Below are 111,710 nucleotides of genomic sequence, written 5' to 3'. Positions count from 1 at the left end.
CATAAAACGCAACTTGCATCTTTTCCTCAGAAGTCGTAATCTCAAGTTCAGTGCTGTTATCAATAACTCAAACTATTAAAGGGGCTATATGTGCCACACAGTGGTTGCAATGGAAGTAGAGACAGGATCCAATCGCAGCAGATTTCAGGGTTTGAGGCAAAACAGAACTCAGGATACAAGAACACGGGCAGAACAACCACGTAAACAAGACTAAACACAGGGGGGTGCTGCGCTCCAGGCAACCCGTAACCCCGTGTATTTCCGACCTTCTACCCGTGAAAGTGCTCTGGAGCGGCCGTCAAACCCGTGAACTCGTACTAGATCAATGTCCCAGTTACGAGCTCTGACGTCACATAGCCGGTGAAACAACAATGGCTGCCACATGGATATACAAATATCATCAATAAAAGGTATAACAGCTTCATTTGCCTTATGCACAATTTTTTCTCCTCTGTTTCTCTCAATAATCAAGGAGTAAGCACCTTTGGCGATAGAAATGATTGTAAATGAGCATAACCCCGTACGGTCCGCCATGCTTTGTTTACATCTAGCTACCACAAAGTCGTAATTTATGGGCTCAAAAACCTGCATGGAACGCAGCATTAAATGCACAGAACTGATCAAAGACACGCGAGACTAAGGCCCCGTCCACACGAAGCCAGAGCTTTCCCCAATCCGATCTTTTTTTTTCCTCGTTTCAAGAAATATCTGCGTCCACACGAGATTACCGAAACCAACTAAAAACGATGTAGTTTGCATGCCAGGCCAGTGTGTGGCGCTGTTATTCTGAGAAGTAAAACTCTCGCGAGCGAAAGGCGGATGTGTCGGATTCTGCAGTCGAGCGCAGCTGCTCTCCACCGACTGCGCTGAGCTGAAGCATGATGGGAAACGACTTGCTGACGACACAGCTTAATGCTTATCGGTTAACAACCGTGACGTATGGTTCTTTTTTTTTATATTTGATTTTAAAACTCTGATATCATGTTTTTATGTGTATAAATTATGTGTGAATATTCTCAAACTCTCGGACAGTGCGATCTCTCTGTGGGTTATGTGATTGTTGTCATTTAAAGGTCCCGTTCTTCGCGTGTTTTCGAAGCTTTGATTATGTTTACCGTGTGCAATATTACATGAGCTCATGTTTCGCGTGTAAAAAAACACAGTATTTTTCACACAATTGCCTTATCTGTACAGCGCTGTTTCCTCTGTCCTAAAAACGGCCTGATGATTTCCTTGTTCTATGAAGTCCCTCCTTCAGAAACACATAACGAGTTCTGATTGGGCCAGCGCTTCCCGCGCTGTGATTGGACAGCAGCTTAGTGCACTTTGCCCGGAAAGTTCCCGCCTCTTACCATAACGGGGCGATGCAAGCGCTGACTGCGCGCTCTTCTCCACGTGGGAGAGCAACGAGACCACGCCCCCTATTTTGCGTGTTCTTGTGGGCGGAGCTTTAGTCAACAAACGGTTCTAGTGACGTCATCACAGCAGGAAGTGCAGCGGTGTAGTCCAAACCGGCCGATCGCTGTAGGCTTTGAAAGGGAACTTCTTTTAAATAAAATATCTCGCTTGGCATTGAACTTTGAGCTTTATAATTTTACAGGTATTATTTATGCTCTATCAGCAACATTACACACTAACTAAAGTTTGAAAGATGCGATCGCGAAGAACGGGACCTTTAATACAAATATATAAAAACCTGTGTGTAATTAAAGTAAAAATGCTTGATAAAAAGGTCTTTCGAGAGGAAATAAATAACAAAAACTTTGGGTGTCTTGTTCATAATATTTATTTTCATATAAAAGCAACAGAACTTAAATGACATCCAGTTCATCAGCAACAGAGCGCACGAGTGTGAATCCCGCGATATCCGCAGCTGATCTCGCAGGTGTCTGATCCACTACGAGAAGAGAGAACTGTCCGGCTTGCCTGCAGTTTTTTGACTCCTCCCCTCACTGCAGCCGCCTACTCTCGCCTTTATTTCAGACGAGGCAAGGCGCATCTCAAACAAGCCTTCTTTCACCGTGCTGGACGTAGTGTGATTACATCACCGTTTCAGAAAATATACGGATTCGCTGTACACACGAAAATGGAAGATTGCCGTTTTCAGATTTATCCACTTTGGGACCCGGATTCAGAAAATATCGGATTCATGCTTCCAAAACGCCGGATCCATAAGTCACAAGACACAGGTGACGAGGATAACACAATCAGGCAAAGTGACAAACAGGGGTGTGTGTGTGTGTGTAATCCCTACGTTATGGGGACAAAATGTCCCCACAAAGATGGCAATATCCGAAATCCTTGTCCTTGTGGGGACATTTTTAGGTTTTTTAAAATCTTATAAATCACACAGAAGGAGTTTTTTTGAGAAAGTAAAAATACAGAATGTTTCCTGTGATGGGTAGGTTTAGTGGCAGTGTGTGTGTGTGTGTGTGTGTGTGTGTGTGTGTGTGTGTGTGTGTGTGTGTGTGTGTGCTTGTTTTTGTGACATATCAGGACAAAAATGTGTATAATAACATGGGTATGACACAGGTATTACAGAAAATGGTGACATATCAGGACATTACCCCATGTCCCCACTTTTCAAAATGCTTATAAATCACACAGGAGGAGTTTTTTTGAAAAAGTAAAAATGCAGAATGTTTCCTGTGATGGGTAGGTTTAGGGGCAGTGTGTGTGTGTGTGTGCAGGGGCAGTGTAAGGGGATAGACAATACGGTTTGTACAGTATAAAACCCATTACGCCTATGGAATGTCCCCACAATTCACAAAAACAAACGTGTGTGTGTGTGTGTGTGTGTGTGTGTGTGTGTGTGTGTGTGTGTGTGTGTGTGTGTGTGTGTGATGGGTAGGTTTGGGGCAGGGGCATTGTGTGTGTGTGTGTGTGTGTGTGTGTGTGTGTGTGTGTGTGTGTGTGTGTGTGTGTGTGTGTGTGTGTGTGGTAAAGCTTCTCTCCAGGACATCGGAGCTTAAAATGCATCTCTGTCCAAATCATTTCATAATAATCTGCACAGATTTAGGAATAATCCTCCGGGTTTGGCAACAGTTTTCAGCGATGGCAAACTCCATAATTAGTGCATGTACTGTTGAATATTGCCAAAAAGTCATGTCAGAATGATGGTATTTATAAGATGAGCATACACAAAAACACTTCCACAAAGTTGTCATTTTAAGTGGGACACCTGGGATTTTCTTCGAGACAATGAAAGGATTATGAGTGAAGCTGATCATTGCACATTTGATTTGCTTTAATGCATTTTGACTTCCCTATTCCTCTTGTTGCATTAGACACAACCTGACAAAATTAATTGCATTACTGTACACAGACACACACACAGGCACGCACGCACACGCACACACACACAGGCACACACAGGCGCACACAGGCGCACACACACACACACACACACTCACCTAAAGGATCATTAGGAACACCACACTAATACTGTGTTTGACCCTCTTTCGCCTTCAGAACTGCCTTAATTCTACGTGGCATTGATTCAACAAGGTGCTGAAAGCCTTCTTTAGAAATGTTGGCCCATATTGATAGGAGAGCATCTTGCAGTTGATGGAGATTTGTGGGATGCACATCCAGGACATGAAGCTCCTGTTCCACCACATCCCAAAGATGCTCTATTGGGTTCAGATCTGGAGACTGTGGGGGCCATTTTAGTTCAGTGAACTCATTGTCATGTTCAGGAAACCAATTTGAAATGATTTGAGCTTTGTGACATGGTGCATTATCCTGCTGGAAGTAGCCACCAGAGGATGGGGACTATGTGCTCATAAAGGGATGGACATGGTCAGAAACAATGCTCAGGTAGGCCGTGGCATTTAAACAATGCCCAATTGGCACTAAGGGGCCTAAAGTGTGCCAAGAAAACATCCCCCACACCATTACACCACCACCACCAGCCTGCACAGTGGTAACAAGCCATGATGGATCCATGCTCTCTTTCTGTTTACGCCAAATTTATAACCCGCATTAACTGAAAAAAATTATAAAAAATAAACAATAGGAGATTAAGAGCCTAGTTTCAACGTGGTTTATTGGACCATTTGTGTGCATTTCCCCTATGCCAAACTTAATGGCTTTATCAGCATTAAAAGTTAAATGTCATTGATGCTTTTTCCAGTGCAAATTTTGTTTGGAAGTTTGGAAAGATGAACGTTTTTATCAGTTATTTTATCTACGGATCAATACAGATTTCTGCTCATTCAAAATCATATAATAGAATAATATAACTGTTTGAGACACGCTCCAGTTCATGAGCATTGAAAGCGAAGGCTTCCGCGACCTAGTCTACTTATTTATTTCTTATTTATTAAATACATGCAATTAACCGAAGAAACCTTTATTAAAATTAAGAGACAATTTGTACAAAACGAAAGAAAGGCTTTTTACAAAACAAAACTTAATATTAAACTAAATATAACCACCAAAATCATTTCTGACCCACTCAGATCTTTGCACTTATAGCCTGTCGTAATCAGATGAAATAAAAATAATAATATTAGGCTATAATATTTAAACATAAATTAAAAACATTGTTTAATGGCTACAACAAGTACAGTAGGCTACAGATTTATGTCATGTCTGAGCAGGATTTGAACGAACATAATTTTATCCCAGTAATTGAGCAGATTGTGAAATACTCAGACCGGCCCGTCAGGCACCAACAACCATGCCACGCTCAAATTAATGAGAAATTGAACAGGTGTTCCTAATAATCCTTTAGGTGTTCGTTTACACACACACACACACACACACACACACACACACACACACACAAACGTATATTTTATTCCCAATAGAATGTAGTTATAGATAACATATCAAATGTTGAAAATGAGACATTATGAAATGTCTATGCCAAATATTGGCTCATTTGGACTCAGCAGACTCAGGACCAAATGGATATCTCAAGTTTACCAGGCCCCATTCAATCAATGCCAAAACTAGAGGTGCAGCTATTCTTTTCCGTAAAAATTTCCTTTCTCGACATTCATCCATGGTGGCTGATCCTCGGGGTAGATATATCTTGCTCCATCTTTTAGGACAAGCCGTTGTGCGAATCCTGCATTGAACTCGCGACGATTGTGGAAGCTTTCCTCCGTAAAATGTGCAGCACAGAGAACGATATTTGGGTAATAATTATGAGGGACTGAGTTAAAAATAAATGTCAAACATTGATCCCTAAGGCCGGCAAGTAAGGCTGAAAGTAAGATGCGAAGTTTCTGTGTTTACTAGAAGCACGCAAAGGCAACTCGGCCGTCGTCATTATGGCCCCGCCCACAGACTCTATACACGAAGTGATTGGCCCGGCATGAGTTTGGCGAATACAGCTCAGAAGGGTATTGAGAGTTGCTAGACGACACTCGCGGCAGATTAGATTTGCTGCCGCTAGGGTGCGTCTAGATTTCTAGGCTAAGAAACTTCCTGATTCTTTATATAAAGCAAATATTTGTGTAGTTCTGAAAAAAGGAAAACCTGAGGCCGAGCCAGCAAATTATAGACCAATTGCCCTCTTAAATTTTGATCAAAAAGTATTGACTTAAATTTTGGCCTCCTGGTTAGCACAACACATCTCAACGATTATACATCCTGACCAAACTGGGTTTATTCCAGGAATGTTTTCATTTTGTAATGTCTGCCTACTACTAAATATTTTATATGCAGACCGTCAGTTAGCCAAGAATTTATTTCACTAGATCCTCAAAAAGCCTTCGATCAGATTTAATCGCCATATATGTTTGAGGCACTAAAACGATTTGGATTTGAGGACAGATTTATCAACCTTTTACCCTTTTAGTAAACTTTCAGGATATTCAATAAATTGGAGTAAAAGTGAATGTATGCCCTTAACGAATAACTTAAGTGAAATCTTTCTGAACAGCAATTTAGCATTTAAAATAGTGGAGGATCTCTTTACATATCTTGGCCTAAAAACTCAGAAGAACCCCAAATACTTGTTTAAATTTAATTGTTTGGACATGATCAACAAACTCAAATTAAGCATTGGAAGTAAAAGTAAGTTTGCACTCCCACGGTCTCATTTCTTCCGTTATTTGAAAATTAAAAAATTATGTAAAGAAAAATATTCCACAGTTTATAAATAAACCTGAAACCCATATCATTCATGATCTTTTATCCTCTAATCCTGAACCCAGACATTTGATTTCTTGTTCCGTTAATGCTTTTGCAACATCTTTACACACCAATCATCTTAAAGTAGCCTGGTCTACTGAGCTGAATGATGAAGTGTCTGATGAGATCTGGGACGAAAGGCCTGTCGAGAATAAAGAGCTGTTCTGTAAATTTGAGATATAAATTACTCCACTTCAAAGTTATAAATCAAATGTATTACTCCAAAACTAGATTAAACAAAATATATCCCTCCATATCTTCTCAATGTGATAGGTGCAAGATGGCAGAGGGGACATTGGCACATTTATTTTAGTTTTACCCTATTCTGTTAGCCTAACGTGGTCATACTCAACTCTAGTCAGAATATGAGTCTGAAACGGCTCCATTGGGCTGTGATTATGGGGCGTGTTTCAACCGAACCAGGAAAGACCTCAATTGGATAGACCGACAACCAATCAGAGCAGCGGAGCGACACATTGTCAAATGTCAACAGACAGAGCTCAACTGCACAATTGTTGCAAAATTATGTTTTCTATGTCTGCGGGTTGAAGCGTCCATTATGTGATATATAGACCCATGAGAATTTTAGCAGCAACCTTTGCCAAATTAACACACATTTTACCCCCCAAACACCATTTTTCCCCTGAAGAACCCCCCGAGAAGCTATTGTTTAGGGCTAGTAGTTGCGGGTTTTGTTTGTATAAACTTGGCAACCCTGTCTGCACGCACGCTGGAATAATCGATCTTTGCCGGTGTTGTAAACAAATAAAATAATTTAATGATACTCAGAGCACTTACCCAACATGATCATCATTTCTGAGAAAAATAGTGAAGGTGATGCAGATACAAACAAGCTCTCCGTTTAGGATTTGAACAAATATAACCCAAGCCCCTTTGATGACGTGATGATTACGGTACTGTTGATCATCTGTCCGTCATCCGCTAAAGCCCGCCCTGATGATCTCATTGGTCAGTTTCTGTGCGAGCATAATTACTCCTCTATGGATCAAGTCCAGACCAAACAGTCCGTCCTAAATTTTTTGTCTGCGGGGCTAAGCCTGGGCTAAGGCACCCAGGCGACTATTCTGTATGATTTCTGGTCTAACATTTTTTAATTGTTTTCAAGTGCATACATAATTAACATTCAACCTGACTACAACCTGGCTATTTTTGGCTATTCTGATATAATGGATACTATCCCTCGCACTCATCAGCACGCTCTAACAGTAGGTTTGATTGCAGCCATAAAAGTAATACTCCTCAACTGGAAAACTCCACATGCCGCTTGTTTCCTGAGATGGTTAAATGAGATGCTTTATATTATCCAGATGGAACAGTTACATTTTGGTGAACTTTGCTCACAAAAAAAGATTTAAAGACACTTGGGAACCTATCTTGAGACTCTTAGAGGTGTAACGATGATATATTCAGTAATCCTTCAAACATGTTTTTTTCTTCTCATGTGGTGAATTATCTGATTTATAAAAACACTGTGTATATTGTCATTTATGTTAATATTTTCAATAATATATTTTTCTATATTTGCTGACTGAGGCAATCAAGACGTGTTTTTTTCCTTCTTTTTTCCCCTCTCTTCTTTGTGATGTGTAGATGTGTGTCCTGGGTTGTCCTTGGTTGTTAACTGTTTTATGTATTTTGTGTATAAAAAAAAAAAAGAAAACCATGGGAGCCGAAATAAAAACAGACACGCCACGCAGCCAAGACACTCATCCCACCCCTTGCCGGCCTTAGGGATCAATGGTTGAAATTAATTTTTAACTCAGTCCCTCATAATTATTACCCAAATATCGCTCTTTGTGCTGCACATTTTACGGAGGAAAGCTTCCACAATCGTCGCGAGTTCAATGCAGGATTCGCACAACGGCTTGTCCTAAAAGATGGAGCAGTTCCAACTTTAAAAACAGGCCACAACCTGTAGGTATTATTTATTTTTCGTTGATTTGTGTTTTCCTGTAATAGTTTGTATTGTTAAAGGGGTACTTCAGTGCTGGGAAGATGAATCTGGATGAGTCATTAGTGGAAATGTGAAATTATTTTTGAATTTGGTGCCTTCTAGACTGAGGAAAGAAAGAAAATGTATTTTTGTCTCATGGGGATGAAAGACAATAATTCCCAGAATGCTTCGCTGCCCTACGAGGCCATTCCCAAAGCCACCGCTACTGGATTTACTGGATCACATTCCTACCGCGTTCATTTTCATAAAATCAGTTCAGTTTAGAGAACAGACACTACAATTAAAAACTGAACGTGTGTGTTCAATATAATGATCGAGTCGCCGAGCGAGTGTCACAGCACAAACGCAGCAGGAGTCAGATTACACCGTGATGAATGAGCTGAACGAGCTCTCGTGATGAGAGCTGAGGTAAACGCATCCACACATACATTCACAGCGCAAGTTCAGTCTGACGCGTTTTCAGTTCATGCCTTTGTAAGCTTAACTCTAAAATCTCTTGTCTCAGGGGGATATGTGGGGGGGGGGGGGCACAATCATTTGAATATACTCCAGGGTTTCTACTGATACAAAGCCATATGCTAATCGCTCATAAGTCATAATTTAATTGTACGCTGTAGCAAGGAAGGAAAAAAATGACAACGCTGTTTGGCTCTGCAAACCAGTTTGTTAAATGCACGTTACCCAACAAACGCCTAACGTTACAAACTTTTTTTAAATCTCACACACAGTAAAATAGGGTGTCAAAATTTTACCTTTAGGGGTACAACAGCTTGTCGCTGGGGCAGTACCCTCAAAAGGACATCTTTGTACATTTTTTACTTCTAAAAGCTGCATATTAGTGCCTGTGAGTACAAATGCGTACCTTAAGGTACTACTATGAACGTTTTGTGGTAAAAATGGTACAAAGATGTCCTTTTAAGGGTTCTGCCCCAGCGACTGTTGTACCCCTAAATGTGCAATTTTGACACCCTATTTTTATGTGTGCAACAGCGAACTTGCTGAATAGCTTTTATGTATTGTTTATCTACAGGCGTGCTAAACATGGTTCTGTGTTTGATTTGGCTAGTAAAGCCAATAGTGTTTGTTTTGGGTTAATAGTTCCTACGACAAATATTTGGCTATAATCGTTCTAAAAATACAAATGGAGCCATTCAGTAGCGATCGCTATAGATCTGCAATCTTTACAGACTACTGGTGCACTAGGCGGTTAGTGAATCACAACACACTCGGCCAGCTATAACCAATCTGAGCCCATTGCGTATTTTTGAGGGACTGGCTTCACAGAACCTGGAAAGCATCAGACCGTTTTTACAAGGATGGGGAGTGTAGAATAAAAGGTAAAATATATGTCATGATGACATCTGTCTAGGGACTACAGGTGAAAAATAGCCTTTTGGCTAATTCTGGCTAAAACATATTGACAGAAATGTTTATTAATATGCACTGTCCCTGTAAATAAATAAATAAATAAAATAAATAAATGAAAAATAATAAAAAAATAATTTAAACGAAGCATGAACACATGTTAAAGTGCACCCCGCAAACACAATCAAGCCTTCGAAAGAATGTGTTTTACCACCCCTTTAAGTTTTCTTGAGTAAAACACAAAACCTTTGCCAGAGAACACAAAAGTATTCAAATATAATTTTTCCTCCCATTTCCCTTTAGGTGTATGGAGGACCAAATTACTCAAAATGAAATAATTCAATAAATAATGAATTCAATAAAACAACAATTAAATGTACCAGTTTATTCTGAAATAATTTAATTATTAATTAATTAATTAATTAATTTCATTATTAAATCAATAAATAAATAAATGTATCTATTTATTAAATTTTAAATTACATTAAATTGTTTAATATATTTCACAATTACCTCTTCCACATTTTTTATGTTTAAAACTCTTTTTTTTCCATTATTTAATGTGCTTTTTCAAAAAGACGTTTTTCATAATAATATGCTGCATTTTCGAATGACGCTTATTTGACGAATCATGCATTTCCAAAGCACAATTTTCCCAAAGATTTTTTTCATAATAATAGAGGACATTTCACAGATGCCAATCAACAGGCAGTGGGTGGAGCTTGGCACTGATTGGTTTAAAGTTGAAGAATTGACAGACATGACAGATCCATCTGTGTGTGGTGATGACATCACGGAACACCAAGGGTGCTTCTCTTTTCTTATTTGTTACTGAAAATGTATTTTGCCCTTATTGAATTTTCTAAAAACCTGAAAACTATGAGTGGCTGTGTTAAGGCAGTGCGTTTTTATCTTGATCAATTCCTACCGCCATAGTAATTTCCAGTCAATTCCCCAATTTCCCTTTGCCAATTGCCAGACCCAGACAGAAAAAAGTAATCAATCTGAAAGGATTATCCAATCAGCGCCAAGCTCCACCCACTGCCTGTTGATTGGCATTCGTGAAATGTCCTCTATTATTATGAAAAACGTATTTTTGAAAAAGCACATTTAATAATGAAAAAATGTATTTGTATCTATTTGGAAGAGTGTGTGTGGAAGAGGTAATTGTGAAATATATTAAACAATTTCATGTAATTTTACAAAATAAATAGATACATTTAGCTATTTATTTAATTATTTAATTAATATTTAATTAAATTAATTGTTTAATTATTAAATTAATTATTGAATTAATATTTAATTAAATTAATTGTTTAATTATTAAATTAATTATTAAATTATTTTTTTAATTATTTCAGAATAAACTGGTACATTTAATTGTTGTTTAATTGAATTAATTATTTATTTAATTATTTCATTTTGAGTAATTTGGTCCTCCATATAGGTGCACCGTAGACTCCAAATATATGACTCCTGAACTTCCATAAGGACATAAAGGCAGAATTAGACACACAAAGTATAAAACAAACCTCACTTTTCCCAACCAATCAGCTCATCGCTTCATATGTCTGGTATTTTCCATTGGATCAGAGCTAATGATGCCCAAACTGTGAATGTATCATTTTTGAGTCTGTTCTTTTTAATTTATCTAATGAATGTTAATTCATGCTCACAACGTGCTAATTCATGTTAACCAAATGTTAAATTATGTTAACAACATGCTAATTCATGTTAGCCAAGTGTTAAATCATGCTAGCAATGTGTTAAAAATGTTAGTAAAATGGCAATTAATGTTAGCAACATGTTAGCAATGTGTTAAATCAATGCTAACAACATGCTAATTCATGTTAGCTAAGTGTTAAATACTGTTAGCAGGGTGATAAAACATTAGCAAAATGCCAATTAATGTCAGCAAAATATTAAAACTGGTTAACAATTTGTTAAATCAAACTAACAACTTACTAATTCATCACGTTATATCATGTTAGCAGTGTGATAAAATGTTAACAAAATGCCAGTTAATGTTAGCTATGTGTTAAATAATGATAACAACATGCTAATTCATGTTAGCCAAGTGTTAAATAATGCTAGCAATGTGATAAAAAATGGTAGCTAAATTGTAAATTAATGTTAACAACATGTTAGCAATGTGTTAAATAATGATATCAATATGCTAATTCATGTTAGCCAAGTGTTAAATAATGCTTGCAATGTGATAAAATGTTAACAAAATGTTAATTAATGTTAACCAAGTGTAAAATAATGCTAGCAATGTGATGAATTGCCATTTTGCTGCCGTTTTTATGTTAACATGTCAAAACATGTTAGCGATGTGTTAAATCAGGCTAACAACATGCTAATTCATGTTAGCCAAGTGTTAAATCATGCTAGCAGAGTGATAAAACATTAGCAAAAGGCAAATTAATGTTAGCAATGTGATAAATAATGATAACAACATGCTATTTCATGTTAGCCAAGTGTTAAATCATGCTAGCAATGTAATAAAAAACCATTATCAAAATGCCAATTAATGTTAGCAAACATGTTAAAACCATAGACTGTGAAAAAATATGAACGTAGTGTCTGTAACGTCACTTCATAGGATTCCAATGAGCCGTTCTGAAGCGTAAAGTAGAGACGATCCGGCCGTTGCATCGCGTGTCACGCCTGAATAACTGACAATGGGCAAAGAGGCGAGACGTGGGCGGAGCTTAGGTGACACAATGACTAACAGACGGCGGATAAATGGCTATCCACCTTTCACTCAAAGTGGCCACGCCCTTACTTATGCAGAACTTTAAGGCTTTATATAATGTACACGAATGAGGTATACAAAAAATTCACCCCCCTAATAGTTGTCATGAAGAGCAAAATTAGCCATATAGACCAAAACCACAATTTGTAGCAGGCTGTAAACATGTTTTTTACTGCTGTTAAGTTGGGAATTTTAACATAGGACTCAATGAGATTCTGCTCCTTCTGGAGCCAGTCGAGGAATTGCAGTTTAAGTCACTTCCTTATTGGCTTCAACAGAAACTGGGGGAGGTTGCCACTTGCTTAAAACATGTTAGCAATGTGTTAAATAATGCTAACAACATGCTAATTCAAGTTAGCCAAGTGTTGAATCATGCTAGCAATGTGATAAAACGTTGGCAACATGTCTGTTTTTTTTCTAATGGCTAGAATCTGAGCCAATGATCCCTGAACTGAATTTTAGACTCGTTCTTTTTAATGAATCATTAACAGTCTGATTCAATGTAAAAACAACAACAACAACATGTATTAAGGACCTTAAGATCCCACTCTTACCTTCTCTCTGCCGTCCAGTGCCGATCCGTCTGGTCGTGTGCGGATGGTGAACGGTGTGGAAAGCCGAAGGAGAATGTTCTGGAAGGAACAGGGAATTCTTGGAGACACCAGTTCAAAGCTGTTGCAGAATGTGAGTGTCCGGTGCGGCTCGCTTTTGGCCTGTTTCCGGAGTCCCTCCCCGACCTGCAGAACCTCCATGTTGGGTCCCAGCACCAGGTGGAAGGGAAAGGCCCGGCAAAACGTGCTCAGGCCGATGCGCAAATCCAACGGCGAGCGGGATAGCTGGCGAGGGTGCGCTGACGAGGGCACGGGTTGAGTCCGAACCTCTCGAATGAGGAAGGACAAACAGGCAGGGGATGAAGAGGACGGTGGAGATGGAGATGACGAGGGGGAGGAGTCCGCCGAGAGCTCGCCGTCCTCATTGGCTGTGTGCAGCCATGTGGGAGGGGCTTCCTCCACTAAAACATCTGATTGGTAAATGCGCCTAGCGGCAGCTCGAATCAATCCCGGCATGGCCACGCCCACGGTAGGGTCGGGGTTGAAGCAGTGGAGGAGAAGAGTCCGTCCTCCGCCGCTCTCCGCATTCAGCTCCTCCTTTTTCTGAGGAGCGTCTTTGCATAGAAAAGAGGGAGCCTCGGACGAAGCTCGACGGCCGCAGGACGTCCTGATGTGTTCTAGAAGAGCATCGAAACCGTTGAAGAAGTCCTGCAGGTTCCCGCCGAGCGCTCGCAGAACCCTCTCGTTCTCCTCCAGACACAAACCAAAGAATTCCTCCCCGAATCGGCCCCGAATGGTGGCAAAGTCCACACCTGCGCAAAATAATGCAAAAAATTAGTTCCAGTGAAAATACATTACCATTTAGTATTTACTATTTAAACAACTTCTTCTGAAGTCAAGTCAACTTTATTCATAAAGCGCTTTTACAATGACAATTGTTTCAAAGCAGCTTCACAGTGTTAAAGAGGACAATATTACAACAGAATTTGATTCGGCTGTACAGTCGTTCTGAAAAAAAAGAGATGTTATCAGTTTATTTTAATTCATCATATAGCGATAATGTTGGCAGATCAGTATTATAGTTTATAGAATTAATTAAGACCTAATAAATTAATTTTATTTGGATATTTAGTTGAATAACTTAGATCGGTGTCCCCAATTTTGGTGTCCCCAACTGAGCAAGCCAAGCTAAAGGCGACATTTGAACAGTATCTCCTAAAGCTTTCAAGCTACAACCACCAAACTTGGCTACGACCTTCAGAAATTCCTGACTAGCAACTACCTTAGAACATGCTAGAAAAATGCTAATTCATGCTAACAAAATGAAAATGTATGCTAGCCACATGCTAACTGATGTTAGAAACATGCAAATGAATGCTAGCTAATTAGCTTTTAATTAGCTAGCTATTAATGTTAACAATGTGATAAAACAGGCTAATTCATACAATGTGCTAAAAGATACTAACAAAATGTTAAACAAAATGCTGGTAAAATGTTAATTTATGTTATCCAATTTTTAACTCATGCTAGCAATGCGTTAAAAATGTTAACAACATGTCAATTCATGTTAGCAAAATGTTAAACATGTTAACAATCTGTTAAATGATGCTAATTTAAGCTAGCAGTGTGTTAAACATGCTAGCAACATGTTAATTCATGTTAGCCAAGTGTTAAATAATGCTAGCAATGTGTTAAAACGTTAACAATGTGCAAATCCATGTTAGCAAAATGTTAAACATGTTAACAACATGCTAATTCAGGCTTACGATGTTAAACCAAGTTATCAAAATGCTAATTTAGGCTTGCGATGTGTTAAACATGCTAGCAACAATCAATAGAGTCAATAAAATGGTAACAATATAAAAAATAAGTAAATAAATAAATAATACATTAAATAGTTAAAAAAAAATGGTGTTGTCAACACGATTAGTTCACATTAGGAGCTCTACCATGTTTATCATGACCATTATTTTCATCTCGCCACATTTGTTACAACTGTGGGTTACAGAAATGCATCCCCCCCCATTTATCAAAATAAATATAATTTCTCCCATGGCGACTATAGGAGAGTTTTCAGAGGGCTGCCACCCGTCCTGAAAGCCACTCAAAAATCTGACGTCTACACAAAGACTGCAGACTTTTGAACAGTGGTGTACACTTAAATGAATTCACTTTTTTATAATGCAGTAACCTTTTAATAAGAGTAATACAACACTTGAGAGGTAAAAACAGCACATCGCCACGCTGCTTTTATAATCGTAGCAATTTGGTGTTTTAATATGGACCATAGTCACAGATTATTATGGCCTCACTTTATATTGGGTGGCCTTAAAGGTGCACTATGCAACTTTCCGTCCACTGGAGGGCGCCTATTCTAAACAAATGTGTAGTTTGATGACGCAAAGTGTGATCGCAGCATCTTGGGACATGGCAGAAATCATGCTGATGGATGTGATTATTAACGTTACTGTAGTGAAGCAGAGCAGGACCGAGTGTTGAGGAGCTGAGCACGGCCGCTGGAGCGATTGTTACACAAACACACGCCTCGTGAGTACCGAGACTTTTATTATGACGGGACAGGACACAGTCGCCGGGCACCTGCACTGATCCGCTCTTCCGGTTATGATTATGAGGTAATGCAGCTCTGTTTATCAGATTAGATTTAAGAGTGTTTAAAATGATGTTATGACGTTCCTCTGTGCCTTCACTTGTTCACACTGCTAAGAGTAAAGCGCTTCTGCCAAGTAAAACCCGAAACCGAGGGTAGCGCAGATATGACGTGATTGACAGGCGACTCCCTTTAAACGCTATGCTGACACGTCCCGGTCCTTAGTAAAAAAAGCAATTTTCTCACAATTTACAAATAGTTGGAAACATTTGGGATATTGTAAGTAATCAACTGAACAAAATATATAACACCGGCCTAGTGGTTTTTGGATATTTTACTGCAAAAATACTACATAGTGCACCTTTAAGTACTATGTACTTACATCAAAAAATAAGTACGATGTATTTGCTATGTTAAAATTGTATTCCAAAACACCTCAGCTGATATTGAGGTGGGATACGGGTAGAGTTCGGGACAGATTGGGTGATATGGGTCAGTTTAAGGGTAGGGTTAGGTGTAAAGGAAGTGTGAACTGTGTAATTACAATTCAAAATTAATTACAGATGTAATTACATGCAGGTATTTTTTTAAATGTAAGTACAATGTAAAAACATGTATGCACACAATAAGTGCATCGTATCAAATGATTAATTAAAATGTTAGTACATGGAAGTTAAAGTCACCGGATTGAACATGGCTCATGGAGTCTGTATTTAGCAGAAGTGTCTGTTTTATAAACATGCTTTTACATTGTTTTTACAAAAAAGTTAAAGGTCTGGCCCCCCAGTGAATCCATCGATTCCCGTACGGATCAATATCTGCAGCACCAGCGACGCTGCTCTGCTGCATTACAGCGAGATGCGCAGTAGCTTTGGCTGGGCAGGGCTCAGTTCAAATGGCTCATTGGGGTTTATTTATAAACGTGTTCTCGTTAGGGATGGCAGAGTTAGTATCTTAGCAACAGCTCGGGAATGGAGACTGCAGCAATGGAGTGGTTTTTTAGGAAAGTGTGCGCTAGTGTCAGAGAGTGTGTGTATTGAGGTCAAAGTTTTGCCGGGAGTGAGTGTGTCTGTACGTGAACTAGAGCTGCACGATTTGATCGAAATATCGTGACAAATAATGAGACCACTTAATGCGAAAACATAAAAAGTCACGTGCATATTTGTGTACGCATTAGACATGCAGAATATTTACTATGAAGCATGCATGACATTTTATGTCCCTTTTTAAAAGATGTAATATAAGTCTCAGGTGTCCCCAGAATGCACCTGTGAAGTTTCAGCTCAAAGATCATTTATTACACCATGTTGTAAATGCCCATTTTTGAGTGGAGGGAAAAACATGCTGTTTTTGTGTGTATCTTTAAATGCAAATGAGCTGCTGCTCCCCGCCCCCTTTCCAGAAGAGGACGGAGCCTGTTTAGCTAATTCCTCCGATACTCTGCCAAAAAGCTAAAACACCGTTTAGTTTAGATGATCATCTCTACTGCAGTCACGCTCACGTGACCTTACAGCTCTTCATCATTATAAAAGTTATTATTTGCGTTAGATCTGAAATTTTACAAAGCTCAAAGTCCACAACAAAGGGAGATATTTTATTTAACAGAATCCGCTTTCTAAGAACTACAGCGAGCGGCTAATTTGGACTACAACACAATGTTTCCGGCGGATCTTGTGGAGTCATAATGTTCCTCATTTAAATCATCCCGCCCAGGGAAAACACAAAAAAGGTGTCGATTACTGTTTAAATTACCATAGCTTTCCAACAAATATCACGATTAAATGGTATCTAGTGTTCTGCATGATCCTCTTGTGCATAATCAGCCATTCAGGGATGTGCTCCAATGTCACGTCACATATGCATAGGCCCCGCCCATAACTACTGACTGACTCCGCCCTATTAGCATAGCCCCTCCCCTCAGTGAGCTGTACACAGTCCGCCATGTTAATCTCCTTGCCAGTATTTAACATTCAGTCAAGAGCAGAGGGATTTTGTTCATTTTACTATCTATCTATCTATCTATCTATCTATCTATCTATCTATCTATCTATCTATCTATCTATCTATCTATCTATCTATCTATCTATCTATCTATCTATCTATCTATCTATCTATCTATCTATCTATCTATCTATCTATCTATCTATCTACTTGCTGCTTACATTCACAGACATAACCGACCGTGTTTAAATGAACTCTGTCAAATCCACACAAGGTTATGTCAAAAACACAGTTCAAGCATTATAAGACGTGAAAGAGAACTTAGTTTAATACTCACAGGACACCCCGTCTTTGTGTGTGCTTTGGGTGAGTGTGCTCAGAAAACCATAAATTTAGACTAATATGACTTTAAAACACATGCTGATAATAAACTCTCATGATGATAAAGAACTCAAATGTCCCTTAAGCGTGACAGAGATGATCATCAAAACCAAACGGATGTTTTCGTTTTTGGCAGTGTGGCACGAGCTGTACAGGCCCCACCCTCTTCTTGAAAGGGGCGGGGAGAAATAGCTCATTTGCATTTAAAGACACATGCACAAAAAAGCATGTTTTTCCTTCCACTCAAAAATGGCCATTTACAACATGATATAATCAATGATCTGGAGGTATTTTGAGCTGAAACTTCACATACACATTCTAGGAACACTGAGACTTATAATACATCTTCAAAACGGGCCATAAGTTCCCCTTTAAAGCTTTAATTAACAATAATATCCCTGGTGCACTTACCTAAAATAGTTGCTGTGTACTTCAGTATTCCTGAGATGTCAGTCTGGCTGTCGCAGCGCGAGTTCTCAAACAAACACTTCTGCTCGTCCGACAAGCTTCGTACAAAATCTTGTCCACTGTGTGAGAGAGATTTTGATTAACATTTACCAGGGTAAACTTGTGTTTTAAAAAGTTAGTTACCAAAAATATACAAAATATTAAGATAATTCTCGTATAATTCCGAAGAATAAAAATAAACAAATGAGACAAATGTTGAGATGACGGCCCCAAAAAGTATTTGAACACGTCAGTCACACTTATTAAAATGTTTGCATGTCATGTCAAGTCACGTCAAATTTATTTGTGTAGCACTTTTAACAATACACAGTGTCTGATATTATTGTTTATACTATGATATTAATGTTTATAAAATCTTAATGCCTTACAGTCACATTTAGCAGATTAGAGCTGGGTGATAATATAGTCTACATTTTCCAATACAAGTAATCAAACTGTTGAAATTTGCTATGTAATATACAAGGCTTTATACTGGGTGTATGTGAATACAGTTGGACATACAGAATATAAAACCTTATATAATGAGCTGGGTGATAATACAGTTGCACATAGTGGAGATTTGCTTTAGTGTGTATCAAATATCATTGCATTTGTACAAAATTTTTGTACAAAGTAATTTATTGTTAAAGAAAGATAACACATACACTTTACAAGCAATAGACCAAAACTTAAAATGTCTGTTGGGTTTGAAATGATAAATCATTATATCTTAGTGTTCAAAGCTGATCAATTTGTTTAGGTATTTTTGGATCGCATTAAATTAAATCCATTTAAACCCTCTGGTGCTCTTCTTGTGGTGGTTTAAAATGACCTTTGTTTTTATTTCAATTAAATTAATGTACTATCCTTTAGTTTGATAATGCTTTATATTTAATGTTTCTATTTTTAGGGGATTTAATGGTCCTGTATTACATTTATGCAGTTGTTATAATCCATTTATTCCCTCTTTGAGAAATGTCCAGCTTAAACCGTCATGAATCTTGAATGTTTAGAGCACAGACTGAAGTTCAGTCTCTTTTTAAAGACGACACTTGACAGATTATTACTAAAGTGAAAAAAGTTCAAAAAAAGCTAACTTAAAAAAATTATAGAATTTTACTTAAAAACACCATTTTCAATTTTTATACAAAATATATATTTTTTCCAAAACATGTTTGACTCTAAAACTTAGAAAATCAAAGCCATAAATCTAAACAAGTTCCAAATGTTATTTTGATATCTTAAAAAAATGAGCTTTCAGGAAAAGGTTTGTGTATAGTACCAAATGCTTCTACTAGTGAAAATTTGCCTCAAATTAATTTGCAATGTGCTCATTTTTGACCACGATTAATACAATTGTGACTATTTTTTCAGGACCATTTAACCTTTTCAAATCATGTCCAGTTTGCCAAAAACTTTACATTAAGTTTCACACCAGTCCGATCTAAAAAAACAAAAACAAGATTGAATCTGTATAGAGCTATAAATATGTTTTCCAAAACACATTTTACTCTAAAACTTAGACAATACAAGCCATAAATCTAAACAAGTTCTGTTGCAAATTTGAAGTTTATATCTCAAAAAATTTGCTTTCAGTAACAATGTGTTTGTGCGCAGTACCAAATGCGAAATTCAACTCACAGTCAATTCTAATGCACTCATTCTTGACTACGAACAATACAAGTGTGGCTATTTTTTCAGGACCATTTAACCTTTTCAAATCATGTCCAGTTTTTGGTGTGTTCACATAGCAAATGCCAAAACCTTTACCAAGTTTCACACCACAAAAAAAACCTAAAATCTAAAAAACCCAAGTGCGAATCTGTATAGTGCTATAAAACAATGTGGAAAGTACGACTCTTCAGTATTCTCTTTGTTCTTCACTCAGTGCTGTCTAGAGAAACTGTGAGATGAAAGCGATGTGATTCCTCTCAGGGACAATGGCCCTCATTTATCAAAAGTGCGTACACCAAATTTCCAGCGTACACCTTGCGTACACCCAAACCCACGGTGACTTTGAGATTTATCAATATGGACGTTGGCGTACGGCACGCTCAAATCCTACGCCAGCTCAGGAGGTGGTGTACGCACACACACACACACACACACGCTCAAATCCTAAGCCAGCTCAGTAGGTGGTGTACGTACGTTTGGAGTTAGTGCAAAAATACGCAGAAAAACAATTCCTAACACCACAAAACGCACTGACAAGGATATGACCCACTGTAAAAAAAACATTATAAACTTCAGTGTTTATTTTTGTGCACCATAGACTTCAATGTTTACTTTGTGTAACTTTATTTGTTTTCAAGGCATATGTATTCCTCCAGTTGCGAGCCTGTGCGCATTATCTGACGGTTCAGGGTTAGGCCCGACAGCTGCGCCCGGACTGGGACTGAAATAATTCAGACTGACAAAATAATAAAAATGACAATCTTCTTATTTTAAATAATAAAATAAATAATAACGACATTCTTCTTCTAAATAACAATAAGCGTCATTAATAATAATGATAAGAAGAAGAAGTATCTTACAAATTGTCATACAATTATTAATGTGAATAAATGGTACTCCACATCACATCATCACTATTGTACACCCCAATATGTGCCGTGATACGAAATTAAATGCTAATTGTTTCAAAACATGTTCTGTAAAATAATGCAATTTAAACTGCTGGAGTGCGCTTCTCAACCTCCACACTATTAACAATACTCGTAATTTTGGTCCATATTTTGTTTTTGTGGGTGCCTTTAACCTCACTCTTTAAACTCCCAAATAAAACAATTTCATTTTTTCCACTTCCCTAGTGATCTCGATGGGTGCGTCTCAATCATCTCACTAGTCCACTAGTCAGGGCACTGATCAGGGAGTCAGCCCATTGACTTATGTCCTAATCCGTGCCCTGACTAGTGGACTAGTCAGATGATTGAGACGCGCCCAATCTCAACGTCGGAGAAGTTTCGCTTCTTTTCCGTCTTCTGTTAGCCTAGAAATCTAGACGCACCCTAGCGGCAGCAAATTTAACTTGCCCGCAAGTGTCGTCTAGGAACTCTCAATACCCTTCTAAGCTGTATTCCTCACAATCTGGATGGCCCAATCACATCGTGTATAGAGTCGGTGGGCGGGGCCATAATGACAGCCGAGTTGCGTTTGCGTGCTTCTAGTAAACACAGAAACTGGCGAACGGCGGTCTTTCGAATCAGCTTTGACCGCGACTCTGGAAGACTTGGAGTTAAGCTTTTCTCTGAGAAAAGAACAAAGAACGGCACTGAAGTCATTCTTAAGAAGGGAAGATGTGTTCGGAGTTTAGCCGACCGGATAAGCTGAATGTTTAATCTGTCAGCGAGCTCTGCTTCACCTTCGTTGCTCTGGTTGGTGTAGCGCTATCCTATCGCGTGCAGAGGGAGTTTGAAAGACAACCGTTTATCCGCCCCTCGGATTGAGCCGTCAATGGTGAGTTTCCAGACCCAACATCCTGATGTGGGTCAGGCTTATCAGGCTAGTCTTCTGTTTGTCCATGGCGTAAAATGAGGGCGTGGGGGAGGCAGAGACTTGAACATATAGGGGCGTGTTATTCTAATGGCGATCGTTTTCAGCCGCCACATTTATCACGGACACCTGGATTGCAGAGGTACGCACAGCTTCATAAATCAGGTGGTGAGAGGAGTGTAAGCATAATCTTACGCCAACATATACACCCGTTTCTACGCAAGATTGATAAATGAGGGCCATTGTGTGTGTGTGGATCTACCTGATGTCTCTCTGTCTGTGAAACTCCACTGTTCTCTGCAGGGCCAGCTGAATTGTCTGGGTCTAAAAAGAAGAAAAACAATGCAGTCAGAAGTTGCTCGACCCAGATTCACGAGTGACAGTACAAAGACACATTAAACTGGTGAACAATAGTGCTCTCATCACACCAGCCCAAACACGCACGTCCCGTCTCCTTTCCCGGGATCTCGTTAAACCAAACCCAAAACATCAGACGCAACACAATCAAGAACCAAGACACATCTCCCAATGGAAACTCAGGGATGCAAGATAAAAATGTACATTGTAAAAATGATTGGAGTACGTTTCAAGTTGTAATTGCGTGTGAAACTTACCACATGAAAACAGAAACAGTCGGGCTTCGGAAGTAAAAACTCCATTCATTTTCTCCATAGGGAAATAGATTTTGAACAATAACTTATAAACCTTTAAAGACAGCCTTACTGTGAGTTACGAGGCTTTTAATCGCTAGATTTTTCTTCTGTTGAAGCCGTCAGATCACATTATTTCAACTTAGTTTTAAAATAATCATGTTTAACAGTGGAATTGGTGGTGAAAAACTACATTACCCATGATGCTGTGCAGAAAATACACCAATCAAAGAGTCGGAACTAGCACAAGCTTTCTGAGCTCCGCCCACTTTCATGAATAACTCAATGATGTAATCGAATCGACCTGAAATATTTGTAAATATATGGATATTTTGCAATTAACTGAAAAGACATTTTTAAGTGCTTAGTTTTATATTTTTCTATCGTTTTCAACTCAATTATGCTATTTGCAATGCATCATGGGATTGTAGTTATTGTTAACGGTCTAGTGCCTTTCTCTTTTTGTATGATTTTCAAATACTTTTTTGTTGCAAATCAAAGTTTGTAATGTTATGATTCATCTTGTAGATGATTGGAGTTTAATGACTTCCTGAAAATCCCAACGGGAGAAATGAATGGGGGAAAAAATACTTTGGTCGGACACTAATGCACTCTATCGAAGTTCCTCAAAGCTGCAGATTAACTTGTAACTAATTAAACCAATTCCGTGTTTCTTGAAGGGAGTAAAAGCTGATGGTAAACCGATCGCCTCTATTGGATTTGGTTTGTGCTGGCCCTTTTTAAAGGGATTTACAGTGCTGATCTACCTGTAATAGAATACACTCTTAAGCCTTATCCAATCAACTGCCTTTATCACGCTACCACGGCAACAAAGTACCAATCACAATCCTCCTCATTTCAGGAAAGCTCTTAATAGCTCAAATCCAGCTTTACCTGTTCAAATCTGCTTTAGTGATCTCTCAGCCTCTCTCTCACACACACACACACACTCGATACTAAACCTGATTTATACTAACATAACACCGCAGAGAATCATAAGAATTGCAGTAAATTGCATTATGGTTATGAGAATGTGGGAGGAAATTAGCTTGATTGTTGATTTAGTGCAGTGGAAAACTCTTTATTGTCTTGATTTTCTTTGTGCAAAAATTTTGAATTTCTTGCGTTTTCTCTCTCTTTCTGGTTTGGGATGTAACATGACTGTGTGTGTGTGAGAGAAAGAGACTGATTCTGTGTGACCCGTCACATTAAACTGTGGGTCTGAAACAAATTCCCATGACAGTGACCTTGATGTTCACTGACCACACACACACACACACACACACACACACACACACACACACACACACACACACACACACACACACACACACACACACACACACACACACACACTCACACAATATCAGCATGAGAAAAAACACAAACCTTGCAAGTTTTACATAATAATGCACACACAAACGCTTTTTACTCACCCGAAGCGCACACACACAGCGCCGGCTCTCAGTCTTATTGTGCTAAAACTGTCAAATACACAAGGTTCACATAAACACATCAGTTGTGTATTAAGTTCCCATAAACCGTTTTTCGAGGGTCCGTGGCTCTAACACTGGAGAAAAGGCTAGCCTGGATCACATGTGCGTTGATAACCAATCACGTTACAGCCTCGACAACACTGTTTGCAGATTCCGTAGAAATGAATGAGAACTGACTTATACCTGTCCCTGACTTCTCTTATAAAACTAAATTTTTCAGTGTAAACTCAATCCAAAACTAATGTTTAAGAGCAAACATGTTGAAGATTTGCGATGGGCTGTCGTTTCATTAAATGAGGAGCTATTTCCTCACAAAAGTGGTTTATTCAGCGTTTTGAAGCCTCTCCTCCATTGACAGCCTATGGTCTCACTCATTCCCAGAGCACAGCATCACCATCAGGCGTTACGCTTTTTTTTGTGTGCTAAACCTGCTGATGTGTGTGTCGTTAAAGGTGCACTATGCAACTTTCCGTCCACTGGAGGGCGCCTATTCTAAACAAAGGCGTAGTTTGATGATACAAAGTGTGAGCGCAGCATCTTGGGACATGTGGTCTTCACCTCACAGCCGGTGGAAAATAGGACTCGGGCAGAAATCATGTTGATGGATGCGGTTATTAACGTTACTGTAGTGAAGCAGAGCAGGACCGAGTGTTGAGGAGCTGAGCACGGCCGCTGGAGCGATTGGTTATTAACGTTACTGTAGTGAAGCAGAGCAGGACCGAGTGTTGAGGAGCTGAGCACGGCCGCTGGAGCGATTGTTACACACACACACGCCTCGCGAGTACCGGGACTTTTATTATGACGGGACGGGACACAGTCGCGCGGACTTATGCGTTTCCGGTCATGATTGTTTATCATATTAGATAGCAGCTCTGTTTATCATATTAGATACATTTAAGAGTGTTGAAAATGATGTTATGGCGTTCCTCTATGCGTTCACTTGTTCACACTGCTAAGGCCAGGGACACACTGCAAGCGTGCCGTGAGCGTCTCGGCTGCGTGGCGTGTCCGTTTTTATTTCGGCTCCCATGTTAACCGGTTAGAGCTTGCATACTGCCTGCGTCAGCCGCGCGGCTCACGGGCGGTCCGAGCCGCGCGGAAAACGCGTGCATGCTTCAAATAGAAGAGATGCCTATTTTTTCAAGCGACACGCGAGCGTGTTGGAAGCGTTTCTAGGCAAAATAGCATAGGAAAAGATGTTTATATGCCGTTTTGACACGAATACATATTAATAAATGACATTTTCATGTTTGAAAGTCTGTAGGTTAACATAAATGCAGATATAGGCCTACTTGTAATAATAAAAAACAACATAATTATTGATTTTGAAATATTAAACCTGTCAATACAGAACGAAATATTGTGTAGCCTATTTTGCTGTCAATAGCATAGATATGTATGGTCAATAGGCGACTGCAGACGTTGTCTTTGCTGTATCAATAGGCAATATATTTATATTTAACATGAAGTATAGGGCTTCCCTGTACATCAATAGCAGCAGCAGCGCCGCGTCAGATACGCTTCTGGTGTGCAAAGACAGAGAAAACGCCAGACAGCCGCCCCGCAACTGACACGCAGCAGAAACGCCATGCTTGCAGTGTGTCTCCGGCCTAAGAGTAAAGCGCTTTTGCCAAATAAAACCCGAAACCGAGGGTAGCTCAGATATGACGCGATTGACAGGCGACTTCCTCAAACGCTATGCTGACACGTCCCGGTCTTTAGTTAAAATAGCAATTTTCTCACAATTTACAAATAGTTGGAAACATTTGGGATATTGTAGGTACTCAACTGAACAAAATATATAACACTGGCCTAGTGGTTTTTGGATATTTTACTGCAAAAATACTACATAGTGCACCTTTAATGCTAATCAAACAACAAGAGACAAGCAAACCCTCCCTGCTCCTGACTGAGTAACTTCAGTGGATATTTAATTCATACAGTGACGTCTATCCAGATTGAGTCTAAACTCAATTTCTTAGTCAAATGCTCCTGTTAGAACTGAAGCAAATTTTTTTTTAAAGCTTTTAATAATTTCATTAATTAAGGACACGCTGAACCAATGAAAAGTGAGAGTGAAGACGTTTATAATCTTACAAAAGATTCCATTTCAAATAAGTTATATTCTTTAGAACTCTCTATTCATTAAATAATCCAGAAAAATAATAATATATCAGCTAATACAGAAATATGAACACTGATAGTAATCATAAATCCTCATTTGAGAATGATTAGTGAAGGATCATGTGACTCTGAAGACTGGAGTAATGATGATAAATCCAGCTTTGATCACAGGAATAAATCACACTTTACTATATATTCACAGAGAAACAATTGTAATAATATTCTACAATTTTGACTGTATGTATGATCAAATAAATGCAGCCATTTAATAACGTGGTGTACTGTATACTCGCTGTCCTACACTGACTCCAATAGAGTTTGCCGCTAACATTGCTATAAGCTAAATACATTAAAATGATTAGAAAAAACAATTAACAAATATTACTGCACTTTTCCGACTAAATGATTTATATCAACTGCTCTCAGAGTAAAATATATAAATATATATTCATAATCAACATTTTTGTTCGGTTCATAGCATTTGAACTTGTTGCAAGACATTTTTTGTCGATCTTCATCTAGATGAAACGAGCTCTAGAAGCAGAAGAAGTGTCGTTTCTGATACAGGAGCTCACGGCTTTAAAACAGAGCTTCATTTCCCTTACAGACATCAGCTGAACAATGTAAATCTATCACGCGCACACACACACAACAAAGGATAACTATCTTCTAAAGAGCGTTGTGTTCAGTGAACATTTGATTTGTTTAGTCCTCAAAGTGTACAGAAATCATGTCGACACACATGCAAACATAAGCTGCTAATGATCAGTCCATGCCAATGTTATAACTATAATCTGTTATACTGTATTTGAATTGCTGACATAAAAAATTTTGTAAATATTTTTTACAATATGGTCCCGAGCAGTATGTATTATTCTTTGTTAAAGGTAGTTAATAAAAAAAAACAACTGTATTAACTATAATAACTGTAAATGTATCAATATTAAAATATACATTTGATTTTAATAATGTATTTGTTGTTAATATGTTAATATCAATATTAATAAATGCTTTCATTGACCATTCATGTTAACTATATGAAACATTATCGTATAGCACTAACAGATTATGTTTTAATAGATATTTTTTAGGTTGCATCGTATATTGTAGCACTAAGTCATTTTGCAAGTGTTCTCATAATCCAGCTAAAACACACATTTTGGATTTGTGCCATTGGAGCAGTTGGGTTAGTGATGAACCACATTTTCAAGTGCCTCTCTAGTATACACACACACACACACACACACACACACACACACACACACACACAAAAGTGCATCTCAGGGCAAGAACATTCTGATGCGGAGCTGGATACAGATACACATGCACTATGGCAGCTCTGCGGTACAGTGTGTGTGTGTGTGTGTGTGTTTCTTTGAGGCCCTAAAACACCAGGGACCAGTGTACCGAGAGGTTATCGTGCCCCTACACACACACGTCTGATTTTGCACCGCGCTGTTACACTACACATGAGACGGAATGAATATGTTAGACTACATGCTGACACACACACACACACACACACACACACAGCAGGGCCTGAACAAACACAGCACGCTTTACATTGATTCTCCATTCACAAACACACACACACACACACACACACACACACACACACACACACACACACACACACACACACACACACACACACACACACACACACACACACACACACACACACACACTAAATGTAAGATGGTCTGAAGGATTGAGCTCTCTAACATCTGCACTGTCACCGGTTCTGCTGTTTGGAGGAGATTTACACGCCGTGTCATCTGCTCTCATGAGTCAAACCCATCTTCATCATCATCTTCCTCTTCATCAACACCACCTAGACTACTAACACTAGTGCAAACGCTTCGAAAGATGGGGATGATGATTCTAACTCCATCTGTTGTCAATTCTTCATTTAACCCTGATGCATGCTGCTCATATATAACCATGAAAACATGTGCTTTATGCCTTACACACAATCTATAGATAACACAAACATACACTATATATATATATATATATATATATATATATATATATATATATATATATATATATATATATATATATATATATATATATATATATATATGCTTTAAACAATACATTACAATACTATACGAATATGCACTGATGTAGATTCTGCTCTACTCTAGATTCCAGATGTCGCCGCTTAAACATCCATGTCATTTATAATATGCCGAGTTAGTGAGGAGAACATCTGTCTCTCGTGTGTGTGTGTGTGTGTGTGTTTGTGTGTGTGTGTTGAAGGGAAGGTTCGGTACCGTCGGTGAGGTGAGGCGTCTCAAACTCTCCCCGAGCGAGTCCAGATTGACGCGTTTTCGGCGGGCGACCCTCCTGCTGACCGCCGCGTCCTCGAACGGACACGAGAGCGTCTCCACTGGGCTCTTGCCGTTCCAGAAGACGCGCGAGAACGGGCACTCTCCGTCCTCCCCGGGGCTCTCCAGGTAGTCCGAGCCCATGGAGCTGAAGGATTCGGAGGAGATCTTCCGCGAGGACATGCTGCTGCCGATGCGGGAGGACTCATCAGACGCGCAGGTGAACGGGAACCATCGCGGAGCCGGGACGCGCGCGCGCGCTCTCTCTCTCTCACCCCCGAACGAATGCAGCAGCGGCTCCTGGAGGGACCGCCGGATCGCCAAGTGCGCAAAGCCCGGATTCTGTCAGCGTGGGTGTGGGGTGGGATGGAGCGGGGTGTGCGTATTACCGAATCCCGTTCCCCTCGGTGACCCAGCAGCTCCGTAGACCGATAAAGACCCCCGGGGACCTCATCATCCGTCCGTCCGTCCGTCTGTGCGGGTCTCTCTGCGGGTTTGACGCTGGGAGAGGCGCGCGTTCAGATGCGCGTAAAGATGAAAAATATCCCAGCGTCCAGGGCGCACAGAACTAAAGAAACAGCCAATCGGTTAACATACAGCAAAAAGCCTCGACACCCTCCCCTCAGAAAGAGAGAGAGAGAGAGAGAGAGAGAGAGAGAGAGAGAGAGAGAGAGAGAGAGAGAGAGAGAGAGAGAGAGAGAGAGGTATGCAAAGCAATGCAGGTCACACTTTCCATCAGTGGCCATATACATTTACATAGCATGTATATGCGTTTTTATTACTAAAGGAATTTCAGGTTACAGATCCAGATTATGTTCACGCGGACGAGAATGCAATGCTACGCGCTAACTCCATTATTTAATAATCGGATTTCTTGACAATCAAAATATGCATGCATTAATCCGAATTATTACGCGGTTCTGTGCGCTTCATGACACAGGGCAAAATGCTTTTGAAGTGATGCATACAGAGAGTCTTCCGTTTACGTTCATTCAAAGAAAATTAAAAATCAATAGAGATGGACGGAAGCGCCCTGAGAATCGCGTGACCTACACCTTCGCACTTTGGGCATGAATGAGGATTGAGGTGTTGAGTCAATTACTGTGCAGAATTACCATGGGCGTAGATTACGCGGGGGACGCGGGGGACGTGTCCCCCTCACTTTTAATAAAATGTATTTTCGTCCCCCGCACTTTTACTGGGTCTCACCGATCCTAGTCGACCCGCTCCGAGCGGGATTCGAACCTGCGCGAGGGCGGGCAAGTTAACAGGGACGCTAAAAAACAGCTTTCTCTAATCTCGGTTGAGAGCGCGCTTCTTGAGGTCACGGGCAAATATATTTACATAGAAACCAAAGTGAATACATCAAGATTTAAATTAAGAGACAAAAAAATTATCTATGCAGGACCTGTAATTTTATTCGAATCTAAGTATGAGGAGGGCGCGCTCTCACAGAAAGTCCAAAAGCGGATTCGTAGAGGCAATACCTCTGGAGCTGTAGCTGAGCTGAAGGAAAACAATCGTTATGAGTGATGAAACGTGACGACGACAATCAGACGATTGCGAAAATATAAATGCTTTATGTGTGTTTTTCAAGTCATCAATGTAGTCTATTTATTGACAATAAAGTAGGCTATATGAATAATGCAGCTTTTAATGTTTAGTATCTTCTGCTCACCAAGGCTGCATTTATGTAATCAAAAATAGTTAAAACAGTACTATTTTGAAATATTATTACAAATTAAAACAGCTTTATTTCTATGTGAATATATATAGTAATTTATTCCTGTGATCAAAGCTGAATTTATAATCATTACTCCAGTCTTCAGTGTCACAAGATCCTTCACTAGTCGTTATAACCAAGATATAATAATCAAAATATAATCAAGATATAAGATATAAAAAATAATTTTATAATCAAGAAACATTTATAATTATTATCTGTGTTGAAAACAGTTGTGCTGCTTAAAAATGTTGTGGAAACCACGATAGCCTACATGTTATTTTTCAGGATTCTTTAATGAATAGAAAGTTCAATGGACAGCATTTATTTGCATTTATTAAATACATTATCTTTTTTAATATTAAAAATATCACTTGTGATCAATTTAATGCATGCCTGATCAATAAAAGTATTAATTTCTCTCTTTTTTAATTTTACCACAAATGTTTAGATGGTTTCCACAAAAATTAAGCAGCACCTTGAGCAGCAAAACTGATAATAATCATAAATGTGTGTTGATCATCAGATCCTCATCTGAGAATGATTAGTGAAGGATCATGTGACTCTGAAGACTGGAGTAATGACGATAAATTCAGTTTTGATCACAGGAATAAATGACACTTTACTATATCTTCACATGGAGAACAGCATGGTTTACATCAGAATATATCTATATTTTTTTACATTGCATAAAATCTATGGAATCTTAATGCACAATTGTTTGTAGTATATAAACCAATCATAAAATTGGCATAAAAAATAGGAGAATAATATTATAGATATTAACTAGTGGTTATTGTTCAGCAGTGTATTTGATATCTTGCCCAATTAAAAGCAAGAGATGTGATAAATTATATTGGTCCAAAAAAAAGGGGGGGGGGGGTAATTACGACATTTCTGTCCCCCTCACTTCTGAAAAGATGGCTACGCCCCTGAGAATTACTAATAAATGGCGCGAGGACCTCCAGTATTCCCGATGGAGAAACGCAGAACGCGCACTGTGAACGCACACTGAAGAAAACGGCTGAAGGCTTTATCCATTTTCATTAGGAGATTGATAGTACATTTCACAAAAAATGACAAGTAGTAGTGAATTAAACTGAATTTTGAAGTAGAAAGACTGAACGTATTTCCTTGGAAAACACGCTCCATTAGTTTATTTGCAGTGCACATCCTTTAGGGAGCTTGTTTTTGAAGTTATTAGGGAGAAATCTGAATATTGACCATCTGGACAGTGATGTGCATGTAAATGCCGTGGTCACTGAATCACATTATGACAGGATGTGCTGATGGGTCACACAGGCATAATAATATCAGAGGTTTGTGCATTACAGCAGCACATTACAGTAATGACAAACAACTGAACAGAACAGAGGGATCGGCTCACAATCAAACAGAACAGAGCGGCGGAATAGAAGAGTTAATGCACAGTGTAGAGAAGAATACAACAAAATTGAGTAGAACAGAAAAGAAAACAAAAGTGTAGAACAGAAAAATAGAATGGAAGATAATAGAACAAAAGGACAGCATACACTCTAAAAAAGTCTGGGTAAAAAACAACCCAATGTTGGGTCAAATATAGACTAACCCAGCAATTGGGTTGTCTTAAGAAAATATTTAACCCAACCACAGGGTTCAAACAACCCAATCGCTGGGTTAAAACAACCCAATCGCTGGGTTAAAACAACCCAATTGCTGGGTTAGTCCATATTTGACCCAACATTGGGTTAAAACAACCCAGCATTTTATAGAGTGTAGAGCAAAACAGATCAGAAGAGAACAAAATAGAACCGAGCAGAATAGAACAGAATAAGCAAAACAGAACACAATAGAGGAGAACAGCAGAACAATGAACAGAGTCGAATATTAAAACACCTGCACTCTAAAAAATTACTGGGTTGTTTTAACCCAATGTTGGGTCAAATATGGACTAACCCAGCAATTGGGTTGTTTTAATCCTGCGGTTGGGTTAAATATTTGCTTAAGACAACGCAATCACTGGGTTAAAAAAACCCAACTGCTGGGTTAGTCCATATATGACCCAACATTGGGTTGTTTTTTTACCCAGAATTTTTTAGAGTGTGATCAAGAACAGAATCATGAATATGAATAACACAACAGACAACAGACATATAATGTGCAACTTAAGACAAAACTATGCAGCACATACACTCAAATTCTGGGTAAAAAACAACCCAATGTTGGGTCAAATATTGACTAACCCAGCGATTGGGTTGTCTTAAGCAAATATTTAACCCAACCACAGGATTAAAACAACCCATTTGCTGTGTTAGTCCATATTTGACCCAACATTGGATTAAAACAACCCAGCATTTTTTAGAGTGTACACAAAACAGTGTGCGGTACAGTACGGCACGGATTAAACGCTTCTGGATGCGGCTTTATCTAATTATAGTAATGTCATGTTTAACACAGTATATTAAATAATGGTTTAAAACCATGTGTGTTGAACCATGGCCTGGATAATTAAAACCCTTCATAGACACCGTTCTGTTCATCCACAGCGTGAAAGAAACCGCAGGTCAACGAGAGAGAGAGAGAGAGAGAGAGAGAGAGAGAGAGAGAGAGAGAGAGAGAGAGAGAGAGAGAGAGAGAGAGAGAGAGAGAGAAAGAGACACACACACACACACACAGTCAGGTCATGTTAGCAGGGGTGAAGGTTGAAGACTGTGTGTGTGTGTGTGTCTCTCTCCCTCTGATGCCTTGAGGATATTTCTCTTCTCTCTCCTTCTTTTTGTCCTTCACTCTTCTCCCAGCATCCCTCTTTCCTCTCCTGAGTCTGACCCACTTTCTATGTTCTGCCTGTTTTTGTTCACATATTAACACAGGAGCTGCCTCGTGTCTGTCTGAGTGTGTATAAATAAACGAACAGAACGCGTGTCATTTCTGTGCCGCTAACATCACCAAACAGAATGGCAGAAATAATGTTTCCAAACAGGTTTCCATGTGCAAATGTTCAAGAACAGATCAACTCCGTGCTAGTGCTCTTTATGACCATTAATAACCAGTGTAAAAACTGGGACTTTGTTGTTTGAGCAATGCAATACACGCTGTATGATATTTGGGAAACCTGTTTGAAAAAGATCATTAACAAAAATCACAAACTTCGCTATTTAAAAAAAAAAAAGAAAAAAAGAAGAAGATAAAAACTCGCAATGTGATTTTTGTTGTTGTTCAAAATGGAAACAAATGCATGCTGAGATTTCATACATCAGCAATCAATCCAAAAAGCACTGTATATGAATGAGGATTCAAAGACACGACTTTTGATATTTTGATTAAAAATTGAGGCCAAAAACAAGAAAAAATATCAGGGCTCGACATGTCTCGGTCATTCCCTTGTCTGGAAAAAATAGGATTGTTTAGAGTTGTAAATGTAATTTATGTGTTCAGTCAGCGCTGACATTTAAATCTGTGTATTTCTGATTTTGTTTTCCAATCTCATTACATCCATGCTGCTTCTTTAATTTTAAATTTGATCAATACATTCAATTTGAATAATAAGACACTATAGGGCTGTTGCCAGTCAAATCAAACCATTTACACTAAAAAAATACAACTACATTAAATAACTTTATGAGATTAATTTTTTGTATATATAAATAAGAAATGTTGGAAAGAATAATACTTACATGAAACTAAGTGAGTCATTGAGTCGCTCATTCAAACGATTCGTTCAAGAACGAGCAGTTGTTTATGAATGAGTCATTGAATCTTTGACTCAACCGAGTTTATTGAATTGTTGCATGAAATCAGTGTCTTCAGGAAAACAGCACTCTTGGTCATGTGATGTGGCTTAACTGTATCGTAACTCCACATTTAGATTTTGTTCCACAGTGTGTTAAGAGTTCCTTTGAGCTGCGCTCATTTGTTTCCATTTCTCCTCGAACACGAGCCTCAACAGAACAACCACGTTACCGTCAGTACATTATACATTAGGTATTATGCACAGTATATATAATTATCCACTATCAATCGCCCCTACACTAAATAAATAATTATCACGTTTTGTCCCAGACAAGCGTTAATGTCGAGCCCTGAATATGTTGAATCGTTTACAATAAGACAATATGATCCACAAACCCGATATCAACAACGTTTGGACACTGTACAAATTGTGAATAAAAACAGAATGCAATGATGTGGAAGTTTAAAATTTCAATATTTTATTCATAACACAACATAGATGACATATCAAATGTGTAAACTGAGAAAATGTATAATTTTAAGGGGAAAAGAGTCGATTTTAAATTTCAAGGCATCAACACATCTCAGAAAAGTTGGGACAGGCCATGTTTCCCACTGTGTGGCATCCATTCCACTCTTCTTTTTATAACCGTCTGCAAACGTCTGGGGACTGAGGAGACAAGCTGCTCAAGTTTAGGAATAGGAATGTTGTCCCATTCTTGTCTAATACAGGCTTCTAGTTGCTCAACTTTCTTAGGTCTTCTTTGTCGCATCTTCCTCTTTATGATGCACCAAATGTTTTCTATTAGTGAAAGATCTGGACTGCAGGCTGGCCATTTCAGTGACCGGGTCCTTCTTCTACGCAGCCATGATGTTGTAATTGATGCAGTGTGTGGTCTGGCACTGCCATGTTGATAAAAGCAAGGTCTTCCCTGAGAGAGACGACGTTTGGATGGGAGCATGTGTTTTTCTAGAACTTGGATATACCTTTCAGCATTGATGGTGCCTTTCCAGAGGTGTAAGCTGCCCATGCCACACACACTCATGCAGCCCCATAACATCAGAGATGCAGCTTCTGAACTGAGCGCTGAGAACAACTTGGGTTGTCCTTGTCCTCTTTAGTCCGGATGGCGTCCCAGTTTTCCAAAAGAACTTCAATTTTAGATTTTATCCACTTTGCCGCAGTCCCTTTTAAACGAGCCTTGGCCCAGAGAAAACGCCTGCGCTTCTGGATCATGTTTAGATATGGCTTCTTTTTTGACCTATAGAGTTTTAGCCGGCGACGGCGAATGGCGCGGTGGATTGTGTTCACCAATGTTTTCTGGAAGTATTCCTGAGCCCGTGTTGTGATGTCCATTACAGTATCATTCCTGTATGTGATGCAGTGCCGTCTAAGGGCTGAAGATCACGGCCATCCAGTTTGGTTTCCCGGCCTTGACCCTTACGCACAGAGATTGCTCCAGATTCTCTGAATCTTTGGATGATATTATGCACTGTAGATGATGATAACTTCACAACTCTTTGCAGTTTTTCTCTGAGAAACTCCTTTCTGATATTGCTCCACTATTTTCGCCGCAGCATTGGGGGAATTAGTGATCCTCTGCCCATCTTGACTTCTGAGAGACACTGGCTCTTTTTATACCCAATCATGTTGCCAATTGACCTAATAAGTTGCAAATTGGTCCTCCAGCTGTTCCTTACATGTACATTTAACTTTTCCGGCCTCTTATTGCTCCCTGTCCCAACTTTTTTGGAACGTGTAGCTCTCATGAAATCCAAAATGAGCCAATATTTGTCATGAAATTTCAAAATGTCTCACTTTCAACATTTGATACATGTTATCTATATTCTATTGTGAATAAAATATAAATTTATGCGATTTGTAAATAATTGCATTCCTTTTTTATTCATTTCAATTTGTACAGCGTCCCAACTGTTTTTGGAGTCGGGTTTGTACAACACACATTTAGAATAAATAAACAATAGACAAGGTGAATTTTAATATAATTTTTACTCGCCGTTTTTATATGAGCTGACCTGATTAGATTTTTAATGAGCTTTAAGATTTAATTGCAGATATTAAGTATGTTTTGTGTTTAGCAAGATTAGGCACTGTGTTAAATTACATCAAAGCGATGTGATCTGCTTTTTAATAAATGATACTGTTCTTCAGCTCGATTCATTAATGCACATTATACTACACTTTCATCAGAAAATTAAATAAAATCAAGCATTTATTTTAGTTTAAATAAGCTGAAGACCAGGGCAAAACTTGCTGCAATATCTGCAGTTAAATCTGGCATCTCATTAATTATACAATCACAAAAATTACGCACATTTAGAATTATATTCTGATATACAATCTATAAGTCCCCTTACACAACTGTTACCTGTGTCTGACATTTACTGGAGGACCGGCTCCACTGTACATGGATCTGCACGCTTGTCAGTCTGTGTGTGTGTGCATTGTTGCGCGACAAATTGTGCAATTCAGTGTTCCTTCTGTTCTAATTACTCTCTCTCTCTCTGTGTGTGTGTTAATGTCTGCAATGCCATATGATGAACATAAATACACCCACATTACAGCAGCTGTTAGGTCACGCCACAATGACCTCTAAGCTCACCTGTGACCCCCGAGCGATGTGTGTTAGTGCCGTCTAACAGCCTCATAAAACATCAACTCATCCACTGTTACACACCGTCTCCTGATGTCCTTATGACCTGAACACAACAGCTGCAAAACAAACCAATAAATAAAAAAAATCACATATGAGCAAAGTGACCTTTACATGACTGTCTAGTTTATATACACATACGTAGTTCATCTGACAATTCAGTTGATTGATGACAAACATGAAGTAGGGCAACGATACTCACTGCGATGTCTCCTATAGAATACAGACATAATGACCCCACAATTCAAGATACCGGTGAAAAATGAAAAAACAAGTGCTGTTTTTGTCCAGAATAGCACAAGTACATAGGTGATAAATAAGAAGTTAAAGGGTTAGTTCACCCAAAAATGAAATGTGTGTCATTAACTCCTCCCCCTAATGTCGCTCCACACCCGTAAGACCTCCGTTCATCTTCACACACAGTTTAAGATATTTTATATTTAGTCCGAGAGCGTATGCAAGTGTATGCACACTATACTGTCCATGTCCAGAAAGGGAATAAAAACATCATCACAGTAGTCCATATGAGACATCAGTGGGTTAATTAGAGTCTCTTGAAGCATCGGAAATACATTTGGGTCCAAAAATAACAAAAACTACGACTTTACTCAGCATTGTCTTCTCTTCCGCGTTTGTTTTCAATCCTCAAATAAAGATTTGAACGGTTATGAATCAGTGTATTGATTAATGATTCGGATCGCCAGTGTCACGTGATTTCAGCAGTTTGACACGCGATCCGAATCATGAATCAATCCGCTGATTCATAACCGCTCGAATGAACGGTCTTATTCCTGTTAAATGTGCACGTTCCTCCCAGGATTTACTGGTGGAGACAGAGCAAATCTCAGGGACTATGTTGAATATGTGCCGTTTATTTGGCAATTTTAATAAACTTAATACTGGAATCGAATGAAAATACCCAACTGCATGTGAACAATGTTCCTGTGCATGCAAGAGTCGAACTGTTATTCATGACATTTTTAAAACAGGCTCTTTAAAAACTATTTTGGGGTTTTTTATTTCTCAGAAGAGTTATACTGCAAAATTTGAATTCTTAAAAAAAAACAGGCGTTTCTTCGAAAAACACAGTTTTGTGTGCAAGTTCTTGGAGAGCAGCTGTAAAAGACTAATCATTTGTTTCTTTCACTGAAGTACCGGAAGGACGTCACCCCACAGATGATCGCTGCTCAACGGGGTGAACTCAGGGTCAGGTCCACTGTCATCTAAACACAATCAGATTATAAATCCACAGCACATACTTAGCTGAGCAGCTGCGAGACTTGTAATGTTTTATTCTGAGTTTAATTGCGCAGGAAAACATGATTTACATCACCACTGGACAGGAGCAGGAGTCTGAGCTTTACACGCATTCATCAACGACAGCAGGACACACACACACACACACACACACACACACACGAGAATGCTTGAGAGGAAAACAAAAAATGTCTCAAAGAATAGAAAAATTAAAAGGGTCTAAAAAAAAAATGTCTTTGTCCGAATAAAACACTGCTGAGTTTGTTTTCTTCAGATACTCCACTGTTGAACACAAACATACAGAAGAAAATAAAAACTCAGGAAAGTCTTTATAGTGGTGTGACGGCTCTGCCAATCAGAGTTCAGGATGAGACCGCACCGTCTTTGAGTAGCTAGCTATCGCTCTTAGTGCAGTCAAACGGTTTCCACCACTGAGCGAATGCCAGAACCTTCTTACGCTGGTCGTCGAAATTCTCACGTATGGGTTTGCGCCATCGTCTCGGTTCCAGGTCGAGCATCCCTCCCAGGATTTCCTGATGGAGACAGAACGAATCTCAGCGACTATGTTGACATGCATCATATTTGTGTCAATTTTAACTAACTTCCAAAGTCATAAAGTCCTTCCAGCAACTGAAAATTTAACTCCTGAAATGCCTTTATTGTAGTCTTGAGTTTCTACTAGGAACGAAAACGTCACAATATTCATCATTTAAAAAATGAATACGCAGAATAACGGGACAGGGCCTGTTGAGCGAGTTAGTAGTGTGTTAAAACTGGCAGTTATGGGAAGGGGCGGGACATTTCCCAAACATGCTCAAAGGGCTTGACCAATCACAACACACTACCAAGGTTATTATAGTTTTGCTTTTTGAAATTAGTTTTTATTTCAGTATCGTTTTCAATTTTGCTACAAATTTCAGTTTAGTTTTAGTTAGTTTTACAAATGGTTTTGCTAGTTTTAGTTTAGTTTTTATTTTAAAAATACATTTCTATTTAGTTTTTATTTATTTAGTTTCAGTTTTAGTTTTAGTAATTATAGTTTAGCAGAGTTACCATAATGAAGTGTAGAGACCAAATCAAGGTTTTTCATTTCAGCAAAGTTTAATGTTTGCACAGATTAGAGTTTAATCTTACATCCTTAAGTGAAATCACTTGATAAACGAGCATTATTGTTTAAACCCAGGAAGGTCTTACAAAACCTGCATAAAGTTGGGTCTTCACCTTTGAGCAAAAAAGCTTGAGTCAAACTATGACCTATACAAACAACGATCTGGAGATTAAAAATGAAATAAATTATATTTTGATATTAAAAAATTATATTTTATATTTTTGACATTGGCTAATACTCAGAGGATCTATCTTAAAGAACAAAATAGATGCAACATAAAATATAAAAGTAAAAATTATAAATTCCAGACAAACTCATTCATAACAAAGATTAAATATTGTTAAACAATTAAATGCTTATTTTAATTTCTTCAGTAGTAAAATGTAGGCTAGCAGTGTAAGACCACAGCTAAAGTCATCTGAATACAGCCAACACACACTGGTGTGTGTGTGTGTGTGTGTGTGTGTGTGTGTGTGTGTGTGTGTGTTTGTTGTGCTATAATTGTAAAGGGGACCAGTGTCCTCATTTATCTAGTAATATATATATATATATATATATATATATATATATATATATATATATATATATATATATATATATATATATACACAGCAAATTACTGAGGGATAAAAACCTGGTGTTGGGCATCTAGTGATAAAATCTGGTGTTAATTTACAAATATTATATGCTTTATCACTTGTTTAGTGTTAAAGCACAGTGTTTCCTTTGGGTGTTAACAATCAACATCTGCGCATGTGCAGAGCATTTTAAATTTCCCAGCTCATCCTTCGGTCTCTCCATCTTTATGGATTTCCCTGCACACACAACGGTTACAAGGACAAGGTATAGTATAGTATTATTATCTTATCAACTTGTGATTTATTAATGAGCTTGTATAATGAGTAACGTAGCCGATGTGGATGACTTAACTCTTAGCGTTTTTTTTTTTTTTACCTCAGTTTAAATTTAGCGCGCTTTTGATCCGCCATTCAGTTTAACATAACTGAATAACCCCCACTAACACACTAAATTCGTTAATGGAGGACGAGATTTACGTAAGTGACTTAATTTCGTTGTATTAATTTTGTAATAATGTAGCAGCATTAACATTATGTGTCATTTTTTAACTCACTAGACTTGGATAGTTATTTCTTCTCATTTGGCATAACGTTAAGTATCTTTAGGGCTTCCAACCTTTATAAGACCGTTTATATCTTTCACCCCGTAACTACGAGTTAATTCTGGTGTTTTGAAATGTCATTCAAATGAGAAAGCAGACGTTAATCGAATGAATTAATTGCTCTTATTTTTTTTTTTCTTGTGTGACGCCGGGGCTCGATCCCTGGCCGAGCACCCACGGATAGCACGGTCCATCATTGTCGGCGCCGCGCATACTGATCGGCCTGCAACATTTTGCGAGTGAAATGCTCTGTGTGTTCTAGCAATCTTCTCGTTGTACTTTGATAACATACGCCGACCATTCTGTACAGCGCTCCAAAATGTCGAAAACATCGTAGGACACGCTTTTCTTCATGAACTGCTTCAGTCATATAGAAACTCAAGATCGAGTACGAGTGTGCAATGTCGTGGAATGTATACGCCAAAACTCATTTTGGCGTGCATATGATACGCTGTTTTTTGCGTGCATATGATACGCAATTTATGGCGTATTATACATACGAACCCCCCACCCCACTACCCTAAACCTACCCAAGAGAGCGTGTCATATATACGCCATAAAGTGCATATCATATGCACGCCGAAATTAGTTTTGGCGTATACATTCCACGACATTGCACACTCATACTATTTGACATTTTTCGTCTTATTTTGTATTAGTTGAGCAGACATGCATTAGTGCCCTTCCATGCGCGATTTTTTCTGTACAACTTAGTTCTAGCCTTTTCTAGTTGTAGTATTGTAAATCTGTAACAGTAGTGCTTATGTTTTGAATATAACATTTTCTTGCTATGTGTTGGTATAAAGATAACCTGAAGTAAAACACAAAGTGACCTGATTATTTTGAGTCTTTTAGTTTGCTTTCTGCTTTGGAGGATTTTTGTTTCATGGAATATTGTTTATTATTGCAGAAGGAAACCACTTAAGGCCACAATCTATGTATGCCCTTGGCATTACTCTACAAACCTAAACGATCCTGAAAGGAAGACAGGCTATGTAAGTATCTCTGCTTGTTGATTGAAGATGTTTGAAACTTTATATCTTAGATTTTTTTAATGTGTTTGTTTTAACCAAATGTGTCTCTTTAACAGGAACGATACTATGTGTTTGGATCATTTTGAGGAGCGATATCAACACCAAGATCGTGGGATCGATGAATTGGGAAAGCAAGAACTGACAAAATGTAAAAATGCGTACATTGAATGCAATGTAAGTCTCTTTGGATAAAATCATCTGCCAAATGTAAATGTATTAATTTATTAAGGAATAGTATTTTTTATCAGAATGAATTACAAACCAGACAGTTTTTTAACATTAAGGTTGATTTAATATATACAATGTTGAATTTTTGTATTTTCAATTAAAACATTACTTGAGGAATGTTTCTTTGTTTAATCTTGTTTGAAACGCAGTAGAGATTTATCATGGTAAGATGTTATAGCATTGGAGTATAACAAGAAATTGTTTTATTCAATTGTATGTGTGACAACAATGGCTTTACTGTAGCGATTCCCGGCGAAAGCAAGAACTGACAAAAATGTTTTTTTTTTTTTTTTATTAAAAATGGTATTGAATGCAGTGTAAGTCGCATTGGATAAAAGTGTCTGCCAAATGTAATGGAATTGATATATTACAATTTCAATAAATATTCAAATAAATTTGTAGTCACTTGATTTTTTTGGGGGAAAAAATAAAATAATATATATAAATTGTTTTAAATTTCATTCACAGTGCCATTTTAGTATTTAAGTATTTACATTAAATAAACATTAAATACACTGGGTGTGTGAGATTAATCACCATAAAGTGTTAAATGTACACTTATGAGTAATACATTTCTCAACACCTTGAGTGACTAAAAAGAAACACTAACACAGTGTTTGTATAACGAACACTTTCGTCAGTGTTGTTTTAACACTAGCAAAGACGGACCTGTATGTTCACCCGGAAAGTGATAATTTTAACACCCGTGGTGATAAATCTCCCAACATGTTTTTTGCTGTGTATATATATAATTAAACTATAATAACTTTATTATTATTTATAAGCCTTTTTAACTAGTGAGGACCAGTCAAATGTCCTCACTAGTTAAAAAGGCTTATAAATCGTCCAAAACATGTTTTTATTTAAATCTATTGTTTTGCACGTTCTTGGGATGGGTAGGTTTAGGAATAGGGGTTGGGTTAGGGGATATAAAATATCATTAACCTGATATAAATCAGTGGAAGTCCATGCAATGTCCTCACTTATATAGTGAAACAAACCTGTGTGTATGTGTGTGTCCTGGTATTTCCTACTTTGTGGGGAAATGTCTCCACACAGATAATAATATAATATAATGTAGATGATTATGATAACACTTTTGAGCCTGTCAATATTATGCAAACATGAAATCTCAAACGCATAGTAGGCTAGTACTTGCTACTATAGTTGCTGACTTTTGCGCCGTCTCTCGTCGCGTAAGAAACGGCATTCTAAAACAGTGAGCTTAAGATAAGAAGTTCAACGTGCATCTCATTACCTTGTGTTATTTCCCATTTCACTGCCACGGACGCATTGATTCTTTGTGAACTGCCGTTTAGGACTGGCGATGTGTTGCCTGTCTGCACGCGTCCGTCACAGGACAGCGGTTAATCTCCTCCTCAGATCACTTCACGCGCAGACACTCCCTCAACCGCCACAGTCAGATTTTCCACCACATTAAATAGGGCTTATTAATAACGAAAACGAATATTTATTTTTGCTAATTATTATTTTATTTCAGTTAGTTTTTTAGTAAGAGTAGTTCGTTTCGTTTCGTTTAGTTTTAGTTTTTTATTTATTCAGATTTTTAAATTTTATTTCAGTTTACGAAAATGTTTTTTGACCAATAGTTTTAGTCTTCGTTTCAGTTTTCGTTTACGAAAATAACCTTGCACACTACTCCAGCTGACCAATCAGACCACATTGCTTTTCAGAAGGAGGGGCTTCATAAAGGCAAGAACTAAACAGACTGAGAAGAGACGAGCTGCGACAATGGAGAATATGAGGAAAAATAATCAACATTCCAGCAAGAAAACCAGTTCTAATAGGTTAAGCTTTTGTAAAAGGGCTTAAAGGTGCACTATGTAACTTTCCCGTCCGCTAGACGTCACCTATTCAAAACAAAGGCGTAGTTTGATGATGCCAAGTTTAAACTCAGCATCTCAGGACATGTGGTCTTCACCTCAGAGCCGGTGGGAAAGAATCGGGATAGGACTCTGGCAGAAATCATGCTGATGGATGTGATTATTAACGTTACTGTAGTGAAGCAGAACAGGAGCGAGTGTTGAGGAGCTGAGCACGGCCGCTGGAGCGATTGGTTATTAACGTTACTGTAGTGAAGCAGAGCAGGAGCGAGTGTTGAGGAGCTGAGCACGGCCGCTGGAGCGATTGGTTATTAACGTTACTGTAGTGAAGCAGAGCAGGAGCGAGTGTTGAGGAGCTGAGCACGGCCGCTGGAGCGATTGGTTATTAACGTTACTGTAGTGAAGCAGAGCAGGAGCGAGTGTTGAGGAGCTGAGCACGGCCGCAGGAGCGATTGGTTATTAACGTTACTGTAGTGAAGCAGAGCAGGAGCGAGTGTTGAGGAGCTGAGCACGGCCGCAGGAGCGATTGGTTATTAACGTTACTGTAGTGAAGCAGAGCAGGAGCGAGTGTTGAGGAGCTGAGCACGGCCGCTGGAGCGATTGGTTATTAACGTTACTGTAGTAAAGCAGAGCAGGAGCGAGTTTTGAGGAGCTGAGCACGGCCGCTGGAGCGATTGGTTATTAACGTTACTGTAGTGAAGCAGAGCAGGAGCGAGTGTTGAGGAGCTGAGCACGGCCGCAGGAGCGATTGGTTATTAACGTTACTGTAGTGAAGCAGAGCAGGAGCGAGTGTTGAGGAGCTGAGCACGGCTGCTGGAGCGATTGGTTATTAACGTTACTGTAGTAAAGCAGAGCAGGAGCGAGTTTTGAGGAGCTGAGCACGGCCGCTGGAGCGATTGGTTATTAACGTTACTGTAGTGAAGCAGAGCAGGAGCGAGTGTTGAGGAGCTGAGCACGGCCGCTGGAGCGATTGGTTATTAACGTTACTGTAGTAAAGCAGAGCAGGAGCGAGTTTTGAGGAGCTGAGCACGGCCGCTGGAGCGATTGGTTATTAACGTTACTGTAGTGAAGCAGAGCAGGAGCGAGTGTTGAGGAGCTGAGCACGGCCGCTGGAGCGATTGGTTATTAACGTTACTGTAGTGAAGCAGAGCAGGAGCGAGTGTTGAGGAGCTGAGCACGGCCGCTGGAGCGATTGGTTATTAACGTTACTGTAGTGAAGCAGAGCAGGAGCGAGTGTTGAGGAGCTGAGCACGGCCGCTAGAGCGATTGGTTATTAACGTTACTGTAGTGAAGCAGAGCAGGAGCGAGTGTTGAGGAGCTGAGCACGGCCGCTGGAGCGATTGGTTATTAACGTTACTGTAGTGAAGCAGAGCAGGAGCGAGTGTTGAGGAGCTGAGCACGGCCGCTGGAGCGATTGGTTATTAACGTTACTGTAGTGAAGCAGAGCAGGACCGAGTGTAGAGGAGCTGAGCACGGCCGCTGGAGCGATTGGTTATTAACGTTACTGTAGTGAAGCAGAGCAGGAGCGAGTGTTGAGGAGCTGAGCACGGCCGCTGGAGCGATTGGTTATTAACGTTACTGTAGTGAAGCAGAACAGGACCGAGTGTAGAGGAGCTGAGCACGGCCGCTGGAGCGATTGGTTATTAACGTTACTGTAGTGAAGCAGAGCAGGAGCGAGTGTTGAGGAGCTGAGCACGGCCGCTGGAGCGATTGATAATGAGATGAACACAACACACGGCTCGCGAGCAGCGGGACTTTTATTATGCCACAGTCGCCGGCGCCATTTCCTCTTTCCGGTCATGAGTGTGAGGTGACGCAGCTCTGTTTATCATATTAGACACATCTGAGTGTGTTGATAATGATGATCTGACGTTACTCTGTGCGTTCGTTCGGCAGCTGCTGTGACTCTTGATCACACTGCAGAGAGTAAAGCGCTTCTGGAGAATACAACCGGAAACCGAGGGTGACGCAGATATGATGTCATCGACAGGCGACGTCCTCACACGTCCCAGTTCATTGGTTAAAAGAGCAATTTACGGTTTACACATAGTTTTTCCCCCAACATTTGGGATATTTAAGTACTCATTTGAACAAAATATACAGCTCTGGAAAAAACAGATTTCTCCATGTTAAGTGGTCTCTTAATTTTTTCCAGAGCTGTATAACATTGGCCGTTTGAGATTTTTGGATATTTTCCTGAAAAAATGTTACATAGTGCACCTTTAATATGGTCTCCTAATTATGATTACAGATATAGGGGTGGGCGATATAGCCGCAAAATTATATCACGATATTTCAAGAATATTTGCGATAACGATATTTATGATGATATCGAAACAAATATATGGAACAAAGTTTTGTTGGTGATTGCAGCTGGAAGGATGGGCATCGTCCATCCTTTTCCTCTGAGCTACATTGATGACAGAATATTTATTTGAAAGTGTAAATCTATTATCATAAGGAAGTAGCTTTGGTACAAGTTAAACACTGGAAATTTTAAGTATAACATAACATTTTAGTTTAGCAATAACTAAAGCAATGCCATGGTCTGTCTGAATATTCGATTCTGACTGGCTGGAAGGTGTGCAATAAAATCGTTTAATGCACTGATAGTTTCAAGTCAGAGAAGTCATCATTCTGTCCGCACGCGCGCATGCGTCACTCGCATACAGAGCGCGGAGATCACAGAAACTTGTTATCAACGCCACCGCGTGACTTTAACCAAGAAAATAGCTAAGCTACTGGATTACTACATTATATTTATCTGCAATGATGGGGTTATATCGATATTTTAAGTAATAAACGCACATCTTCATTGTTAGAGACGCTGAACTGACGCAGTCACGCATGTATCAATCTCTCTCTCTCTCTCTCTCTCTCTCTCTCTCTCTCTCTCTCTCTCTCAAAGGGTTAGTTCACTCAAAAATGAAAATTATTTCATTAATTACTCCCCTCATGTCGTTGGACACCTGTAACACCTTCGTTCATCTTCAGAACACAAATGAAGATATTTTTGTTGAAAGCTGAGAAAGGCTTTGGAAAGGCCTCCATTGGCTTTCAGTATATTTCCACTGACCCACTCACAAGACCCATAAAGGCACTAAAGACTAAAGACAAAGTCCATCTCACTACAGGGGCTGTACAATAATTGTACCAAGTGGCAAGAACAGTTTTTGTGCGCAAAAAAAATCGAAATAATGACTTAATCTGCCAAGATATTGTCTTCCGCGTAGGTCTCGGACGTGAACTCACGCGATAGCGGCGCTCCTCCTCTTCCGGGTCATGTATTCGCTATGATTCGAACGGCGGAGCTGCGTCATATTCTCGCGCATGCGTCAAGTTCACGTCAATAATTTGGTGGATTATATCGTTATTTTGATTTTTGTGCGCACAATAACTATTTTCGTCGCATTGTAAAATTATTGTACAGCCGCTGTAGTGAGATGGACTTTGTCTTTAGTCTTTAGTGCCTTTATGGGTCTTGTGAGTGGGTCAGTGGAAATGTACTGAATGCCAATGGAGGCCTTTTTGAAGCCTTTCTCAGCTTTCAACAAAAATATCTTCATTTGCGTTCCTAAGATGAACGAAGGTGTTACAGGTGTCCAACGACATGAGGGTGAGTAATTAATGAATTAATTTTCATTTTTGGGTGAACTAACCCTTTAAGTAAATACTATAATCCATTCATTCAAATAAACATATTACTCCATACACTACTTTAGCTCTGTGTCTGATTCAAAGGAGGAAGAATGCTGATTTAACGAGCCGTAACTGACGAAAATAACAGTCGATGTTACCCTTCCGGTCAAATATTGCACTGCAAACATCAATAACAGCTTTAAGTTACATTAAGTCAGTTGTCAAGAGAGCTGACCTCTTGTAACCAAGTAGCTCCATTTTAGGTACTAAATCGTCAGGAGTCTGACATCCTGCTCTTCGTGTACTCTCAGACAGGTGTTGTTATGCACGCTATGGAAAGTAAATGCGCCATTTGTCATCGCGTCGCTATATCATTGATATCGCGATATGCCACTTTTTTATCATGTAAAAATTTATACCGGCATGATATGGCACACCCCTATTGAATATGTATTTTAATCATTGCAATCAGATCAAAATGTCCAAACCAAAAGCCCAAAATGCCCAGAGTCGCAAGCACAAGAGCTGTTCTCAGACCTACTTTGCCGAAATAGTGTGGGAACTTGAGCTCGTTCTCGATGACGTGAGCAAAGCCGCCCTGCAATCCGAAATCCACAGAGAAGTACGGCAACCCTCGAGGGACCTGCGAAGACACAAACAACGTCAAACACTGAGACGGAGGAGGGAGAACAAGAGAGGCATCCGGAGAAAACGGGACAAACTCACAGCTTGTCTGATGTCTTTCGATGAGAGATCCACAACTTTCTTATTCATGGCCCATTCCTCGTCCGATTCCATTATGGCTTTCTGAACGAATAAACAAAGTTTAACGAGCGTGGTCACAGTCACACAAGTGTGTGTATTTGTTTGTTTTAGTGTAAATATCGTTAATGAAATCTATGCTGAAAAATGCCTTTTTACATTACTAAGGCATGACGACAACATTTGTTCTTAAAAAAAACATGCAAGCCCAAAAGTAACGTAACACATAAAAAGTAACTACGTAAGGTAATTAGTTACTTTTTTTAGGGAGTAACACAATATTGTAACTTTCCCCAACACGGTTACCTTAAAGTAAATGGGTGCCATGTCTCCGAGCTCTTTGGGCAGTGGCACACACTCGTACACCATGTGCTGGTGTCTTTTCGGATTCATATGGGTCTCCAAAAACACACAGTCCAACTCCTGAGACTCAAACATGCGGACCAAAGCCCGACGGAACATCTACGAGAGAGAGGAAGAGCGCGATATTAGAGAGAAATTTGCGTGTGTGTGTGCTTGTTTTTGTGAAATATCAAGACACAAATGTGTATAATGCCATGGGTATGACACAGGTATTACAGGAGAGGGTGAAATATGAGGACATTACCCATGTCCCCACTTTTCAAAAGGCTTATAAATCACACAGGAGGAGTTTATTTAGAAACCCAGTTTGCTGTGGTGGGTAGGTTTAGGGACAGGGGCAGTCAGTGTGTGTGTGTGTGTGAGTGTGTGTGTGTGTGTGTGTGTGTGTGTGTGTGTGTGTGTGTGTGTGTGATGGGTAGGTTTAGGGACAGGGGCAGTGTGTGTGTGTGTGTGTGATGGGTAGGTTTAGGGACAGGGGCAGTCAGTGTGTGTGTGTGAGTGTGTCTGTGTGATGGGTAGGTTTAGGGACAGGGGCAGTCAGAGTGTGTGTGTGTGTGTGTGTGTGTGTGTGTGTGTGTGTGTGATGGGTAGGTTTAGGGACAGGGGCAGTGTGTGTGTGTGTGTGTGTGTGTGTGTGTGTGTGTGTATGATGGGTAGGTTTAGGGGTAGGGGCAGTGTAGGGGGATAGAAAATATGGTTTGTACAGTATAAAAACCATTATGCCTCTGGAATTTCCCCACATTTTACAAAAACAAACATGTGTGAGAGAGTGTGTGTGTGTGTGTGTGTATGTGTGTGTGTTATTAGCGCCTCCTTTCCAAGCTGTTATCTAGAGATACGGGTCAAGATGTTGTATAGTTACTGATCCTGAATTGTGATATTGATGATGAAATCTGTGCGTGTTTGGGCCAGAGGCAAAATATGTCTGTGCCATTATGTATTATGCATTCATTATATATTCAAATATAAATTAAACTACATTTTTACATATACTAAACAACATCTGAGTGGAGACCTTGCCACAGAAGGTGTTGTGTATACAAGAAGCTTGCGCTTGTACCTGTATTTCGCTCCATATGTCCTCGTCCAGGCCTGTGGCCGCTGTGTGATGTTGGATGGGTACGATCAAACAATGACCTTCGGTCAGAGACACACTGTTCGGCAGACACAAGTACACCTGCGGGAGAAAACACACACACACACACACACACACACACACACACACACACACACACACACACACACACACACACACACACACACACACACACACACACACACACACACACACAAACAGCTGAGAACAGCATTCAAGCTTGTGCATTAATGAGGACAGCTCGCTAAATCCTATTGCACGTCCCGTCATCCCAAACGCACATGGACAAACTGAGCGTCAGGAAAAATCCTCTTAGCACAACTGAGCACACGGCACCCGAAACGGACAGGCTGGAGGAGAGATTAGTCTTTTTTTTGTTGAAGATGTACTTTTTTGACAGCATGAGCAAAATGGTATTTAAAGAGAGTGTGTGCGTGTCTGTGTGTACACGTGCAAATGTGTGTGAGTGAGTGAGTGAGTGAGTGAGTGAGTGAGTGAGTGAGTGAGTGAGTGAGTGAGTGAGTATGTATATTTGTGAGAGCATGTGTGCATGTGAGTGTGTGAAAGTGTGTTTGTGTGTGAGAGTGAGGATGAGTGTGTGAACCTGAGCGTGTGAGAGTGAGTGCGTGTGTGATACTCTGTGTGCGTGTGTATGTAAGTGTGTGTAAGTGCATATATTTGTGTGTGAGCGCGTGTGTGTGCAAGTGAGTGTGTTTGAATGAATATGTTTGTGTCTGTGAATGAGTGTTTGTGTGAGTATGTGATTGTGTGCGCAAGTGTGTGTGTGTTTGTGTGTGCAAGTGCGGGCGAGTGTGCGCAAGTGTGTTTGTGTGTGAGAATGTGCGCGAGCATGTGCAAGTGTGTGTGAGTGTGTTTGTGCGTCAGTGTGTGAGCGCGTGCATTAGTGTGTGTGCAAGTGAGTGTATTTGTGTGTGTTTGAGAGCAAATGTGCGTCAATGAGTACGTTAGTGCGTGTGGGCGCAAGTGTGTGTGAATGAGTGTGTATGCGTGAGCGTGAGTGCAAGTGTGTTTGTGTGTGCGCGAGTGCGAGCGAGCATGCACAACTGTGTGAGAGTGTTCGTGTGTGCGAGTGCATGCATAAGTGTGTGTGTGTGTGCGAGCGAAAGACTGTGTGTGTGCAAGTGAGCGTGTGCAAGTGTGTGCGAGTGAGTGTAAGTGTGTGTGTTAACTATTTATACAGGTTTAAAACTCAGATTGAAATGATTGTAATTCTGTAATGTGACTGGTAATGATGTGAACTAGAGATGCACTCAGATGTACCAGCCGATAAAAGTCATTATTTAGATTATTTTAAAGATCCCGTTCTTCGCGATCCCATCTTTCAAACTTTAGTTAGTGTGCAATGTTGCTGATAGAGCATAAATAATACCTGTAAAATTATAAAGCTCAAAGTTCAATGCCAAGCGAGATATTTTATTTAACAGAAGTTCCCTTTCAAAGCCTACAGCGATCGGCCTGTTTGGACGACACCGCTGCACTTCCTGCTGTAATGACGTCACTAGAACCGTTTGTTGACTAAAGCTCCGCCCACAAGAACACGCAAAATAGGGGGCGTGGTCTCGTTGCTCTCCCACGTGGAGAAGAGCGCGCATTCAGCGCTTGCATCGCCCCGTTATGGTAAGAGGCGGGACCTTTCCGGGCAAAGTGCGCTAAGCTGCTGTCCAATCACAGCGCAGGAAGCGCTGGGCCAATCAGAACTCGTTATGTGTTTCTGAAGGAGGGACTTCATAGAACAAGGAAATCATCAGGCCGTTTTTAGGACAGAGGAAACAGCGCTCTACAGATAAGGCAATTGTGTGAAAAATACTGTTTTTTTTACACACGAAACATGAACTCATGTTATATTGCACACTGTGAACATAATCAAAGCTTCGAAAACACACGAAAAACGGGACCTTTAAAACAGCCCAAGCCCAGGTTTATCAGCATGCAGAAGTTTTCGTCATAAACTGATATGAAATGGTAATGTATCTTGCCTTGGTCCCGACGGCTGCGATGAGATGTTTGGGCAGTTCAGGGCTGTCGAAACAGTGCCGGCATTTCTCCATCCGCCCCGCTAACCTCCGCGTCTCCTGCACAGCTTTATTCCTCTGCCTCTCTTCATCTTGACCCGACCTTTCTCTCTGTGCCGCACTGGACACAAACATGTCATCCAGCGTGTAGTTATCACCATCTGTCTTCCCCATCATCTGCAAAACACGTCCATTAAAACATTTTATCAGTAAAGGTTGACTCTATCCTGCATGCCTAAGAGCTTAATCTTGATTTAAAGGCTGAAAGCTGGTTCAGGACAGAGCAATGAGAAATGTTTTATGAGCACTATAAACCCCTACTACTCCTGTACTTTAAAAGTAAGACAAGTACGTACAGTAACAGCGTATCGGTATCTTTTATTGGGACACTACAATGTCACATCCTCAATTCTGGTCCAACATACTTTGCAAATAGTACCCGATCTTGCAACCTTTACATACCATTTACAATATACTATGATTCATGGCACCCTAATTATTTTCTTATATGACAATATGCAAATTAGGAAGGAGCAATGCTTTTTTCAGGAGGAACAGATGTCAGAAATGAAAAAATTAAGACCATAAAATATTAGAATTGTAATTTTACAGTTGAAATGTCAAATAAAATGATAATTATTATAATTTGTTTTACAGCGAAATCACAATAATATCTTATTTTGATATTTAATTATTTATAAGACGACCAGTATGCAAATATTACAATAACTTTATTACAGTTGCTTTATCATTTTATTATGGTTTGTCAAAAGGGGATTTTCAAACTTTAAATATATTGTAATTAAATAAAAAAGAATTAAATATTATTATTGTTATTTTATAGCCATGTTGATATATAAACTGGCCAAATTGTGCCGCAAACAAGGTAGATTTAAAAATAAATAAATTACATTTTAAAATGCAATTGCAAACAAAAATGGCTAAAATAGCCGTTTTCAGATATCATGACCTGTGGGTGGCGCTGTTCCTAAATTGGGCACAATCCCTCAGATCATTGTTCCAAAGAAGCATACCAATTTTTTTTCCGATTGATCAAAGTTTGGCCCGACATACAGAACCTGAACCAATATTGGGTCGACCTCATTAAAGGGTAACTAACCCCCTGTTCACAGCCTAACTCCGCCCTCTGGCAATATTTGAAAAATGCTGCAAAAGTGGGCAGAGCCCAGCGGAGACAGAGGGGACGAGACGAGGGCGGGGCTGAGCGGGGGGGCGTGCACCTGAGACCCGTAGTGACAACTTGTTTGACAGCTGTCAGACTCGAAAAGATGGATAGTGACTGGAGTGAGGACAGTAGCTTTGCAACCAAGTGGTCATCTAAAGTTGGAGGACTTTTCTCCACCACCTTCACCTGAAGTGGAGGAGGGTGAAATGTCTGTAGACACAGAGCCTTATCAATCGAGCCACTGGCTAAAACTGCGTTAACTCCAGAGGCCGACGATGCTTTCATTCATTCATTCATGCTAGCGAAGCAGCAGCGCAAAAGAGAATGAGATCGCTAACTAATCTATGAACACTGAATCAGCCAAATCCTTTTACTGAATGCCACTAAAAAAGCGCAGGACCAATAAGTTCAAACATAATAGCCTATTACAACCGATTTCCATAAATAAAAGTTAGACTATACCGTTATACGGCAGCACGTTATGGTGTTGTTGTTTGTTACCACGGCAACCATTTGCGTGTCAGGGTTTGTCTGAAAGCGTCTGAGGTATGAAAATTATCTGTAGACATGACGGGCGGCAAAACTATCAGAAGAAAAGCTTAAGATGTACTTACAACTGCATTATTTATCTGTATTTTCTTCATTAGGATGTTGAAAGCAAGTGACAAAGTTTCATTCATAATGTTTCTACTTCATTTAACACGAGCGCTCATACTGGACTGAAGCCGTTCTCATCATGTGATCACGGAAAACATTTCTCAGGGCGTGGTGAGCTCGTGCCGGGGGCGTGGATAGTGAGCCGTTGGAAGTACCATCCTACGTCACGAAGCGCCACAACGTCCAATAGGAAAATTCGACTGCAGTAGCCACCGTTCAACCTTAAGAGGGCAGCACTAAGACGTTTTTTACACCATATATTATAGAATTAAAACACTTTATACCCAAATGTCAAAACATTTACTCGAATCAGTGAACAGCATTAATAAAGCCCCAGTCTTGCAGATCATCAACTAAAAAAAGTTGGTTTAGGATTTAGTTACCCTTTTAATTTGCGACATCATAACTTTTAAACAAAAAGTAATAAATTGAATACTGTACTTTTCAAAATGGCCACTACTGTAATGTGCCCTAATGTAAGATGTTGAATGTGATCAGCATGATAAGAGGAATCATTTTTCTAGAAGAAACGATTCAAAAGATATAACCTTTTGAAAGGAGAATTTTTTGAACTGATGGTGGCGCTATACATTCGGTCCTAGAAACATCAAAATTGGTCAGATTTATATTATTGACCATCACTACAAGTGTGCCAATTTTTATCATTTTCCTGTGTTCTGTTGATAGGGCTGCCATAGACTCCCATTCGGGAAGAAGGGTGTTGCGTCCCAATTCGCCTGCTTATACTACATAATATATTATTTATTGTAGATGTTTTTCTGTTTTAAATGTAAAGCACCTTGGTCCTCCTTTTGGTTGTTGGAAGGTGCTATACAAATAAAGTTTGATTGATTGATCCTAAAAGTATGTACTCTTTTTGTGAAGAAAAAGTACATGCTTTTGAGTGTGTAGCAGAAGAGTATGCAAGCTTCGGGACACACTACTTCGCCATCTTTAACGGACTGTCGCTCAGTTACGAGCATCCCGTCACCGTTTATCTGCCCTGTCAATCATCACACAGTTCAAATCCTCCACATTCAGATTAATCTCCTGCCGTATCGGAGAGAAATGTAGCCGCTCGTTGATCTGGAGTGTGTGGGTCTTTAATGCAGAGACTCTCCTCGTGTGTTTGCAGTTTAAATATAATGATGCATTTAAACAGCCAAACGATGAAATATAATGTGGACAACACTGAATAAATATATTTTCATCAGGTTAAATACTGATAGTTGGTCACTCAAACCTTTATCTAAACCTCTCTACTTAACCGTCGGACTCGCACATCCGCCATGTTTGTAGTTTTTTAAAAAAAATTATCCATGTTTGTAGTTCTAATCAAATCCTCGTCCAACTCGCAATGGGTTGTGGGTAATATCAGCCGTTAGAGTCAGCGCCGATCCGCACTTCGAATTCGGACCGGAAATAGTAAACCATCCGGGTATCTTTGGCATACTCTTTTCAACATACTACGATTTGGGACATACTAATTCTATTTTCAAATACTATTTAGTGTGGATAGTATGTGAATTGGGACGCAGGTGGGTTTTGAAACCCAACTGTGCATGAGCAAATCGATTGGCCGGCAGGAATCGCGTGATCTGATTGCGTGGCAGAGGTCAGGTGTGGATTTACTGCTGATTTCTGGTAAAACCGAGAGTCATTATTTGGAGTAGAATCCAGAAAACAGCAGCAGATGTGACCAAGCTGCAGGGATTACTCTAAAAGAACACGTATATGTGTGTGTCCTGCTCTCTTCAGACACGCCAACACACACTAGAGTGAGAGAGAGGCTTAACGGTGTGGCTCAACAAGCAGACAAAGAGGCAACGTATCCGTAGCAATGGGTGATCTGTGTGGGAGGCGTGTCTGTTCACACTGGCATGTTTGATTGACAGATGGAGGGGAGCCGAGGTGAGAGCGAGAGTGTTGGAGAGTCTGGCCGAAATTCTACATTTATTCTCTGCTTCGCTGCTTTCAGACTACAGCTGATGTGTGAATAAAAAACCCTAGACACACCAGAGATCTTGTGTGTGTGTGTGTGTGTGTGTGTGTGCGCGGTTCTACAGGTAATTGTGTGGACTACATGTACTACAGCAGAAAGGAGATAACACAATTAAAGAAAATAGTAGAGCTTGCAGAGGAGCAAAAGAAGTTTCAGGTAAAATGTAGGTTTTAGCACACGTCGACCGCATGTAAATCAACACATAATACGACACTGTACAGGCGACTATCAAGGGTTAAATCGAAACAAGAAAGAAAAAAAGAGCAAATGACAGTTCTCAAGAAAGAAGACCAGTGTGCAGATATTACAATAACTTAGTGAGAGTCAAAGGGTGATTTTAAATTATTAAAATTAGGGATGCACGATATTGGATTTTTGCCGATATCCGATATGCCGATATTTTTAAGCTCATTTTGGCCGATGCCGATACCGATGCCGATATATGTTTATTTTTTCCCTTTGTTTGGAAACAACACCATTTTGAGCAAAAACTATTTTTTTTCATTCTGGTTTCAGATTTCTGAGGTCTCCTTAATAAAAGGATTCTTGTTGAAGATAAATAAATTTTAATAAAGTGCTTTTTATGATAAGAGTATATTAAAAGCTCTGAAAATAACAATAATAAAGTCAGTAATTTTTCACCCCAGATGCAGCTGTAACCTTAATATTGTATTTTTGGATTTAACGTTTGTGCACATGAAGTGGGGGTGGCATGACATCCATTGATGCTGTCTTTTAATTCTACAATTATTGTAGAGCTCCTTGGATTATTTTTCATCATCCATTTCGTAACATTTTATTACAGATTAATACACTGTATATAAAAGTATTTAATTTACAAGTGTCATGCTTGTGATTTATGACATCATTACTGATTTGTTTATTCTGAACAAGACGTAACTTCAATTTATTTGTGTATTCTACTTTTCATTGTATTAGTGTAACAACAGCGCCCCCACTACATGTATAAATATATAGCGGTCTAGCTGGAGGGCACTAGGACCTGGAGGAGCTTCTGCTGCTGTGGAGGCTGCCGCACGCGCTAGAGAGTGGGACTGGGGAGACGCGATTGGGCTTGTTTTGGGTTCGTTTTGTTGTGAAAAACGTGGCAAATCTGCTGCTGACGGTCACGTCCTTCTGTACGTGCATTCAGAAATTCAAGGCAGCATTTAAAAACAGTCAATATAAATCACTGTACATGCAATGTATTTTCTTGTTTTCACTTGAAGAATGACCGCAGTGCTGACATGGTCTCATCTGTAGCACTCCTTGCACACTCCTTGAGTTATTGCAGGCGCATATCAACACGTTATCATATCGGCAAGGGATATCGGCATAATGTTTTCATATCGACCGATGCCGATTTTTATATTTTAAGCGTTTATCGGCCGATTCCGATGTCGTGCCGATAATATCGTGCATCCCTAATTAAAATTAAAGTAATGAATCCAATAAATAAATAAAAATAATTAGGAAAAAAAATAGAGAGAAAATCATTTGCATATTTAGAAAGCAAACATTAGTTTGACATCATTGCTGTTGGTTATATTTCAAGTTGGTGAGCCAATGGGAGATGTATAAACTTTAATCTTAATTTTGTTAACCCTCTGGTGCAGTTTGGTCATTTTTTGAGCAAATTTTTTACAGTTTTTTATTTATTTAATTTTTTAACAGAATTTTGTACTTAATCGGAATGGTATGAAACTTGGCAAAGCTTTTGGCACTTGCTGCACACACACACGATTGAAAAAGGTTAAATGGTCCGTGTATTGTTCGCGGTCAAAAATGAACGGAGAGGGAGAACTTCTTCTCCCAAACAAACTCTTACTCAGGGTATCTGCAGGTTTTACCAAGTCAAATTTAAGACTTTTTAAGACCTTTTTAAGACCATTATGAATAAAATTTAAGACCTATATTGCGCGATAAAAAAACATGCATAAGAATGTTTTTTTAACTCAATTACTTAAATTTATATTATTTAATTTATTTTACCAGGATTAGCATGCACATATATATATATATATATATATATATATATATATATATAAATTAAATAATTTTAAGAAAGAGAGGCTCGTGCCAATAACACGAAAGCTGATTGGCTGCAATATAAGTGGCATGCTTGCCTAAATTGTAGTTGTAATAGAGCGAACAATAGTTGGTCTAGCGAAAGAAAGAACTACAAACACCACGGAACAAACACACACACACACGTGCGTGCGTGCTGCGGGAGGCGAAAGCATTTCAATGAGGTAGCGTTACATGGACGTAGGTAAATTAAGACCTGTTTAACATTATTTAAGACCTAGAACGCAATGCTTCCGCGACTCTAAGACTTTTTAAGGCCTTATATTTTGATTCTGAAATGTAATACTTTTTAAGACTTTTTAAGACTCCGCGGGGACCCTGTTACTTGATAGCTCAGTTTTTTTAGATATCCACCTCAAATTTGGAACAGAGCTTGCTTAGATTTATGGCTTTGAATTCTTTCAGTTTTAGAATAAAACGTGTATTTTGGAAAATATACATTAATTTAAAAATTAAATGCATTTATACTTTTTTTCTTCCCTTCAGCAAGTCTTGCTGCGAAACACCGGTTCTTACACTAGCCCACTGTGCATGAGCGATTTGACTGGTCGGCAGAAATCACATGATCTGATTGCTGGTAAAACTGCGGGTCATTATCTGGAGTAGAGTCCAGACAACAGCTTATGAGCATATGATGCACACCTTTTAGATCTTATACATTTAAAGCTGCTGTCCGTAACCTTTCGCGCTCTTGCGGTTAATAAACCGAACTGCATGCGTCTTGCGGAAGAACATTGCAGCCGGAGCTACTTCTCTCTGTTAAAGCTGCTGTCCGTAACTTTTTTTTGTGTTTAAGATTTACAAAAGTTATATATAATGAGAATGTAAAACATGAATCCATTTTTCAAACCATGTTTTTGTCTTACCCTGAATCATTATGGTACACTTATTATAAGTATTTATATTGGGACTATTTCAGGGCAGACTGGTAGGTACTGCTGCGGAGGAGCACAGTCCCTGCGTGATCCGCCATAGACATAAACAGAGAGAAGTAGCTCCGGCTGTAATGTTCTTCCACAAGACGCATGCAGTTCTGTTTATTAACCACTAGAGTGCAAAAAGTTACGGACTGTAGCTTTAATGTCTATGGCGAGTCACACAGGGACTGTGCTCCTCCGCAGCGGCTCCTACCAGACCGGTCTGAAATAGTCCCAGTATAAATACTTATTATAAGTGTACCATAATGATTCAGGGTGAGACAAACACACAGTTTGGAAAATGGATTCATGTTGTACAGTCTCATTATAAAATATCAATACAATGCTACATTGCAGAGGCAGAGAGAGAGAGAGAGAGAGAGGCAGAGAAAGAGAGGCAGAGAAAGAGAGAGAGAGAGAGAGAGAGAGAGAGAGAGAGAGAGAGAGAGAGAGAGAGAGAGAGAGAGAGAGAGAGAGAGAGAGAGAGAGACACTGCGATTTGCCGCTAAAATGTGCAAATGCTGTCACTTTCATATTTTTCGTTTCCATGGTGACCATGACGTCTTAGTCTATTCTAACAGATTTTTAGCAGCCCTGCCCGGTTCAAAGTCTGAGAAACTGCAAATCACATCGGAGGACAGCCCGAGAGATTGATCACACGAATACTGCGGCCTTCAGCGCGACCATCTGCTGATGCCAGTCTGGCCCGCGATAGATAGATGACCGTGGAACAAATATAAGGCTGTTTGTGCATGCCTGTGCTTCAGAAACTCATTTCTGATACAATTAGCATTCAGTTTTAATACAAAATACAAAGTTTAGGCATACATTTTAAAACTGACCTGCACATAAAATTCCCATTCATTTGGATTAGTTTTAACCAACTAATCAATTTAATGCAATGCATTTTTGTCAGTCATGCATGCATTAAACGGCATGATTTCTGTGTAAAAGTACTAATGAACTAATGTGTTTTGAATGCATAATAACCAGGTTTATATATGTATCATCAAGTCAAATTTCTTTCTATCATTTTAACCATGTTCATACAAATTCATATATATATATATATAAATGCATATAAATATCTTTAAATGAACAGATACATGATGCTTCTAGGCAATTGTGATTATTTAATTAAAATCAAATAGATGTAAAATCAAAACACAATGTATGACTTACAAAGATGCATCACATTAGGATCAGTAGTTTGTTTACATTAAACTTATGTGGAAATAATACGGATGTAAATTTTATATGCAATTCAAGTAAATAATTCTTATATTTAGACAGTGGGCCTAAACGTTTTTTGAGTGTATCTCACAGGAGACGAATCAAACGTGTAGTCATTGCATTGCTGCTCATTAGGACAAAAAAAAAAAGAGGTCAAGATTATTGCATCGCATTACCGCTCTCATAAAAACATTAATGACCTGCAGTTGCCTTTTCACTGTTATTGATTTTATGAATGTCCCTTTAGAATTACAGACCGTCCCACACTGTCATTCATCAATGTTCGGTGTGGAAGAAGTCCCCAGAGGAGGTCGGCGCTCACCTTGGTGGCCATGCGTGAGTAAAGAGCGTTCTGATCTTCCGCAGTGCTCATCTTCTCCCGTCTGACCATCTCTCGCAGATCCACACCATCATCATCCTCAAAATAGCGCATGCGCTCGCCGTCCTGATGCGTCTCGATCTGAAAAACACAGAAGAGGAGAAAACGTCACCTCATTTGAAGCTACAGCTGGCCAATGTTCATTTAAAGAGGACCTATAATGCTAGTTTATTATCTGTCTTTAGAGTTTAAATGTTGCAGTTTGAGCATGAAAGCGCCAGCGGGAGTTCTTCTCTAAATCAGTGTCTGTTTCTGAACTCCTAAAACGCATCACAATATTTCTCATTTAAATAATTCATATGCAGAAAAAAGGCGGAGCCCCTTTATTACGTCACCATAACCATAGACTGTAAAAAAATATGGACGTAGTGTCCGTGGCGTCACCCATAGGATTCTGATAAGCTGTTCTGAAGCTTAAAGTAGGGGCGACCTGGGCGTTGCCATCTTGCGAGCGAGTCGTCGCCCGGATAACAGAAAATGGGCAAAAAGGCGGGATATGGGCGGAGCTTAGGTGACGCAATGACTATACGACAATTCACCATGACGTCACAACAGTAATAAACGATCTTCCGGGTGGCAAAAGCCGAAGCGTTCCAATGGCAACGCCAGTAAATTGCTTGGGATTCAGACAGTTACCATGATTATTGAGGGACTGATTAACTAATTCAGGAGATAGCAATACATGAAATGCCTAACCTTGCTTCAGTAGCTGTAGTGCTAGTCTAATACCATCATTTTTAAATGAGCCTCAGCCGACCATTGAGTAGTTATTTAAGTGACTGTTGCTGTGTGCCTTACAATATGTTAGGCTATCGTAGATGGTCTATTTCCCTGTTATCTAACTCCAAAAGGCTATGATGGTTTTCTGTTGCTCTGAGTCAGATCAGATGGCACAGACGTGAGCGTGCTGTAGACTAGCGCTACTCCGCTAACGTTAGGCATTCACTCAAACTAAACTTGCGGTGATGATGAAGCCAGTGTGGTCCACGCATCAATCATCCATCAGCCGACAGCTATGTTTTGCTTTTTCTATTTCTTCCATTGCCATTCGATCAGTAGCCTACATGACACTGGAAGTTCAGTCTCTTCCTACTTTTACTTCAGGCAGTGACTGGCAATGAGTTCGATCTTTTAAAAGAGATCTAAAGTTTACTAATATTAGTCTTAAATTTCCTCAGCTGAAGATAATTATGCTCTGCTGTGATTTTGTCGATGGACCGTTTTGAGAATACTTCTCTGTAGCGCCACTTTTGACGACGTCCACTCGCTTTAGCCTCCTCACCCACAGGTTTTGCTGGATATATTTACTTTTTTCTGAAGGAAATCGATACAATCCTACACCTTTTGCTGTATATCTGACGGCGTAACCCCAAACACAAGTTTTCGTCATGGTTTCAACTTTAATCAACAACAATGTTCTTAACTATGTAACTGTTTACAGTAGCCGGCTGATCTCTTCAGTTTGTCAGTAAAAGCCGCTCGCGTTCTGCCACCCGGAAGCATCCTGGTGCCGATTGTTTACAAACATTCTGAAATGCCGTATAGACGGCAGATAAATGGCTATCCACCTGTAACCACGCCCTTAATTACGCAGAACAAGGCTTTATATAACGTAAACGAATGAGTTATAAAAAAATTCACCCCCCTCACAGTTGTCATGAAGGTTAAAATTAGCCTTATAGGCCAAAACCACAATTTATACCAGGCAGTAAACATGTTTTTTTCTGCTGTAAAGTTGAGAATTTTAACATGGGGCTCAATGAGATTCTGCACCTTCTGGAGCCTGTTGCCCTAGTGGCCAGTTGAGGAATTGCAGTTTACATTACTTCTGTACTGGCTTCAAGAGAGATCACAGGTTGCCGCTTGACCATAACCACCAGTTTTGTGTTGAAACTGGTGGTTATGGTAAGAGGCGGGGAGTTTCCCAAACAAGCGGTTGACATATCCCAACACACTGCTCCAGCCGACCAATCAGAACACAGTGTGCTTTATAGAGACAGGAACTAAACAGGTTTCCTGTACTACAAAGTAACTCGGGTTTCCGGGTTTTCACTGTTAGACGCCAGGGGGCGCTATTACGCATCTTCTAAATGAGCACTGAATGCCCTGATCAAAGCAGACGTGAGGAAGACGCAGTAAAACAAGCGATCGTGTGTAAGCAAATGTATATGAAAAATAATGTGATCATTAACATTTAACATCATATAAGCCTATCTAATGTTACTGACTGAAATGTGGACCCAGGACGAGCTACAGGACTGTGTAAGCATTAGGAGTGTTGATGGACTCGATCTCCTCTATCTGTGTTTGATCATCGCTCTGAATCTGATCTTCCGGTCTTTCACAAAAACATTATTTTCTCTAGCTTAGAAATCTAGACGCACCCTAGCGGCAGCAAATCTAATCTGCCCACGAGTGTCGTCTAGCAACTCTCAATACCCTTCTGAGCTTTAAACGCCAAACTCTGGTCGGCCAATCACATCGTTTATAGAGTCGGTGGGTGGGGCTTAACATAATAACGGCCGAGTTGCGTTTGCGTGCTTCTAGTAAACACAGAAACTGGCGAACGGCGGCGGTCTTTCGAATCAGCTTTGATCGCGACTCTGGAAGACTTGGAGTTAAGCTTTTCTCTGAGAAAAGAACGGCACTGAAGTCATTCTTAAGAAGGGAAGATGTGTTCGGAGTTTAGCCGACCGGATACGGCGAATGTTTAATCTGTCAGCGAGCTCTGCTTCACCTTTGTTGCTCTGGTTGGTGTAGCGCTATCCTATCGCGTGCAGAGGGAGTTTGAAAGACAGCCGTTTATCCGCCCCTCGGATTGAGCCGTCAATGGTGAGTTTCCAGACCAAACATCTTGATGTGGGTCTGACTTGTCAGGCTAGATTTTCTCAGCTTTTTGTTCAAAATGTTGCTTTTTTTTAATAAACTTACCCATAATCAAGAATGCATGAAGCTAGAATAGGGTCAGCTCTGTTTGATATATTGCATGCTCAGATATTCAATTTTGGTAAAAAATTGTCAAAAACCCTGGCGGTGGCTGGCAACTTAAAAAAAAAAAAACAATGGCGGGAAAGAGTTAACTATCATAGTACAACGCATAATAATAACTAATAATAATAACTTATTTAAATGAATCAATAGAGATCAAAAACAGCGCTTTAAATCTCTTGACAAACTAAAAGACGTAAATGACATTTGTATAAAGATAAAAAAAATGTATCTTTACCAAAAGTCTGATTGTACCAAAGTCTTTATACATGGGAAGACGGTGCACTCTGATTACCATATTTTCCGCACTATAAGGCGCACCCGATTATAAGGCACACCTTCAATGAAAACTGTTTTCATATATAGGGCGCACCGGATTATAAGGCGCATAGAACAGAAACTACTGCAGTCAAACGTTTGACTGGGTTTGCGTTACGCATCCACTAGATGGAGCTGTGCTAAAGGGAATGTCAACAAAACAGTCAGACAAACTGACTTTTCGCACGGAATTAGTATTATCTGGGGACCTCTGGTGATTTGTAATAATTGCAGAGAATGTCTGTGATCTTAATCCCGTGCGAATCGGCCATGTCTGTAATTTGTAAAGTAAAAATTCCCCCGCAAATGACCTGCCATATTTCGCCGAACACCGAGGTCCTGTGGTAATATTAGTCCCGTGCGAATCGCCATCTCTGTGATTTGGCCAGGATTAGGCGGATCGTATATCATTTTTGCAAGGTTTTTTTTTCCTGTGCGCATTTCTATCTTTATCTTTCACGAAGAATGGAGGCTGCATTCATTATGCGCACCGTTATGAATTCCCGCACGGATTATACTTTCACTTTTGAATGAGTACCAATTTGGGAGCAAATTCCTTGAATGGTGTGTTTAATATTAACATCAATACTATTCTTAATAAAAAACATAACAATAGAACAGCACAATGACAAGCTCGCTTAAATGGGCGCTTTTACATTTAGCTTTGAAACTCAATCTTCCGCCGTATATTGTCAACTTCTCACTCGTGATGAATGAAATCTGACTCCTGCCGCTGGTCTGTGCTCAGTTCAGTTTTTAATTGTAGCGTGTTCTCTAACTGAACGAAATAATTTGTATTACTATAAAACTATCAAAACAATATCGATACGACTGTTTATGATTTCATACAGCTATAACGAAAAAACATTTACAAGTCCTGACATCATATCCGGGAGAAGTCAGTAAATTCGAGTAAAATCACAGGGTTTGCTTATCACGTGCGAATGTGCCACTGCCACGCAAAACTCAGATGTGGGGGAGACATTTCTAAATCACAGAAGTCCCAGATACTAATCCCATGCCAATAGGGCTTAAGTCAAACTTTATTAAGCGTTCTGACAACTCCGTTCACTCCCATGGTAACGTTGTTCAAACGTTGATGTGCATATTAACAATATCTCCCAGCCTTGGTAATCTTTTGGCAGTTTCTGCGGGACGGTAGTTCGTTTGCGTATGGAGAGATTACGTCTTTTTGTAAAATGAAAGCACCAAGAAGAACCGCCTCGAAATTCATCGATGTTTATGCCCCGTACTAGTGCTGTTGCCTTCATTCAAATAGTGACTGTAGAGACGCGGTGCGGCTTTGTAGTTTACCAGTCGTACTGAAACATTTTATTATTATTAAATCGTTTTTATTGGTTTTTCATACTGAAACATTTTGACAGAGCGCCTTGATCCATATATAAGGCGCTCCGGATTATAAGGCGCACTGTGGCTTTTTGAGAAAATTAAAGGCTTTTATGTTCGCCTTATAGTGCGGAAAATACGGTACTTGTGAACGGGAGAAATTGCAACGCATAATATGGCGAACAAAGCTAAATGAAAGAGCCAATCACTGATTACACCCAATACGGCGTCCATGAAATGCATATTTATTCAACTTTCAGATGATTTATTAATCTCAATTTTAAAAAAATTGACCATTATGACTAGGTCCAGGTCCAGGGTCACAAAAGTCTGATTTGGGCCACATTTGCCTGCAGTCTGAACGTAGCCTAAGATCTGATGTTGTGCATGTGAGTGTGTCTCTCACCGCTTTTCTCTTCCTCCGTCCTCCTCGAGGCTCCTGCGGTTGGGACGGGGCGTTGACAGGCCAGGCTCGCCCCGAAGCGTCGGTTCTGAACAGCACCACGTCCTTCTCCGAGTCTGTTGGTGCGGACACTTGTTTGGTCTGGTCTTTTCTTTGAGCGCGGCTCTCTCTGGCTCGACGGGCAGCATCCATCTGAGCTTTCAGTTTTTCCAGCAGGGCCTGCGGTTATTTACACGTGTCAAGTTTGTCATCAGCAAAACACCTTTCTGTTTCTGGCAGTCTACTAATAGCATACACACTGCAAAAAAAAGCTTTTCTTAATTAGTATTTTTGTCTTGTTTCTAGTCCAAACATCTAAAAAATCTTAAAACAAGATTATTTTGCTTACCCCACTTGAAGATTATTTTGCTTACCCCACTTGAAGATTATTTTGCTTATTTTAAGCAAAAACTCTTAATTTTTTGTTATTTTTCCCCCCAAAACAAGACAATAATTTTTACTTGTCTAGAAAATAATTCTTAATGGAAGAATTTTTTTGATATTTGACTAGAAACAAGACAAAATACTAAGTAAGAAATGCATTTTGCAGTGCAAGAGCAGTCCCTAACACTAGTGAGCTTCTCATTTAGACGACATTTTCTGTCTAGGTACGTGGGACGGTTTTGATGAGCTCACCGTGTTTCCCATGAGTTCTGCCTTGACGAGTTTGGCTCCCAGTTTATTCATCTCTTCATCCGTCAGGATCAGCTCTTCCTCCTCCTCTTCCTCACTCTCTGAACTGGAAGATTAACAAACCCAAAGTTTTAGCATAAGTAACGGTCACAAAAGGAAGGGTAGAAATGTCGTAAATCTTTGTATAGAACAAATGAATTTCCCTGAAAATAACACTTTAAAATAAAAGTGTTCATGTGATTTTATACATTGTTGTGAAATTAATGAATGCATAATAATTGTGAAACCGTGATTATTTCTCAGACTATAATCGCACCAACAACATCTATAATCGTTGCATCCCAAGTTGTAGCTGCCCAATGATCATTTAAAGAAGACCTAATATGCTTGTTTTTCATGGTTAACTTTCTTTAGTGTTTAAATGTATCAGTTTGAGCATTAAAAAAAAGCTCTAGTGCGAGTTCTTCTCTCTAGCCCCTTTCACACAGCGATTCCGGCAGATACACGGATAATGCGACCCAGCATTTGTCCCCGGGTCGCTAGATTTGGTCTATTCTCACTGCCAGCGAAATACCGTAATATGTGCTCTTTCACACACAACCCGTAACGGTCCCGGGTCGAGTTGACACATGACATCCTGATGTGACGTATAATGGCGAGCGATCTCAGCTTCAGCGCGGATAGTAAGGAGCTCCGTGGTCTCGACTTGTGTCCAGTTTGCACACATTTCTGCTTGTTTAATTTTAGTTTCTTTTGTATACGAACACTCTCTGCGTTTAAAACACCGACGAGCTCTTCTGGCACTGCAGGGTTGTATTATTGAAAAAACAAGCTCTAGGAGTCGCACGATAACTACGTACACACTGCGGCATTAGTTTTGGCTTTTGTTCACACGGTGCTCGTCCCGGGTCGAATCCCGCAATGTTACTAGGTCCCCGACCCGGGTTCAATTCGGTAATCAATCCCGGGACGTGGTTGCTTTCACACAGAAGGCGACCCGGCAATGCTCCGGGAATATTGCGGGTCCGGCGTGCAGTGTGAAAGGGGCTTATGTCAGTGTCTGTTACCAGTGTCATAAGTAACGGTCACAAAAGGAAGGTTAGAAATGTCAAGAACTTGTATTGAACAAATTCATTTCCCTGACTTCATGACACTTCCAGTGAATCAATTGCTAGATATGAATTCCTAATAATCGTGTTGACTCACACAGATCTGCTAACAAATTACTTTTAGAATGTGTTTAACATATTCACTGAAATAGGCCAACGCAAAACAATGACACACATTAGACATCACTATGACTTCCTCTTGCATGGATTATATATTTTAACCTGATTATATATTTTAAAGCAAATCAAAACTTTGGAGATTTTTCTATGACCTTTCAGCACAGCTTTGAAATTCCTTGATATCTGTAGGACTCACAGCACGGGGACCCTGATGACTTTTCTAGAAGAGCCTGAATTCATGATGTGAGTTCTAAAATTAATGCAAAATTGGTGCTCTAGAATTCATACGCCTATAGAAATCCAAGAATTCTGCTACTTGTTGAATTTAATATCATTATTTATCAATAAATTACAAATTTTAATATGACTACAATATTAACATACATCACATATTAAAACATATTACAATAATATATTATTCAAATATTTTATTTAGCAATAAATGTAAAATAATATAAATATTTAGCAATAAATGTAATACATTAATATAGGCCCATTATTTGAATATATTATATATTAATATATATTCAAATACATGATCATACGGTAAAATGTACTCAATTATAATATTTTTTATAAATGCAACATATTAATACATGTTAAATACATTCATATATTATAATATATTATATGTTCATATACATCATACCTTACATTTTTTTTAAATATTTTTTATAAAATATTTCATATAGTTCTCTCTCTCTCTCTCTCTCTCTCTCTCTCTCTCTCTCTCTCTCTCTCTCTCTCTCTCTCTCTCTCTCTCTCTCTCTCTCTCTCTCTCTCTCTCTCTCTCTCTCTCTCTCTCTCTCTCTCTCTCTCTCTCTCTCTCTCTATATATATATATATATATATATATATATAAATATATATAATACATTGAAAATGCATTAATATCATATTATATATTAATATGTACTTATATATCATACAATACAATATTTTATAATAATCTATTATTGAAATATATTATTTTTCAATACATGTAAAATGTCTTTTATAATTATAATCAGTACACCTTTAGGCTTACTCAGAGGTTTTTCAAATCTATGGGTAATCCTGGTTCTTCAAAAAAAGTACAAAATAAATAAAAGCAAAAAAAATACAGTAAAATGTACTCAATTATAATATTTTTTATAAATGCAACATATTAATACATGTTAAATACATTCATATATATATATATATATATATATATATATATATATATATATATATATATATATATATATATATATATATATATATATATATATATATATATATATATATATATATATATATATCAAATAAATAAATGAATTGGTAAAATAAGAAATATCTTGATTATTTGATGTTTTGCCTCATTTAAAGCTAGTTTTGTCTTATTTTAAAGTCAAGAGAAGAGTTTTAGAATGTTCTGCGTCAGACAACCAGCAAAATATTGATAAAAAATGCTGCTTTCTAATGTGGTCAGACTGATCTCAGCCTTATTGTGCAACACAGATGTAAGATGCTTTCTGTGAATGTGCAAGACTTGCGATTCATACGCCAATATTGGTAAATAACTAGAAGGTAAGGATAAAACTAAGACAATAGATTCAAATAATATGGTAAGAAACATTGCATTGCAATATAAAGAAGTGCTCCTAATTAGGGCTGTCATTTTTGAGAAACATCGAATTTGAACGTATATCAGATGTCAAGCAATGTATTCGAAAATACTCCAAAATCTATGATGGAAAAAAACTGTATCAGAACAGGCACAAACAATAACGTGACAACTTAAACAGCAGCAGGAGTACGGCCTACAGCCTAAACCTAATATTTTTTTTATATTGTTTACTAGAAACACTAATCTATCAACTTGATCTGGATTTTTTTTATTTTATTGACGATGTTCCCTGCGGTGGAGAACACTCGTTCGGAGTGCACATCCAGGATGTTTTAGTAAAAAATGTTTGGCAAACTACCTTATCTTTAACGGTTACATTACCATCAACGGTGTACAACCCAAAATGTTTCCAGAAACGACTTTTAAAGGACAACTCCGGCTAATTCTTACGTTTATCTTGATCGTTATATCTTTGTGAGTTCAGTATATAGGAAAAATAAACGAACCGGATTGGTGCTTGCAACACGGAGTTATTATATGTGTTAAATATGTTTATTATATGTATTAAATATGTTTAAATTCACCTGTTTTAGCCGGCTAGCTGTGTCTCGCGCTGAAAGCCCCGTGGGGACTCAGCGGTAGCTGGAAAGTCGAGAAGAGCATCGTGTTTATGAAGAGACTCTGCTCATCGGCCCTCAGTATTGAACGTGTCTGAGAGAAACAGTTTTCGATTCTGTCCTGCTGATCCGATGAGGACCGCTGCTCGTTCAGTTACTCGCGCATGCTCAGTATCAGCGGCTCGTGAGTTCATCAGATCTCTCAGCAAAACATGACTCAGTTCAGGAAACGGTTGGAGTTACAACATATAATTCAAGACATTAGTTTATTTATATACGGAGGGACTGTCACTCGTGTCAGAAAGTGAGTAACTAAAATAACGTGTGGTCAGCGCTGATTTGAGACGCGAACCGTTTAGAACGATTCAGTCCGATTTGGTGAACTGGTTCGCCTGGTTCACTAAAAAGAACCGGTTCAAAAGAACGATTCGTTCGTGACCGGACATCACTAGAGTGATGATCCGATCGGGCTCACGAGTGAAGAAGAAATTGTTCGCGTTTGTGCCTTTCCAAATTGTAAAAATTTGCAGCGAACACTTGACTAACTTACACAGACACAACACAGCCGGGCCGGTTGAAGAAAAATGCCATTCCGTGGTTAAAGACGAGTGCAGCCACTGTGGAGGTAATGTAAACTTTATTTATCCTTCTATTTGGGCACACACGGCTTGAGGAAAGATGTGCAGTAATTTAAAATAATCTTGCTTTACACAAACATGGAGCTCTTCCCAACTGGACTACCTTTTTTCCGGCTACCACTGAGTCCCCATGGGATTTCAGCGCGAGACACAGCTAGCCAGCTAAAACAGGTGAATGTAAACAATGGCTAAGTGGCTAAACTCATCTCGTTGTCGTGTGAGGGACCTGTTCATGTTGGACAGACATTTTAATTGCATTTTGTGTCTGTTAAGAGGCACAAAGACACCCTTTACGAGCAAGCCCCCATAGCTGCCGTTTTAGGCTCTAGGCATTAAAGGACAACTCCGGTGAGAAATGACCCTAGGGGTAATTAACAGATGGTTACAGAGTAGATCGTTCTCTGGGATGCGTTTTCTTGAAAATCGAATGTAAACAGTTTTATCTCTAAAAACAGATTAGCTTATAATGCTTGTCTATGGGGCACAGGGTAGACACAGGGTGGTAAAATTAAATTGCTAGTTAATACCACTAACAAGGCTCAAAATAGCCTCACACTAACACGGCAGCATAATGAGGGTCCCTACATGCAAACCGAAGCATTGAGAACTTTGTAAGAGTACAAACAGTTTAATAAGAAGATACGTAGTAAACATAGTGCCTTACGCGTTCACGGACAGGCGCCATCTCGAAAAACAGTCTCGATGAATCAATCTACGAGCGCTGTTCTAAGTGAGCTGGTCGATAGGAATTAAGTTTGTGAAATGTAATAACATGGACATTTTTATTTTTATTTATTTATTTTCTCTGTTGTGTTCAGTGTTTTCTTCCGGAAACAACGGACCATATGAGATTCCAAGTCACAGTTTATCACTTAGAACAGCTCTCGTCGCTCGATGAGTTGAGACTGTTTTTCAAGATGGCGGCTGTCCGTGAACGCGTAATGCAGTATGTCTATAAACTGTCTTCTTATTAAACTGTTTGTACTCTTACAAAGTTCTCAATGCTTCGGTTTGCATGTTGGGACCCTCATTATGCTACTGTGTTAGTGTGAGGCTATTTTTAGTCTTGTTAGTGGTATTAACAAGCGATTTAATTTCACTACTCTGTGCCCCATAGACTAGTGTTATAAGCTAATCTGTTTTTAAAGATAAAACTCTTTACATTCGAGTTCCATGAAAAAGCATCCCAGAGAACGATCTACTCGGTAACCATCTGTTAATTACCCATGGGTTCATTTCTCACCGGAGTTGTCCTTTAACTGTAATAACTCCGTGTTGCAAGCACCAATCCGGTTCGGTTTTTTTTCTATAGACTGTACTCACAAAGATATAACGATCAAGATACACTTAAAAATTCGCCGGAGTTGTCCTTTAAGATGGGGTGGGGTCGTAATTGTCCACTCAGGATGGCCGTTCTGAAAGTTATCTTCTATTTTCAAAACAGACTGGCTATTATTCTCTTGATTTGGTCATGGGCCTACGCTACAATACGTTTAGAGAGCCCTCTATTGGATGAGATGGCAAACAATGATAATAATAATAATAATAATAAACAAAAAACGGTCTAATCACAGCACTTTTAAAAACCGGATATTTTATTTATAGTTTGATTACGGACATTTCACGTCATGTTCGAATGCATATTCGAATATTGAATAAAAAGTGACAGCCCTAGCTCCTATTCATCATTCTGACCTGCTCACTGTTGTTGTTGTTCTGCTCTCGTCCTGCAGGGCGGCGCTCTTCTCTGTGTGTTTCTGCGGGGTTGGCGTCGCCTTTGAGTCCTGCACAGCACTGCTCTTCCTCCAGGCAGCTACAGCCCCACTACCACCACCATCATCATCAGCAGGTTTTCTGAACCCTGGACTCTGATTGGATGAAGAGCCCTTTGGCCCCACCCTCCTCGGCCCCGGCCCTCCGCTCATATCCTCGTCGGCATCTGAGGGTTTGAGGAACTTGTCCCTGAGGCTGGACAGAGAGGAAGTGCTCCGTCTCTGAGACAGAGGATCCTGTTCACCGCGGCCTCGAGAGCTCCTCTCAAAGTCTCGCTCTCTTTCTTTCTCAGCAGGTGGAGATCTGTCTTGTCGTCCTCTCTCCCTCTCTTCTTCTCTATCGTCTCTCCTCCATCTCTCCCTCCCTTCTTCCCTATCGCCTTTCCTCCATCTCTCCCTCCCGTCTTCTCTGTCATCTCTCCTCCCTTCTTCTCTATCATCTCTCCTCCATCTCTCCCTCCCATCTTCCCTGTCATCCCTCTTCCATCTCTCCCTCTCTTCTTCTCTATCATCTCTCCTCCATCTTTCTCTCCCGTCTTGCCTGTCGTCCCTCCTCCATCTCTCTCTTCCGTCTTCTCGATCATCTCTCCTCCATCTCTCCCTCCCCTCGTTTCGGTCTTCTCTCCTCTCACCCCTCTCTTCTCTTCTCTCTCCATACGCAAGCTCTTCCGCTGCTCGCAGTCTCTTCTGGAATTCTTCCATGGACTGTGCGGGAAAGAAAGAACCATCAAAACACATCTTAAGGCCAGTTTCCACCAAAAGCAGAACAAATTCACTAGAGTTTAGTACGGGTCAGCCAATATGACATTTATCTACAACCACACACACACACACACACACACACACACACACACACACACACACACACACACACACACACACACACACACACACACACACACACACACACACACACACACACACACACACACACACAATATATAGAGACAGATATAGAGATATATATATTCATATATATTAATATAGATCATATATTAAAATATATTTAGTTACAATATATTATTTTCAATAAATGTAAAATATATTATCACATGAATATTATATTTATTTAATTAATATATATATATTAATATACAGGCTAATAGACCTGCTGCCATCTGTGTGATTACTGTTAATCAAAGAACAAAAGAAACTGTGAAGGGAATAACACTGATGATCTCTTCATCACGGCTCCTGTTAGTGGGTGGGATATATTAGGCAGCAAGTGAACATTTTGTCCTCAAAGTCGATGTGTTAGAAGCAGGAAAAATGGGCAAGCGTAAGGATTTGAGCGAGTTTGACAAGGGCCAGATTGTGACGGCTAGACGACTGGGTCAGAGCATCTCCAAAACTGCAGCTCTTGTGGGCTGTTCCCGGTCTGCAGTGGTCAGTATCTATCAAAAGTGCTCCAAGGAAGGAACAGCGGAGAACCGGCCACAGGGTCATGGGCGGCCAAGGCTCAGTGATGCACGTGGGGAGCGAAGGCTGGGCCATGTGGTCCGATCAAACAGACGAGCTACTGGAGCTCAAACTGCTCCCGAAGTTAATGCTGGTTCTGATAGAAAGGTGTCAGAATACACAGAGCAGCTCAGTGTGTTGCGTATGGGGCAGCATAGACCAGTCAGGGAGCCCATGCTGACTCCGCCGAAAGCACCAACAGTGGCACGTGAGCATCAGAACTGGACCACGGAGCAATGGAGGAATGTTGCCTGCTCTGAGGAATCATGTTTTCTTTTACATCACGTGGATGGCCGGGTGTGTGTGTGTGGCTTACCTGAGGAACACATGGCCCCAGGATGCACTATGGGAAGAAGGCGAGCCGGCGGAGGCAGTTTGATGCTTTGGGCAATGTTCTGCTGGGAAACCTTGGGTCCTCCATCCATGTGGATGTTACTTTGACTCGCTCCACCTACCTAAGCATTGCTGACACCATGTTCAGCCTTTCATGGAAACGGTATTCTGGTGGCTGTGGCTCTTCCAGCTGGATAATGCTCCTGACACAAAGCACAAATGCTTCAGGAATGGTTTGAGGAGCACAACAACGAGTTTGAGGCGTTGACTCTGCCTCCGAATTCCCCAGATCTCAATCCAATCGAGCATCTGTGGGATGTGCTGAACAAACAAGTCCGATCCATGAAGGCCCTACCTCGCAACTTACAGGACTTAAAGGATCTGCTGCTAACATCTTGGTGCCAGATACCACAGCACACCTTCAGGGGTCTAGTGGAGTCCATGCCTCGACAGGTCAGGGCTGTTTTAGCAGCAAAAGGGGGCCAACACAATATTAGGTTCATAACGTTTTGTCTGATCTGTATATAAAAAGAAAACTATGCAGTTTCAGTTTCTGAACTTTGCATTTTTACTTTGTATATTGTGCTATTGCTAATTTGCTTATTTGTTTTTATTGTATTACTGACCGTTTCCTTGTCTCTAATAATTTGATATCTAAATGTTTGACTTCTTTTTTTTACCATATTGGTATAAAACTGGGAACCAATAAGAATTGGAATCGATAAGCAGAATCGGATTCAGAATTGCTAAAACTCCAACGATACCCAAACCTACTGGGCGGTATAAAATAATATGACAATATTGCATCCTGATTGGTTGCAAACAGCACTGAATATACAGCATGATCAGTTTCATGAATGAATGACTCTTCTTCAATCGCAGGGGACGCAACCGTACAGTGTGTTGGAGCACAGAGAGATGTGTTTGGTTACCACTGCCGCGCTCGCGCGTGTGTATGTGTGTGCTCACCCCGTATCTCTCCGCCACCACACTCTCCACACTGCGCTGTTCTCTGTCGGCCTGCTCTTTCATCCTCTGATAGGACTTCCTGAGCCAGCTCACCCCTCCATCATTCACCACTCCAGCTGAGGCAGAGAGAAATCTGTGTAAAACATCTGTGAAATAAACACTTCCCGCTCAGCGTGCACAGATAAGAGCGACTGCACTGTCAGCTTATAGTCAACATGAAACGCTCCATTCTAATAACGTGACAAATTTCTGAATGAAACAGTGTATTGAAATGACAAAAAGATGATGCAGGGAATCAATCATAAAAAAATGAAAGACGGTGATAGCAGCGCTCCCTCTCTCTCTCTCTCTCTCTCTCTCTCTCTCTCTCTCTCTCTCTCTCTCTCTCTCAGAGTCAGAGCCAACAAAGCTTTTAGCAACTTGGGTTATATTAATAGTTTCACAAAGCCCTGTTTTAACTTCAAGTCTGGCCCAAAATGCAGCTTGTTTTGTCCAAAAACAGATATCTAAGAAATATCTCTCACACAACACACACACGTGCGCGCAAACACACACACACACACACTGTCCCTGCCCCTGCACCTACCCATCACAGGAAACATTCTGCATTTTTACTTTCTCCAAAAAACTCCTCCTGTGTGATTTATAAGCCTTTTGAAAAGTGGGGACATGGGTAATGTCCTCATATTTCACCCTCTCCTGTAATACCTGTGTCATACCCATGGCATTATACACATCTGTGTCCTGACATTTATCTCTCTCACACACACACACACACACACACGCACGCACGCACGCACGCACACACACACACACACATCATATATTAAAAATATTATAATATATTTAGTTACAATATATTATTTTCCATGGTCGTGACGTAGGTGGAATTATCGACCCAGTGTTAAAACGAACATGCAAAGACTAAAGTTGGATGTGAACTTTGGATGTGAGTTTTTTGGCACTGGGTCGGTACCTCCACCTTCATCACCGTGACCTTTCCAACATGATGACGTCATATGTTGTGAAGAACACAGAAGTCGGGCATTTGAGGTTAAAAAGTATATACATGTTTTTTTTTTTAAACGGCCAATGGTTTGTCTAGATCAGACCCTATTCCTCGTCAGGGATCGTGGAAAGCCTCTGAAGCCCTTCCTTTGAAACTGCATTGATTTGGACCTTCAACATTTTTGTTTCCATTGAGGTGCATTATGTGTAGAAAAATCCTGGAATGTTTTCCTCAAAAAAAAGGTAATATCTTTTCGACTGAAGAAAGAAGGACATTATGGATGAGATGGGGCTGAGAAAATTATCAGGACATTTTTATTTTGAAGTGAACTAATCCTTTAAATTAAACATTTTGTCATCAGTTTCTGCCTTTTAAAAATCCCTTTTGATGTAAGGGAAAACCCATGGCATTTTGGATCAAATCTAATCATGTGAGCGTTTTATAAACGAGCCACCTTTGTTTGGGCATTCACCTTTTTTAACCGCAGTACCAGAGGTGTCCTGTGGGGGCAGACCACTTCCTCCATCCTTCCAGTAAGGGTTCAACTCTAACTTGTGAAGTCCAGCCTGAGAGACAGAGAGAGAGAGAGAGAGAGAGAGAGACACACACATATAATCATTAATGTTTCTTGAGCAGCAAATCATGTGAAGGATTATGTGACACTGAAGACTGGAGTAATGATGATGAACTTCAGCTTTGATCACAGGAATAAATTACACTTTACGCTTGGTCAAGAGCTGAGATTAAGATATGATGGGCACTTGGTTTCCGAAACATTCACAACAGACTGGGCCAATCAGAGCAGAGCAGCTCTCAGAAAGGCGGGGTTTAGAGAGACTGAATCTTTGAATGAACCGTGTCAGACACTGTGAGAAAAGAGCTGATGCTGCAGTGGATATTATGAGAAAATTAAAGCGTTTTATGACCTTTGATGCATGGAAACCTGACGTAGGAGACTCCAAAACAACATTACGAGCCTTTAAAATAGCATAACGGGCACTTTAATTAATCCATACTTTTGACCAGTAGTGTAAAGGTGGATCTTCATCAAATAATAAAAACGAATGTTCATTTTGAGTGTCTGAATGGCGCCGATGTCAAAATGAACCGACGTCGCTCACCTGTTCAATAGCCTTGGCTTTCTCCCTCTCCACCTCTTTCTCTGCTTCTTTCTGTGCTCGTTTCTCCGCCACAGAGGTCGTCTTCATCGCCAGGAAGTCGAAGGTCATCCATTCGTCCCTCTAGGAAATGTAAAACAGACAAAGACTATGAAAAACTGCGGGGCTTTTTGAAAATCTATAGTGCATTTTTATGCAATAAACCGAAAACGAGATGCATCTTAAAAATAAGAATTTGCATTTTTTTGTTACATGCATCACATTTTGTGTAACGTTAACCTTTCGCATTTTCATCACGTCAGCGGACGCGCACACATCGCATCAGCTCTCAGTGAAAACGAATAACTTAACTGCTGTCAGTGTGACGCTCCTTACGGCTCAGAGAGAGAAGGAAAGAGAGCTCTTCAATTCCAGTAATAACAGTATTGAAGTTTCCACAAGTGGCTTTAGTGTGTAGGACAACAATCACCCACTCTGACGCACACACACACACACACACTCCTCTTGCTCTCTCTTATAATCTCAATGTCTTTCTGAAGACTGTGATTACAGACCACAGCAAGGACGGTCATCGGATCACGTTATACTTCTGTATGACAAACCGCCTCCATTACTACAAACCAGAACAGGAGAGCACAAGACTTGGGTACTAATAAGTATAAATCTGTCCTCAGGGAAAGCCAGAAACTCACAGCCAATCAGCACATATTTCTGAGATTTTACTCCCTTGGTTTTGAGATATTAGGAGAGATATTGGGGCGCATTTCAGATATCTAGGCCCTATGAGATGACTTTTATTTATCCCCAAATTCGTTTTTTTTCTCTGTGTAATTTTGCTAGGCTCCATTTTAATGGTTAAATCAAATTTGAGTAATCAAAAAGCATGTCTAATTAAATTAATGTTTTATGTTTTCATTTGATTGCAAGAAAAATTTAAATGCACAGAAAATTAATTCAAAGAAATTAAAAATTAAAAAAATATAAATGGATGTTTATGTGAATTCAATTAATTAGACATGCCTTTTTTTGTTATTAAAATTGAATTAAGCCATTAAAATAGAATCGAGAGCTTAAAACAGAAAACACAGAATTTGGTAAAAAAATAAAAACAGATTTCATAGGGTATATTTCCTAAACATGTAAGTTGTTGTTAAATTGTACACATTTCATGATTTTCAATTAATTGATCTTTTACCGTATTTTCCGCACTATAAGGCGCACTTAAAAGCCTTTAATTTTCTCAAAAAGCCACAGTGCGCCTTATAATCCGGAGCGCCTTATATATGGATCAAGGCGCTCTGTCAAAATGTTTCAGTATGAAAAACTAATAAAAACGATTTAATAATAATAAAATGTTTCAGTACGACTGGTAAACTACAAAGCCGCACCGCGTCTCTACAGTCACTATTTGAATGAAGGCAACAGCACTAGTACGGGGCATAAACATCGATGAATTTCGAGGCGGTTCTTCTTGGTGCTTTCGTTTTACGAAAAGACGTAATCTCTCCATACGCAAACGAACTACCGTCTCGCAGCAACTGCCAAAAGATTACCAAGGCTGGGAGATATTAATATGCAAATCAACGTTTGAACAACGTTACCATGGGAGTGAACGGAGTTGTCAGAACGCTTAATAAAGTTTGACGTAAGCCCTATTGGCATGGGATTAGTATCTGGGATTTCTGTGATTTAGAAGTTTCTCCCCCACATCTGAGTTTTGCGTGGCAGTGGCACATTCGCACGTGATAAGCAAACCCTGTGATTTTACTCGAATTTACTGACTTCTCCCAGATATGATGTCAGGACTTGTAAATGTTTTTTCGTTATAGCTGTATGAAATCATAAACAGTCGTATCGATATCGTTTTGAGAGTTTTATAGTAATACAAATTATTTCGTTCAGTTAGAGAACACGCTACAATTAAAAACTGAACTGAGCACAGACCAGCGGCAGGAGTCAGATTTCATTCGTCACGAGTGAGAAGTTGACAATATACGGCGGAAGATTGAGTTTCAAAGCTAAATGTAAAAGCGCCCATTTAAGCGAGCTTGTCATTGTGCTGTTCTATTGTTATGTTTTTTATTAAGAATAGTATTGATGTTAATATTAAACACACCATTCAAGGAATTTGCTCCCAAATTGGTACTCATTCAAAAGTGAAAGTATAATCCGTGCGGGAATTCATAACGGTGCGCATAATGAATGCAGCCTCCATTCTTCGTGAAAGATAAAGATAGAAATGCGCACAGGAAATAAAAACCTTGCAAAAATTATATACGATCCGCCCAATCCTGGCCAAATCACAGAGATGGCGATTCGCACGGGACTAATATTATCACAGGACCTCGGTGTTCGACGAAATATGGCAGGTCATTTGCGGGGGAATTTTTACTTTACAAATTACAGACATGGCCGATTCGCACGGGATTAAGATCACAGACATTCTCTGCAATTATTACAAATCACCAGAGGTCCCCAGATAATACTAGTCCCGTGCGAATAATCAGTTTGTCTGACTGTTTTGTTGACATTCCCTTTAGCACAGCTCCATCTAGTGGATGCGTAACGCAAACCCAGTCCAACGTTTGACTGCAGTAGTTTCTGTTCTATGCGCCTTATAATCCGGTGCGCCCTATTTATGAAAACAGTTTTAAAATAGGCCATTCATTGAAGGTGCGCCTTATAATCGGGTGCGCCTTATAGTGCGGAAAATACGGTAATCATATGGAATTAAACTTTTTTTTGTAAAGCAAAGTGATGCACAATAGAGCTTTACTGTTACAATAAAAACATGGAAGAAAAATTTGATTGTTCCTTATAAATTAACACCCCTGGTTTCACGAGATAATCTCAGATTAAAATGCATGTTTGAGGCGTTTTAACTGAAAGCTACTTAAACTGACAGATCTTAAAATATTTCAGTGCCATTGTTTTGTGATGCTCAGCAAGTCTTATGGGTTCTGCACACTGTGCGATTTTTCAAAATCCTTTGCGAATGTCCCTTGTCAGACTGTACGAACATGATCCCGATGTAAGCCATGTCACACTGTAAGATCTCAGTTGGCATTAATGTCAGACTGGACGATAGTGGAGAAGTTAAAAACAGACGCGCGCAAGAAAACTCGTCCCGAATTTATATATCATCAATGATCGATCCGTTCGGTGACAGTGAGCTGCATTACACGCGGGACTGAAATGGAGGCTACAAAGAAATCTCTAGCTCTCGTTTTTGTCCCTTGTCTCATCATTAGCCCTTGTGTATTTAAACCCTCATGCTTGCCATAATCTTTGGCTGTCACTGAAGATGTACCTACTGTTGGTGAGTTTATGTCCAAGTTTATGCTTTGTTTGAAGTTAAGTCTTTGTCAAGCCCAGTCTTTTGTTTTGCCTTTTGTCAAGTCACGCCAAATCTCTAGCTCTCGTTTTGGTCATAGCTTGTCTGGAAAAACGGAGATATTTGACTGTCGTCGTAGGAGAAGTCACGCTGCAGGATTGTGTGTCAAATCTTCTGACACTGCCAGAATTTCGTCTGAGGTAAAATTTGATCGCAGCGCTCATTAATCGGCTGCCGGTGAACATGTCAAACTAACGACCAAAGACGTCAGATTTTAGCCGAGGATCTGAGGAATCTTTTAGGATTTACTAAATTTGTCTCAGACGGCCAAATGCACAGTGTGCACCCGGCTTTAGACAAACACAGTAATGTTTTTTCTAAGGCATGTTTATAAAAGCTACTTAAGGCCAAATCCTGGCCTAAACCCTGCCTGTGAAACCAGGACAAAGCTTTAATAATCATGTAGTATTACTAGTGTTAGTATTATTACATTGAGATGTAGCTAAAATAAATTAAAACAGTAAAATATTTGTCACAATATCTTCAACCTTTATTTTGATGGGTTGCGGCGAAGAGCTTTGAGTTTGTCTGTTTATGATATGGCGATAGTTTTCTCAAATGAAACGGTGAACTACTGATAAGAAGATCATTTGTGTCCTCATATAGTGAGGCGGCAGATGCTGAAAACACCATGAGCATCACGTGTGTGTGTGTGTGTGTGTGTGTGTGTAAAACCAAACCATTCATTCACACAGAGATAAGCAGGGCATACTGGATTCATATTTAAACAGTCTTTTGCTGTTTAAGTTTCAGACACTAGTCTATGTCGTGATATATCGTAAGTGTAATGGCCTGCTTTTTATTTATTCATCAAAAATGTTACAAATTCCATGAAATTCTGCGTTATACAGTAAATTCAGTTTTTTTTAAGGCTGGATTACACGATTTATAATAGTCCTTTACAACTGTGGCTTGTCAAACTGTCCAAACATGATCCCCGCTGTGAGCCATGTCACACTGCAGGATCCCAGTTGTCATTAACGTCAGACTGTACGGCAGTCAAGACTCGTCCCGAGATTCACATCATCAATCCGTGACATGTTGGCTGACTGTGAGCAGCGTTACATTCAGGATTGAAATGATGGCTAGCAAAACAATTTCTAGCGTTTATTTTGATCAAGGCTTTTCTGCAAATGAAAACTGGAAAAAATTAAGACGTGTGTATGTGTGTGTGCTTGTTTTTGTGACATATGACGACACAAATGTGTATAATGCCATGGGTATGACACAGGTATTACAGGAGAGGGTGAAATATGAGGACATTACCCATGTCCCCACTTTACAAAAGGCTTATAAATCACAGGAGGAGTTTATTTAGAAAGTAAAAATGCAGAATGTTTCCTGTGATGGGTCGGTTAAGGGGCTGTGTGTGTGTGTGTGCTTGCATGTGTGATGGGTAGGTGCAGGGGCAGGGGCAGGGGCAGTGTATGTGTGTGTGTGTGTGTGTGTGTGTGATGGGTAGGTTTAGGGGCAGTGAGTATGTGTGTGTGTGTGCTTGCATGTGTGATGGGTAGGTGCAGGGGCAGTGTATGTGTGTGTGTGATGGGTAGGTTTAGGGGCAGGGGCAGTGTGTGTGTGTGTGTGTGTGTGTGTGTGTGTGTGTGTGTAGGTGTGTGTGTGTGTGTGTGTGTGTGTGATGGGTAGGTTTAGGGGCAGGGGCAGGGGCAGTGTGTGTGTGTGTGTGTGTGTGTGTGATGGGTAGGTTTAGGGGCAGGGGCAGTGTGTGTGTGTGTGTGTGTGATGGGTAGGTTTAGGGGCAGGGGCAGTGTGTTTGTGTGTGTGTGTGTGTGTGTGTGTGATGGGTAGGTTTAGGGGCAGGGGCAGTGTGTGTGTGTGTGTGTGTGTGTGTGTGTGTGTGTGTGTGTGTGTGTGTGTGTGTGTGTGTGTGTGTGTGTGATGGGTAGGTTTAGGGGCAGGGGCAGTGTGTGTGTGTGTGTGTGTGTGTGTGTGTGTGTGTGTGTGTGTGTGATGGGTAGGTTTAGGGGCAGTGTGTGTGTGTGTGTGTGTGTGTGTGTGTGTGTGTGATGGGTAGGTTTAGGGGCAGGGGCAGTGTGTGTGTGTGTGTGTGTGTGTGTGTGTGTGTGTGTGTGTGTGTGTGTGTGTGTGTGATGGGTAGGTTTAGGGGCAGGAGCAGTATAGGGAGATAGAAAATACGGTTTGTACAGTAAAAAAAAACATTTACAACTATGGAATATCCCCACATTTCACAAAAACAAACGTGTGTGTGTAAGAGTGTGTGTGTGGAGCAATCCGGTTCCGCACTCCTATTGGTTTTTGATTTCACAGTTGTCGTAAGAGAAGTCGCACTAAAGGACTGTGCCTAAAATCTTCTGACACTGTTAGATTGCAAAAGTCATTAATCTGCTGTTCTCGAACATGTCAAACTAACTATCAAAGACTTCCGATTTTGGCCTCGGATCAGAGAAATCTTTTAGGATTCACAAACTTTCTCCAAAATCGTACAGTGTGAACCTGGCTTAAGAAATAATAGAGTAGGATCTTACTTGGTTAGTACTGGCCACTGTAGATGTGGGTGTGGCTTCAGGCTCCGCCTTCCATGCTTTGTCTCCGCCCCCAGACGGAAGCTGGGCCTCCACCCACTCGCCCTCCGAGTCCTGAAAACAAATAAGGATCAACACTGGAAATAAATGATTTCATTCGCTAAAACCACCTGCAAAAGCAATCCAAATATACTGCTACGTTTTAGTCATGCAACCTGAAACACCTGGAGAAAAAAAACGTAATGTTAAAGCTCATACTTCAGAGCTGTCACAAGATGCGTCTTCCTCTGCATTTCTCTCTTTCTTGGCTTTCTTCTTCTTTTCTTTCTTACTCTTTTTCACTTTCTTTTCCTTTTTCTTTTTCTTGTTTTTCACTGCATGCTCCTGTATGGAGAGAAACGAGAGAGAGAGAGAGAGAGAGAGAGAGAGAGATAGAGAGAGAGAGAGACTAAATGCACAAGCTCACCATATATTGGTAAAGACAACATGAAGCTTCTTTCATAACATTTTAACTTTAATGTATTCACAGCAATATCATAGTATCAGTCGGAACTTGATTTTATGAACCAAGGGCTGGATTCACGAAACATTCTTAAGAATAAAATTATTCTTTACTGCCAATAAATCAAATAAAAATAAATCTTTACTGCCGTCTGTCAATACTGTCTTCTTATTTTCTAATTTAAGAAAAAATATTAGAATATTTTGTATTCTCAAAACCTTTTCTTAAGAATGTTATTATCTTTTTCTTAAAATTGCTCTTAAGAAAACATTTGAGTCGTATTCATGTTCATGAAAATAATGTTCTTAAAAATGTAAATAACTTAAAGTTTGGATAACACCATTCATTCATTCATTCAACTAGCGAGTCTTCAGCAATTAAAAAAAAAAAAATAACACCTTTAATTTTCTTCTTAAGTAAAAAATTAAGATGCTCTTAAAAAAATATTTGAGAACTTAAGATTTTTTTCAAGAATTCCACTTAGAAACATTCTTACAACTCAGAATTTATCCAAAGATTTTTCTTAACTTTAAGAATTTCGTGAATCCGGACCCAGGATTTGATTGGATCGTGAAATTTATGCTACTGTATGATATATTTGGTGAATATGATTTTTTCCTGTCTCTGTGGCATTAGTTAAATCAGATAGCTACTTTTATATTATATTATATTACACACACACACTATATAAACTTAGATTAATAGATTTGACAGCAATAATTATATTATATGATATAATATTTCTATTCAAAATTTAAGGGTCAGTATTAAGCTATGATAAGAAATTATACTTTTATTCATCAAGGATGCATTAAATTGAAGACACAAAAGTATTTATAATGTTACAAAATATTATTTTTCAAATAAACGCTGTATAACCTTCATCAAAGAATCCCGAGAAATAAAATGCATTGGTTTATACACAAAAATGGACTGTTTTCAACATAGATAACTATCATAAATATTCATTGAGCGGCAAATCCTCATTTGAGAATGATTTCTGAAGGATCATTATAATAATAATATATTATATACATATACACACTAGTGTTGTCAAAAATATCGATATTTCGATATGTATCGATACTGGAATATTTGAAACGATACGATTCTCAGTTTCTACAGTATCGATACTGCGCTCTCCTCTCCGACCGACAGCGAACATTATCCAATGTTGTTTTAAATTGAATTACTTTGCATTTTTTTTATTCAGTTTCTTATCTGAATGTTAGACCTACCTGAAAAAATAAAGCAGTCTATTTCATTTGTATCTTCTATTCTATTGCATTTATTTGTGCTATTGTTTGTAATCTGTTTTTGTTCTTATTTTATTACTGTTTACTCATCTTTTTAAATCTATTGCAACACAATTACCCCGTTGTAAAAAATACATTCAGTTAGCAAATATTTGTGAGATAGTTTTAATAGTAATTGATTAAGGTTTATAAATGAGAAAAAGCTTAAAAGCTTTATCATATAAAGTGACCTCTTCAGAAGAAATTTTTGATGGCCTAGACTTTCAATAGATGGAAAAATAAATGATTATATTAAAAATATCTATTTGACAGTATATGCAGCGCTTTCCCCCCATGGTATCGAAAATAGCATTCAATATCCAATAGGAATAATAAGTTCTGTTGTCATAATATTCATAATATCTTTTTTTTAACCGTGGTATCGATTTAGTATCGTATCGAGGTATTTTAGCCTGGTATCATATCGAAGTCATAATTTTGGTATCGTGACAACACTAATACACACACATAAAAAAAGAGTATTTAAAATAGTAATAATAATTCATTATATTTCTGCTTTTCCTGTGTTTTGAATCAAATAAATACAGCCTTGGAGACCAGAGACTTCTTTCTAAAACATCTTACCAACCTGATGTTATTTTATGAATCATCCAACAAAAACAAACATTTCTTGTCATCTTTAATTAGTTTGATCTCTGACCTGGCCAATCTGCTGCAGTCGCAGGTCAACATCCGGAAGCATCCATGTGTCCTCACCCCTGGCCTTCCTCTCGGCCTTCCTCCTCTCCTCTTTCTCATACTTCTCTTTAGCCTACAGAGAGAGAGAGAGAGAAGAGAGAAGAGGTGATTTCAGAAAGGAGATAAGGACTACATGCTGTTTAAATTATAATCACATATTTGTCTGCTGCATCTGTCCGCTACACATGTGCCAATAAAGGATTGTCAGGTCGTTTCCTGTTGTAATGTGTGCACAGAGAAAACCCAACACAGATGGCAGAGTGTGATGCACCAATCATCATTTTTCACGCCGATTTGAAATCAGAGGAAACCAGAGCATTTTAATCAAGATCCAAACAAAGATGCGCAGTGTTTTTTGATTAAAATTAGATTTAATTTTTTTAATTAGAACGCAATTTCAAGATTATAGATCATTTTACACAATACCGTTTCCAACTGAGAACTCAAAAGGCGGATTCGAACCCCGGTCAATCGCGTAAAACTGTCCTCAAAATTCCTCATTAAAATTCGCTCTGGCCGTCCTGACAGACACTGTAGAAAGATTTGTGGATGCGCTGACGTAGATCGAATGCTTGGCCTTTTTTAACCTGCATTTAAAGCGTCCGGAAAACGAACAACCAGGAGGTATTTGTGCAGGCTGACCACAAGTAGGGTATGAGTTGACCTCATGAAATCTTTTAAATGCGAAAGTAAGAAATTGATCGATGGAAAGAGCTTATAGTTTTCACACAAAATAAACCAATTAAAAGACATTTGTGCGGTGTGGCTTTTGTGTTCATGGTTAAGTTTACACATGAGGTTTATAAGAGACGTTTACTAGCCGTGGTCTTTAATTAAACATGAATTGGTGTGGACTGGAGCCTACATTACAATAACTTGTCATGGTTGAAATGCAGCATTCAAATCGGTGTTGTTTTGCGCAAATTAATTGCAATCACGCTGAAAAACAAGCATTCTAGAGCAAAAATGTTGCCTTTAAATAGCATTGCACACCTTGTCGACCTCTGCTTCATTTTGCTTGGGAACTAATGAGGTCAGACCAAAAGTTTACAGGCCTGCGCTCTCTGGTATCGTCTCAAGCGGAGCACTTGAGACCAAATTAAAAATTCCAATTGGTTGCAGCCAAACCGCATCATAGCTCATTACCATAAAGTTGACCTGATTTCAACTCTCCTCGATGGCCAAATCGCCCGATACGTGCCTCACCACTCTCGCCGGATCTCGCTGCCGGATCCCATTGAAAATGAGTGACTTCCGGCCACTTTGACGCGTTCGCCGCCGGCGGTGTGAAAAAACAGTTACTCCACCGAAAACATTTGTACCCCTTTTTTTCCCAAACAGGCATTGTTAGGCGGAGCTAGTGCGAATTAGCCTGACAAGCCAGACCCACATCAAGATGTTTGGTCTGGAAACTCCCCATTGACGGCTCAATCCGAGGGGCGGATAAACGGCTGTCTTTCAAACTCCCTCTGCACGCGATAGGATAGCGCTACACCAACCAGAGCAACGAAGGTGAAGCAGAGCTCGCTGACAGATTAAACATTCGCCGTATCCGATCGGCTAAACTCCGAACACATCTTCCCTTTTTAAGAATGACTTCAGTGCCGTTCTTTGTTCTTTTCTCAGAGAAAAGCTTAACTCCAAGTCTTCCAGAGTCGCGGTCAAAGCTGATTCGAAAGACCGCCGTTCGCCAGTTTCTGTGTTTACTAGAAGCACGCAAACGCAACTCGGGTCGTCATTATGGCCCCGCCCACCGACTCTACACACAATGTGATTGGCCTGACCAGAGTTAGGGGAATACAGCTCAGAAGGGTATTGAGAGTTGCTAGACGACACTCACGGGCAAATTAAATTTGCTGCCGCTAGGGTGCGTCTAGATTTCTAGGCTAAGTGCGAATAGCACTGGCCAACAAGGCACGCCATTTACACTTGGTGTAAACAGGCAAGTCGATATTTAAATTCGTTTTTTGCACATTACTGTTGTTAATAAAAGTTAATTTTATCTGCATATCAATTCAAGCTCAGTGCTTCACTGTTAAATTTCCAATAAACCTTTAATATTAATTAAATCAATGTTAGCTGGAGTCCTGAAACTAGCCTATTTCTGCATTTTGGCCATTAATTTACATGACAACAGCATTTTAACTCGATACCGCTATCGTGTAAACTACAAAAATGTGAATTTGTGAAAATAGTTCCGTAATGGGCATGTGTTTTACGTGTTAGACATGCAAATCACATGACTATAGACATAGACATATGTTTTTTCTTTACAAAGTGACCTCGCCAGCTAGGCCTGGCATGAATAATACAGCGCTGCGTTTTTAATGTTTTTGCGGATCTGTGTGAACGGAGACAACGTTGTCACCTGTACAAACTTAATTGTGCCCTTTTTATTACATCCCTGTAATGTAAACACAGTGAAATTATGCCACATAAGACACATACACAAAACAGCAGGTGGACTGAATGAAAAATGCTAATTTACTTTCTGCCAGTAGGAGGCGCTTATGGAAAATCGCTGGTTACCGCTGTACACAAATCAGTGCTGCGCTTGTAAAAACTACTTTACATGGTAGTAAGAGGAAAAGAAAATGACATGAAACTTTTCTGAAGAAAGTCAGTCCCCTTCATTTATATAAACCCCCCCACCCCCCAAATCAATATTTTTATTTTTCATTTTTCTTCCAACATTTTGAGCATCCCAAACCGTATTTTGTTTTCAGCATGTCCCGTCTCTGGTCTGTGTTAACTTAACGTCCTGTTTTACAGAGTAATATTTCCCCGTAAATGACATTTTGGCAAAATGACTTGCATGCAGTTTGTGTGCAAGTCCGGAACAGAGATCGGCCAAAATAAAACAAAAAACTATCCGTTTCCGATTTATGGCCGGTGCATCTCTAAATGTATACTGAGATCTGGACACATCAAGGGCTACGTCTGGAATAGCACACACTACTATTGCTGCAATTTGCACAGATATCCCAAAATGACCTATTTTGGATCATATGTGAGTAATCAACATGAGATGGCCTCATACTCTACTTTCAAAAAACCTTTTAAGCTTATTAAATTAAATGTATTATTAAATTAAGTTATTATGGTTAATTTAGTTAATGATATAGTTAATAAAAAAATTGTCATTTTGAATATTCCTATTTATCTTAATTTATTTTAGCTTTAATAATTTTAGTACTTCAGCTTAAGCTTACTTTAGTTGCGTTTAATATTTATATTTATGACGTCTAATAAATATATTTAGCCTTTATTTCAATTACGGAAAATTATTTGGTAACACTTTACAATTAGGCTTCATAAGTTAAAAATACTTCTAAGGCATTTGCTAATCTTAGTTAATGTTAAGTTCGACATTTACTATTTAAATCAAAAGTTGTATCTGGTAATATTTTTAAATTGGCTTGAGCTGACGTAAATTAACAATGAACAGCTGCATTTTTACAGCTAACTTTAACAAAGATTAGACATATTTACCCATGATTTGTAACATAGTTAACAGGATATCAGAAAATAATGTCGAATTACCCGCCAGCCACTTTAAACACATTTTTTAAAGGACAGGAAATAAATCAAATGGAAGTAAACAGAAGAGCTGGCAGTGTGTGTTATCAGGTGAGGACAGAGTTTACCAGCGGCCTGTTAAACAGTGTTTATATTCCTCAAACATCAGGAGGAAACACACCAACCCTGACATTACAGAGAGACAAAGCTCTAATAGGGGTTCACCTGCACTGAACCAATCACTTTTTAGCTGACGGTAAATATCACGCAAATTTAAAGGTAATGCATATCATTTTTTACGTTAAGACAGATGATTACAGAAAGAAGAGAATATATATATATATATATATATATATATATATATATATATATATATATATATATATTAAGATCAGTCACTATTGACATATTTGAACGACTTAAAATCAGGAGAGCATCCGAACTTACTGTAAAAAGGAGGAAAATACTTTTGTTGAAATCCCTCCTTCTACTTTTGAACCCTTTCATAACAGCTATTAAATGCTATTATGTTCATTATTAATTATCTATGTCATCATCTTAATTTGGACTTATGGATGGCCGTGTTCATCAGCTAAAAGGATAAACGTTGTCTGTAAATGCACTATGGGCTGATAGCGCCCCCTGAGGGTTCAGCTCAGAACTAATTAATGTCTGACTGATATCAAGCAGGCAGATTAAAGGCTGGCCCACACTAAAAATCAGATGTGCAAAATCTGACAGACCACAAACATAACCCGGGTTCGACATTAAACACCGTCAATCACTTGCCAAGGAAAAGTTTTTTTGTGTGTATTGTAAACATAATTTATTCTGAAGCAATATACTCACCAGAGTTCAATCAGCTTTGGCATATTTTAAATCTGCATATTTGTTATATTTTTACCTTTTATAAAGGGCATTTTTTACATTTTATGCTTCAGGTTTCATATTATATTCTTAAATTTGATCTATATGGTCAATTCAAATAAGACACTGTAGGGCTGTTGTTACCAATCAAATTAAATAATTTACACTGGAAAATTAGTGTAAATTGTACTTATTTTTCACAAGGGCACACTAGTTCACAATGTCATCACCTAAGGTCTTACCTAGATACTTTGGTAAACAGAGTTTAGCTGTGACATCAGCAGTGAACAGCCAATCACACGCTGTGGATCAGTGAACCTGAGATTCACTTCTCGCGAGAGAGGCAGTGAGATTAATTTATCTTTCTGCAAAATATTCCATGATTGAAAAATATTAAGAATTTATATAAATTTACATATGCAAGAAGAAAAGAACTGTCTATAAAAGAGGACAACTTATAGGGTTACTTCAGAGATTAGCATTAAGCTTTGTATTTAAACTGGGTCATTAATGTAGTAGGAATGTGAAATTATTTTTGAATTTGGTGCCTTCTACACTGAGAAAAGACAGAAAATACATTGTCTCATTGGGATGAAAGACAACAACTCCCAGAATGCACTTGATTCGCTGCCCTACGAGGCCATTCCCAAAGCCACTGCTTCTGGATCACTTGCCCACCATGGCCCTGCCACTACCGTTTAGGGCTGTCAAAATTGCTAAAAAAAAAAAAAAAACGTTTGAATATTCCCTCTAAAACAAACACGAATATTCAAACTATTCGAACATCTGGGCAGGCATTTTGTCAATGATGCACATTACGTCAATAACAGGACAAATTAATACAAAGAGACATAACTACTTGTATAGTTTGTCTATTTAAGTTTATACATATTTGACAACGTATTACTTACACAAAAACAAGTAGATTGTTATTATAAATTATATAATTACTATTATATATAATTATTAGGGATGTCCCCGACTAAGGATTTAAACATTCGAATCAGAATTTTCTAATCTCTCTATGGTCGACCGATAGTCGAATCATCTGTGTGTGTGTAAACCATAGACCGGGGTAAAAAAATAAACGGGTTGGGAAGGGCAGGACACTAGTCAGCAGGAGGCTAAGACTATTTTTATTTTACTTTACACACCGCACACAGCCACCACTTTTAATAAAGTGATCAAAACTAGGCTACACTACACATTCGTAAATTAACCGTTCTCTCATAACATTAAAAAGCTGCGATCGAAACACAGAACATCACACAAATATATAAAAGAACATTTGGATAAATAAACCTAAAAAAATACCTGCCTAGAGAGGAAAAGAACACTTTGAGTGCGTTTTATATGCATGTTCTTAAGCCGATTGTGCCTGAAGGGGGTCGCACACCGGACTGAAGCTCAGCGCCGTGTCTCAGGATCTCACACCGGACTGAAGCTCAGCGCCGTGTCTCAGGTAACGACGTTCTCTCACTTCAGGCAGACGTGAACATTATAAACGTGTGAGCTCAATTTTGAATCGACTTCTGACAGAAGAGCTGCACGATGAGTGTATCTTGTAGCAAAGGGTGAAATCAGCATGTACCTTCACGCTTTGAGGAAAATATATTTAATCGCCGCGGACAGGCGTCGAATGCCGCAGTCGGTGTATGTGTTCGAATTTTAAAGGCGCGGCGCGTGCGAAGTGTTATAAGACACGTAAAGACACGTCTTTATAACACTAATATTGAGCACCCCCATATTGCCTAAAACGGTATGATCCTCATTTCATAACACCCGCGAAGATTCAAGCATGAGATCAGTGGTCGAATCCGGTCCTGCATATCGATGCATCGAATCTTCGACTATTAGGGGTCACCCCTAATAATTATTATATGTTATTATATATAAACTAACTAATGGCCAAGAGCGCAGACCTCTCTCTCTCTCTCCGCGGATAACGGTTTAAATGAACAAACTTTGAGTGCTGATCAAGAGTTTTGTGCAAGCAATTTAAGGTCGCGAGACTCACTAATCTTGTCCCAAATATAGCAGGCTTCATTCAGTGATTAAAACAAATATTATTAATATTAATAGAAGTTTTACAGCATATTGAGCGCTCCGAGCAAGCTCTGCTGTGCTAAACATGGAACTTTCCCTTGACATGGTAAATAATCACACCAGTGAAAGCAGTGCATTTATCCTTTATTCATGCAATATCTCTTCAGTCAGTGCAGTAGTCTACACTTTAGTAATGTTTCTGTTTAACGTTAAATAAAATGAGGCACGGTATGCTAACTGTATCTTACATAGCTTCCATTTAACTTTATCTCGCAGCTCAACAATTTTACCTCCTACTGACCAAAATCCAACGTACTTCCAGACATGGCTTTTTAGATTATGGAGTTAAAATCTCTTTCTCTGCTGCGGTCGAGTTGGGCTCTGCACTTTCTGCCATCTCCCCTGCAAGACGCGTCCACTTTCAGCAGTGACAGTGCGACTCCTGTGACCTGTCCCTGAACCCCCATGCACGCGCTCACTCGCAAAGCACACAGCCACGCCTCTACTATCGCGGCAGGGGTATTCAAATATTAGTTTTCACCTTCGAAATTCGTTTTTTTAAAAACTATTCGAATATATATTCGAATTTAGAATACTCGTTGACAGCCCTACTACCGTTGTGTTAATTTTCATAATAATAAGATAATTTTGTTCAGTTAGAGAACAGACACAACAATTAAAAACTGAACGTGTCTGTTCAATATAATGTGAGTGAGCCAAGCGAGTCACAGCACAAACACGGCAGGAGTCACGCCTGTTTCACACCGCAAGCGTGAGCACTGTCAGCGTAACTACACCGTGACTGCAGCTGCAGACGCGCGAGAGTATTCACACTGGAAGCGTTGGTGCAGCGTCACAGCAGCGGCTCCCACAATGATAGAGCCTATACCTGTCTGAGTATTAAATACTAAACTAAATTATTATATTTTCTGGCTAGTTTACTTTACTTTTTATAATACTTTCACCCAAACTGAATAATTAAAACAAGTTTAAATGGGTAAATCTTCTACAGATGATTTTTATTCTTTGTTTTCTTTAATGACATACTCCAGTTATTGTTAAGGGTGTTTTCACACTTGGTCCTTTTCAGGGGTCTGAGCGCGGTTCGCGTGATTTTTGGCCCATATGTGAACACTCCTAACGATCTCAGACCCCTTTAAAGCGAACCGAGCCGAGACCATCACGGGAGGTGGTCTGGGTACGGTTCGATCTCATCTTATGGTACGGTTCGCTAAAAACACGCAGTCTGAACACAAACCGCTCTGGGCTTACTTGATTTTTTCTGTTCTTGAATTCTAGTGTAGTTTGGTCATCAGATGCCTCCGTACAAATCGGCTGTTCATCGCGGCTGATTCTTCTGACAAATCTCTACAAATTATTCGTTCACAACATACACTTGTTTATTGCAATTTGAACTGCTTCCGAACTGTGTGAGAGAGACGCGGCTGCGCGCCAGTTTAAAATGGTGTTACGAGCACACACACACACCATGCAGAAGCAGCTGTCACAGCGCGTGAAATAAACTGAATCTTTAGCGTCTTATTGCATTTATTTTAAAGCGTCAAAAACACACAAGTTTCACATAAACAGGTGGTTTTGTCTTAAATGAATGTAAACATCTGCATTAGCCTAATAAAAGAATCAGTGGAGAATATGCAGAATATGCAGTTCTTCATACAGTGAAGAATGCGGTTTTATTTTTTCATGTGATTATTCCATTTCTTTCTTGAATGCTGCTTTTAGGCATATCTATACTTTACCTGGGAAATTGAAAGCAGTTTATTTAATTTGCATCTTTCTTTTATTTTTTTATTGTGTTGTTTATTTTTTGTATGCTGATGTTATCATTGCCTTCTGCAATAAAATAAACATGAATCAAGGAAAACAATTCAAATGTTAGTTGAAAAGAAGGACGTGTTATATAGCTAGTGCAAGAATATGTAATATTATATATATATATATATATATATAGGCCTATATATATATTTGTTTTTTAAGATAAACTACTTAATACAACCGCATTTGTACTGTCATAAAGTAATAATAATCTTTACAAACAAATATCTTGAGTTACTGAGGAACAAACAATGTAAGTGAATGGGATCAAATGTTGAACGCCATAGGGTCAGCCATCAAAAACTGAACTGGACTAGATCCAAAAAGCAACAGTCTGAACACAAAGGGGTCTGAGACCACATTCCTACTAAAGGGGACCAAAAATGATCTGAGTCCTCTTTCAGAGACAGGGACAGTGTGAACATAAAGGGAACTGGGTCCTTTTTCACTTGGTTCACTTCTTGGTCCACTTAAAGGAGTCTGAGTTCGGTTCTTTTAAAGAGGACCCAAATGTGAAAACACCCTTAAACACACCACATGTGCTTCTAGTGTGCATTTTGAGCGCTTTTGTGATATATTTATTTTGTCCATAAAAAGTGTGCTTCCGCTTTACACCGTGACTGCAGCGGCAGACCGAGAGCCTTTACCTGTCTAAGTATTAAATACTAAACTAAACGAAAGTTTATTATATTTTCCAGCTAGTTTAATTTATTTTTTATAATCATAACCATACTTTCACCCAAACTGAATAATCAAAACAAGTTTAAATTGCTAAAATCTTCCACAGATATTTTTTATTCTTCGTTTTCTTCTCTGACATACTCCAGTTATTGTTCAAATACGCTACACGTGCTTCCTGTGTGCATTTTAGGCACTTTTTGTGTGATATCATATTTATTTTGTCCTTTAAAAGTGTGCTTTCACTTTAATTGAGCGTCAGGAGCGTCAGCAGCGCAGCAAAAATAGGCTCGCAGCCGAAACCCCCGCTTCACTGCTGCTCACGCGACGCTCCTGCTTGACGCTCACGCGCTGCTCCTGCTCCCGGTGTGAATGCACTCGTTGATTAACATGGGCGGCGGAAAAAAATACGCACTGCTCACGCTTGCGGTGTGAAACGGCCGTCAGATTACATTCATCAGGAGAGCCGAGGGAAGCGCGGGCGCGTCAGTCGTTCACCGCACGTGTTCAGTCTGGAGCGTTTTCAGTTCATGAAGCATGATCATTCGAATCCCGGATTTCTTCTGATACAAAGCTTAATGCTAAATCGCTGAAGTAATCCTTTAAAGAAAAATCTTACTACATCAGTTCAAGTAAAAGTTATGAAGTTAGTTTAGTTGAAATATTGAGAGAATTGAACATTTAAGCTCACATGTAGTCATTTTTATAGCTGTATTTATTGATTTTAAAGCTAATTTATATCGGCTATTTATTAAGTGTCGATTAATGATTGATTAACTAAAATGATACATGTGTAATTGATTAAGTAACAATTACATGAATTATATCAATCATTAAAAATTATCATTTTTATTAATAAGCATTGTTAAAAGCCAGACGCTTTAGTCTTTAAAAATCATTTTCTATAGTGACCTTTAATTTGGAGTAGAAAAAGGGGGAGGGACTTTATTGTATCAGAGGTGTGTCACTTTGCCCACAGCTGATTGGTCCAGTTTCAGTTTGAGATCTCTTATCCAGAACATATGCTCCAGGGCAGGTTAAGTTACTATAGAGATGAACACTGCTAAAAACAGGCCACTTTCATGGTACCTAAAACCCAGGATTGGCACAAACTAAGCTTCAACATATCTGGCTATCCAGCTAAACCGACTTCATGGTATAGGCCCCTGATATAGCCTACTAACTAAAACAGAAATACAAAGTTATAAAAACTATATACAGAATCAAGCAGTGAATTGAGCTCTTTCGTGTATTTTTAATGTCAACAACACAATAATGATAAAATGTCAGTTCAAGTAACAGGCGGTTATGTAATGCTCAAATAATGCATTACTATTTAACTAAACTCATTAGATTTTACGAGAAAATCTACTGTAGTCGACTAAAATCTAATATTTAGTCGACCAAATCTAGACTAAAACTAAAAACAATTCAGGTGACTAAAACTAAATGGCATTTTAGTCAAAAGAATACGACTAAAACTAAATTAAAATTTGCTGTAAAAAAACAAAACAAACAAAAAACCACTGTAATAAAGGAACACAATAGTTACAGAAACCAATTATCTGTGAAATTAGATACTAGTAATACTTCCAAGCAAAATGACTCTGAAGAAAAGAAACGGTGCCCTGCCAAAACACTCTCAAGCCCTCGCAGCAAGGCCTTTTCAGCTGGCTAAAAACACTTTGGTCAACATGCGGGCTAAATGTGCAAGTGCCCTAGTCTAACCTACTAGACTACATCAGGTAGTGTGTACTAGGTGTGTTTTTGTCACAATATTATCGTAGATGGTATATATTGCACAGCTCTGATGCACAGAACTCAAAAGAGTAAACACAAGTACCCGGATGACCTACTACTTACGGTGAGATTCTGAAGTACGATGGACACTTTTACTATTCCAGGAGGCCACGGCAGAGGGTTTATGAATGGCAGTGAAGCAAACGGACGCTGGTAAGGTCACATGGTAATGACAACATGGCGGACTTAGTATACATGGGGTGCTTCTCAATATCCCTCCTCGTTTCCTCGCTCCTCCGTCCTATGACCAGGAAACCGATGGAACTCTCAGGAGATCTCAATTCTCTAATCGCACCACACAGAGGAGGCGAGGATGGATGAGTGAGGAGGCTTCCTGAGGAGTCGTGAGCGAGGATACACAGGTGGATCCTTTGCCGAAGGGTTTTATCGACTAAACGTGGCGCAAGCATTAATTCTCCTCCCCCTTCACATCGTGCCACAGTTTATTAATCATTATTATTATGTTTATATGTACAAGACACAAATGTTTGTCAAATAACAACACCTGACAGCTGCAGAATTATATCAAAGCACAAGAAAATGAAAGAAACAAATAGAAACTAATATTATAGGCTACAATGAAAAAGCAGTTAACTTGAATTCGTTGTTAATAATAACTGGTAATATTGATTAAAATATGGACAAATGTGGTATTTTGTGGAGGTTCAAGCTCACAATATAAATAGTTATCTCTAATGTTCAAGAATCCCAACTAAATCCAGCGTCATCATTAATTGACGCCGCTTTGAAGTGACGTTAAAGGGAGCGAGCATATATCTATTCCTCCGCCCTCGCGTCTTTTCCTCACGCCTTTCCCTCGCATCCTGAAGGGCTGGAGCTAAGGAGCTAAGGAAGCTAGGAAAGGAAACGAGGATGCACAAATAAGAATTGGGAAGCACCCATAGTATATCCGGATTACATTCCTACCATAGAACATACTTCACAACTGCTAAAAAAGTAATTACTTATTCACAACAATTACCTACTCAAGAGAGTATAATATTTCAGACACAGCCCTAATGTTTGGACTGCTTTTTATAGAGAATTTTTTTTTTTGCAAAAAAGACCAGTTTTCAGTGGAGAATGTTATGCTTCCATCAGCTCGCTTTTTCTCCAAAAAGTTATTAATTACTAGTTACTAATTACATCTTCAATAGTGTACTTAGATTACTGTACAAATGACTCTTTCCAAAAAGTATTTAAATACTAATTACTTTCTAAATCCTATAATCCACCTTGAGTTAAGCGATTCAAGGATAGACATGAAACGGCTCTTTTAAATCATTCAAAAACATAATATAAAACTATATCAATTATTCTTATTAACTGACCAACGTATTACAAACATGAGATGGAAACATAAAAACATGCATTTTACATTTTGATGTTAATTCCACTATTATATTAAATAATATTTTTCTACAGAAGCGTGCGTGTTTGTTCTCAGGGTTTCCCCCAAATGACAGGATTTCTGACAGGCTTTGACAATAATATTATTAATTTGTGTAATGCCCTCTTCTTTCCTTTTATTTTATTTGCTATTTGGTTCTAATTTGAGCCAAATATGGTATTGCTTATTCATGTTTGTTTGCCCCCTACAATGATAATGATTTTGTGGTGCCATTGTGCAAACTGAACGTTCAAATAAAGCAAAAAAAGATCATTATGAAATATTTTGTGGACTTGGCTATCTTTTTTAAACGAATGACACTTGCTTTAATATCATATCTGAAATTACCAGCGATGGACATTATCTTAGTATCATGTATGAATGAAGTTCACTGGATCTAGTAAGTTAGAAGTATAATTCATGCAGCAAAATACTGACAAAAATGATTCATAAATGAGCTCAGATATTGAATGATCATATATGAAACCAGCTTTAAGACATTTGGACACAAAACAAAACAAACATGAAACAAAAAGACCTACATTCAGAATAAAACGTTATATTGTTTAAAGCTAAATGTAAACAGATCAGTAAAAAACAACATGCGCTTTAAATCCTGCACGTCTTCAAGTCTTAATGAATCAGTAATTATACGTTAGTTTAAAGTGTTTATTTGTTTTACCTGTTGTAAAACGCGCTCTCGTTCTTCTCTTTTCGACTCTTTTCTAGATTTAATGCTGTTTACGCTTTCAAAACTCACACCGTTGGCTGCCATGATGCTGCCGCAAACGCGTTCTCCACTACTGTCGTAAACATCCACCGTAATGCGATAGGTGTAACTCGCTTGTTTACCTCCAGGGGGCGCCACTGCTGATTTCTCAAACTCTACTGACGTGCATTAAATCAGGCAAAATTAGTCATGTTAATGTTAACCCTAGTAGTGTAATAATTTAAATACAAGGATTGGGAACTATGTGAGATATGAAAAAAATCAATGCATTGTTAAAACGCTTTAATAAAAAACAAACAACAACAAAAAAATCAGGCGTACGATAGGTGTTTACGACAGTGGAGAGCGTTAGCATTATGAAGTCTTATGATGTGATTTTAAATTGCAAGGCACAAAATCGGAACGGGAGCCGAGAGAGAGAGAACAAATACTATAAAAGGTAAAACAAATAAACACTTTAAAATAACATTTATTATATATGTGTGTCTTCATCTGTTTTCATACAACAGCTCTATGTAACGACAGTTTCAAATTAATTAATTAAATACGTGTAAATTGAGCCTTTTGGGGTTAATGTTATTTAAGACTTATTCATAAATTTGCTATTATGATTTATGCGGATACTGTGGTCGCTGTTAACACTACAACATAATCATCAGCATCATAAATGATGACTATCAATATGATTTTCAATCTGTTGTGTTAAAATATTTGCATGTAAAGCGTTTCATAGACATCATATATTATTAATTAGCAAAGTCAAAGTATGCTCTTAAATGCAAAAAACAGTGTATAAACTTAGACAATAATACAAGGACTATGTAATAAAATGTAAAAATGAAACAGACTTGTGTATTAACTTGTGTTATTTTTGACTTTTTGGCAGACAGGATCATACCTCATCTGTCATACAAGACAGGAACACACAAGCAGGTGTAACTAAAAGTTAAATAAGTTAAATTTATGTACAATGTATACTATAGTAAAGACAGAGGTTGAAGACATGAGGGATCCAGAATCATCCAGAATGAAACATGAAGATACTGAGCAACAAACAGGTTGGTGTCCATTCTTGATTTTATTTATTGACGGTGGAGGAACATTAAAAGGGTTGTTCATCCAAAAATGAAAATTCTGTCATTAATTACTCGCCCTCATGTCCCCCCATTAGACTTCTGTTCATTTTCAGAACACAAATGAAGATATTTTTGATAAAGAGATCGTCGTTTGATAAAGAGAACTAATCCATATGAATTGAGAGGTTTAGTCCAAATTTTCTGAAGAGACTCGATCACTTTTTGTGATGAACAGATTTAATTTAATCACATATAAACATTGATCATCAGATACAGTTTTGGGACACCATTGACTTCCATAGTATAGAGGTATTATTATATTACCCCACAACTATTTGGTTATCAACATTTTTCAAAATATCTTCCTTTGTGTTCAGCAGAAGAAAGAAACTCATACAGGTTTGGAACAAGCGAGTAAACAATGACAGAATTTAAATTTTTGAGTTAAATGTTTTCAAAAATTAAACAAAGTATTGAAACAAGTATTAACATTTTAAAAAATATTAACAAACTCCCAACTAAAATGTTTCATAAATAAAACATTCCATGAACGATGTATAAGTAACACTTTTGCGCTAATGTTTTGAGAACATTATTAAGACCGAGGTAAGGTTGCACCAGCCATTCATAAATCCTTGTTTAAATTTGAACATAAAGCCCAGGGCCCGTATTTATCAAGCTTCTCAAAGTGCTATTTTAGTCTTAAGTGCTGAGAATTCATTAAATTTACTCCTACTTTCAAACTTAAGTATAAAAGCAAGTTATCAAATTTCTTAAAGCTAAGAATCCCTCTTTCTCTCCCAGTTATTTAAGACAGCTCGAGAGGTCTCTCAAGTGGTTAGGAGTTGCCAGTAGGGGCTTGAGATGGCGCTGAGGAGACAGAGACGTGCGCAAATCTTTCAATAGAGGGAGAATGTGTTTGAAATGTTTGACGACAAATAGTTCATCAAACAGTATCGTTTAGACAGAGCAGACATCATCTTTTTCAGCGCTGGTTAATGTTGGGTTTTATAAATAAATAAAAAAAACGCTGTTTGAGTAATTCAGCAAGCAGTAGCGATCGCTTCTTCCTCCTGCCATTTCGGTTTTCTTTTGGAATCCATGGTGGCTGATAATATATAAAAAATCTAGGCTATAGGCAGGTCAGTTAACAGCACACCAGTTTAAAAATTGTAATTAAGACATGGATGAAAACATGTTTATCTTACATTTAAAATGTGTATTCTCTTAAACTCTTTATTGTCAAATGTGTATTGGATGTAAACTCCTCTAAGGAACTTCACCATTCAATGTGAATTTATCTGAGGATGTTCTTAAATAAGGACATCTATTCAGTGATTGGTTCAGGCCTATGACATCATCCAAAATCCCGTTTGTGGCACAGCAAAGTGTCGTAAATCCACTCTAAGACTAGAACTTAGGATTTAGTCCTACACTTTACTTAAAGTATGATTGGGATGCTTCATAACTAACTTTTAAGCGCAGCTTTGAGCCAAGAATTTTTTTTACTCTTAAGTCAATCCTTAGCAGTGTTCTTGTGAGTAATTCTAAGATGTTTGATAAATACGGGCCCTGGTTTCACAGAGAGAGTTTAGCTTAAGCCAGGCCTTAGTTAAAGCTAGTTAATTAGCTTTTATAAATGTGCCTTAGAAAAAAATACTACTGATCTGCATCTTGAAACAAAACAATGGCACTGACATATTTTAAGATGTCAGTACAAGTTGCAGTTTTGGAGATGCTCTGACCCAGTCGTCTCCCCATCACAATCTGGCCCTTGTCAAACTCTCTCAAATACTTACGCTTGCCCATTTCTCCTGCTTCTAACACATCAACTTTGAGGACAAAATGTTCACTTGCTGCCTAATATATCCCACCCACTAACAGGAGCCGTGATGAAAAGATCATCAGTGTTATTCACTTCACCTGTCTGTGGTCATAATGTTGATTGGTGTAGTTGAATAATGTTGTTTACCCTCAACGATCCAATAGCAGCCTTCAAATACGTGAACAGAAGTTGTGTTGAAATGCCAAGAATCAGTTTATCCTTGATTCTAACTTATTTTGTCTCATGTAATTAACAGTAAAAGTATTAAAGGGGTACTTCAGCGCTGGGAAGATGAATCTGTATTTAAACTGGGTCATTAATGTAGTAGAAATGTGAAATTATTTTTGAATTTGGTGCCGTCTAGACTGAGAAAAGACAGAAAATGTATTTTTGTCTCATGGGGATGAAAGACTACAATTCCCAGAATGCTTCACTGCCCTATGAGGCCGTTCCCAAAGCCAGCGCTACTGGATTACTGTGACTGAGTTGGAGAAGACACTACAATTAAAAACTGAACGTGTCTGTTCAATATAATGATCGAGTCGCCGAGCGAGTGTCACAGCACTGAGCACTAACTGCAGGAGTGAGATAAATGAGCTGAATGAGCTCTCGTGATGAGAGCTGAGGTAATCGCGACTACACTCGCGGCATACATTCACAACGCGAGTTCAGTCTGGCGTTTTTCAGTTCATGCCTTTGCAAGCTTAACTTTCATAGAAATTAATTTGAGAAGTTAAAAGACTTACATTGCTCACCATAGCTCCGTTTAAATGAGTGCCTGTAGCTGAGCTGAGCTGTGAGTGTGATCTCCATTCTCCATGCGCGGGTTCAAAACATGCGGAAACAGCTCCCTCTGCTGGCTGCAATCTTTAGCCTCTGGCCAAACATTCCTCCTATGATGCAAATATCGTCAATTCGCATCATAGTAGGAATTTTTCCAGAAATAAAATGCATAAATCTCTTGTCTCATGGGGATATGAGGGGGGAAAGCACAATCACTTGAATATACTCCAGGGTTTCTACTGATACACTCTAAAAAATGCTGGGTTAAAAACAACCCAAGTTGGGTTGAAAATGCACCGACCCAACAATTGAGTTGTTTTAACCCAATGGTTGAGTTGTTTTAACCCAGTGGTTGAGTTGTTTTAACCCAGTGGTTGGGTTAAATGTTGCTTAAGACAACCCAATTGCTGGGTAAGAACAACTCAACCATTGGGTTAAAACAACTTTTATTTTTATTTTTTTCCCTTTAATTGAAATAATGTACTACACAATCATGAATATGTATATGTAAAATACATTCAGAAACTGTATTTGAAATGAACAAGGATCAATAAATACATACTTTTAACATAAGAAATTACATGTATTTCTTATGACTAGGATTGTAAAGGGTCTGGAAAGTTTCTGGAAAGTTTGCGACCCTAATTATGACATGCACAACACAGAGTGATACACACAGTGTTGCGCTGTTTAGGACTGGGTTGTGTTGAAAAGTCACTGTCAAAGTTATTTGTTCACAGAAAATATGTGTCTAAAGAATTGAAGTCTAGAGTAAAGAGCTTATTGATGCAGTTCAGTCAGTCTGTTAAGCTTCAACTAAGTTAAATGGTGCAATGCAAAAATATTAAGTAGTGCGTATTCTGCATAATTTGTAACTTAGTGCCCCTTTATGTCAAAACTGGTGCAAACTTCATTGGAAGAACTTTATTGAGAGAACCATTAGTTAAAGTTAACTAAACATTGTTAGCTGTTTAAATTACATAAAAATATATATTTAAATTATTTTAACCTTAATTGGATAGTGTTTAGCACATCATATACATTATAAAGTTGTATTTGTTGAACTGATTTGATAAATATTGTTTTTGTGTGTTCATTGTTGACTTGACAGACATAAAAGAAGAAGGTGAAGAAAAGAATGAGATGGAGGAGAAACACCCATATCAGGAGTCTTTAATAACTGAAGCAACATGTTCAGAGAACAAAACTCAAACAGAAGCCAAAAACTCCTTCACGTGCCCTCAGTGTGGAAAGAGTTTCACACGAAGAGACAGCCTCAAGGAACACTTGAGAATTCACACGGGAGAGAAACCTTTCGGCTGCCACCACTGCGGAAAAAGTTTCACGCGCAAAGAGAGCCTGAAGTATCACTCGCGAACTCACACCGGAGAGAAACCATACATGTGCACCCAGTGCGGAAAGAGTTTCACGTTTAAAAATAACCTGAAGGTTCACGTTAGAATCCACTCCAGGGAGAAGCTGTTCATCTGCCCTCAATGCGGAAAGGGCCTAACGTGTAAAAAAGGCCTAAGGGATCACATTAGGGTGCACACTGGAGAGAAACCGTTTAAATGCCATCACTGCGGAAAGACGTTCAAGTGGGCGCACAGCCTCAATAATCATCTGCACTCGCATTCTGGGTTGAAGCCTTTTAACTGCGTTCACTGTGGTGAAGGTTTTACTTCATCGTCCATCCTGAAAAACCACCTGAAGGTTCACACGAACGAGAGGCCGTATGTGTGCTCGTTGTGCGGAAAGAGTTTTATATGGCCGGGCAATTTTAAAGAGCACCAGAAAAGACACACCGGTGAGAGAGACCATGTGTGCTTTGAGTGCGGCAAGACTTTTACCACAGCCAAACGACTGAAGGAGCACCAGAGAATTCACACGGGAGAAAAACCTTACAAGTGCACGCATTGTGACAAGAGTTTCACTCAGTCTGGATCGCTGAAAGTTCACGAGCGAGTTCATACTGGAGAGAAGCCGTACCACTGCCCATCGTGTGGGAGGAGTTTCTCTCAATTGACAAATCTTGTCACTCACATTAAAAAGCATTGCAAGAAATCATCTCAGTGAGATCCATGTGAATTGGAAATTGGTGAAGATCCAAGTGAATTGGATCTGAATTGGATCTCAGTGAGATCCAAGTGAATTGGACCGAACATGTTTCTCCTCAGTCAGTTTTTACAGTGTAAATAAGGTCGTTTTTATAAATCAAAAATGTTTTTGCTTCATCAATGTCATGATTGTATTTAACCTGTTAACTGTCGGCCGCTTTTTGAGCATGAAGTTAAATCATTGTAATTCATGAATGCTTTGGTATACAGACCTAAGGTTGGTCTCTCTAAAGAAGACATGAAAAATGAAACATTTACCAAAACATTATTAACATCAAAGTTATATTTGTTAACATTAGTTCATGCACTGACACAAACAATGACAAGTCAACGAATATGAACAAATACAGTAACGTACTGATAATACATTAACTAATGTTAACAAATGAGACCTTGTAGTAAAGTGTTACCCATTTATTTGATATAAAGATACATCTTTTACTAAATAATTTAAAATCTAAAATCAAAGCCATATGTTTCACCAAGTTGTGTTTCAAATTTGAAGTTAATATCATCACACAAAATGAGGTTTTAAGATACTGTTGGTATCACAATGTCCGATTTTAAACCGGTTTTCAGGATGAATGTTGAGTGTTTAAGCTTTCGAATGATATCGGAATTATGATGATTACAAAAATATGTGATTGGGAAAAGTGCAGGACTTGCAATATTTTGCAGCTATTGTGTTGTGTAAAAATGCTGACTGTACATGAGAATTAAAAAAGGAAAATCATGCAAAATTGAGTGTATCTAGTGACCTGTTTATGAATTCAGCAAACAAACTAAAGGCCCGTTCACACCAAGGATGATAACTATAACGATAATGATACAGTTCTAAAAATAGTTCTAAATATTAAAAGAACGGCAAGACACACACTACAACTATAACAATAACAGCACAGAAAACAATATTCAGAAAGATTCTTTCCAGCTGATGATTGATAATGACAGCCAATCCAGGGTATTCTCACAAAAATGCGTATAAATAGTACGAGTGTGCAATGTCGTGGAATGTATACGCCAAAACTCATTATGGCGTGTCTATGGCACGCTGTTTTTCGCGTGCATATGATACGCATTTTATGGCGTATTATACATACGAACCCCCCACCCCACCACCCTAAACCTACCCAGGCGCGTGTCATATATCCACCCCACCACCCTAAACCTACCCAGGCGCGTGTCATATATACGCCCCACCACCCTAAACCTACCCAAGCGCGTGTCATATATACGCCCCACCACCCTAAACCTACCCTAGCGCGTGCCATATATACGCCATAAAGTGCGTATCATATGCACGCGAAAAACCGCGTATCATATGCACGCCAAAATGAGTTTTGGCGTATACATTCCACGACATTGGACACTCGTACTATTTATACGCATTTATGTGTGATCGGGTTGGCCAATCAGTTGCACATTCATGCTTTAAAAAGGTTCATACAATCCCAAAATGTTCGTAGAAGGATAAAATGGAATGTTTCCCTAAAAAACTGGACATTCATTAAAAAACGTAATTTGGTGTTCTAAATTCAGTTCATAATCTGAAGTCCTTATTCTTGTTTGCTGTCCTAAGGCCTTGTGTCCAACAAAGTGTTTTTTTCATGCGGCTGGCTGGCGTATTCAGTTGTTTTCAATGAGAGAGACGCGTTTTTAGAATGCCATGAGCGTAACGAGGCTGGGGATTAAAGGGATAGTTCACCCAAAAATGAAAATTAGATGTTTATCTGCTGACCTCCAGGGCATCCAACATGTAGGTGTGTTTGTTTCTTCAGTAGAACACAAATTAAGATTTTTAACTCCAACCGTTGCTGTGTGCCAGTCATATAATAATGTGTCCGATTTATATAGCGCTTTTCAAGGCACTCAAAGCGCTTTACATAGAAGGGGGGAATCTCCTCAACCACCACCAATGTGCAGCATCCACCTGGATGATGCGACGGCAGCCATATTGCGCCAGAACGCTCACCGCACACCAGCTGATTGGTGGAGAGGAGACCTAGTGATTAAGCCAATCAGGATATGGGGATTATTAGGAGGCCATGATGGACAGGGGCCAATGGGCAAATTTGGCCAGGATGCCGAGGTTACACCACTACTCTTTATCGAAGGACATCCTGGGATTTTTAATGATGACCACAGAGAGTCAGGACCAGGGGCGGAGCGGGGGGGGGGGAGTGGCTAATTGGGCTTAAGCCCCGAATGTTTTGTCAAAAGCCCTGAATCTTTTAGTAAAAAAAAAAAAAAAATCCTTAATTGTTTTTTTCATTTCCTCTCAGTCTTTCAGCCCTCTCAGGCAAAAAATGAAACAAAAGCTCTATGACCGTGTGTGTGGCGATCGGCAATGCATCCCACATCACTCAGCTTGTTTACCAATGCCATCTGCCAATAAAAACGAACGAAAAAGAATGTCTTCTTCTTCGTCGTTGTCATTAGGGATTGGCGGGCTTTTGTATTTCACCGGCGAGCGGCGACGTAGTTAACTAACATGGACATTACACATTTTTTTAAAAGGAGCACTAAACCCACCGGCCAGAGAGAGATTCTGCGTCAGGTGAAAGTGTTACAGGTTTGTGAATTTGCTGTTGTAACACTTGAGTTACGTTGGTTATGACGCAATCGTTAGCCTATTTTTATAAAAACAGCTTCTGCGGGGCGATAGTGTAAGATACAAGGTAATTGAGCCTTTTATGCATTGTCGTGTTTCTTTAGAAATAAACAATGGACAAATGCAGTCTTTAAACGCCTCAGATGTAAAGTTATTCACTGTCAAAGTGACTCAAAAATGAATGGGAGTCAATGGGATGCTAAGAGCAGGTGATGGCTTGGCTAGCAATGGCAGCCCCTAGGGGTGGAACGCTTTCCGAGCGCTAGATTACCCCCTTGGTGAAAACATAAGCCCCGTTTCCACCAAAATTACCCGGAACAATTTGTACCAGGAACTTTTTTACAGGAACTTGTGCGTTGTCTGCGTTTCGACCGCGATAAAGTTCCGAGAAGATTAGGCAAATTAGTCCGGTGATGTAGGACTGCACGCGACTGCTCCTCCAAATCAGTGAAGGACATGTAATCATTTTTAAGTGTACCAATTGAAAGGACTGTTTACATGAGACGTTATCTAAACCGATCTGATGTTTACATGTGATGACTTTCAATCGCAATCATTTTGTCACATGCAGTTTGTCTGCCGCACCAAAAATGTCAACGCTGTTTTCTCTCCAGCAGCTGGAGTGTGTTAACTGTAGCCATAGCAACTCTTAACGGCCACCAGGACTAATACAGTATTATTTATAGCTATTTGTTGTAAAGTGTCATAATCATCTCAGAAAAAAAAAATCTTCTGTCAGGCGCAGTTAAAGTAAAAACTGCCCGGGGCAATATACGCTGTGTCATTACTCCAACATTATCTTCATAACTTACGAAATAAAAAGTTTACCCCTCAGAAAAATGTACTTTCCTCTCTTGTCAACATGAGCGCGGCGCGCCGTCACGTCATGTAAGGACACACACTTAAAAGTAATCGGTCAGGTCGTTTGCATGGTGAAAAAAAATGAATAACGAGTGGAAGAGATTCAAGCTGTGCTGCTTTTGCTGGTTATGTATAGGTTTACTAAAGAGGTAATTAACAACGACAGAAAAGAGCACTAATATGCAGATTCAGCAGCATGCAGCATATTCAGAAAGCTTGTAAAGCTAGATTTAAAATGACAATGTATATTATTATCAGCTATTACGGACATTGCACGTGAGATGGCTGAGACGAACGCGCGCCACCAGACAGAGAGCAAGACTGATATTTACTGAACGTAGACCGAACCTCGCGAAAGACTTTTAAAAATGCCGGTTGAACTAAAATGCTGCGTGAGCTCAACCAATCAGCATGTTCAGCACCCAAGTCCCGCCCTCGAAAGTTTCTGAACTTTGAAAAAGTACTACCTCGCGAGCAGGGCCGTTTGGAGGGGGAAATATTTACCCGGAACTTCATTTAGACCCTGGTTCCTGCGGTCTTAACACACCGAGTGCCACCCAAAGTTCCTAGTTCCTGGGTAAAGTTCCTGTGGTGGAAACGGGGCTCTAGTCAATTTTGAGATTTTGGGCCAGTTTACTCCCTTAACATGTAAGCTTTCATGTCAAAATAAAAAAAAGGCAACATTACACATTTAAGGTGGTTACTTCATTATATTTTGTCACCGTGCGCCTTTAGATTTCTACCTGAAATCATCCAAAGTTATTCTAACGCGAGCAGCTCCCGTGCCGTCTCCATTCACAGAAACATGTCATGCCTGGTATCATTATAAAGCTCTGTCTCACACACAGCGTTGTCTAACCCAAATATGGTCATTTCCTTTGTAGAACTAACCAACCGCGAAAGTCTGCAGCCGAAAACCACATCTGATTGGTCAATGTGAATTTCTCACTATGCGCTGCCGCTTGCTTGTGTATTCTCCGCCTGAGAGAAAAAGTGCAGACACCACCGAAATCAGCTCATAAACGTTCACAGAAAAGATCAAGTAGCAAGAGCTGATAAAAAGAAAATTAAACAACAACAGATTAGACGACGAAATCCCGTCAGAATTAGATTCAAATAGTAATAGATGAATCTATACAACAAACAGGGACAGTTCGTCTGCAGTGTGTGACTGGTGTTATGTGTGTTTGTTAAGGTAGTTTTCATAAGTTAGTTCGCTAAGAGCTATTGCTATTAATACTAATTTAATCATTTATCAATTTCCACGTGTTTTACATATTATACACTACTAATAAAGGCTGTTTTCTCAAAATGAGTTTTTCCTCACACTCAGAGTCAGATACATCCACTTCAGTAGCACATACAAGCACCAATTTTTGCAGACTTATATTGAACTATATTCTGAAGGCGTTAACTCCAAAGACAGCGAAAATTAATTTTTTAAGGCTATTGTCAGTATTCTCTAATTTACTTAAAGCTGCAGTCCGTAACTTTTTTGCACTCTAGTGGTAAATAAACAGAACTGCATGCATCTTGTGGAAGAACATTGCAGCCGGAGCTATTTCTCTCTGTTTATGTCTATGGCGGATCACGCAGGGACTGTGCTCCTCCGCAGTGGTACCTACCAGTCTGGCCTGAAATAGTCCCAAATAATACTTATTATAAGTGTACCATAATGATTCAGGGAAAGACAAAAACACGGTTTGGAAAATGGATTCATGTTGTACATTCTCATTATATAATATTTGTAAATCTTGAACACAAAAAAAGTTACGGACAGCAGCTTTAAGCACATCCAGAATCCCCTCGGTAAAAGCCCTCTCATCTAACATGTCAACAAATAGAACCAAGAATTTTAAACATGGTCCTTTCCAATTTCCAGATTTTGTTTTTTTTTAAGTATGCAAATGAGCGTATATTTAAGTATATAAGGCCTCATTTGCATATTAAAACATACATTTACACAAAACTTGTAATACATTTTTTTCTTATGTTTATGCCAGTAATAAACTGGAGAAGTTTCAAAGTGATATCTTGTAATTAAAAAAAAATCCCTATTCACCTGTAGTGTCTCGCTGTAAGAGAAATTAGTTGCTAGTAGAGATGGGCGGATGATTTGTCAGATGATTTGTCACCTAGGGGTTGTTATCTATCTTTATCTACGTGTTTATCTAAGCGCAGGGCTCCAGACTGTTGCCGAATATATACTTGTGTCTGTCAATAATAAACTGCAAAATACTCTTTAAATGTTACTCCTGCATGTTCTGCATCTCTGCATCCCGTGAGACGGGAGGTCACGGGCGCGGGCGTTGTCTTTGTAGTCTCTGCCGTGTGTCAGGACACGCATAAACCTTCATATCATGAACACAGACACTCAAGGGCAACGGCAACTCTTCAAAATAAAAGTTCAGTTAAAAAAAAAATTTAATTGACAGAATATAATCAGACTACTGTTGTAGGCTACAGTAGATTTAGCTATATCTCTATGTAATAATAAGTGTCTACTAATAATAATATGCCTGGATGATTGATTATTTTTCACTTGATCTTTTTTTATAAACAATGTTTCCTTTTAAAGGGGGGGTGAAATGCTGTTTCATGCATACTGATCTTTTTACACTGTTAAAGACTTGGAATCCCATACTAAACATAGACAAAGTTTCAAAAGTTAAGGTGGACGTTTGATGGGAGTATTTCTTTGTCAAAAATACTACTTCCGGTTAGTCATAAGTTTCGGCAAGTTTTTTGAGATCATGCGTCCCCTTTGACGTTAATGGGGGCGGAATTTCCTTGTATGGGCCTTACGGACAATTCTACCGGAAGCGCGTGAGAGAGAGCGAGGGAGAGAGCGAAAGCAACAGCCTACGCCCATCAAAGCGCTGGCTTGTAGGATGCTGGACAGGTGATGTGCACATAACAATGTCACCAAAAAAGTGCGTTTTTGGTTGCCAGACCAAGACAGTCCTGCACAGATTCCCCAAAACCCCGCGTTAAGGCAACAGTGGATGTAATTTGCTTTTCCGGATCAGCAACTGAGTTGCGCGAATGTTTATATCTGTTCGCTGCATTTCGGTGCCGACTGTTTCATAAACAAGGCCCAGCTCGACGCCGGATTTTCCGATCACCTAATGCTGAAGGATGGAGCAGTCCCAACGTTAGAACCGCAGGCGGTGAGTGAGACTGCTTCAAATGTCTGTGTCTATGCTCATCAAGTAGCCCAAACATGATCACGTATAATTGATCAATGGAGCATGCGATGTGTAATGCGTGTACATTTGTTTAGCTGGCCACTATATGTGTAACTTTATGTTTGTGTATTGTAAAAGCACCCCAATCAACAATACACAAAGAGGGGGGAAATATGTTGAACTAAATAAGCGCGCTTCTTCATTCAAATGCGCTACTATTCCGTGTCTTTCTATGTAAACACTAGCCTGCCGTGCAAAACCAGTCCGCTTACTGTCTACACAAACCACGCGTAAACACACAAACACACGTGCACAACTGCACTTCCCACATGTACACCTTCAAAGACAAAAATACGACGATATAATTCAAGTATAAATATGTAAATAACACAAGCCGCTAAGCATATTATATAGTTAGTGTATAACTTGTACCACATACAGACGTCCTGCTCTAGTCGTTTTTGCTGCTGCTCCTGTTCAACTGCAGCCTCTGGGTCTGATTCCGGATCATAGATGTATGGCTGTATCTGATTAAAAGCCATATTTTTATTTTGAATAAAGTTTTTTTCCCGCTGTTAGGGATGAGACAGCTTTATGACGCACTCGACTCAACACACAGCGCGCTGCTGCACACGTCATTATTTAGCTCCGCTCACACGACACGCCCCCACCCGCTCGGCTTTTTTCGGAAAGACTCGGAACAGCGCATCTTTCTTATATAATTATAAAAAAAATAAAGACTTTTCGGAGATATGCAGGATGCAATGCTACTCTATAGGTACTCAAGATTGACATGACACTGACTGAAACTGAGTGTTTCACCCCCCCTTTAAACAGAATACAGCCTTTAAATGTTTATGTATTATTTACTTATAATGATTATCATCATAAATAATAAACTTAAAACATTTGATTTTTTTTTAAATAGTTAAATAAAAAAAATAAAAAATGTAGCTGTGGTACCGAAATTGGTACTGAGTACCGTCAAAATGTTATAGTATTGGTACCGACTACTGGAATTTTGGTACCGTGACATCCCTAGTACAGATGCATTAATATTGTGGAAGTAATTTTTTTTCCCCATACTTTAATTTGAAAAGTAAATCTTTAATATATTCTACATTTATAACATAAAAAGTAAAATATTTCAAGCCACGTTTTAATCTTGATGATAAGGGCTTTTGGCCCCAGTCTAAAAAGGCTGTTATAAGTTTTACATGCCACAAGATACTACTGTGTTTGCCGAATTTGAAGCCCCCCAAGCTTACACTCTTCTTCGGTACAACTAGAAAAAAAAGCCCCAAAACTTCATAATGCTTCATCCACCCATCACTACTCGCTAGCTAAAGTTTTCTGATTTTACTGTGTTTGAGGGACTATCTTGTCACACAGATGAGTCAGCTAGGGAAGAGGAAGGACAGGCATCACAGCAAGGGACAGCAGGTGGATTAACTGCAGTTAGTGATCTAGGGACTCCGGAAAGTGGCCCAAATCAGGTTCATCTTCCACATTACCCCCTCAGCCAGTTTGGAGCTCAACAAAGAGCATTTAACAAGACATGGTTTGAGCAATTTAAATGGCTGGAGTACAGTGTAACCAGAAACTGCACGTTTTGTTTTTCATGTCGCCTGTACGGCAGGCAAAACATTCGCGCTAATAAAGATGCACTCAGTTGCTCTGGTTTTTCCAATTGGAAGAGGGCTTTGGAATCCTTCCGGGAGCATACTCCCCCTTCTCATACCACTTACCTCTCTCATTTTTCCCAAAATGAAATGATAACCAGCATTTCACAAGAAATCACAGAAAGCATCATCAAGCAAATGAAGATGGCAAAGATGTACTCTGTGATGGCAGACGAGGCCAGAGACAGATGCACAGAGCAGCTTGCAGTCTGTGTTCGTTTTGTTACGCAAAAAGGCGTAGTGCGAGAGTGTTTTCTTGGGCTTCGGAAGTTACAGGGCTTTGATGCAAAGTCCATTGCAGATGAGATAGAGGCAATGTTACAGTCGCACAACTTGGGTGACCTACTGTGTGTTGCACAAGCCTATGATGGGGTATCTGTCATGAGTGGAGCAGTGGGCGGTGTCCAAGCCTGCTTCAGAGAGCGACACCCTGAAGCAGTGCACTTTTGTGGTGGAGTCGGCCTG

At 39.2% G+C, this 111,710-nt stretch overlaps 3 protein-coding genes across 3 annotated transcripts in view; 1 reads left to right on the top strand and 2 right to left on the bottom strand.

Annotated features, from left to right (window-relative positions):
• The window catches only part of gucy1a2 (guanylate cyclase 1, soluble, alpha 2), a 53,595-nt gene extending 24,722 nt beyond the window's left edge, over positions 1-28,873 (bottom strand). Inside the window, exons 1-4 of the mRNA XM_067451345.1 lie at positions 28,218-28,873; positions 21,928-21,989; positions 18,138-18,253; positions 12,800-13,608 (exon numbers count right to left, since the gene is read on the bottom strand). Of these exons, the coding sequence (XP_067307446.1) occupies positions 12,800-13,608; positions 18,138-18,253; positions 21,928-21,989; positions 28,218-28,454 (1,224 nt within the window). The 5' untranslated portion in view covers positions 28,455-28,873. The remainder of the gene's footprint in view (positions 1-12,799; positions 13,609-18,137; positions 18,254-21,927; positions 21,990-28,217) is intronic.
• Positions 28,874-37,649: 8,776 nt separating this feature from the next.
• cwf19l2 (CWF19 like cell cycle control factor 2) lies at positions 37,650-97,180 on the bottom strand. The gene is made up of 17 exons (XM_067451343.1): positions 97,055-97,180; positions 84,199-84,309; positions 81,999-82,124; positions 81,744-81,854; positions 75,849-75,968; positions 75,200-75,293; positions 73,719-73,834; positions 70,882-71,663; positions 65,115-65,217; positions 64,443-64,658; positions 59,327-59,464; positions 50,886-51,098; positions 48,853-48,969; positions 47,736-47,891; positions 47,394-47,474; positions 47,209-47,310; positions 37,650-38,167 (listed from the first exon to the last, which is right to left on the bottom strand). Exons 1-17 carry the CDS (start codon positions 97,145-97,147, stop codon positions 38,027-38,029), a joined length of 2,820 nt encoding a protein of 939 aa, XP_067307444.1. The 5' UTR covers positions 97,148-97,180; the 3' UTR covers positions 37,650-38,026.
• A 59-nt stretch (positions 97,181-97,239) lies between these two features.
• Positions 97,240-102,958, top strand: LOC137084850 (zinc finger protein ZFP2). Its single transcript, XM_067451344.1, has 3 exons — positions 97,240-97,541; positions 97,989-98,160; positions 101,898-102,958. The coding sequence occupies exons 2-3, from the start codon at positions 98,073-98,075 to the stop codon at positions 102,860-102,862; spliced, it is 1,053 nt and encodes a 350-aa protein (XP_067307445.1). The 5' UTR covers positions 97,240-97,541; positions 97,989-98,072; the 3' UTR covers positions 102,863-102,958.
• Positions 102,959-111,710: the final 8,752 nt, after the last annotated feature.

Source organism: Pseudorasbora parva, chromosome 8 (genome assembly GCF_024679245.1).
Source record: "Pseudorasbora parva isolate DD20220531a chromosome 8, ASM2467924v1, whole genome shotgun sequence".
NCBI lineage: Eukaryota > Metazoa > Chordata > Actinopteri > Cypriniformes > Gobionidae > Pseudorasbora > Pseudorasbora parva.
This window is presented reverse-complemented; position numbering and strand designations above follow the sequence as displayed.

Excerpts from the sequence above, each read along its gene's own strand:
- cwf19l2 (XM_067451343.1), bottom strand. The coding sequence starts at position 97,147 with ATGGCAGCCAACGGTGTGAGTTTTGAAAGCGTAAACAGCATTAAATCT. Across the intron at positions 81,855-81,998 it reads CATCTTGTGACAGCTCTGAA|GACTCGGAGGGCGAGTGGGT; the intron begins GTATGAGCTTTA and ends ATTTGTTTTCAG. Across the intron at positions 47,892-48,852 it reads ACATATGGAGCGAAATACAG|ATGTTCCGTCGGGCTTTGGT; the intron begins GTACAAGCGCAA and ends TCTCTCTCGTAG.
- LOC137084850 (XM_067451344.1), top strand. The coding sequence starts at position 98,073 with ATGTATACTATAGTAAAGACAGAGGTTGAAGACATGAGGGATCCAGAA. Across the intron at positions 98,161-101,897 it reads AGATACTGAGCAACAAACAG|ACATAAAAGAAGAAGGTGAA; the intron begins GTTGGTGTCCAT and ends TTGACTTGACAG.